At 40.5% G+C, this 121,896-nt stretch overlaps 3 protein-coding genes and 1 pseudogene across 4 annotated transcripts; 2 read left to right on the top strand and 2 right to left on the bottom strand.

Annotated features, from left to right (window-relative positions):
* The first annotated feature begins 205 nt into the window (after positions 1 to 205).
* LOC122551586 (uncharacterized) lies at positions 206 to 26,080 on the top strand. The gene is made up of 7 exons (XM_043693710.2): positions 206 to 762; positions 2,572 to 2,758; positions 5,003 to 5,106; positions 16,548 to 16,701; positions 20,151 to 20,368; positions 24,115 to 24,280; positions 24,392 to 26,080. The coding sequence occupies exons 1-7, from the start codon at positions 562 to 564 to the stop codon at positions 24,562 to 24,564; spliced, it is 1,203 nt and encodes a 400-aa protein (XP_043549645.2). The 5' UTR covers positions 206 to 561; the 3' UTR covers positions 24,565 to 26,080.
* Positions 26,081 to 27,326: 1,246 nt separating this feature from the next.
* zcchc4 (zinc finger, CCHC domain containing 4) lies at positions 27,327 to 118,913 on the bottom strand. The gene is made up of 13 exons (XM_043693667.2): positions 118,778 to 118,913; positions 106,160 to 106,278; positions 98,055 to 98,137; positions 84,793 to 85,068; positions 83,034 to 83,114; positions 51,028 to 51,100; positions 46,988 to 47,138; positions 44,800 to 44,894; positions 39,205 to 39,326; positions 37,082 to 37,157; positions 35,746 to 35,797; positions 34,483 to 34,627; positions 27,327 to 28,133 (listed from the first exon to the last, which is right to left on the bottom strand). The coding sequence occupies exons 1-13, from the start codon at positions 118,854 to 118,856 to the stop codon at positions 27,971 to 27,973; spliced, it is 1,515 nt and encodes a 504-aa protein (XP_043549602.1). The 5' UTR covers positions 118,857 to 118,913; the 3' UTR covers positions 27,327 to 27,970.
* Positions 48,360 to 81,561, top strand: LOC122551576 (zinc-binding protein A33). Of its 2 annotated transcripts, XM_087986898.1 has the most exons (8): positions 48,366 to 48,498; positions 49,125 to 49,237; positions 54,961 to 55,235; positions 63,163 to 63,258; positions 63,423 to 63,698; positions 70,602 to 70,624; positions 76,482 to 76,615; positions 79,917 to 81,561. In XM_087986898.1, the coding sequence occupies exons 3-8, from the start codon at positions 54,996 to 54,998 to the stop codon at positions 80,507 to 80,509; spliced, it is 1,362 nt and encodes a 453-aa protein (XP_087843024.1). In that variant the 5' UTR covers positions 48,366 to 48,498; positions 49,125 to 49,237; positions 54,961 to 54,995; the 3' UTR covers positions 80,510 to 81,561. The 2 variants fall into 2 exon arrangements, with proteins under 2 accessions (XP_043549617.2, XP_087843024.1); XM_043693682.2 differs by lacking the exon at positions 49,125 to 49,237 and having other exon boundaries at positions 48,360 to 48,498.
* Positions 65,101 to 67,373, bottom strand: LOC148152121 (uncharacterized; annotated as a pseudogene).
* Positions 118,914 to 121,896: the final 2,983 nt, after the last annotated feature.

The following is a 121,896-nucleotide window of genomic DNA, read 5'->3' as shown; positions in this document are numbered from 1 at the left end:
TTGGTCAGAATGTTGATATGGAATAAGTCAATACCAGCAAATGCCCATAAGCAGATTGGCATTGAATACGCAATTAAAAGAGCATATTGGAGTCAAGTTTCAAAGTTGTTATCAGGAACATTTCAAATGAAAGAAATTCAGAATTATTGGTTTTAGTGCCTTACGAACACTCCCTTTTCTTGGATTTGTAGAAGGTCACCAGCTGAGCTTCAAACAGGATAGCTTTGTTCTTGAGCAGTGGATTTTAATGAGTGAGATTTACTTATCAAGTTATACACCCTCAGCTGTATCAGCTGTTGAAAACCTAATTTGATATTTTACTTGTAGAGAATTTCAGTACACCGCTGTTAGTTTCATAGATCAGAGTTATGATCTCTGATATATTAAATAGACTGAATATCAGTCCTAGAACATCAAAAAATTCAGACAAGTGAAAGGTTACCTCCTGTTTAAAACTGATAAAGCCAAAGTTATAGCAAAAAGAAAATTGGATAAATTATTGTTTTACAAAACTTTCTGATCATTCTGACTACTGACTTGAAAAGGCAGACTGACAAGAACATGGATTCTGCTATCAGTTTTTATGCATTTGCCTGCTTTTTGTATATTGCCTCATTTGAAACTTCTTCAGTGACACATTCAACCACATGCCCACCAGGACTGAATGGCTGTATGATACGAAATATATCTGTTCTGGATGTCAGTGGCCTCAGACTCGGAAGAAACTATCAGGACTGCCTGAAGCACTACAACCAATTACAGGTGAAAATCTAGAATTTCTTTCTTAAATGAATAGTTTTATTCAAAATAAGCTGAAGAAAAAATGTTTGAGGTATTAGAAGAGGCTGGGACTTTTTCCACTGGAGCACAGGAGTTTGACAGGTTATGTTATAAAGGTTTATAAAATCATGAGGGGTTTAGATAAAATGAATGGTAAGTGTCTTTTCCTTCGGGTGGGGGATTTCAAGACCTGAGGGGGTATTTTTAAGGTGAGAAGAGAAAGATTTATAAAAGACATGAGGGGCAACCTTTTTACACACTGATTCATGTTTGGAATGAACTTCCAGAGGAAGTAGTGAATGTTACAACATTTAAAAGACATTTGGATAAGTACATGAATAAGAAATGTTTGGAGGGATATGGACCAAGCACAGGCAGGTGGGACCAGTTTAGTTTGGGATTATGGTTGGCATGGACTTGTTGGACCAAAGGGTATATTTCTGTGCTCTATGACCTCTTCCTTTAAAGCAAATTGAGTTGTTTTTAATGTATTCTTCTGTAATTTTAATTTAAGGAAATTAAGTGACAGTGAACATGTGTTCAGAATACTATTGTGTTTGATTTTTCTTCTAAATTCGAGGTCGCAGGCATTTAGAATAAACATATTTTTAACAAAATATTAGTCGTTACTTAATAAGGACAAATCTGTACCACTGATTAGCTATGTACAGAATATGATTCTTTTTCCAGTAGCACAGTGGTTAGTACTGCTGCCTCACAGCACCAGGGCCGCGGGTTCGATTCCAACCTCAGGCAACAGTCTCTATAGAATTCGAACATTCTCCCCATGACTGCGTGGTTTTCTTCCGGTGCTCTGCTCTCTTCCTACATCCGAAGATGTGAAGGTTAGGTGGGATTAGCCATGGGAAATGGAGGAATGGGGTAGGGAGGGGTGTGTGGTGAGTTTGGCCTTCAGAGGGCAGTGTGAATTGGATGGGCTGAATGGTCTGCTTCCACACTGTAGGGATTCAATAATTTATTCGAGGAACAAAACATCATTTTCTGAACTATGTAAATGTCAGTCTATCTGCATTGTGAAGTTTATATCTAAGCTCTTTGCTCAGTTCAAAATGAGGTAAAGTGTCAATTTCGCTACTCGACAACCCAATATGTCTATTTTTTAATTCTTAGAAGATATAATAACGCTTTGCAGTAATGTGCTCGTTATTTTAATAGATGTATCTCCTATTAAAATAAACATGACAATGTGGCTATAAAACTTGGAGAGTACCAAAAAAATTTCACATAGAGGGGTTTGGAGATAATTTGTTATCAAATGGATTTTCCATGGAATAAAAAGGGAGGTTAAATTGCAGTTAAATTTTTATGTTGCACATCAGAACTGGCAAACTTAAAATTAGTAAGTAAACACTTAAGTGAGTGTTATTAACGTATCAAAATTTCCAAGCCTAACAATGCAAGTCAACGTGAATTACAAGATTTGGTAATCACTGTGATATGCGGGTTTCTGTGCCAAGAGCATTTAACAGAAATTCTGGGGCAGAGGGCTATTCGTAATAAAGAAATAAACTTTTGTACTATCACAGTCATCAGGTAACACCAGCTTCCTCTAGTATATTCAGTGTTTATCCGACATGAATAGGAATGCTGATAAATGACTGCAACAATGTTGCATTATATAATCCTCATAGCAAAATCATAAATAACCCATACCATGATTTGGAAGGTTATCAACAGTTCTCCTGAGAAACAAAAACTTGATGCTGAGTTTGAAACATTGATCAAACTTGTACTTAACGTCAAATAACTTTGTTTAATGTTTGGTTCCAGGTGCTACTTCTGAATAGTACTAACTTAGAAACTGTAGACAACATAGCATTTTCAAATATTTCCAGTCTTCAACAGCTATATCTTCATGACAACAGATTAGTGGAGTTTCCTTCCAAACCAATGGCTCCACTCACTTCACTCCAAATCCTAGTTATCAGCAACAATTTCATCAAGGAAATTAAATCAGGTATGTTTTTCTTTGTTTGCCTATCTACGTTAGTAAACAGTTTATGTTTCATGACGAGTGACAGGGACTTCATTACAAGCTATTCCCCAACCAATACTACCATCAAATTAACTGACCACATAACGTTGTACTGTTTGTGGGATGTTGGTAGAACATACTTATTTTTCTTTGTTTGATGGGTTATGGGCATTCCTGGCAAGGCTAATATTTGTTGCCTTTCCTTAATTGCCCTGAAATTAAGTGGTTTGCTAGGCCTGTCAACCACATTGCTGTGGATCTGGAGTAACATCTGGAGGCACATCAGATAAGGATGAAAAGTTCTTTCCCTACAAAGCAATAGTGAACTCATAAATCCCACCTTGGTGAGATTTGAAACAGTTTCACCAGACCACTAGCCTGACCCTCTAGGCTACCCATCAAGTAAAGTTAACGTTACGTTACTGCCTCCTCCTGCTGCTTTTATTAAGCTAATGCATTTCAAAAGTGGATTAAATTTAAGCTAAAATTAAATGCATTTTAAACGAAATGGAAAAAGTAAACTTTATTATATTGTAATTTCAGAAAATTATTTTTTCCTTGGCCATAGATTTTGTATTACCTATACTTTCATTTGTTACAAAAGAAAGGAATTTAACACAGGACTAGTAAGATTACAGTTACATGCTTATAAATTCCAAGGCTAAACTTACCAATTGGTTTTAAGATTTTGAGAGAAATGCAAATTGAATTGGAACATTTCATATGAAATTTGCCCTTTGAGGTCAATCTGAGTTCTGTATTCTTAACAAATGTCACTGTATATTCTGTGTTGGGTAGGTGAAATAAATGGTCATTGCTCACATACAGCATTTTTAACACTGCAACGATTGTAAATTTAAAGTTAATATGCTGCACATGATGAGAAATCTGGATTTATAATTGGATATCACAATCTGACAAATCAGTAGCCCGGGTAATGTTCAATTTGAGTTGATTGAAATTAAAAGAAATGCTGGTTGAGTGACACTTTGGCAAACATCTTTCTAAAATTGTTCTGGATATATGTATGAAGGAGAAACATCAATAGTTACTGCACAAGTGAAGATTTCATAGCATTAGGATAAATGGGTCTCTTTCAGCATGGCAAGATGTGTTGAGTGGATTGCCACAGGGGGTTGGAGCCTCAACAATATGTCTTGGCAAAGGGAAAAAAATGCGTGGTTGCTAAATTTGCTGATGACACCAATGGAAGTGAGAATGCAGCCTGTGAAGAGGACATAGAGTCAACAACTGGATACTCAAAAGGCAAATCGAGTATGTGAAATGTGAACTTGTAATATTTTATATCTAATATATCAATTATATGATACCCATTTATTTGTGATATATCAAAATTATGCTGTTTTTAAGTTGAAAATCGTGCAGGTCTGTAACATCTCTGCCACTCACATGGAGAAAATTTAAAGAATTAGCACCAGCACAGGCACAGGGGGCCGAATGGCTTCTTTCCTGCATCGTCATTTTTATGGCTGAACTATTTTTTCACCCAAATCAACATGAATAATCAATGACTTCAGCTCTATTGTAGTTTGGAACCTGAAAGTGTAGAGCACACACATGGCATCAGGATGAATTTGACCAAGTTACAAAGCAATTTTTGTACATCATGAAAATAGTCATATATGCTCGGAAATCCACACTTGAATCATGGACTTAAGAATTTGTATGTGAATGGTTAATAATCATTCAATCAACGATAATGCTAAATATTGATTTTAACAAGAACTTCAGAAATACAGATTTCTAAATATCAAAAATATCCTTTGATTTAATTCCTGACATCAGAGAAAGATGTCATTTTGCTGAGTAAGCCAGTAGTAGGTCATACGGAGAAAGGATAAATGGGGATGATCACAAACTCTGCATCGTTTTCTGCTCTTGGATGAGAAATCCTGAGACAGTCATAGACCTTCACAATATGCACTGCTGGAATTCAAAGGTACACAGTGGAAGCACAAATTTGGAAACTCTCTCTTTAAAAGATACATCACTAATATTTAACAGAACTTTGTTGCAAGCTTACAGGAAATAGAGTAAACTTTGATCTGCACCAGCTGAGAATGAAAAACCATGTTGTTTCTCTAATGAGTGGGTGAATCTATTGAATTAATGCCTAACTATGAAGTCAAAAATCTATCTAATGTTTATAATGTTGCATAATGATATCAAAAAAATATTTTTGTAATGCACTTTGTTTTTCATTAGGTGCATTTGAGCATTTGCAGGAGCTCAGGGAGCTGCACTTGGGGCCCCAAGCACAGTTTCAGGATTTTCAATATCAAGCATTAATGCCTCTGAGAAAAATTAAGGTAAGAATAAAGCTTTACAAGTGAACAATGCTTTGAAAAGATGTTGAAGCTAGATACAGATGTTAAACACCATTGGATTCCCCCTCTGCTTGCCATTTCCATAAATACTCACTTATTACTTTTCTTCAGCCAATTCCTTCCCTCTGCTTTGGGTTTCAGTGTTAAAAAAAAACTTTATCAAAGGCCTTTTAGAAATCTAAAGGCACATCCTATGGAACTCCACATTTCACTTCTGCAGAAATAAAAAGTCAGTAGTCCCTCAGGAAGAAACATTTGTCTCCAGAGCCATGCAGTCCATTGGATGATGCTAATAGTCCTTAAATCTGTTCTTCTTAATCCATCATTTCACCACCTTTTAATGTAAAACTGTTGGGTCTTTAAGGATTTGGATCTGTTTTTCCTTCTAATAAAATGTAAGCACCATATTTCCAGTTCAAAGACGAAACCTCAACATTTGCTGACTCTTCTTGACGATTGTCAACAAATATCAATCCGGTCTCTCACTGATCCAGGATGGATACCTTTCTTCTCAGTGTAGTGGATCTGTAGGATTCTTTACTTTGGAGGATGTCAAGCTTGTTCATTAAATATACTCAAAGCTGACATTAACAGGTCCTTAATCAAAAAGTGTGGCACTGGAAACGCACAGCCGGTCAGGCAGCATCCAAGGAGATGCCTGACCTGCTATGCTTTTTCAGCACCACACTTTTTGACTCTGATCTTCAGCATCTGCAGTTTTCACTTTCTCCAAGTTCCTTAATCAGTAAGGGAATCCCAGGCTGTGGGAAAAGGCAGAAAAGTGGAGTTGAGGATTATTGGGTCAGTGGCAGAATAGACTCCATGGGCTAAATGGCCTTCATCTGCTCCTATGTCTAATGGTTTTATGGGGATGATCAATTAGGGGAAAGTCACCCCCAATGTTGGAGCAGTAAGAATTTGCATGGAGCTGACCTTCCAATCATAGGTTGGTTTTCTCTCATATTTACAACTAATAGACTCACTATTTGACTACAAGCAGGAAAGACAGGAGAGAACCACTGTGTGGTTGGAGTGCAGTGAGAAGATTTGTGTTAGCAGTGACCAAACCTGTAATGCCAAATCAAGGGGCCGCCAAGACCAGAGGTGGCACGGATGGACGAGAGGGTTGGAAGGACGCCTGGTTGCTAAGACTAGGAGCCACAATGTGAGGTTGAGGGTGAACCCCTGAGAGCAATTGGTGGTGGAGAAGAGAGGAGCTGGGCAGTGAAGGGCAATAAGATGGACTGCAGAGTGTTGTGAACCAGCTAGTGTTAATACTGAACAAGCCAGACCTCAGTGTGACAGCTGTCTTCATAAATATGTTCTGCAACTGATCTCGAAGAGAATGTCAGTGTGCTTTTAACAAAGAATAAAATGTTGGTTAAAATAGTAAAACATGAACTTCATTGCACAAATCAAATAGATTCAAAATGATTTCTGATGAGAGGTCACTGGACTCAAAACATTAACTCTCTTCCTCTCTACAGATACTGCCTGACATGCTTTGAGTTTTTCCAGGACTGTCTTTTTGTTTCAGACATCCAGCATTTGCACTTCTTTGTTTTTTTTTAATAGAAATATTTTTTCAGTGACATCAGAAAATGATTGAAATCACACTATTCCTTTTATCCCAGCAATAGTCACACAAGCACTGAAACCCCAGTGAGGAATTCCCACTGTCTCCACATTAGGGTTTTTTGCTTGGGCTGGCACAGCCAGACCGATTTCCTTCTGATAAGTTTCTACGCTCACTCAATGCTTACTCCTTCAACTTTCCCTGAAACATTGAAAACAAACTGCAAACTAAACTCACAACTTACTTTAACTTCCAACAAACATGACTTCCTGAAACTCAGTTCTCAGCAGTCTTTCTTTGGCACGTGTCGACTATCTATCTGACTTTTTGCATTGTTTCAGCTCGTTGAGTGCCCTAGGATTCCTGTTGCTAAACAAAAGGACAGTTCTGTTCTACCGTTTTTAATCTACTAAACCATTTCACTTCTCTTTAGGGGTTGAAAAATCTTATTAAAAATGCATATCTACAAACAAGCCTCCAGACCTCCCACACTCAGCCCACAAAAACAACTCTTTATGTAAAAAAAATAAAAATCATGAATCCCATTGGTCATACAAAGATGTAATCTATCAATTAAAGTTAAAGTTATACATTGTTCCTAACATTTCCCTATGGGGAATGGAAATGAAAACACATCTTCAAAAGACATGTTCATTGTTCTATCATGATCTCATTATTTCTATTTTATTATTACAGATTTTACTGCAGACAGAACAATGTATTTACATCAAATACACAAAGATCTTTCATAAAAATCATTCTACTCATGTTCATTTTAAACACAACATTCATTTTCCTTCAGGTTTGCTCTTGATAAAGCACCAGCTCTTCCTGCTAATTAATAATTTTCAAATTGCACAGTTGTAGCATTAAACCTCAAGAAACAGCCTTCGATTCTTGCTCTGATACTTAGCTCAGAAAGTCAGAGGACTTTGGTCCATACAAGAAGTCTCTGCACTTATTCGATATGTAAATTTTAAAATGACATAGATCCAACACCAAACTCAAAGTCTCCATTTCCTGTTGTGTATTTCTGCTGGCAAGTCATAGTCATAGAGATGTACAGCACGGAAACAGACCCTATGATCCAACTCATCCGTGCTGACCAAATATCCTAACCTAATCTCGTCCCATTTGCCAGCACTTGGTCGGTATCCCTCTAAACCCTTCCTCTTCATATACCCATCCAGGTGCCTCTTAAATATTGTACCAGCCTCCACACCACTTCCTCTGACAGCTCATTCCAGATACCATGCTATGCATGAAAAAGCTGCCCCTTTGGTCCCTTTTATACTTTTCCCTTTTCACCCTAAACCTATGCCCTCTAGTTCTGGACACCCCAAGGAAAATACTTGTCTATTTATCCTATCCATGCCCCTCATGATTTTATAAACCTCTGTAAGGTCACCTCTCAGCCTCCACCGCTGTCCATTAAAGATTCTTGCTTTTCTTTAACATCCTTTCTTTCACACTACAGTGCTGAACTTTGCAGCAATGTATAATTCACCCATTCATTGCCTATGTAGCACAAAAACTTCTGCTTGTGTGAAGTACTGAGCATTCAGAATAGCCATTATTTTTGCTTCTCTGGGTGCTATGTGGCCTTGTCCCACACTGTGGTCCAAATAGGTTACTTTTGCTTTGTTAAATTCACTCTTTGCCTAGTTTATAACCAAAGTGGCTCTTTGTGACCAATCAAGTAGTCTGTCCGAATGTATAAACGTTCTTCCCAGTTTTGGCTTAACCCAACAATATCACCAATGCATACAAGGCCAAAAGAGATAGAAGCAGCAATATGCCATTCATCCCATTGAGTCTGCTCTACAATAGTTGCAATTATCTTGTTGATTATTCTTTGAAAAGCTGCTGGTGTATTTTCATTCTGAACATTGATAAAGTCCATCTAGGACTTAAGCACTACCTACCATCTAATCCAATCTGGTTACTGGAGGATGGATTTTAGAGTTTTCAATTTCTGATTCATTCTCAAATTAGTCTGATATTTCTATTTCACTTCCTACTCAGTTCACTGCTGTAAACATACTTTTCTCCTGACTATGCTCCCTGTCACAGTATCACTTTAAGATATTAACATGAAACACATGTAATGAGTATCCAGACAGAAGGAAAAATCAACATTATTCATATCTTTGAGTCTCTTTTTGATGATAATGTCTCAATGAACCTTTCTTTTAGTGGATCCCCAGAGATGAGTAACAGTATTATCACTTTATTTCCAGAGACAAATTTTGAGCTTTGAATTTTTTTATCTGCTCCAGCTGATTGTTTGTTGAGCCTTTATCAAATGCTTTTTTTTTTGTCAACTCACATGTTTTGGGTCATTTTCCTGGTAACTTGACAGAAATTTTGGTAATGTAGTTTCTGAGCTTTGATTTCTATATTTTTTAATGAATTAAGGCAATCCTCATCTTATTCATCTATCAGGTCAAAAGGACTGAATCCTGTGAATTCATTAGGGACATCTCTAATGGCAAACAGTCACAACCAATCATTGAGACATAACTGACAACAGGCTCTAGTCATGATCTGTAAAGTATGTTGCATTTCTCTCAGGCCAAGTAGCTGCTGTTAAATTCCAAAAAAAATCTGGTTCACTAATATCCTCTAGGGAAGGAAATATACCTCTCAACCCTGTCTGATCTACATGCATCCCCAACAATATGGTTCACTTTAACAGCCCTCTGGCAATTAGGGATTATAAATACATGCTGGCCTAGGCAGCTCCACCCACGTCCCATGAACAAGTAAATAAATCTTCATTGGTTTGTCCTTGAGAGAACTTCTGTTCTATAAACAAAATCACTAAACCTTTCCAAAATTCATTTATTTATTTTGTTGTGATTAAGAGAACACTTCTCCGCTTGATTTAACATATCCAGAATCTCCAGCAGTTTGACTTTTTCTTTGCAGTATTTGAGGAATAGTTCTCTTGACTATCCTGAGCGATAACATTATTCCTAATAGACTGTGAAGGAGCACACCACTTGTATGACTGTTTCAGTTTGGAACCCATTTCTTTTTCTGGTACAACTATGAGGATTCTTTAGGTGTTCCTAAAACTACAATAAGTCTCTAATTTAATTTCCAGCAATTGGTTTTGGTGTGCTCTGCCGTCTTGAAATGTAAGCATATTATTTTCTTAACATTCCTTTTAGATTCTAGTTTTCCTTTCCTTTTTATTATTTTGTTTTTCTGCATATTCCCTAAAGTTAATGCCTTTTCCACTCCCAAGTTTTCTATTGCCCAAACTTTGATATTGATTCCCATTTGACCATCTCCTTACACATAACTATGTGACGTATAACAAATAGAAGCAGGAGTAGGTCTTCCGGCCATTCCACCCGTATGGGCCCCAGCTATGCCTGTCTCTTTGTCGGCTACGTAGAACAGTCCATCTTCCGTAATTACACCGGTACCACTCCCCACCTCTTCCTCCGCTACATTGATGACTGCATTCGTGCCACCTCGTGCTCCCGCGATTAGTTGAGCAATTCATCAACTTCACCAACATATTCCACCCTGACCTCAAATTCACCTGGACCATCTCTGACACCTCCCTCCCCTTCCTGGGCCTCTCCATCTCCATTAATGACGACTGACTTGACACTGACATTTTGTACAAACCCACCGACTCCCACAGCTACCTGGATTACACCTCTTCCCACCCTATCTCTTGCAGAAATGCCATCCCGTATTCCCAATTCCTCTGCCTCCGCCGTATCTGCTCTCAGGAGGACCAGTTCCACCACAGAACACACCAGATGGCCTCCTTCTTTAGAGACCGCAATTTCCCTTCCCACATGGTTGAAGATGCCCTCCAACGCATCTTATCCACATCCCGCACCTCCGCCCTCAAACCCCACCCCTCCAACCGTAACAAGGACAGAACGCCCCCGGTCCTCATCTTCCACCCTACCGACCTTCGCATAAACTTCCTGCCTCTATTTCTGATTAAGGGCTTTTGCCCAAAACGTCGATTTTCCTGCTCCTTGGATGCTGCCTGACCTGCTGTGCTTTTCCAGCACCACTCTAATCTAAACTTCCAGCCATTCAAGCCTGCTCCACTATTCAATATGATTACTATGATCATTGTTAATCATCCAACTCATTACCCTGTGTTGACAATTATGAGGAAATTCAGGGTTTTCAGCATTTCCATTTTATCCTTCTTACTACTTATCAGATGATACAGTCTCAAAGTAATGTTACCTTCTTTATATGTGAGATTTGTGGGGTAATTGGACAGCTTGTAGCAGTACTGGAAGAACTTAACAATATACTGAGTAATCATTACTGCTTCATTAAACTTAAAGACACATCACACAAGGATAGTATTAATTTCAAACGTCACAATTTTTAAAATTGGGATGAAATTATAGACATCAGTTAGCAAATAATAACCTTAAAAAAAAATTGACAGACATCTATACACACAAAGCCATTATCATTATCACACAATCCACAGTCTGGTGAAGTCAGAGATAAACAGTTGCATGTCTCTATAACAACCACTACACTTCCAGTTGTGAGGATGAGTCACTGTACCCAAAATGTTAACTTTGATTTCTCTCCAGAGAAATGCTGCTAGACCTGCTGAACTTTTCCAGCAACTTCTGTTTTTGTTTCCGATTTCCAGCATCCACAGTTCTTTCAGTTTTATTTGGTACTGCACTTCAATTATTTCATAGGTATGACATGGTAACTCAGATGTAAATCTTTATGAAATCAGTATCAACTTATCCAATTGAAGTGTTCATTACAAGACTAACATTTATATAATCCATGATTACATTGTTGGGGGGGTCCAAAACTCTTCTCTACCCATTAAAATTCCTCTGCCCCTTTGGCGTTCTTCCCTCAGCTCACACAATTTGATCGCAACAATTAAAACAATCAAATTTATACATTGCATTTTTGCGTTAAGAAGTAGGAGACCAGGGGCACAGTTTTTCTGATGGTTGGATAATTGCTTCTGAAGTCTGGATAAGACTTTCATGTGGGAACCCTGTGGAATCTCCATTGTAACAAGCTGCAAGGGAATTACCCAGGAAATTGAAGACTCCCCTGAGCGAGGGTTCCACTGTAGTTAAGTAAATAGTTGCTCAGGAAAAGTTATAATTCTGAATACATTGTCTACCTCCTGAATAATGATTAAACTAAACCCCCCCCCCCCCCCCCCCGCAACTAACCTCACTTATCTATTAAACAAAAATAAAACAAAGAACTGCAAATGCTGGAAATCAGAAACATAAACAGAATTTGCTGGGAATATTTGGCAGAATCTGTGGACAGAAAGTCAAGAGTTTGGTGCTGGAAAAGCACAGCAGATCAAGCAGCAGCCAAGGAACAGGAAAATCAGTGTATCAGGAATGAAGGGCTTTTCCAGCACCACACTCTCGACTCTAATCTTCAGTATCGGCAGTCCTCACTTTCGTCCCCTATGGAGAGAAAGCAGAGTTAACGTTTCAGGTCCAGTGACCTTTCTTCAGAACACTTCTTCAGTTTGAGCTTTACCTGACCCATTCGTCCACTCCATCAAAATATCAATGTCCTTTTAAAGTTCAATACTTGCCTCATAATTTACTATTCTGCCAATGTTTCTGTCATCTGCAAACTTTGAAATTGTTGCTGACACACTTTTTAAATATATATATATATCAGGAAAAGCAATGATCCCAATAGCAATCTCTGGGGAACACCACTGCAAATATTCACCCAGCCTGAGAAATACACATTAACCATTACTGTTTGCCACCCCTCACTCAATTTTGTATCCACATTGCTACTGTCTCGTTTATGCCATGACCATGACTTTTCTCGTGAGTCTCTCATGTGGCATGGTATTGAATACCTTTTGGAATATCTCTTCAAAAACTCCAGGAAGTTAGTTAGACACAGTACTCCCTTGAAAAAATCCATGCTGACTCTTGTGTATCAATCCACATTTTCCGTGTGACTATTAACTCTATCCCAAATAATTACTTCTAGAACTCTCCCCACTACTGAATGAAAGATAATTGTCAAACTCTGAAATTTCCACTCTGACTTCCTTCAATATCCTCAGATACCATCCTGTCCTAGTGTCGTTTCAACTTTTAGTATCAACAGTTGACACAATATCTCGCCAATTTTAAAAGATTGTGGGAGGTGACATCAAATTAATGCCCATCAGCCTCAACAAACAATTAGAAATTGATCAAACAATTCTTAAACCACTTAGAAAGGAGTCTCACCTCACCCAGACCAATTAGAATGTAATGATCATGGTGTGGGTTGTGGCTTGGAAAGAGTTAATAAGCAACTAAATTTGAAATTGAAGTTCCTACAGGCTAATGTGTAATTGGAAGTAGAAAACCCAAATGCATTGGACAGAGAACAAGTGTCAACCAAGCCAAATCGGGAAGCAAAAACAGTAGTGAGCCTGGAAAGTTACTGCTTTGATAAGCATTACTTTATAACTTAAGTTTCCAGAGTTACCACAGCAGACTGTCTCCTGTGGCATTAAACAAATAACTATTGGGATTGGACACCAATTGTGACCTAAATCTCAAAACTACAAGAAATAAACTGAATCAGACGTTTCCAGAATTTGCAAGACAACAATGAATGCGGGAATCAGTGGTTTCAATCACTGAAGTTAGAAATTTTGAGAAATAGGATAATCATTGAATATAGAACAATACAGCGCAGAACAGACTCTTCAACCCTCGATGTTGTGTCGACCTGTGAACCAATTGAAGCCCATTCCCCACACTATCCCATCATCATCCATACGCTTATCCAAGGACTGTTTAAATGTCCCTAATGTGGCTGTTAATTACATTGGCAGGAAGGGCATTCTATGCCCTTACCACTCTGAGTAAAGAACCTGCCTCTGACATCGGTCTTAAATCTATTACCCCTCGATTTGCAGCTCTGCAGCCGATGTCATCATCCTAGGAAAAAAATTCTCACTGTCCACCCTATCTAATCCTCTGATCATCTTGCGTGTCTCTATTAAATCCCCTCAGCCATTTTCTCTCCAATGAGAACAGACCCAAGTCCCTCAGGCTTTCCACATAAGGCCTTCCCTCCACACTATGTTCAGTGTGTTTTTACAATTAATATGTTTAATGCAAAATATGATCACAGAGTGCGGAATAGGTACAATACAAACAGAACTCATCATCCCAGACCTGGTTCCCACGTCTCCTGTTGGTAGCCTTGCTCAAGCTTCCTTTTCACAGAATTATCCAATTTCCTCTCACAGTGAACTGCCTCCACCTCTCAGGCAGCACATTCCAGATCTTAAATACTTCCCATATGAAAAGGTCACGTCACCTTGCTCATGTCACCTTCACTCTTTTTGCCAAATAACGAATTACAAATTCCAAAATAGTAATCTGGTAACAATAAAGACTTGTTTAGATGAGCATCAGGTATCAAAGATCCCAGACATGGCAGTTCTGGTGGCTACATTTGATATATTAATGATTTAGATAAATGTAATATCTCCTAGTTTGCAGCTGACACAAAGCTGGATGGGGAAGATGCAGAGATGCTTCAGTGTGATTTGGACAGTGAGTGGACAAATACATCGCATATGAAATATAATGTGGATAAATATGTGGTTATCCACTTTGGTAGTCAAAACTACAAAGCAGATTATTATCTGAATGGTGAGAGATTGGGAAAGGGGAGGTGCAATGAGACCTGAGAGTCCTTGCACAGCAGTCATTGAAAATAAACATTCAAGTGCAGCAAGCAGTGAAGGTGACAAGTTAGTCTTCATAGTGAGAGGATTTGAGCACAGCAGCAGGGATATCTTGCTGCAATTATACAGAGCCTTGGTAAGACCAAATCTGGAATATTGTGTGTAGTTCTGGTCTTCTTATCGGAGGAAAGATGTCCTGGCTGTGGAGCGAGTTAAAGGAAGATTGATCAGACTGATTCCTGAGATGGCAGGAAGGTTTGGGGAGGGATACGGCCAAATGCTAGCAAGTGGGACTAGATCAGTTTGGATTGTCTGTGGCATAGACAGGTTGGACCGAAGGGTCTGTTTCTGTGCTGTACAACTCTATGACTTAAGATGAGAGACTGGATTAAATCAGACTATATTCACTGTAGTTTAGAAGAATGTGTTGAAACATAAAACTCTAATCTGATCAGATAGGGTAAATGCAGGAAGGATATTCCTGATTACTGCACAGTCCAGGACTAGGGATTACAGTTTAAGGATACAGAGTTAGCTATTTATGAATGAAATTAGGAGATATTTCATCACCCTCAGAATGGTGAGCCTGTGGAATTATCTGCCACAGAAAACAGTTGAGGCCAAAATATTGAATGCTTTCTCGGAAAAGTTAGGTATTGTTCTTAGAACTAAAGTGATCATAGGGTATGGAAGAAAGTGGGAACAGCTGCATCTCCTGAAAACTTAAGCCTAATGAAAATCTCAAGAGGGGCAATCTCAAGTAGTGTCCCTACCTGTGGACTGGGAGACCTGGATTCAAATTCCACTTGCTCCAGATGTGTATAATAACATCTTTGAACTGGTTGATTAGAAAAATAGGTTAAATTAAAAAAAAACGAACACCTCAAGAAGAGCCCTTGGGAAATAAGTGGAAGGAAGGAATTCAACTTTTGATGCCTACCTAACCTTTTTTAATTTAATTTAGCAAATTAAATCTCATTCAGGGATGACATTATTTTGCATATTTTTGGGAAGCAACTGAATATTTGTTCTTCTTAAAAGGGTTTTCCTGATTTTAACCCCCACTGTCTGCTGGGATTATTTTCTCCACCATCCCCGGCAACATTTCAAAAACTGCAAACAAGCATTTTTCTTACAAAAAGACTAGCCAACAAATATTTCACTTTGACTTGGTGTTGGGTCTGAGCTAGTTCATTTGGAGAGGAGCAAGTCAAGAATTTTTAAGATCTGGAGATGCCGGTGTTAGACTGGGGTGTACAAAATTAAAAATCACACAACACCAGGTTATAGTCCAACAGGTCTATTTTGGAAGCACTAGCTTTTGCAGCGCTGCTCCTTCATCAGGCTAAAAATCACACAACACCAGGTTATAGTCCAACAGGTTTAATTGGAAGCACACTTCCTCAGGTGGTTGTGATGATGAAGGAGCAGTCCTCTGAAACCTAGTGCTTCCAAATAAACCTGTTGGACTGTTGTATGATTTTTACCAAAAGATTTTTAAGGCACAAATGTATCAGAACAATGAGGTTTAGGCATAAAAACACCAATAGCTTCATAACACAGAAAAGTACATTGTTGCTGTTCCAGTGACATATAGGGCAGGGTACATTGCTCGGACATGATTAATATCCAGCAGTCAAAGGTGAAGGTACCATTTTTGATGGTTGCATTCTTTTCAGTGGAGGCACTGCCAAGTGAACCCACAGGGAGTTAACATATTATCATCAATGTAACTAATGCTGCAAGAATTTGGAAATGTTAGTCTAAATGAAGCATTTCTGATATGCAGGTCATAATGACTACAAACATCCTACTCAGACTCTGATAAAAGTCTAGTTTGTACTGGTTCAGTTTTCCAAGGTCTCTGGAACTTGCATTTGTAATCAGCACAACTGAAGAGAGAGTACTGTAAAAATCTGACAAATCAGATGTACTAAGCTCAGACAATTTTATAAATCAAGAGTCAAGAAACAAACACAGACATTTATAGTCAAGTATGCAGGAAGGCAATGAGACCAACCCTGTCTCAGAGGAACTAGTAAATGTTTGGGGCTGAATAGAATTGTTGTGAATATCTCTGGGCATATAGAGCATGAAGAAGGATAATGATTGACATTAAATTATTTCCTTCAGGTGCTGATTCTAAGAGACCTCAACCTCACATTTGTACCAGTCATTAATCAAATGCAATTGCTTCAGGAGCTGGACTTATCCAATAATAAGATTGCTCGAGTGTTATCACAGTACTTTTATAAACTGACCAAACTACGGACATTGCGATTGTCAGGTAACAATCTACACTATCTCGTGTTTCAATTCAATGATAAATGTTTATCACTTCTAAAAGTTTTCAAGAGTTGTTTTCGTATTTCTAATTTACCTGTAATGCATTGAAATTATTTGATTGCAATTTATTCCAAAGGAAAATAACTGTCTCATCACAGCCTGTGTTTAGATTGACAAGTATACAGGAAAATTAATAATAAAAATAGATGGTGTGGACATATTAAATGAAACATCAGGTTCAGATTTTGATGTGAATTAAGAGCTACAAACAAAAATGCCATCAAGCATTTTGAGACAATCATTCTTCCACGTTTGATATTTCCCCTCAGTAGTCAATGGGTCATTGATAGTGTCTATTCCCAATCTTCTTAACCCTTTTCTCTAACATTTATCCTACCAGCCATTCTATTAATCTTAATGTGTTACCTACAGTAGAGTCCCACCACATCTTCCCTCTTAGCTGACTGTACTCAGGGTACTGTTCTCTCTATCAAAATCATTCTTTAATCTTCCACTATCTCCACTTCAAATTGCTCTTTCACTTCTTATTGTTAACACAGCTGCAAAATGAATGACACCCTTATTTATCCCTTGCCACAGTACTGCCCATTGAAACAGCAATTTGCACTTAGGAAATGAATTGTTACCACCGGCTAGGAAGTAGATGTCAGCAACTGACCACCTAATTCACACCCTACCTAATTTCCCATTCTTTTGATTCCTCTTCCCACTCTTTCTGGTCCTCTTTGCTATTTCTAACAGTGGAGTTGAGAATAGTTGGTTAGTAGAAGGTCAATGATTAAAATTATAAATCCATGGGCTGAGTGCAGAATTGCTCATCTGGGAATAGGCCAGTGGATATTTTTGAATTTGTTCACATGATCTGGATGTTGCTGGTTTCACCAGCATTTGTTTCCCATCCTTCATTCCTCTTGAGAAATTGACGGTGAATCACCCTTTTGAACCAGTGTCATCCATGTTTGATAGTTATATCCACAGTGCTTTTAGGAAGGAAGGAAGTTTCAGGATTTTGATTCTGTGATATATTTCCAACTCAGGATAGTGTGTGGGGCTTGGAAGGGAAGTTGCAGGTGACCGTGTTGCCATGCATGTGCTGCCTTTCTTTCTCGGCAATAAAGGTCATAAGTTTGGAAGGTGCTTGTTCTACGGATGTATAGTCTGAAAGGGTTAATACTGAGGAGTGCCTGAAGCACCACTCATTATGATATTGTCACATAGGTTTGCTGCAGAACAGTTATAGGATCTTGAAGAAGTAAGGCTTAAACATCCATACCATACAAGAGCTAGTTAACACATAGTGAAGTGTAGATTCTGTTTGACTGCTGTTGTCAAAAAGCCTTAGAAAGTTGCTGCATTTTGTTGATCAGTGGTTCCCAACCTTTTCGGTATCAAAGCAAAGAAGATGCATAACTGTGCAGATTTCCCATCTCCTACATATGCACAGTGACAAATGGCAGCAGATACTGTCTTCAGTGTCACTGACTGAAAACCACTGCTATAGATAATACACATTGCAGTCCCTGTGTAGTTCTCTGAATGTCTTCTATTGACCAGGAACTCTGTGGCTCTCTGGATAAGTTATAGAATTAGTAACATCAGGTTTAACTTTATATCTAAATTTATTTTCATTTTTGATCTGCTTTTGGTTTCTTTTCAAATATTCCCTGATTTTTCTTGGCTGAGCTTCACAGCATCTTTTCTGTTTCCATATTCATTTGGTTTCTTACAATGTCATGGAGTCAGAGAGCTGTACAGCACTGAAACAGACTCTTCAGATCAACCCGTCCATGCCAACCTAAATACAACTAGTCCCATTTGCCAGTGTTTGGCCCATATCCCACTCAACCCTTCCTAGTCATATACCCATCCAGATGTCTTTTCAATGTTGTAATGTACCAGTCTTCAACCTCTGTGTGAAAACGTTGCTCCTTAGGTGTCTCTCAAATTTTTCCCCGGTCACCTCAAACCTATACTGTCTGGTTTTGGACTCCTTGTAAATATTATCTGAATCCTTTCAAGGTTCACAACATCCTTCCTATAGCAGGAAGACCAGAATTGCAGTGTTGCAAAAGTTGCCTAACCAATGTCCTGTACAGCCATAATATGACCTCCCAACTCATATACAAAATGCACTAACCAGTAAAGAAAGTGTACAAAACCCCTTCTTCACTATCCTATCTACCTGCCTCTCCACTTTCAAGGAGCTAAGAACCTGAACTCCAAAGTCTCTTTGTTCAGCAACACTCCCCAGGACATACCATTAAGTGTTTAAGTCCTGCCCTGATTTACCTTTCCAAAATACAACACCTCACATTTATCTAAATTAAACTCCATCTGCCACTCCTCAGCCAATGGTCCATCTGATCAAAATCCCATTGTAATCTGAGGTAACTTTCTTCGCTGTTCACTGCACCTCCAATTTTAGTGCCATCTGCAAACTTACGACCCATTCTTCTTATGATCACATCCAAACCATTTTCTATAAATGACAAAAAGCAGAAAGTGTCTTCCTTTAAATTTTATAATCTTAATTACTTGCTTTCCTTTAAGTAGGTATTTAGTATTTTAGTTTTCAATTCTGAAAAATTCTACTCAAAATATTAACTCTTCCTCTTCATAGGTCCTGACCTCTTAAGACTGAATATGTATTTGCAACATCTGTCATCATTTATTTGTAATGTTTAATAGTTCTGATCATTTTCTGTTCACATTTTCATAGGTAAATGTATTTTCTGGTGCATTAACTTTCATGTTTCAGGCTTTCATTAAGCAGATTTGATGTAAAATAGAGCCTCATAGCTCACCTGTGAAGTGCCATGGGCTGGTTTACTCTATTAGAAGCTTGTTATAAATACAAGCTATTGTTTTATAACGCACACACACACACCGTTATAGTGAGAACAAATCTTGAATTGGTTCACATTTGTTCCTTTTAGCGAAACCAAATAGCTTTCTTTATTCAAACAGGTTTTAAAAATATTCAAATATTCTGGAATCAGGTAAGTAGGCAATAATAAAATGTAGGCAACCGATACTGAGCCAATATCCACACGGCACTCACATTACATTGAGAAACATGTAGAAAATGTCATTCTGTCTGTCTGATGAACCTTTGTAGTCATTGACTGATGAGACTTTCACAAAATCATATTTACTATGTGTTAGTATATTAACCAATGGTTTATGAAAACTGTTTACTTACTTAGTCTAATCAATCTATGATCAATCTATGATCAATCTTTATGACCAAGGTTTGATAAATATGATAATATTTGGAATTAACTACATTTTTTAAAAAAATGGCCTGCCTCAATATCCCTAACCTAGTTTAATACTTGGATCTTTATGTGTGTTTTCCATTTATGTTACAACAACATGAATCTACTTTTGATTATTTACTCACTACAAATCTGTGATTTGTTTTTGCAGGGTCGGGCATTACATTTATAAGCAAATCGGCCTTCAATTCTCAAAATAATCTGAGATTATTGGATTTGTCCAGGAATAAACTTGTTGCCTTTTCTAGAGAGATACTAAATCCCATCATTCGATCAGTAGATGGTGCTGTAGACATCAAACTGACCCAAAACCCATTTCACTGTGATGCCAGGATGTGCTCTGTGAAGAAGTGGTTGGATACTGTGAAGGTACAATTTTGCTGCCGAGCTTCAGATAATAGAACAAAGGGACTGTTGAAAATGAAATTATCTTTTTGAAAACAAAAATACCATGAGCTGACTTGAAAGCTTGCATGTTAAAAACCAAAGCCACTCAACTCCTGATCTCAAATAGTCTTGCCCTAATCGGGAACCTGAGAGTTGAATTCGAGAGGTGCCCTAACAAAATTGAAGTTAATGGGATTCAGGTGGGAAACCTCTCCGCTAGTTGGAATCATACCTGACATAAGGGAAGATGGTTGTGGCTGTTGGAGGTCAGTTATTTAAGCACCAGGGCATTGTTGTCATGAGTTCCTCGAGGGGAGACTACTAGGCCCAATCTTCTTTAGCTATTTCATAAATGATCTTACCTCCATTGTAAAGTCATAAATGAGGATATTTTGCTTATAGAGTTAGAGTCCAACAGCATGGAGACAGGCCCTTTGGCCCAAACCAGTCTATCCATGCTAACCCCATTTCCCTGCACTTAGCCCATATCTTTCTAAACCTTTCCTATCCATGTATTGATTCAAATGCCCTTTAAATGTTGTTAATACCTCAACCACTTCTGTTGGTAGCTCATTCCATATGTGTACCACCTGTGTAAAAAAAGTTGCTCTTCAGATTCCCTTTTATTCTTTCCCCTCTAGCCTGAAACTGATGCCCAGTAGGCCTCGATTCCCCAACCCTCAGAAAAAGACTGAGTGCATTCACCCTATCCATGCCTCTCATGATCTTATAGACCTTTTACAATGTCCCTCCCGAGTCTCCTACACTCTAAAGAGAAAGTCCTAGCTTGTCTTATAACTCAGACCCTTGAGTCCTGGCAACATTCTTGTAAATTTCTTCTGCACTCTTTCCAGTTTAGTAACATCATTCCTATAGCAAGGTGACCAAAACTGAACACAATATTCCAGGTGCAGCCTCACCAACATTCTGTACAACTGTAACATATTTTCCCAACTTCTGTACTCAATGTCTTGACTGAAGGCCAGTGTGTCAAAAGCCTTCTTTACTGCCCAGTCTACCTGTGACTCCATTTTCAGAGAATCATGCACCTGAACTCCAAGGTCCTTCTGTTCCACACACTCCTTAAGGCCCTACCATTCACCATAAAACTCCTACCTTGATTTGACTTTCCAAAATGTAAGACCTCACATTTATGCATATTAAACTCCATTTGCCATTTCTTGGCCCACTTCTCCAGCTGAACACAGTCCTGTTGCAATATCTGAGAACCTTCCTCACTGTCCACGATACTGCCTATTTCAGTGTCATCAGCAAACTTACTAATCATGCCTTGTACATTCTCATCCAAATCATTGATGTAGATAACAAACAGTAATGAGCCCAGCACCAACCCCTGAGGCTTCCCACTAGTCACAGGCCTCCAGTCCGACCAGCATCCTATCACTAACACACCGTTTTCAACCATCAAGCCAATTGTGTATTCAATTTGCCAGTTCCCCCTGGATTCCATGCGATCTAACCTTCCAGAGCAGCCTACCATATGGAACCTTATTAGAGGCCTTACTGAAATCTATATAGACTACATCTATTGTCTGGCCCTTGTCAACCTTCCTGGTCACTTCGTCTAAGAACTCTGACAGATTTGTGATGCATGATCTCCCATAAAGAAACCCATGCTGATTACTCCTAATTAAACTCTGTCTTTGCAAACGCATGGATACCTTATCTCAGAATCTTAAGTAACCGACCTACACAGCTGTGAGGGTTACTGGTCTACAGTTCCCAGGTTTTTCTTTGCAGCCCTTCTTGAATAAGGGCACAAGCTTCCAGTCTTCTGGGACCTCACCTATGAGGCTAACAATGATGCAAAATATCAGCCAAGCCCCTGCAATTTCTTCTCTAGCCTCTTGCAGTGTTCTTGGATATACCTGGTCGGGATCAGGAGATTTATCCATCTTCATACATTTTGATACATCCAACACCACTACTTCTGTGATATGGACTGCCCCAAGATATCATCATTAACTTCCCCAAGTCTTCATGTCTTTCTCCATAGTAAACACAGAAGAGAAATATTCATTGACTACCTCGCCCATCTCCTGCTGTTCTACACATACAGGTCACTTTGGACCTTGAAGGGTCCTGTTCTCTCTCTAGTTATTCTTCTTTCTTGAAAATATTTAAAGAACCTCCTTGGAATCTCCCTAATCTTCTTAGCCAAGGCTTTTCGTTATCCTGATTTCCTTCTTCAGTGAACTGAAGTTGTCATTGTCCATGTGTTGCTAGACTTAGATAATATTCAGGCTTCGGCTCACTATTGGTAAGTAACATTTGAACTGCACAAGTGCCAATTAATGACTATCTTCAACAATAGAATCTAACCATTTCTCCTTCACATTCAATGACATTGATGAATTATCACTATCAACACACTCAGGGTTACTATTGACTGGAACCTGGACTGGGCTAGCCACTTAACTTGTGTGGGGCTCCAAGTGTTCTCTGAAGGCTGAGGATTCTGCAGTGATTATTTAACTCACTCTCTGATTCTCCAGTGGCTGTCCACCATGTACAAGTTACCCTCCAAACCACACAACAAAGTAATTTGGAACTATTTTGCTGCTTTTTCACTGTTGCTGTCCCATTTGGCCCATAACCTTCTATTCATGTATCTGTTCAAATGTCTTTTAAATGTTGTAACTGCACCTACATCCACCACTTTGTTTGGCAGTTCATTCTACACATCGACAACCCTCTGTGAAAAAGTTGCCACTGAGGTCCCTTTTAAATCTTTCTCCTCTCACCTTAAAAATATGTCCTCTGATTTGAAATTCCCCACCCTAGGGAAAAGATCTTTGCTACTCACCTTATCTATGGCCCCCTCATGATTTTATAAACCTCTATCATCCCTCAATCTTCTGTGCTATAGTGAAAAAGATTTCAGCTGATCCAGCCTTCCCTTATAACTCAAATCCTCCAGTCCCAGTAACATCCTTGTAAATCTTTTCTGCACCCTCTCCAATTTAATGATATCTTCCTATAGCAGGGTGACCAGCACTGCATGCAGTACTCCAAAAGTGGCCTCACCAACATCCTGTACCACGACAACATGACATACTAACTCCTACACTCAGTAATCTGAGCAATGAAGGCAAGGGTGCCAAACCACCCTGTCTACTTGTGACGTAACTTTCAAAGAACTATGTATCTGAGCCTCTAAATCTCTCTGCTTGACAACATTCCCCAGGGCCCTACCATTAACTGTATGTTAGTCTTACCAAAATGCAATACCTCACATTTATCCAAATTAAAGTCCATCTGCCACTCCTTAAGCCCATTGGCCCAAATGATCAAGATCCCTTTGAATTTAGATAACCTTGTTCACGGTCAAATATATCACTGCTTTTGGTGTCAGTTCTCTTCTCCCTCATCAAATTAATCAATTAGATCTCCTTTCCTGCTTTCTAAATTTATTTTCTAATTTTATCATCCCCCTAGTCATATTGTACAATTCCATTGTGCTCCTGAACTTTATCTTCTATCACATTGTATGCTGTCATAACTTATTTTGCATTGTGAAGATGGTGATCACTGTTACTTAGAATATTAGTATGTGACAGGCATAAAAGAATTGTCTTCCTGAAAATAATCATGTAGAGCCAAACCCTTAGTAAAATGCTATATAAAGTAAGCCACCAGTGAACACCATGTATATTCCAGATTTCATACTGACTGTAACCTAGAACACTTGTTTTTCATGGTTACAGGTCCAGCTCGATATGTTGTGTAACAGTCCTGACAGCTTCAAAGGGCTCTGGATGAGCCAGTTGCCACTTTCTCTTTTTAACTGCTCGAATGAGTCTAATTTTGTATTTTTACCAAAAGCATCTCAAGCAAACAAAACTAGTATTGTTCATTCATTTCTTGGCAAAGGTAATTACCTGTTCTAGTTTTTATAATTACATTTTAAGTTGTAGATTTTTTCTGTTTTTTTTTATGGCAGCCTTTTTCAATTAGAGTAATTTTTCTTTTGCATTTTATCAGGGATCACTGCTATTGTAATTGTTGCTGCAGCTGTACTCTTCACTCTCCTCCTCAGCCTAATATACTTATCACCAGTGAAGTCAGTTGGATCACTGAGACAATGTGGCTGCAACAGAGTGGAATCTACTCCACAGGAGAATGAAGAGCAAGACACATGCAGTTCTTTTATTTAAATAAGATGGATATCATATTTTCAAAATTTGCATCAACACTGTACAATGGAAGAAACTCTGATCTACTACTGTAAAATAAGATAAATGATCCTACATACCCAATAAAGTTTTTGTTTCTTCGTTTATATTAACATACTCTGCATTTATATACCATCTTTCCAATTCGCAGGCTGTCACAAGCACTTGTCAACAATTTATCATGCAATGTATGGAACAACATGAAGTCAATTTTAAAGTGGAAACGAAATTGTAATATTTTACCAGATAATTATTCAGAGTCAATACCTGTTTTGAAACACAGCATTTTTAAGCTTTGTTTTCTGCTAATTGCTACATACCTGGATGGCTTTTCCCATTGCATTCCATTAGTCATGCAGTATATGTAAAGCAAGGGATAACACTTCATAAATTGTAGAAACTAGGTTTTGGTACAATGATTTGTTTTAACCTATTTGTAAATACTGTATCTTGGAAACTTTGTGCATCTGGTTTGTTTATGTGTGATTTGGCAATGCTAGCTTTCCATGTGATAAGAGAAAGAGAAGTAATCTGAAGAAAATCAAACACTATGTTACCATAAGTTTTGGGGACTCTTCAGATTTATACAAATTGTACACCTGTAAATGTTGCAAAAGGACTTGAATCCTGGGATTGTTGAATAGTGCCTGCAGTGGTGGACCAATGCTTCCCTTACACATTGACTCTTCGCTGTGGAGGTTTGCAGGAACTGGAATTGCATGGCAGAGGTATTTTCACCAGTGGCTTGTCTACAGACCATGGTGTAGTTAATGATGGCCACGTCTTGAAGCCCAAGGTGGACTCTGGGTTGAGGCCTAAGCCTCTCTTTAAACTACCTTCCATGTTTCTTCTCTATGTCTGCATGTTAATACTGGACACTGGGAAGGACTCATAGCTGTAGACTTTAATTTCACCATCTAGTACTGCAGGAACACCGAAGAATTTTTTAAAACCTAAACTGAAAAATAACATATCTAACACAGAGGATTACTTGGAGCGGGGGTAAAATGACTAATCTAACCAGAGCCTTTAAATAGTTCACCTATGCTTTGTGTTTCACTTATATTCACAGTTAATATGTAAATGTTAAGAATATTTTTGAAAAGAATTATTGACTATAAAAGATCTGTCTTGTGCACTGACTGTTTTATGCTTCCATTTCCCTTTTGCACTTTGATCAGGATAATAGTTGAAAAATTTTAACCTTAAAAAGTGTTGGAGTCTATAAAAACACACCTGTTGAAAACCAGTGCAGCTTTCAGCCTCTGACGAAGCAGGAAATTTGTTTAATGAACACTCTGAACCCTAAAGGCAGCTAACTCAGGCACAAGCTTGCAAAAATTATTCTACTTTGCTACAAGATTGGGCAAATTCTTTTATTTCAATTCCACGCACAGTAAATTTTGCTGTGAATCCACCTGTCCAATTTGTAACATATTCCATGTGTCCTTTCTCTCAAAGAGGAATAGGTTTTTATATACCTGTTTTTATTATCTGTGCATATTATTTTCAATGCAGCTTTGCCCCCTATCTCAATCTGGTAGTGTGTGTGGTGCTTAGTTTTGGTAAACTGAAGCTTCCTGATTCAATAAGGAGTACACATAGGGGAAAAAAAATCTGGTTTCTCTGTTGCTTCAGGAAGTTTTCCCAGGGAGTAGCTCAATGCCACAGATCGGGGATTTCCCCTTCCCTGGCCAGGTTCCCTCCATCTTCACGCCCCTCATGCGTCTCAGTGTTCCTTCAATTCTGAATTCAGCTGCCAAGTCCCAAGTTCTGACATTCTTTCCCAAATCATTTCCATATCTCTAATGCTTTCCTTTGGTAAGAGACATTTGTAAATTTAAGCCTTTTTCACTTGTCCTTATTTCTTGTGTGGTTTACTTTCAAAATGTTGTCGATAACACTGCTAAGTTTCACTTTGATGAAGGTACCATAACATATGAGTAGAATAATTTATTTTAGAGTGTGATCATACCCTCAAGTGAATTGGCATTTAACACATTGTTTGAGAGAAGAATTCCATTCAGCCTCAACTACTTATAAACCTAAGTGGAGCATGAAGGGAATAAAGTTAAGGATAATCAATGTTTTTTTGTAATAGATATTTGATTTTTTAAATCTCAGCATGGTTTGAGTTCTGCATGTGGTGGATTCTAGTGGAGTGACATAGAGGTTATGGCAAATAAAATGGTGCGGGACTGACAGCTGGAGGGCTTTTACACAGGCCCCCTCCTCAGATACAACTACCTGAACATAAACTGAAGTTCTAAGCTGCATTTTCCTGGATTGGATTTGGAAAGCTGGTAACTGCCCTAACTCTGTTCCCAAACTCCAATCAAAATATTAGGTCTTAGTTTTTCAGAAACTTTCTACTCTGTTAATATTAAGCATATTATGATGGTATGCACCAGTACGAGTAAAAATCTCAACAGTATTAAAGTTTTTTTGGGAAAAATAAAATAATTTTCTTAAGTCTATAACTGTTATTAAACAGTACATCCTATTAACTGTTGTGCAAGTTTGCATTGTGACTAAATAATTTGCAATGATTAACTTATTTTAATATTTCCCAATTCACATCCAACATAATTAGTGTGATTGTTTGTATTCAGCAATATTCCAACTGGAGCAACCACTGTTCTGTTGTTATTCTTTTAAATTAACATGTTCCTTCACTGCAATATAAATAATTTATACTTGCAAAGAAAACAAAAGAACAAAGCACTACTCAAACCACCAGGATGCATGGTGTGTTAGGAAAATATTGCAATTTAATGTCTATCTTATAGTCACATGAGCTACTTAAAGAAGAGTTCTTTCTTTGATGTGGTTCCTTTGATAGTCATCAAGTGAACTTGAATGCAATATTAATCCAAAGAAAAACATGAAAGCAACTTGTGTGCTCTTCTGAAATAAAATGCAATCTCACCAAACTCAAATTAATTGAATAAACTTAATCCATGAATATACAGCTTTTGTTTTGGTTCCTATAAATAGAGTTTACAAAAGTTTTATTGACCGATTGCACAAGCTGAAATTGTTGAGAACGATCACAAAACTTACACAAACTGGTGAGTTTTCTCATTTTCAAATCCAATGAGAATATACATTGGGAAACATGGGATTCTAAAAGTGGCATAATGAGGCCACAGGGTTTTTAATATTTCTATACAAATATTCACTGGCATGTTGATGAAACATGTCCAACATTTGCAGGAAATAAGGCATTAAAGTTGGAAAAGTGCAACGGGAAGAAACAAAGCTCAGTGGCTCCTACATTCTCAGTGAGAGCGTTCATTGTTTGCACTTTGATAAAGCAGAAATGAGATTGTGTTTGTCAAGGAAGGCCACATCACCTGGCTCTGGACACAGTCTGTCTCCTCAACTACTACTGTTTCTTTCTCTTCTGCTTCCTTTTTGACTTCCCGATTACCAATTTCATTGCTTTCTTCTTTTGGGTACTCATCTTTTGTGCTTGATTTTTAGATTTTCTTCCAGCAGTGTCTTTCTCTGTCTCCAAAAATTTTCTTTTACATGGTTTTGTCCCTTCACTGTATGCAAAAGAAAATAAATAATTATGAAGTGTCTAATAGCCATAAGAGTTCTAAACTGCACGATATAGTTCTAACTGAGAGTTATAGGGTAGCCAGGAAGGACCTGAAGAGAGAGCTAAAAGCAGCAAGGAGGGGACATGAAAGGTCCTTAGTAGATAGGATTAGGGAAAACCCTAAGGCTTTCTATAGGTATGTTAGGAATAAAAGAATGACTAGGGTAGGAATAGGTCCAGTCAAGGATAGTAGGGGGAAGTTGCGTGTGGAGGCGGAAGAGATTGGGGAGACACTGAATGAATACTTTTCTTCAGTATTCACTCAGGAACAGGGCATTGTTGTCGATGAGAATACTGAGGCACAAATAAGTAGAATGGATGGCTTTGAGGTATGTAGAGAAGAGGTGTTGGAAATCCTGGAAAAGGTGAAAATAGATAAGTCCCCTGGGCCTGATGGCATTTATCCTAGGATTCTCTGGGAAGCAAGGGAGGAGATTGCAGAGCCATTGGCCTTGATTTTTATGTCCTCTTTGTCTACAGGAGTAGTCCCAGAAGACTGGAGGATAGCAAATGTGGTTCCCTTGTTCAAAAAGGGGAGTAGGGATAGCCCTAGTAACTATAGGCCGGTGAGTCTCACTTCTGTTGTGGGCAAAGTCTTAGAGAGAATTGTAAGGGATAGGATTTATGCACATCTAGATAGGAATAATGTGATCAAGGATAGTCAGCATGGTTTTGTGAAGGGCAAGTCGTGCCTCACAAACCTTATTGAATTCTTTGAAAAGGTGACGAAGGAGGTTGATGAGGGGAAAGCGGTAGATGTGGTATATATGGATTTTAGTAAGGCGTTTGATAAGGTTCCCCATGGTAGGCTACTGCAGAAAATACGGAGATATGGCATTGAGGGTGAGTTGGAGGTTTGGATTAGGAATTGGCTGGATGGAAGAAGACAGAGGGTAGTAGTTGATGGCAAAGTTTCTTCATGGAGTGCCGTCACTAGCGGTGTTCCGCAAGGATCTGTTTTGGGACCATTGCTGTTTGTCATTTTTATAAATGACCTGGAAGAGGGGTTAGAAGGTTGGGTGAGCAAGTTTGCGGATGACACGAAAGTCGGAGGAGTTGTTGACAGTGAGGAAGCATGTGGCAGGTTACAGCAGGATATAGAGAAGCTGCAGAGCTGGGCAGAAAGGTGGCAGATGGAATTCAATGTAGCTAAGTGCGAGGTGATTCACTTTGGGAAGAATAACAAAAAGATGGGGTACTGGGCTAATGGTCGGATACTTGGTAGTGTGGATGAGCAGAGGGATCTTGGTGTCCATGTACACAGATCTCTGAAAGTTGCCACCCAGGTAAATAGTGCGGTGAGGAAGGCATATGGCGTACTGGCTTTTATTGGTAGAGGAATTGAGTTCCGGAGTCCTGAGGTCATGATGCAGTTGTATAAGACTCTGGTACGGCCGCATCTGGAATATTGTGTGCAGTTTTGGTCGCCATACTATAGGAAGGATGTGGAGGCATTGGAACGGGTGCAGAGGAGGTTTACCAGGATGTTGCCTGGTATGGAAGGAAAATCGTATGAGGAAAGACTGAGGCACTTGGGGCTGTTTTCACTAGAGAAAAGAAGGTTTAGGGGTGACTTGATTGAGGTGTACAAGATGATTAGGGGGTTAGATAGGGTCGACAGTATGAACCTTTTCCCGCGTATTGAGTCGGGTATTACAAGGGGGCATAGCTTTAAATTAAGGGGGGGTAGATATAGGACTGATGTTAGGGGTAGGTTCTTCACTCAGCGAGTCGTTAGTTCATGGAATGCCCTGCCAGTAACAGTGGTGGACTCTCCCTCTTTATGGGCATTTAAGAGGGCATTGGATAGGTATATGGAGGATAGTGGGTTAGTGTAGTTTAGGTGGGCTTGGATCGGTGCAACATCGAGGGCCCAAGGGCCTGTACTGCGCTGTATTCTTCTATGTTCTATGTTCTATGTTCTATGATATGGTCTGGTGCTGGTCCTGCACAGAATATGTCTGCAGTTGTTAGTACACAAAAGTTTAATTACTGACCTTGGGCAAACATTAATCAGGTACTTCTCATGAAGGGAAGTAAAGGCAGATGAACTACTTTGCACTAGCTCTGCCAAATATTTGCATGACTTAGATCTTTGCATTTGCCTCTATGTCACTAAAATTGAGGGCACTGTTGTTAAATTTGCAGATGACACAAAACTGGGTGGAGGGACGGGTGATGTTGAAGTGACGAGGCTGCAGAAGGACTTAGACAGGTTAGGACAGTGGGCAAAAAAGTGGCAATACAACGTGGGAAAGTGTGAGGTTATGCACTGCAGCAGGAAGAAAGAGGCGTAGATTATTTTCTAATGGGGATAGGCTTTAGAAATCTGAAGCACAAAGCGACTTGAGAAAATCCTGAACTAGAAAGCAGATTCAATAGGCAGTTAGGAAAGCAAATGCGCGCATTTCAAGAGGGCTAGAATACAAGAGCAGAGATATACTGCTGAGGCAATATAAAGCTCTGGTTAGACGACATTTGGAATACTTGGAGCAGTTTTGCACCCCTTTCTAAGGAAGGATGTGCTGGTCTTGGAGGGCTTCTAGAGAAACTTTACAAGAGTGATCCATGGGATGAAGGGCTTGTCAAATGAGGGTGCAGGATGGGCTTACAGAATACAGAGGCCTGGATAGAACAGATGTGAAAATGTTCCCACTGGTATGCAAGACTAGGACCTGAGGGCACGGCCTCAGTAAAGGGACGACCCTTTAGAACTGAAATGCGGAGGAATTTCTTCAGCCAGAGGGTGGTCAATCTGTGGAACTCATTGCCACAGAAAGCTTTGGAAGTGAAGTCTTTAAGTGTCTTTAAGACAGATATGAATAGGTTTTTGATTATTAAAAGCATCAACGGTTATGGAGAGAAGGAGAAGACTGGGCTTGACAAACATATCAGCAATGATTGAATGGCAGAGCAGATGGCCCAAATGGGAATGCATACGTAAACAAACTTAAATTCTATGATTACTTGAAACATTAAATTACCTGTGCATATAAACATTTAAATGTAATTGGAGGGTAAACCTCAATGTGTACATAGCAATTGTTGATATTAAGTTTAGGGAACATGCAAAGCTATCTAACACGGTAAATAAGCTCAAAAAGAATCATGGACGACAAATCGGAATTAACGAAAAAAAACTGAGCAAGACAACAGAAGGTCAAAGCATACATCAAACAGCATAACATTACTGTAAACATAAAGCATAACAAGGTTTGTGAAGGTTTGTAGCTCAGGTTGAGGTTTAGGGTGTGGGTTTGCTCGCTAAGCTGTAGGTTTGATATCCAGACGTTTCATTACCTAGATCTAGATACCATCTATCAACCCCTCAGAAAACGAACAGGAAATGACATCACCACAAACCTCAGGAACCCCATCCAGGACAAACATATAAATAGAAAGCAGGAGACAACAGCTTCCCTTCACTTGGAGGTCGCCACTGATGATGTTACCTAGCCAGGTAATGAAACGTCTGGATATCAAACCTACAGCTCAGCAAGCAAACCTACACCCTATAAAACATAACAAATAACTTCATAAACCAAAAGCAGTAAGCGGAATAGAAATACAATGTTGGAAAGTGAAACCAAAATCTAAATATTAGTATGCCAAGGGTTCCCATTGACCAGAAATCAACTAGACTCACCATTAAATAAAGTGGCACCATTAAAAAGCAGGTCAAAGGCTTAGGAATACTTTAGCGAGTAACTCAACTCTTGACTCTTCAAAGCCTGTCTGCAATCACCAAGGCATAAGTCAGGAATGTGATGGAATACTCCCCAGTTGCCCAGTTTGAGGCAACTCCAGCAACACTCATGAAGCTTGACACCATCCAGGACAAAGCTGGCCATTTGTCTGCCACAAGCAGCCACTCTCTCCTCCACCAGTGCTCCAAGGCAGCAGTGTGTACTATCTACAAGATGCACTGCAGAACTTCATGGAAGATCCTTAAGTAGTATCTCCCATGCCCATAATCACTTCCATCTAGAAGATGGGCAGTATCACTTTCAAGTTCACCTCCAAGCCACTCACCATCCTTATTTAGAAATATATTGCCATTCTTTCGCTGTCATTGAATCAAAATCCTGGAATTCCCTCCCTCAGGGCAATGTGGGTCTACCTACAGCACATGGACTGCAGCAATTCAAGAAGGCAGCTCACCATCACCATCACAATGACAACGAGATAGGGATAATAAATGCTGGCCCAGACAGCAACGCCCACATCCCATGAGTGAATTTTTTTAAAAAAGTGAATCACAAAATCTTGAATCACAAAAGTGAATCACTGCCTTCTTGAACTGCTGCAATGGATGAGGGGCAAGAGAACTGGGTACACCTTCATCGTAAGGTAGAAGTGGGGATTATTCCTGATGTTCAGCAGCATTCAAGATTCCGCAGGTACTCAAGTATTCAGTGTCCATATGCAGCAAGATCCAGACATGGGTTAATAAATAGTAAGTACATTTTATGCAACACAAGTATAAGACAATGACCACCTCCAACAAGATAGAATTTAACTATTTGCAGATGACACTAAGATTGGTGGAATAGCAGATAGTGAAGGGGACTATCAGAGAATGCAGCAGAATACAGATAGATGGGAGTTCAATCCGGGCAAATGCTAGGTGATGCATTTTGGAAGAACCAATTCAACAGCGAACTGCATGGTAAATGGAAAAGCCCTGGGGAAAGTTGATGTGTAGAAACATCTGGGTGTTCAGATCCATTGTACTCTGAAGGTGGCAACACAGGTTGATAGAGTGGTCAAGAAGGCATATGGCATGCTTTCCTTCATCGGACGGCACATTGAGTACAAGAGTTGGCAGATCATGTTACAGCTGAGTAGGACTTTGGTTCGGCCACATTTGGAATGCTGTGTACAGTTCTGGTCGCCACATTACCAAAAGGATGTGGATGCTTTGGAGAGGGTGCAAGGAGGTTCACCAGGATGTTGCCTGGTATGGAGGATGCTAGCCAAGAAGAGAGGTTAGTAGATTAGGATTATTTTCATTAGAAAGACGAAGGTTGAGGGGGGACCTGATTGATGTCTACAAAATCATGAGAGGTATAGACACGGTGGATAGCAAGAAGCTTTGCCCCATAGTTCGGGACTCAATTACTAGGGGTCATGAGTTCAAGATGACAGGGGAAATGTTTAGAGGAGATATGCATGGAAAGTTCTTTATGCAGAGGGTGCCTGGAACATGTTATCAACGGAGGTGGTAGAGGCATACACGATCGATTCATTTATGATGTATCTACACAGATACATGAATGGGCAGGGAGCAGAGGGATACGGATCCTTAGAAAATAGGTAACAAGTATAGATAGAGGATCTGGATCAGTGCAGGCTTGGAGGGCTAAAGGGCCTGTACTTGTGCTGTAATTTTCTTTGTTCTTTGTATTTGATTTTCAGTTACGTGCCATCACTAAAGCCCCTATATCAACATCCTGGGGTTTGCCAATGATCAGAAACTAAACCAGACCATCCACACAAGTGCTGTGATTACAACAGCATGTCAGGGGTTAGGAAACCTGCAATGAGTAACTCACCTCCTGACTGCCCAGAGCTTATCCATTGCCAACAAGGCACAAGTCAGGTCTGTGATGAAATACCATCCACTTGCTTAGATGAGTGCAGTTCCATCAACACTCAAGAAGCTTCACATCATTCAGAACAAAGCAGCCTGCCACAATCTTCAATATTTACTCCCCTTACCACAAATGCACGTTGGCCACAGTATATACCCAAAACCGTGACCTCTAGAAGGACAAGGGTACCAGATGCATGGAAACTAACTCCTTTACAGAATCATGGGTGTCCCCATACCCAAGAAGTGCATATGGTTAGAAAGACGGTTAGGGGATTAGCAAGCAAAACAGAAGGCTAAAAGGTGTTCATCAGATTGATAGGAAATGGATAGCAGAGGTGCATAGTTTCGTTTTGGTTTACTCCCAAATAATTTAGAATTGGAGAGTGAAAAATTATGTAGACATTTTCTATTGAAAACAAATTACAAAGCATGGCAAACGAGGAAATGTAAAGCACATTTGAGGAGGGAGTCATAGGTAGGAGTCTAACAGGCAGCAACAATATTGGGAATAATCAACTATTTGTTCACTTTGTTACTGTGATGTACAAAACTCCATAAAACTACAGTAGTCAGTTTCCTTCATCACGGTTAGTCAGCCGTTTAACTGTGATTATTGGGACCAGAGGAAATGACTTAAATCACCTTTCTATTTCATTATATTAACAATTTAAAAAGTGAAGGAATATCATCAACTCACGAAGAGGTCCTTTCGAGGAATGCTGCGTGAGGACATTCTCTACGTTTATGCTCAGAGCTTCCACAAATAAAGCATCCTTCCCCAGCCTCCCCACAAGAGTGCTGCTTGAGGACACATCGACAACAGGTGTCACAGTGAATCCAGGCTGGAAAAGACAAAATGACTGCTTGGAATGGTATGAAACTGTAAATTTAAAATGACAGCATCATTTTGACAATGTACTTTTTCTAGAAGTGATTGCGAAGAGCCGGTGTTAAACTGGGGTAGATAAAGTTAAAAACCACACAACTCATCACCAGGTTATCATCCAACAGGTTTATTTGGAAGTACAAGCTTTCGGAGCGCTGCTCTTCCAAATAAACTTGTTGTACTATAACCTGGCATTGCGTGATTTTTAAAATTTATCTATAAGCCAGTTTTGCAAGATCCTGAAGTTCACAATAGGGCTTTGCTTCAATGGTGAAAGTTACAATGAATACTTGTCACTTCAAATGTGGCAGTGACATCAAAAAGTCTGCTGCAGGATTTTTCAAATGGTAGACTGTTGCCATTTGAGAACAGGATGATACTTAGAGGGTGGCAATCCAGACCCAAGCAGGGTCACCTGCTGGCAATCCCTCCTGCCCCGGATCTCCTCCTGATAACCGCAAGACTAAGAATGTGCAGAAGGTGGACCTTAAATGGCTAGTGACTGGGACAAGTCACCCCTGACTGACCTGCCCCAGGTAAATTTGCATTCAGGTTATTAATGCATGGGAGGGCCACCTGAGAAATTGCAATAAGAATAGATTTAAAGTGAACATATTTGAATTGTAAATGAACCTTATTAAAAATTTTACTTTGGAAACTAAAGTGTGATTTGCACTCCGGTAGGCATTTTTAAACAATGAATTCCAGATAGCAAATTACTGAAATGCAACATTTATCAGAAAACTTTTCTTTAAACAAGTATATTCCCAGTGGGTCTTTTCACTTGTTGCGTTGGGCACCACTTTTTACTCCCATCATGATATCCTTTTCCTACTGAATGAAATTGCAAAAAACTGTATGAAAAGGAAAGTATGCTAAAATACATGTGAAATATGTTGAGATTCTGTGATTTATTTAACTTTAGTTCAAATTCATTTTTTTAACCTGGTTTTCATCAAGGCCTCGTCCTATCCATGAGCCAGATAATCATGTCACTTTGTGGATTAAATATTCTTGTACATTAAATAATGTACATCTAGTAAGCAGAGTGATTGGATACTGTGTTCTACTCACATGGTTTAACACATTTGTTGCACGTCTTACAGTGTTTCCATTGCCTACCATCCTAGTAGGAACAGGAAAGAGTGTTAATCTAAACCAGAAACTTTATAAAAATATATTTTAGAACACAGTACAAAAGGTTATCATTTAAATTCCCAATCATAAGATTAGGTAGTGAGAAAGTTACAACACTGAAATTTGACTGGGACAACACTACCATTATAGGGCAAGCGAAACAAAGAACAGCCAGGGAATTCCTAGAAGCTTGGCATTCATCCACAAACTCCATCAACAAACACATAGACCTGGACCCAATATACCGGCCACTACAGCGGACAGCTGAAACTGAAAACTGGAAGCGGCAGGGACAGGCCACTATAAATGCTGGAGGAAACACCACAGAAGCGCTTCACAGGAGGGTCCCAAGCACTGAGGATATCACCTAGACAGGGGACGAAACGTTTGCAACAAAAACTTCCAGCTCGGCGAACAGAACCACAGCATTTGTAGATGATGTTAAAGAAGTGTAATATATGGATGAGAAATGGGAGGGGAATATAACAGAGGTAAAAATACAGGCTCCATTGCAGGCTATCTTCTAGCTACATTAGACAAATAAGAATGAAGCCATGCAACTATATTACTACCCAGCTGGAGAGGTACTGGAGAAGGACGGGGTGATCAATTGATTCACAGGCTGCAGACAGATCGAGAAGGATGAGCAAGGAAAGTTTACCTTTAGAACAATCATATCAAAGTCATAACAACAAGCTGCAAAAGCCATTTCAGTACAGTAATACAGAGAACTTCAGGGAAGATTGACAGGGATTTGAACACAAACACTTCCAAAAGACTTTGGAGGTTGGAGATGGGACATGAAGTTACAAGGGGAGTCAGGTCAAGGGTTGATTTTTTGAGGAGATGAGTTATGACAGCAGATTTGAGCGACAACACTTGACAGAGAAAACAGTTAACAAAATCTGTTAACGTAGCAGCCAAGTGGAGGATATAGGTGGTCAGTATTTATTGAAAATAGGGCTATGAGAGCAGGTCACGGGTCACATAAACAAGATGAACTCTGATAGGGCATGACGGCTCAGACCAGAGAAACTAAGCAAAAATGTTAACATTTACGAAGCACCGAAGTATCCAAGGTTGGTGCTAGTCAGTCCTATAACTTCCATCTATTGGCGATGCTAAGGCAGATATCACAGCATCCTGGGCTCTTCTCTTAGTATTTTGCTTTGTTCACTGAGATAGCTTACCAAAATTGTTTAATATGTTAAATCATAATAAAGAAACTAAAATTATCTCCAACCCAGCGTCATACAGGTAAAAGCTTGCTTACTTTAGATGTGCAGGCCTGGCATATCTCACAGTGTCTGTTTGCTGAGGATACATATCGCTCACAAAATGAACAGAACCTAGAGGAAAAGACTGGAATTTGTAAAAATGCAACTTTAAAACCAGAGAATACATATTTACATTCTTAAATGCTGAAATATTTCACCTTGATCAAAATGGACTGAATTTCTTGATTAAAGTTAGTTACCAACTTAGAAGTCACAAAGACAAGCAACTGCAGTTGAAGTAAATACCAAAATATCATATGACAGTAATAAATTATATCTTTTTTGATCTTGCAACAAAATGCACGTATATATTATCAGAAGACCCCTTAGACCCATGGTCCTGCTACCTGGAACACCAACGTACAGGTTAGCCAAGGAACTACACCAAAGACTAAAACACTTAGTAGAAGACTCATGCCACTCCATTCACTCCACCCAAGAATTCCTGACTACCATCAAAGACACCAAGATAGAAGAGGATGAAATAACAGTCTCCTTTGACGTAACAGTCCTGTTCACATCCATCAACATCAACCTGGCCAAGAAAACACTACAATATTAGAGGAACTAAAGACACAAACACCAAGCACTACTAACTTCATGAGCAAGGACAGCATTGTCAAGCTAGTGGACCTATGCCATATCACCCACTTCACTTACAATAACAAAACATACAGACAAACCAATGGAACACCCATGAGATCTCCGATATCAGGGTTCTTAGCAGAGGCAGTAATGCAGAGACTCGAACAAACAGCTCTGTCAATCATCCAACCCAAACTTTGGGTCCGCTATGTGGATGACACCTTTGTCAGCATTAAATGAAACAAATTGCAAGAAACCTTCAAGGCTATGAATAACATCCTTACTGGCATAAAATTCACAAAAGAAGGGGAAAACAACAGCAAACTGCCATTCCTAGATGTCACAGTAGCATGAACAGTCAATGGGTTACTTCAAACTAGCATCTACAGGAAAACATCACATACGGACCAAATATTGAACCACAGAAGCAATCATCCCAACACTCTCAAACGAAGCTGCATTAGAACATTATTTCAATGAGCCACCACACACTGCACCACAGAGGAACTATGCAGAGCAGAGAAAAATCACCTATACAGCATATTCAAGAAGAATGGGCACCCAATGAATACAGTCCGCCAATTTCTCACTGACAAACCCAAACAAGCAGACAAAATGTGTCCAGTCACTCTCCCCTACATCAAAGATCTCAGAAATGACTGCTAGACTACTCAGACCTCTTGGCATCATGGTAGCCCACAAACCCACCAACACACTAAAACAGCAGCTAATGAAATTGAAATACCCTATACAGACAAGCAAACTAATGTCATTTACAAAATACCTTGCAAGAACTGTGACAAACACTACATTGGACAAACAGGCAGAAAACTTGCCACAAAAAGACATGACTCACTATCACTAGTATCCTTACATACAGATGAGGAAGGACACCACTTTGACTGAGACAACACATCCATCCTAGGACAAGCCAAACAGAGACACACACAACAATTCCTAGAAGCATGGCATTCCAACCAGAACTCAATCAATGATCACATCGACTTGGACCCCCATCCACCACTTGCTGAAAAGAACGACAGGAAATGACATCACCAACGCAGGAAATGGCATCACCAACCCACGGAAACCTAAACACATAAATAGACAGTGAGACATAACACCGTGCTTCACCGGAGGCTCACTGATGATGTTACCTAGCATGGTGACGGAACATCTGAAAATGAACCTTCCAGCTCAGCAAGCAAACGTACATCCATATACTATCATATATTCAGAAATTGAAATAATAAGTCTACCTGTTTGCTTCTTGATTTGTTCCCTAATGCTAGTTCAAGTAGGCCAATGTCGTGAGTTACAAGGACATAAGAACCTTGGTGGTAAGTTAAGAATCTGCTGTCTTCATACTTGTTACATTACATAGAAAATGAAACATTTCAATTGCAATCATTTTGACTCTTTGTTAAAAGATTTTGTTATAAGAACCATTTTCCTCTATTTACCACTTTGATTCAGAAGATTCCAAGTTAAAAGCAGTTTATTAGATCCAACATTTTCGTTGGGTGCTACTTACCTGTACCCTTCTTCTGCCGGCAAAATAATGTCTTTAGGAGGAAGGTTGGTAAATATGCGAACTGGGGACTGTTTTCGTCCTGTTTTCCCATGTTTATATAATGCATGATTATCATAATCCACCTAAGATGAAACCATAATTATTAGCTTTCAGGTAATGTCTATTCTTTTAGTTTATCTGAACTGAATTCCTCCACCTTTCTAGTTTAGATACGGTCAAGTTATGTGTTCCACAGCATTTACAGTACGAATATCATCTTTGTGGCTATATGACCATTTTTTGTTGTTCTAGTACCCACAAAAAGGTCTGCATATAATCTACATAAAGAAGAACAAAGATCAGTACAGCAATTCGGGACACTAAGACTGCACCAAAACATAATACCTTTTGCCTCTACGTGGTCTGTCTCCCTCATTTGCTGCCTAGAGATAGCCAACAAGATACCTCTTAAACATTGCAATTGTATCCTCCTTCACCACCTTCTCTGGCAGTGCATTCCAGGCATTTACCACCCTCCTGTATAACAAACTTGCCTTCAATCTCCTTTAAACTTATCTCCTTTGAGCTTAAATCTACGTCCCCTAGTAGCTGACATTTCTACTCTGGGGGAGAAAAAACTCTATCCATGCCCCTCAAAATTTTGTAAACTTCTATCAGGTCCCCACTCATCCCGCGAAGTTCAAGTGAAAACAAACTAAGTTTGACCAATCTCTTCTCATAGTCAGTACCCTCCAAACCAAGCAACACCCTGGTAAACTGTCTCTGTACCCTCTCCAAGGCTTCCACATCCTTCTAGTTGTGTGGCATCCAGAACTGTACACAATATTCTAAATGTGGCCTAAAGTCCTATACAGCTGCAATATGACTTGCCAATTTTTATACTCTATGCCCCAACTGTTGAATGCAAGCATGCCTATGCCTGCTTGATCAAGGAATTGTGGACTTGTACAACTATCCCTCTTTATGTTGATACAAGGAAGAGTTCTACCATTTACTGTATACTTCCATCCTACAGTAAATCTTTAAAAATGCATCAAATCGCATTTGTCCACATTAAATTCCATCTGCCATTTCTCTACCAGAGTCTCTGGCCTATCTCTATCCTTTGGCAATTCTCTTCACTGTCCACAGCTCCCTAAATCTTTGGGTTGTCTGCAAACTTACTAATCAGGCCACCCGCATTCTCCTCCAAATCATTAATACACATTACAAACAAGAGAGGTCCAAGCACTGATCCCTGCTGTACACTGCTGGTCTCAGATCTCCAGTCTGAAGAGCAGCCTTTCATTGCGGCTCTGTCTATGATGAAGACAGTTCGGAATCCATCCAACCAGCTCACCACAGATCCAATGTGACTTCATTTTTTTATATCAGCCATGAGGGACTTTGTCAAAGGCATTGCTAAAGTACACATAGACAACATCTACCCTAATTAATCATCTTTATCAAATCCTCAAAAAAAAATCAAATTTATGAGATATGACTTTCCCTCCACAAAGTCACGCTGCCTAATGCTAATAACTCCATATTTTTCCAAATGTGAGTAAATCCTATCCCTAAGAGATCCTTTTCAATAATTTCCCTATAACTGACTCTTAAACAAAGGAACAATGTTGACTATTCTCCAGTCCTCTGGAACCTCTCCTGTGACTAAAGAAGATACAAAGTATCCGTACAAGGTTCCAATAACTTCCCCACCTGACTCCGTCAGCATTCTAGGAATAAATCCTATCTGGTCCTGGGGACTTGTCTACTGCTTTAAAAAACACCTAAAATCACTTCCTTTTTTATATTGACAATACATAGAACATCAACATATTCCTCCCAAACTCAACATCTCCCATGTCCTTCTCCTTTGCAAATACTGATGCAAAGTATTCATTAATGACCTCACCTACCTCTTAGTTACATGCCATAGGATCCCTACAGTGTGCATATGGGCCATTCTGCCCATCAAGTCCACAGGGACCCTTCAAAGAGCATCCCATTCAGATCCACCCCTCTACCCATCCCTGTAACCTTGCATTCCCCATGGCTAATCCACCGAGCCTGCACATCCCTGGACACAATGGGCAATTTAGCATGGCCAATCCACCTCACCAGCATATCTTTGGACTGTGGGAGGAAACCGGAGCACCCGGAGGAAACCCACACAGACATAGGGAGAATGTACAAAGTCCAAACGGACTGTCGCCAGAGGCTACAGTTGAACCTGGGTCCACGTTGCTGAGAGGCAGCAGTGCTAACCCCCGAGACAATATGCTGTCCTATCTTCTGGTTCTGTACATAAATTCCGTCCTTTGTCCTGGAGTGGACCCACTCCTTCTCTAACCTCGGGCGGCTGTCTGTGTGGAGTTTGCACATCCTCCCCGTGTCTGCGTGGGTTTCCTCTGGGTGCTCCAGTTTCCTCCCACAGTCTAAAGATGTGCAGGTCAGGTGAATTGGCCATGCTAAATTGCCCGTAGTGTTAGGTGCATTAGTCAGAGGGAAATGGGTCTGGGTGGGTTATTCTTCAGAGGGTCGGTGTGGACTGGTTGGGCCGAAGGGCCTGTTTCCACACTGTTGGGAATCTAAAGGGGATGTAAGTTTAAGCTGTGAATGTAGTTAAGGCCTCTGCAGTATACAGTGCCTTCAACCATTTCTTAATATCACGTGGTGCAAGTTGGCCTAGCTGAGAAGAAGCAGCTGTAATTTTTTTTTCGCCGCATCCTTTTATTGTTGTGGTTCTGTTCGCCGAGCTGGGAATTTGTGTTGCAGACGTTTCGTCCCCCGTCTAGGTGACATCCTCGGTGCTTGGGAGCCTCCTGTGAAGCGCTTCTGTGATCTTTCCTCCGGCATTTGTGGTGGTTTGAATCTGCCGCTTCCGGCTGTCAGTTCCAGCTGTCCGCTGCAGTGGTGGTATATTGGGTCCAGGTCAATGTGCTTATTGATTGAATCTGTGGATGAGTGCCATGCCTCTAGGAATTCCCTGGCTGTTCTCTGTTTGGCTTGTCCTATAATAGTAGTGTTGTCCCAGTCGAATTCATGTTGCTTGTCATTTGTGTGTGTGGCTACTAAGGATAGCTGGTCGTGTCATTTCGTGGCTAGTTGGTGTTCATGGATGTGGATCGTTAGCTGTCTTCCTGTTTGTCCTATGTAGTGTTTTGTACAGTCCTTGCATGGGATTTTGTACACTACATTGGTTATGAGCAAAACCAATGGAACTGACAACCGGAAGCGGCAGATTCAAACCACTACAAATGCCGGAGGAAAGATCACAGAAGCGCTTCACAGGAGGCTCCCAAGCACTGAGGATGTCACCTAGACAGGGGACAAAATGTCTGCAACACAAATTCTCAGCTCGGCGAACAGAACCACAACAACGAGCACCCGAGCTACAAATCTTCTCACAAATTTTGAGCATCCCTTTATCCACACTTTCTCTAGCCACCTTCTGCTCCTTATATACGTAAAAATTTCCTTAGAATTTTCCTTTCTACGTCCTGAGGATTGAGAAAACGGTCTACATTACCAAAGACTCTGCCTGGCTAGGTTTTATTTCAAAACCAGGAAGGAGACTCCTGTAATGAATGCTGAAGGGCAACATTCTAATATCTCCATCAAATTTCTTCCTATCTATAGTCAAGCCCAAATGAATAAATTAGCTCAGTCACCACCCACCAGTTGTTACATTAGTTTTACAGTAATCACCAAATACAAACTTTCCTTTGATATTCTCCAGGCCTGAAGCATGAAGTTGTTGTAGTATGTGCTTCTATCAGTTATTATTATTATTTTAAACAATTAAGTCAACATTTTCGATTTCTACCACAGCTTCCCCGGTTAAGAGCTCACTGCAATCTTTTAAAAGCTGCACCCATATCATATCTTGCAATCCCAAGCCAAGTATGCCTCAGGGCAAAAACTAAAAACTCTCTTAAATTGACATGGGCTAAGAAGAAATTCTGGTTCTTCCACACACACCCTAAAAAGAAATATGTTAAATTGCCAAACCCAAGCCATAAGGGTTGGAATATTTCCGTAAGCTTCAGTTCCACATGTGAAGGAATGAAGAATGATCAAAAGCAATGGAGGGTAGGCATTCCTTACATAGAGCAGAGTGAGAGGTGATTTGATTCAGGCTGGAATGAAGAATAATCAAAAGCAACAGCAGAGAAGAGACTCTTAATATAAAAACCTATTTCCACAATATTAAACTGCCTTCAAGACCCCAGCTCAAAACTGTTCCTAATTTAGCAACAATAAGGAATCTTACTTGAAAACACTAAAAGGACAGCTGATATTGAAATCGAAACATTAACACCGAGCCCAGTAGTGTCAAATAATTCTGCAATATGGTTCAAAGCGGCTACAGGAGAATAAAAGACTTGTCCAGAAAGCAATAAACCCCTAGAGTCTTACCAGTCTGAGGGAGAAGCCACTTTAACCTTATTATAACATTTCCTGACTTGATTAAAATTTTTCCAGCCTGTAAATCCCAATTTGGAGAGGTCAGTGTTGGATTGGGGTGTGTAAAATTAAAAATCACACAACACCAGGTCATAGTCCAACAGGTTTAATTGGAAGCATACCAGCTCCGAAAGCTAGTGTGCTTCCAATTAAACCTGTTGGACTATAACCTGGTGTTGGGTGATTTTTAACTTTGTAAATCCCAAAGTAGAGAGCAGGATTTGGCAGAAAGCAAACAGGGTGGCCCATGGGAAAACTCCTGGGTCTGAAGGTAAGTGCTCAGTTAAAACATAGACAGGTATAATTTGAGAGAGGGAACTAAAAAGCTTAGAATGACAGGGACAAGTTTTTCTGGTGGGCTCCTTGAGGCGCATCCAAAAATAATAAAGATTCACAGGATCCTTCTGATATCAGTGCTGTTCACATTTATTCATACTTGGTATCACTTTATCTCTGGTTTGTGAAGTGACTCACCTTACAGTTTGCTGGAGGGTAGACTGATATCAGAAGGAGGCAAAGGTGAGGAGATGAGAGTCGAGAGTGTGGTGCTGGAAAAGCACAGCAGGTCAGGCAGCATCCGAGGAGCAGAACAGTCGACATTTCAGGCAAAAACCCTTCATCAGGAATTCCTTCCTATCTATAGTCTGGTACGAACCCACCAGCTATGCAGTTATTATCTCAGTTTTACAGTAATCATCAAATACAAACTTTCTTTTGATATTCTCCAGGCCTGAAGCATGAAGCTGTAGTAGTATTATTTTGAACAATTAAGACAACATTTTCGATTCCTACCACAGCTTCCCCGGTTAGTAGCTGAGGTAACAACTGCATGGCTGGTGAATGGTGACTGAGTTAATTCATTCATTTGTGCCTGACTATAGATAGGAAGAAATTCCTGATGAAGGGTACCAACTCAATACTGTGCGCTGCTTAAAATACTCAGCATCTAAGTGTGTAAGTTTGTACACAGCCTAACTTAAAAATGCAAAACTGTACAAGGATTGGTCGCTTCTATAAACATTATAAATTTTGCATGGCCAGAGACCACCAAAACTATCCTAGTTGCAGATTAAATCATGTGGCAATTTTTCACTGATCTCAGTTTACACATAGCGAGAATATCAAGTATACTGTGAATCCCCTCACCTGGTAATCCAACATGCTCAACGTTGGGAAATATTGCCGAATACGAGTTTCAAAAAAGTAAGGAAAAATCCAAATTATTGGCAACTCCTCATTAACTGAATGAAAACAAAATTAGAAGGTGTTGATGTGTCAAGTTCCTCAGTATGAACATCAAATGAGAAATCATCCTTTAGCTACATCCTTAGCTACATCACTGCCCATTACTCTTTACAGCTGACATCTGCTAACTCAGTGTCTGGTTTATTTACTATTTACAAAATATTTACTGATTACGTAGATTTCAAATCGAACAAAAATCAATACAAGTTATAGAAATTACCACATATTCTTTCAGTAAATGTGCCCAGAGTGTGATATTTAGGTGTAACGATCTTAGGTTCCGTGTGATTGGGCTTAGAAGATTAAACTATGGAGACATTTGGCACTCCTTACATAGAGCAGAGTGAAGGGTGATTTGATGCAGACTGAAATGTTAAGAAGTTTTTTCTTTCAAAGAGAAATAAGCCAGGCAGAAGATGAGTTTTTTTTAATTCAGCAAGTTAGTAAGTCTGTAATTCATTGCCTGTAAGAATGAAAGAAGCAGATTCAATAGAAACTTTCAAAAAGGTAACTGTATAAATACTTGAAAAGGACACATCTGCAGGGCTATGGAGAAAGAACAACGAAGTGGGACAAATATTACCTCTTCAATATCTACAGATATAAATCAAATTAAATCAAACCAATTTTTGAAATTCTTTGCAATGTGGATAAAGGAGAGTCCATTGATGTAATGTACTTGGATTTCCAGAAAGCCATAATATCACAAGACTGTATGATACATGGGCAGAATTGGGCCACTGGCTCATCAAGTCTGCCTGGCCATTCAATCTAATTTGATACTTCTCAACCCCATTCTCCCGGCTTCTCCTTGTAACCCTTGACCCCCTTGCTAATCAAGAACCTACCCACATCTGTCTTAAACATACTTGAAAATTTGGCCTCCAAAGCCTTCTGTGGTAATGAGTTCTACAGATTCACCACCTCTGACTGTAGGACAGGTAGACAAGTTGGTTAAGAAGGCATATGGGATACTTGCCTTTATTAGCTGAGGCACAGAACCCAAAAACAAAGAAGCTATGCTGGAGCTGTATAAACAAACTTAGGTTAGGCCACAACTGGAGTACTGCGTGCAGTTTTTTTATGGGAATGTTGTGATTACACTGAGAGGGGGCACAAAGGAGATTTACCTGGCTGCTGTGTGGGTCAAGGGTCTATGGGAAAGATTGGATAGGTTGAGGTTAATTTCCTTAAAGTAGTGAAGGTTGAGAGGGTACTTGATTGAGGCACATAAGCTTATGAGGAGCATAGATAGGGTGGTTAGGAAGGTATTTCTATTAGTAGACGGGTCAATATCAGAGGGCATAGATTTAAGGTAATAGGTAGAAGGCTAAGACGTAATTTGATTTTTTTTCACCTCGGGAGGATGTTGGAAATCTGGAAGCCTACCTAAAAGGGTTGCTGAATCAGAAACTCTAGTAACATTTTAGTAGTATCTAGAATATTCACTTGTCGGCTCCAGGGCAATGGGCCAAGAATGCAAGAGTGGAATTAGCAGCGTCAGATCTTGTTGACCTGCTTGAACACAATAGGTTGAATGGACTCCTTCTGTGCTCCAAGTAACTATGAGTCTTTGAGAGAGACTCCACAAATGTGGCTTCTTTTTGCTCAAGATTAGTAAATTAAGGAGAGATGTGATCAAAATCATAGAAGCATTTGTTTAGATAAATCCAGAGAACCTATTCATTTTGGTGTAGAAACAAAGAACAAAAGAAACAAAATGTTAAAATTAGGGCGAAAGCATCCAGGAGCAAAGTACTTTCTCATGCAAAAGTAGTCAAATTATTGGAACATACTGCCCCAAAAGGGGTCAATATGACAACAATAGGGAATTCCCAAGACTTGATTGATAGATAGGTGTGCGGTTAGGCTGATCAAGGGATATGGATATGGAGTAAAGGCACATAATTGGAATTGAGATGAGGATCAGGACCAACTAACACACTCTCTTTCGCTGTACAAATTAAATAATGATGAACTTGTTTCAGGAGCTCTCTGGCTTAGATGTATTCCTCATGTTTCTATATTCCTAAGTACAAAATATTCCTATTCCATTCATTTGAATACATATTATACTGAGATTCCATACTTGTATTCCGTGAAGTCTTCCATTCACCAACAATCTTTTTGAAGCTGTGGGCTAGAGCCTCCACTAGGCCACCAAATGGCGGGTCAGTCACCATAACAACAGACTTTCCCTTGTTCTGACATAAGAATGTTCGGAATGCTTCAAAGGCTGGCTATGAAAAGTAAATGAAGTAAATCCGTGTCAAAACACAAGAGCAATTTCAAACAGGTTGTACAGCCGTACTGACAACTACCTTTTATAAATAAGATACATTAAATATGTATTTAAAATGTTTTGACTAACAATTATGATAATTTTATGACCTGAATCTTTGCCCTTACTTACAAGGAGATATTTTTAAATTTGCCCTTGGGGTAAATAAAAGGGAGTACTATGAAAAACATTAACAATAAAAATACACACACGCATCCAATTTAATTTAATTCAAGTTGAATTGTGCTGCTTTGAATTCACCCTCCTTTTGGCCTGCTTGATCTTCTAATGCAAAATAGTGATGTGATACAGAACACATTGCTTTTGTGCAATCTATTCACGCCTCACAACTGGACATACAGTCACAACTAATGTGAAAGCAGAGAAAAGCAATGAAGGGATCAACGCAGTCTTGAGAAGTCAGAAATAGAACATGACTTTAATTATGTGGAGTGTCCCAGAGAAACAATAAATTATTCTCTTTAGAGCAGGGAAGGTTAAGAGGAGCTTTAAATATATGCCATCTACAAGATTTACTGCAGAAATTCACCAGGGCTCCTCAAACAGCACCTCTCAAACCCATAACCACCACTATTTAGAAGGACAAGTACAGCAGGTACATGGGAACACCACCATCTACAAGTCACCATGACTTGGGAATGCATCACTCTTTCAATGTCACTAGGTCAAAATCCTAGAACTCCAAATAAAAATATTAGGGCTTTACCTACAGCAATGGACTGCAATATTGTGGATAACAAAGCCTACACTAGAGGGAGTTTTGTGGCTGGAATTCACTGTCCAGTTCAGTGGTTAAGGTGGAACCTCTCCACTTATCTGTGCCTGAAGTACTGTAAGGCTATGGTCCAGGTGCTCGGAAGGGGTTAAGGATGGATGGCTAGTTTGTTCAGCAGAAGGCAGACACAGTGGGTTATATGGCTTCTTTCTTTAGTCTATGGTTCAATTTTAAAGCGTCCTTGTATAATTTCAAAATCTTAATGCTGCTTACCATATGGATTCCGTTTAAATATAATGAACAGGAAAAATTTAACTTCTAAACGTCTTCACTGCTTAACCGAACAAACATGCATTGGTTCAATTTCAACATGTCCTTTTGATCCAGGGAATCAGAGGAGGAGCAAAACAGGAATACCAGAATAGAAATCACACAAGATTGCTGGATAACAAAGCACAACCTTTGTACTGTCTGCTTTACGGTTTAAGAATTTGAACAGAATAGTTTTATGATCAACTCTTCGCAAGATCAACAGAAAGGAGATCTAAATCTCTGAAAATCAGATAGCAGCAAAGGAACCGAGGTAAGACAACTTTTAAGCTGGATGTCACACAGAATATAGTTAATTTATGTATTCAGCTATAACAGCATCAATTAAATTGTGAAAACTGGTCACTTACTGCCGGTATAAAATTGATAGAGGTACACAAACAAAAATCAATACTCAATTCCTTCTGTACTGCTTAATTTTGTTTCTAATTAAATCAAGAACTGAACAGATAGCATGGAGCTTGAGCAGTATCGAACATCTAGTTAATCAACAATTTATTTGGTTTACCCAGCAAACAGCAAGAAGTATAATATGAGGCTAAACACAGGATAAACTACATAACAGGATGAATCGTACTCAAAGCATATAACAAACTTAAATACATTATGTATTTGCATGAACTGATAATTATTGCTTTTATCGAAATAGAAGAAAGTGAGAGCAAGATAAAACAAGGGGATTGTAAAAGAGTGATGGAGAGAAAATTAAAATCGATTATCACAGGATGAAGCTTCACAAAGCAAGGGATACTATTCAAAGATTACATGTAACTATAGCGTTTAAGTGGAAGAACATCACAAAAAATTAAACATTTGTGTGCAATGTATTTGAAACAAACTACCAAATGAAAAGGCTTTAATTCAAACAACATATTCAAGGATTGAAGAAACAACTACAGAGAAGTGCTATCGAGAATAAGTGGTTTGAAGTAGAGCCTGCAGGAGAATCACATAAAATCAGGATCTTCAAGTCTGCCTCCAGAATTAGAAAGGTAACTATCAGTGAAAATTTTGGTAATATCCTCAGAAATCAAATAAAACAGTACCAGTGTGAAAGTGTTAAAGAGAATCACAGGAGTTAATTTTCACTGGCGGGGAAGAGTGATTCAGGTCAATAAAACTCTTGAGTGGGAATTAAGTTGGAAACAAACTATTTAATTTAGACTCCGATTATAGAACCAGAACGCAGATTTACATACTTAACTAATCTTACGGTTTTGAAATACAACAGATGGTCCCGAATAAAATTAGCTATTGATTTACTAATTTAAGTAGAAGTATATAAATGGAAACTTCACAACAGGTAAACCCACTTTTGCTTTAGAGCCTTCCCCAATTACCCGTTGAAATGCTGTATATAATACATTTTAGTGTTGTCCTAAGAGCTTGTTCTACACTGGGTTTATATATGCAGCAAATGTGTTTGCTTAATTTACTACTCAATTTAATAAATATTTTATTAGTTCAATTCATCATATATTTTGTTACCTCTGTCACCAGTTCCTGAACTATGTTGAACCTTAGGAATAGAATAGACCTCAGCTACATGGGTTCCCTAAACAGCGAGCTTCTTGTGCAGTGACCAAGAACCAGCATGATGGCTCAGTGGTTCGCGCTGCCTCTCAGCGCCAGGGACCTGGGTTTGGTTTCAGCCTCAGGCTACTGTCTGTGTAGAGTTTGCACATTCTTCCCGTGTCTGCGTGGGTTTCCTCCAGGTGCTCCGGTTTCCTCTCACAATCCAAAGATGTGCAGGATAGGTGAATTGGCCAGGCTAAATTGTCTATAATGTTCAGGGATGTGTAGGTTAGATGCATTAGTCATAGGGGAAATATAAAATGATAAGGTAGGGGAATGGGTCTGGGTGGGATACTCTTCTGAGGGTCGGTGTGGGCTTGATGGGCCAAATGGCTTGTTTCCACACTGTAGGAATTCTATGATTCTACAACCAACAACTTGGAAACACAGAAACATAATTATACCTACTTATACTCCAATTACGAAACTTTTGCCCACATGTTTAACCCAAATAAATCCCTTTTCAGATGTCTTACAGTCTCTTCACAATTTATTTTACTACCCATCTTTGTCTCTTCAACAAATATAGCAACCATATATTTGGTCCCTTCATCCAAATCATTCAAACATATTGCAAATAGATTGAGGGTTATGGTGCGAAGATGATGTGAGGCTTGGAGGGGAACTTGCAACTGGTGTTCCCATGCTTCTGCTGTTCTTATCTTTCAACTGAATAGAGGTCATGGGTTTGGAAGGTGCCTTGGAGAATTACTATGGACATCTTCCAGATGGCACACACTGCTGTACTCCAGCAAGGATTCCTGCAGCACACCACTAGTTACAGCTTGTCAACCCCATGGTCCCATGTGTCCCTACTCTCTGCTTCCTGCTAACTAACCAACTTTCCTCTTCAAGCTAATAAACAATCTTTACGGTGGCACTTTATCAAATGCCTTTTGGAAATCTAAGCACATCACAGCTACATGTTTCCCTTTGACCAGCTGACCTATTACTACTCAAATAACTCTAATACACTAGTTGAACATAATTGTCCTTCCACAAAACCAGACTGGCTCAGTATGATTGCATGAAGATTTTCTAAGTGCCCTGCTTAATAACAAATTCTAGCATTTTCCATACAACAGATGCTAGGCTAACTGGCCTGCTGGTTCCTGCTTCCTGTCTTGCTCCTCTCTGGAACAAAGGAACTACATTGGTATTGCACCAATATAATCAAACACCACATCATATATGTATTGGTACTTACCTTTCCCCCAAAGAAATAATGATTAAACATGTTGTAGTGGCAAAACTCCTCCTCTGAATAAAACTGGGAATATCTAAAATGAAAATAAATCATATTTATTATTACAGGTATTCTTACGAGTTGTGCACTGGGCTATGAGACACGAAAATTAGATTATGAACAGTTGAGAATGAAGAGAAAGAACATAAAGGGTGATTTTTGAATGCATCAAACTGAGGAAGAGGTGTCTCAACACAGAATGTAATACTTCTCACATTTTGCACCACTGCCTGCATCAATCTATCCCTTAGGATTTGAGTAAATAATCCAGTGATGAAACAATAAACAAAAATGAAACATTTGTCTGATGCATTTGAAATGAGTGGCTGCTAATTCAAAGGGCAGTTAAGACAATGTCTTTACTATGTAGGCCAGGCTAGGTAAGGATGGCAGATTTACATTCTTAAACTGAATGGATTTTTACAACAACTGATGATAGCTCTAAAGGTTACCTTTACTGGGACTAGCTTTCAATATCAGATTTTATAATATACCAGAGTTCACATTCCATCAGCTGTCATGGCTAGAGGTGAACCCATTACCTCAGAAATGAGAATAATAAGTTTGAGGCCAGGTGCTGGCAGGTGGGACTAGATTGGGTTGGGATATCTGGTCGGCATGGACGGGTTGGACCGAAGGGTCCGTTTCCATGCTGCACATCTCTATGACTCTAGAGAACCAAGGCGAATACCGAAAGTACACGGACAGCAGATAAAGAAATTGAGGGCAATATGAACATATGGCAAAAGATTGGTGGGAGGCATGAAAAGGAAATCAGAAGTATTTTATAAATAAAAGAAGGATAGGCAAAGACATGATTGAGATATTGATGGTATTTTTACATCAGTCTTCACTAAAGAAAAACAACTCTAAATGTCACAGTAAAGGAACAAGAAAAGTAAAGGAAATGGATAAGATGAAAGTAGATAAAGAGATACTGGGCCCAGTGAGCCTTGGTTGCTGAGAAAAGTAAAAGTGGAAATTGCAGAGGATTTGGTCAAGCTTTTAATCCTTTTTGGGTTGGGATGTGGTGGCCTACAAATGTAAATGCTAAACTGTGACCAAATGACCTCCTTCAGTGCAATATTATTTTTTGATTCTATACTGCAACTTTATGTCCATGGCTTCATGTCAGTCTCGAAAGATGGAGTGGATTTTTGAAAAATATACACGATGTCTTAGGTGGGTATAAAAATTCATAAATCCCGAGGCTAATGAATCAAACTTCAAAACATCCGACCATCATCAAACGTTCTTATTCAACCATAACCTGCTGTCAACAAAACAGCACTGCCCATCTACAACCTTCCCAAAGGGTAAGAATATTATTTAATGCTATTGGTTTGTTAAATATGTATCAAATGACTTTTCCAAGTCTTTAACTGACAGAAAGGGAATTAAACAGGCTAATAAAAGGGATAAGTGAAGATTAGTGGGTAAAATAAAGCAAATTGGTAAATGGTTTTAAATATATAAAAAGTAAAATTCAAAAAAAGGCTGGATCAATAAGTAATGAGAAGGTGAATTTTACAAAACAAAATAATGGCAGAGATATCAAATGAGTACTTTGCCATATTATTTCACTGAAAAATTCCATACTGTTGTAGCTGTACAGAAGTAGAATGCCAATATAAGTCAAAGTTATAAGCTATGGTCACAATCTTTCAAACATCATCAAAATGAACGTTTGTTAGAAGCTTGGAAGGATGGCAATATGACAACTTTGATAAAAGAATAAACTAGATAATTATAGATTAGTCAGTCTGACTGAGAGAAGTTTAAGCCATAAAAGAGATCTAATTACTTGTAAACTAAAACGTAGAGAAATTAGCTTATTTAAGGACTGGCAGCACAGACTTGCTGAGTAAAAGGAAATGGATGTTGCTCATATCGGTTTTCAAGAAGGTTTTTGATGCACACAGAGAAATAATTGATAAAATTATGGCACACAGTAATACAGGCAGTATGGCAGCAGTGAGTTAGTCAAAGAAGAAAACACAGGAATGGCCAATAGACATTTCTCAATGAAAGGAATGTAAAACGTGGTATTCATGCAAAAAACATGTTAGAGCATGAAAAGCAAAAAGGTAATACAAAGCATTTACAAATCATTGGTTGAGAAAATTAAAAAAAGGTGTTCAGTTTTAAATGCCATACTTTAGCAGGATTTAAAGGTCAGGACTGAACACAGAAGAGATTCAATATGATACCAGGGTGAAATGTTAACCTATAACCTAGAATGAGAAAAAGGTTTAATAAATGTTTCAAAACCAAAACTAGAGGGCATAGGTTTAAAGTGAGAGGGGAACAATTTAAAAGGACCTAAAGGGCAACTTTTCATGCAGAGGCTGGTGCATGTATGGAATGAGCTGCCAGAGGAAGTGGTGGAGGCTGGTACAATTACAACATTTAAAAGGTATCTGGATGGGTTTATGAATAGGAAGGGTTTAGAGAGATATTGGCTAAGTGCTGGCAAAAAGGACTAGATTAGGTTGGTATATCTGGTCAGCATGGACGGATTGGATCAAAGGAACTGTTTCCGTGCTGTACATCTCTATGACTGTATGACTTACAGTTATGAGAAGACTTGATAAAGTAAAATATATTAAATTACCTCTAGTGTTTGGCAATATAACAAATAGAAGGCATCATATTAAACAATCACCAAAATAGTTAAGGTAGAAGTTAGGAGACTTTATCTTATACAGACTGTCATTAGGAGGAGGAATGTTCTGCTGTCTCAAAACTGTAACACCTTTTAACAGGGAAATGGATACAATATTTGAAATGAAATATTTGAAGTATGAGAAAACAGCAAGGGAAAGAGAAAAGTAAACAATTCTTTCATTATTGTGATCAGTAAAACAGTTGAATGTCCTCCCTTTGGTACAGGGGCACTATAAATTTCCATGATTTAATCTAACTTTACAACACCAAAGAACAATAACATTAATCCACTACTGCCTTTTTAATCAAACATCAGAAAAGAAAATTAGCCAACTATACTCCTTCCAAGAAGCTCCTTGACAATTAGTCTAAATTCAAAGACTTCTCTTGTTTGTATTTGAATGGGCTTGATTAAACGTTAGTAACAAAAGAAAAGCAACTGGCTAGTGCTGCAAATAGAAGTCCCAATGATATATTTTGAACCTAGAACATAAGGAGAATGATTGGCTAAATGGAGAGAGATGAGATGCCAAATAAATTACAGTTACATATTTCCTAAACCCTTTAAACTTATAACTTGGCAAAGAAATAAGGAGAAATTGATCTTCGGGAAAAACACCATTTTATCCAGCTCCTTTCAAAGTAAAATCAAATGACTTATCAAATGACTTTTGTTCACACAGCAATAATCTTTAAAAACATTGCCAACTCAAATCTGGTTTAATATTCTAAAATGTTCATTGTGTAAATATTCTTAAGAAGCATGCAATTATTTCAGAACGAGATTAACAACCTCTAAACTGCATAATCCGGTGAAAAGTTAAATAATTACAGTGAAAATGTATGGGAAATGTGTTTGATTAACCGGTGTTAGATAAACGTAACTTGTCCCATCCTTGGCTCTGACATTGCTGTAATTACGCTTGAACATATTTTCAAGTCCACAGAATTTTGTTCCAACAAACTTGCTGCCAATCACCATAAGGGTTCAACCTGGATTAGTCCACTTTTATGAAGGGAGGTGATACACACATGTACAAAGTTAATCAATTGATATTCTGGTCAAATTTAATCTGTAAACATCTAATGATAAATTAAAGAAACAACTCCTGAAGAAAGACAACACTAAAAAGAACCAGGTTTTGTTCGGACTTGTTCTTACACACCTCCGTCATGAATGAATCCAACAGCAGCTAGCTCTGTTTACCTTTTGTTCAAACTCTGCAGGTTATTATTGATTCCCTTGCATTCAGCCTGTACCAATGGCAGAAAGCACACAGTCTTTTCCTTCTCACTCTGGACAAGAGCAACATGCTATCTATTCAAATGTTACTACAGTACTGGATACTAACACGCTTGCACCAAAGGACAGGAGTATGTCTCTAGTCCATTCACAGCAAATGAGGCACCAAGATTCAGATGACAGAAAACTGCAAGAATGTACAACCTCAACACTAACCCAGATTGCAACTGAAAGGAGTGAAGACCAGCTATTACTACAGGTACTGTTTCCTTCAAAAAAAATCCCTTTTCTTGGCAGTAAAGAAGCCAGCAGCATCTCAATAGTTTATCAATAATGCCCATTTTTGCTCTCCTTTAGGTGAGGCAAACCCATGAGAGTAAACTTAAAGAGGAGTTATCTCCATTTAAAGAATATATTTTGGAAAATGTTTTTAAAAATGCATAACTTTTATCATGTTACAATGTGAAAGTGATGTGTCGACATGTTAGTAAGGTTTATTTCACTGTGTCACATGGTCAACCAAAGGCTTGCAATTCAAAACGGAGCAAGTGCCCTTTTAAATTATTGCAGGAACAAAAATCTGATAATAACACCACGCAAAACACATGCTGTGTTAAAATACAAAAGCAGTGTTACACTTGAAACCTAGGTATAAACACTGTATTTTCTAAAGGTAGTTATTACATATTTTCCATAATTTGCATAAATGTGAAATAACCAAATATTTGCTTTAGGCGAGAACCTTGCTTTAAGGTGTTGACTGACAAGTGTGTAGGTGGAATTGCAGCAACTACCTAACATACAGTGGAGGAAAGAGACATTTGAACCCTGCACTTTCAGCAGAGAGCACTGGAGACAACTCAGTAATCAACTGTTGGGATCAGCACAATAAAACATTTCAACACAGCTACTACAACAAATGATACTGCTTCTTTAAGCAAATGTATTACTGCAGTGCTTTATCAGTGTTGTTTCGAGCAGAACTGTGATCTTAAAATGAGAATTGAAATACAATGTATGTCCTGATCACTATAACTTCACATCAACGTTACACCTGATCGACATTCCCTGTACAATGCCACAGGAGATCAATACGCCGTTTTCTAGGTAAAACACCTCTTCCAAAAGCATGTCCAGACTCAGACAAATGCTAATCAGAACAGTACTATCAAGCACACAGCAATGACACGTTTACACATGTCATACTTGTAAAGGTACAGGGAGAAAGTGAGGGCTGCAGATGCTGGAGATCAGCGTCAAGTATGTGGTGCTGGAAAAGCACACGCAGGCAGCATCCGAGGAGCAGGAGAATCAACAATTCAGGCATACGCCCTTCTTCAGGAATGAGGCTTGTGGGCCAGGGGACTAAGAGATAAATGGGAGGGGGGTGGGTTTGGGGGGAAAGGTAGCTGAGAATACAATAGGTAGATGAAAGTGAGGGAGAAGGTGATAGGTCAGAGGAGAGTGGAGTGGAGAGATGGGAAAGGTGATGGACAGGTCAGGAGGGTGGTGCCAACTTGGAGGCTTGGGACTGGGATAATGTGGGGGGAGGGGAAATGAGGAAACTGTTGAAATCCACATTTATCCCGTGTAGATGCAGGTCCCAAGGCGGAATATGAGGCATTCTTCCTCCAGGTGTCAGGTGGTAACGGTTTGGCAGTGGAGGCGACCCAGGACCTGCATGTCCTTGACGGAGTGAGAGGGGGTGTTGAAGTGTTCAGCCCCAGGGCGGTGGGGTTGGTTGGTGCGGGTGTCCCAGAGATGTCCTCTCAAACAATCTGCAAGGAGGCGTCCTGTCATCCCGATGTAGAGGAGACTACATCGAGTGCAACTGATACAGTAGATGACATTGGTAGAGATATAGGTAAATTTCTGTCGGATGTGGAAGAATCCTTTGGAACCTTGGGTGCTGGTTTTGCACTTCCTGCAGTGGCAGGGGAAGGTGCCAAGAGTGGGGGGATGGACCCGACGAGGAAGTCGTGGAGGGAATGGTCTCTCCAGACACTGATAGGGGTAGAGAGTGAAATATATCTCTGCTAGTGGGGTCCGTTTGTAGGTGGCAGTGTGATGGAGGGTGATGCGATATATGCAGAGGTTGGTGGGGTGGAAGGTGAGGACCGGAGGGTGGGTTCTGTCCTTGTTGCATTGGGGTTCTAGGGCAGTGGAGCAGGAAGTGGGGGAGATGCGCTGGAAGGCATCGTTAACCACGTGGGAAGGGAAATTGCGATTTTGGAAGGAGGAGGCCATCCGGGATTTTCTGAGATGGAATTAGTCATCCTGGGAACAGAGGCAGAATTCAGAATTGGGAATAAGGGTTGGCGTTTTTATACGAGGTAGGATGGGAAGAGGTGTAGTCTAGGTAGCTGTTGGAGTCGGTGGGCTTGTAGTAGATATCTGTGGTTAGTTGGTTGCAGGAGATGGAGAGGTCCAGAAAGGGGAGGGAAGTGTCTGAGATGGTGCATGTGAATTTGAAGCGGGGGTAAAAAGTGTTGGTGAATTTGATTAACTGTTCAACCTCCTCGTTGGAGCACGAGGTGGCGCCAATAGAGTCATCGATAAAGCAGAGGAACAGGTGGGGTTGGTGTCCCATGCAGGTGCCCATGGCTACCCCTTTGGTTTGGAGGAAGTGGCAGGATTGAAAGGAGAAACTGTTGAGGGTGAGGACCAGTTGAGCCAGGCGGATGACGGTGTCGGTGGAAAGGTACTGGTTGGGACAGTGTGAGAGGAAGGAACGGAGGGCTTGGAAGCCTTTGTTATGGCGGATGGACGTGTTGAGGGACTGTATGTCCATAGTGAAGATGAGGTGTTGGGAGCCGGGGAAATGAAAATCTTGGAGCGGTGAAGAGCATGGGTGGTGTCCCGAACGTAGATGGGGAGTTCCTGGACTAAGTGTGAACAGGATGGTGTTGAGGTAGAAAGAGATGAGTTCAGTGGGACAGGCGCAGGCTGAGACAATGGGTTGACCGGGGCAGTCATGTTTGTGAATCTTCGGTAGGAGGTAGAACCGGACAATGAAGTTGGAGGCTGGGGGTGAGAGATCCCCAGAGGTGATGCAGTTGTGGATGGTCTGCGAGATAATGACTTGGTGATGGGAGGGGAGGTTGTGGTCGAGGGAGCAGTAGGAGGAGATGTTTCCAGGTTGGTGCCTGGCTTCAGTGGTATAGAGGTCAGTGCTCCAAACTACTACTACGCCCCCCCCACCTTCCACCCCACCAACCTCCGCATTATCCTCTGCCACCTACAAATGGACCGGACCACCAGAGATGTATTTCCCTTCCCACTCCTATTAGCATTCCAGAGAGACCATTCCATCCGCGACTCCCTCCTCAGGTCCATGCTCCCCCCACCAGCCCACACCCCACTCCTGGCACCTTCCCTTGCCACTACAGAAAGTGCAAAACCTGCACCCACACCACTCCCCTCACCTCCATCCAAGGCCCCAAAGGATCCTTCCACATCCAACAGAAATTTACCTGTACCCCATCAATGTCATCTACTGTATCAGTTGCACCTGATGTGGTCTCCTCTACATCAGGGGGACAGGACACCTCCTTGCAGATTGTTTGAGTGAACATCTCTGGGACACCCGCACCAGCCAAACCCATCACCCCGTGGCTGAACACTTCAACTCCCCCTCTCAGTCCGTCAAGTCCATCACCTCCATCGCCAAACCGTTACCACCTGACGCCTGGAGGAAGTACGCCTCCTATTCCGCCTCGGGACCCTGCAACCATACGGGATAAATGTGAATTTCAATAGTTTCCTCATTTTCCCTCCCCCTACATTACCCCAGTCCCAAGCCTCCAAGTTGGCATCCACCTCCTGATCTGTCCATCACCTTTCCCATCTATCCGCTCCACTCCCCTCATGGACCTATCACCTTCTCCATCACCTTTATCAACCAATCGCGTTCTCAGCTACTGTCCCCCCATCCCCACACCCCTCCCATTTATCTCTCAGCATCCGAGCCCACTAGCCTCATTCCTGATGAAGTGGTTATGTCCGAAACATCAATTCTCCTGCTCCTCGGATGCTGCTTGACCTGCTGTGCTTTTCCAGCGTCACACTGGAAGGTACAGGAAAGAAAACGTAAACCAAAGAATTTCGTGCACTGCCATTAATATTCTGCAAACATAAAATCTCATTTCAAATGATTATATCGATACCAAAATAGTTTATTCTGGGAACATAGGTATTGCTGTAAAGGTTAGGTTATTTTTTGTTTACCTTTAGTTGCCCTTGATAAATTGTTCACATTTGCTGTTGCCCTGATCATTTCAGGAGCCAGGTTTGAAAGGTAGCAGTGAGAAACATTGAGGACATGTTGCAAAGCACTCAGCCAACAGCTGTCATTGTGGCCATTGTACATTAGTAACACAGTGAGTTGATGTCTAAACAGGTGAAGATGGTATGTCAATCAACAAGACCACTTTGTCCTGGCCAGTGTCAGACTTCCCAAGTATTATTACAGCTCACTCATAGAGGGTGGGGTGGGATTGAGGGCAATGGTAAAATTAATGGACTAGTAATCCAGTGGCTCATGTTGGGACATTGTTCAAATCTCCCCCAAAGCAACTGGCGGAATTAAAATTCAATTAATAAATCTGGAATCAAAAGCTAGTGTTATGACCAACCGCCTCAAAATATATTTAGTCTAGACCTTAACATTTTCTTATTTGAAAGGTAAATGTAAGGTGTGTTGCATTCCAGAAGCAATTCGATTGGTCAAACTACTCGACATAAAGGAGAACACATGATTTTTACACTACTGTTAAAATACAGACAAAATAAAATTAAACAAATTGGCTTAACTATAACTTTATCAAAATGCTTAACAAAATAATAGATTTGTTCATTTCTAACTGCTCCAATATAGCAACATCCCATAAATACACCCTTGACAGAGACAAATTCAGTAAAATAGATTCTCTCACATGCATTTCTAGCAGTAGGAACAGAACCCAAGTTTTTAGCTGTTAAATGATCAGGGCAACAGCAAATGTGGACAATTTATCAAGGGCAACTAAAGGTAAACAAAAAATAACCTAACCTTTACAGCAATACCTATGTTCCCAGAATAAACTATTTTGGTATCGAGAGAGGAATAAGAGCTTCCACATCCAGCTGTTGCTGAAAGCTAAAACTAAAAACCCTGGTTCTGTGGGAGCTTGACCTACCCATTCAAGTCATTTCTATTATTCCAATGTTTTAAAAAAAAAGCCAAGGCCTCACAAGCTGTATATTTTTATTGGCTTTGAGCAGATTGCTCATCAGCACTTCGGTGTCAAACTATCATAAAAACAAACAGGACAAAATGCACCTCTTCAAGTCATAGTATCATCACACTAGTCTCAGTAACAATAACCACAGAACTATTATTAACTGGCCATCTAGTTCACTCATGGTCTTTAGTAAAAATCTTACCATCTTTAGCCAGCCTGGTCTATACATGACTACAGCAGCACCACTGCTGACTGAATTGGCCTAATGCTACAGTACACCATTGCTAGACTCAGTCTATGGCAGGAGATGACAGAACTAACAGGAGGGAAATTACCACAATAGTGCCTCACCAAAATGATTGACTCTTGAATGCCCTGATCTTGTAAGCTTCTCCTTTTCTGCTACAAGATCAAACTGCTACAACATCAAAAAAAAAACCAAATGGATCAGCTAATATCAACCTAAGCACCAGAAATGACAACTCTGCAAAGTACTCCTTACTAACATCTCAAGGCTTGTGCTGAAATTGGAAGAGTTGCCACAAAGACTAGTCAATCAACAGCCCCAACAAAGTCATACTCTCAGAATCTTACCCCACCGCCAAAGTCCCAGGCACAACCACCACAATCCCTGGATAAGCCTTAACACTGATACTGGACAGATGCACCAAAGGTGGCAGCACAGTAGTAGACAGTTGATAAAGAGTTGTCCTGGGAGTGCTCAACATTGACTCCAAATCTTATGAAATCTCATAGCATCATGTTGAATACGAGCAAGGAAATCTCCAATTGATTACCACCCATACTCCACCTCCAGCTGACGAATCAGTGCTCTTCAGTGTTGAACACCACTTTGAAGAAGCACAGAGGGTGCCAAGAACACAGAATGTACTCTTGGTGAGAGACTTCAATGTCCACCAACAAGAGCGCATCAGCAGCACCATTGCTGACGAGATTGACCTAATGCTAGAGTACACCATTGCTAGACTCGGTCTATGGCAGGAGATGACGGAACCAACAGGAAGGAAATTACCACAATACTGCCTCACCAATCTGCCTAGTACAGATATGTCTACCCATCACAGTACTGCTAAAAGTGACTACCGCACAGTCCTTGTTGAGACAAAGTTTTGTCTTCATTTCTAGGATACCTATCACTGTGCTAAACGTTTTCAAACAGATCTAGCAAGTCAAAACTGGGCATCGAGGAGGCATTGTGGGCCATCAACAGCAGCTCAACGAGCAAACCTATATCCAGACCCTCAACCTAAGTTACAAATCTCAAAACTCACTAATTTATTGTGTCAGCAGGGGATGACATTTAGATAGTGCAAGTAGAATATATGAACAAGGATTATTGCCAACACAATAAAGTTCAGTATTCTTGTCCAACAGTTTAAACATGCACAGAAAACTTGAAATTTAGCCTGTTTGCATTTCTTCTGAGAGTTATCAACATCAATAAACCAAAATACAGTCTGTTTTTCTATAATGCATGTTTCTTCAACACGAATTGCCTTTAACACAATTGAAGAATTTTGACTATTATTTGTAGAACATAAATCTTTCTTACCTGTATTGTCTATTACAGGATTTCAGCCCCATTAGTTTAAATGGCATAGCTGTTCGTGATTTTCTTATGACATGAGATTGCACGAGAATAAAACTATCACATTATATCAGAACCGACTATACTCCAATCAATACAGAAATTCTGGAAAATGTCAGCAGGTCTGGCAGCATCAGTGGAGAGAAATCAGAGTTAAGCAATCAGTTCTGAAGAAGGGTCACTGGACCCCAAACTTTAACTCTGATTTCTCTCCACCGATGCTGCCAGACTTACTGAGATTTTCCAGCAATTTCTGTTTTGGCTTTTGATTTCCAGAATCCACAGCTTTTTCAGATTTCCCCACACCGATCAACACACAGATGTGATCAATGTTATGCCTTTTGTTGTTTCCCCGAAGCCACTGCTTTAGATTAGAGACAACATTACTTATTTTGTCTATCATTTCTGTGGCAGGGCAGGTGTAGTGAATGATTCATTGGCTAGACCACAAGACCATTTGTTTCCCAAGATTTTTTTACCAGAATGGAAAATCAAAAGTTACGGGGGAAAGACGGGAAAGTTACGGGGGAAAGACGGGAAAGTTACGGGGGAAAGACGGGAAAGACGAATTAAGGATTGTCAGATCAGCCATGATCTCAATGAATGGCAGAGCAGACACAATGGGCTGAATGGCCTACTTCTGCCCCTATGTCCTATGATCCGACTAATCATGTTGCTGTTAAAAGTAATCATAAAGTTGAATTCCACCATACAAAACTGGCAGCATGAAAGAGCGAGAGAATGTTTATCCAAAAAAATTAAGTGAGTGATCACTAGAAAAACATGACCGTGTTTGACACAGTGTTTCATCTGGATTTTATATGACCCACTGAGCTTTAAAAACATGCATATGGCATGGGTTCAAATCTCCAAAGCGGAATGATTGAGCATTCCTGCACGGCTGTGAGAATGCAGGTGAAATACAGCATGGCAACATCATAATGGGCTGACCTTGGTGAACTCAACATTAAATGTGAATCTGCATGAGATGGAAAGAAAATGGAACGAGAAGTAAAGTTAATGTAAATTTGAACTTGAAACTGAATTAATTGAGCTACTCACATAAGTAGTCTCAAAATGCTGCAGTCCTATCGGACTTTCTCTCTCTTCAACGATGCTACCGGATCTGCTGAGTTTCTCCAGCACACTCTGTTTTTAATTTCAGATTTCCAGCATCTGCAGTATTTTGATTTTACTTGAGCCTTGGTACGTTTGACGCCTCTGATGAGTTCTACTACAACTCCCTTTCAATTTAAACTCAATTAATGTAAAATTAACCACTGTTTCAGAACATTCAAGCACAAAGAAGGTAACACTGAACAGTTTGATCATTTTTCTTTTCACCTATTTTGCAGGTAACACCAAAGCAGTTTCTTCAAAATCTCTGCACTAAAAGAGATAAAATAGAAGCGCACATACTATCCTTGAAGAACAGGAACACTGTTCTTACAGTAAGAGTTCTGATATTATAAATACTTATGAAACAAGTAAACAAACAAAAAATCTGCCCATCTCAGAATTTTAACAACATGTAATTGTACCCTCCCAAGTCTGATTCTATTATATTTTATTAATGACTCAGTTTTCTGCTTCTCTCATGCTCGTAATTGTGCAGAACTCAGCAGAGAACCTCAAAGAACAGATTTCCAAACAATATGAAACAATAAGAAAAATCTTGAACAATGATGAGAAAGTTTCGCTGGAACTCATTGACATTGAAAAAAGGGTTGCTTTGGGAAAACTCCAAAAGATCATCAAAGAGTGGACTAACAACTTAGATCAAATAAACAAATCCATCAAAGCAACGCAGAAAGTCCTTAACCAAGAAGAAAGCAAAGTTCATTCAAATCAACCTCAAGAAGAAAGCAAATTGCAATCAAGTCAAGCTACAGTAGGTCCCATTTTTACTGATTTTGTTGTGCATTCCTCAATCCATTTAATGAATTGTGTTAGCAATTTAATATTTTATCAGTTATTGCAATGACTAAATAAGAAACTACGTTAAACTGAAGGTCAAACGGCACAAATACCAGTGACAGCTAATTTTCACATCGAACAAAGACATGCAATTTTTCAGTCAAAATAAATTATACACTTACCCAGGTAATTAAAAAAAACACATATGCAATTCTTGGTGTTTACTATAGAAGTTGAACACAATAAGACAAATTGAATACAAACTATTCCTATGTGACAATGTTATTCTCATTTTTACTAAACATAGGAACAGAAGTAAGCCATTCTGCACATTGTATTAAATGGCAGGGCAGACTGAATCATGACTAATCAAACACTTGCGTCTTTTACCCACACCATCCTCATAACTACAGTATTGACAATTAAGAACTTATCAACCATACTTTAAATGTATACGAAGGCTGAGCTTATAAAGCTGCCATGTGTACAAAGCCCACAGCTTGGAGAGACTACAGGCTATAGAGGGACTGTAACATTTATGTTTTAAAAACTTATTTCTTTATCTTCCTAATTTATAGTAAGAAGAACTGTAATGTAAAACTTTCAGCTTTTCTCTTTCTCTATTTTTGAGTATCTAAGATGGCGCCTTGTGCGGCGACATTGTACACATCTCACTGTACTCCTGTACTTTGTATTTGAATACACAGGACAATAAACCTAATTTATATTCAAAATTCAAATTCCATAGACTCACCACTCTTACAGTAAAGAAATTCTTCCTCATCTCAATTGTAAACAGCATTGCCATTATTTTTAATTTGTACCCAAGAACTGAAATTCCAAAGAGGAAATATCTTACCTGCATCTACCCTTTCACTTTAAATATACTGTTGGCTTTAATGAAATCACCTCTCATTCTTCAAAACTCTTGAGAATACAGGCTAAGTTTGACCAATCTATTCATAACTTAAAAATGTGTTGCTGGAAAAGCGCAGCAGGTCAGGCAGCATCCAAGGAACAGGAGAATCGACGTTTCGGGCATAAGCCCTTCTTCAGGAATGAGGAGGGTGTGCCAAGCAGGCTAAGAGGGACTTGGGGGAGGGGGGGTTGGGAATGTGATAGGTGGAAGGAGGTTAAGGTGAGGGTGATAGGCCGGAGAGGGGGTGGGGGCGGAGAGGTCCTATTCATAGCAGAGTCCTGCCATCCCAGGAAAAAAACCTGGTGAAACTTAATTGCACAACTGAAGTAAAATGTCATAACTCCTATACTGAAATCCTCTTGCCTTCCTAATAGCTTGCGGCAACCACAAGTCAGCCTTCAGTGACTTATTGACAAGGACACCCAAGTTACTTTGCACATGTATTTTTTTCAAATTTTCTCCATTTCAAAAAATACTCTGCAAATCTGTTCTTCCTGCCAAAGTGGATAACCTCGCATTTTTCAACATTATATTCCAGATGCCACGTTCTTGTCCAATGACTCCTTCCAAATCCACCTGTAAACATCTTCGTCACACACACATTCCTACTCAACTTGTGCCTTCTGCAAACTTGGAGATATTACATTTGGTCCCCATGTCTGAACAATCGATACATATTATGAACAGCTGGAGCCAATAACTGATGCTTGCAGTAGCCGACTATTTGTAGTTTGCCAACCAACTCAAGAATGACCTATTTATTTCTATTCTGTTTTCTGACTGTTAGCCAATCTATGCCAATACATTACTTCTTATGTGTTTTAAATTTGTAAAACATCCTCCTGTGGGGGACCTTATCAAAACCATTTTGAAATTCCAAATATTGTAGAGTCACTCACTCTGACTCCCCTTTATCAATTCTGACACCTACATCCTCAAAACACTCCAAGGTATGTCAAACACAATATTCCATTCTTAAATCCATGCTGACTATGCCCAATCATATCATCCTAATCTAAACATCCATTTATGATATCCTTTATGATAGTTCGTAGATTTGTCCTAATAAAGCTGAGAGGTCTGTAGTTTCCTGTTATTTTTTCCTATCCAGCTTTGAGAAGATTTGTGGCTCAGGTTGAGGTTCTGGATGTAGGTTTGCTCACTGAGCTGGAAGGTTCATTTCCAGATGTTTCATCATCCTATTAGATAACATCTTCAGTGGATCCCAGACGAAGCACTGCTGATAATTCCTGCTTTCTATTTATATGTTTGGGTTTCTTTGGGTCGGTGATGGCATTTACTTTGGTGATGGCATTTCCTATGGTGAAGTCACTTCCTGTTCTTTTTCTCAGGGGGTGGTAGATAGGGTCTAACTCGAATTGTTTGTGGATAGAGTTCCAGTTGGAATGCCATGCTTCTAGGAATTCTCATGCATGTCTCTATTTGGCTTGTCCGAGGATGGATGTATTGTCCCAGTCAAAATGGTGTCCTTCCTCATCCGTATGTGAGGATACTAGTGAGAGAGGGTCATGTCTTTTTGTGGCTAGTTAGTGTTCATGTATCCTGGTGGCCAGTTTTCTGCCTGTTTGACCAATGTAGTGTTTGTTGCAGTCCTTGCACAGTATTTTGGAAATGACATTAGTTTTGCTAGATATCTGTATAGAGTCTTTCAAGTTCATAAGCTGCTGTTTTAGTGTGTTGGTGGGTTTGTGGGCTACTATGATGCCAAGGGGTCTGAGTAGTCTGGCAGTCATTTCCAAGATGTCTTTGATTTAGGGGAGAGTGGCTCAGGTTTCTGGACCTGTTTTGTCTGCTTGTTCAGATTTGTTGCTGAGAAATCAGTGGACGGTGTTCATTGGGTACCCATTCTTTTTGAATATACTCTTTGTAGTTCCTCTGTGCTGCAGGGTGTGTTGGCTCATTGAAATAATTTTTTGATGCAGCTTAGTTTGTGGATGTTGGGGTGATTGCATCTGTAGTTCAATATTTGGTTCGTTAGTGTTGTTTTCCTGCAAACGCTGGTTTGAAGTCCCCCATTGGCTGTTCGTTCTACTGTGACATGGAGGAATGGCAGTTTGTTGTTGTCTTCCTCCTCTTTAGTAAATTTTATGCCAGTAAGGGTATTATTCGTGGTCTTGAAGGTTTCCTCTAACTTACTTTGTTTAGTGATGGCAAAGGTGTCATCCACGTAGCTGACTCAAAGTTTGGATTGGATGTTGGCAGAGCTGTTTGTTCGAGACTCTGCATTACTGCCTCTGCTAAGAACCCTGATATTGGAGATCCCATGGGTGTTCCGTTGGTTTGACTGTAGGTTTTGGTATTGAAGGTGAAGTGTGTGGTAAGGCATAGGTCCACTAGCTTGATGATACTGTCCTTGTTGATGAAGTTAGTGGTGTTTGCTGTATGTGTCTTTGGGTCTTATAAGAGTGTAGTCAGTGTTTCCTTGGCCAGATTAATGTTGATTGATGTAAACAGGGCTTTTACATCAAAGAAGACCAGTATTTTATCCTCTTCTATCGTGGTGTCTTTGATGGTCGTCAGGAAATCTTGAGTGGAGTGGATGGAGTGGCATGAGTCTTCTACTAGGTGTTTTAGTCTTTGGTGTAGCTCCTTGGCCAATCTGTAGGTTGGTGTTCCAGGTAGTGAGAAAATGGGCCTGAGGGAGGGGGGGGGGGGCTCCTGGTTTGTGAATTTTGGGTAATCTGTTGAAACGTGGTGTATTGGATCCATTTGGTTTCATTTTTTGGTGGTCGGTCTTATTATAGTCCTCCAGATTTCTGAGGTTTTTTTAGTAGGGCTGAAATTCGGTTCTGTAGTTGTGGGGTCGGGTCTACTGCCACTTGATGGCAACTGTTGGTATCTGTACGTAGGATGTTCTCTTTTTCAATGTAATCTGTTTGATTTAGAACGACTGTCAAGTGTCCTTTGTCTGCAGGTAGGATAACAATGTTTTTATCTTTTTGTAGTCCTTCCAAGGCTTTCCTTTCTTGTGTATTGAGTGCGTTTCCTTTCTTTTTTCTGCTTAATGTTGGTGTGACTATCTGTCTGATGGTTTGCTGGGTTTCTTCTGTGAATTGGTTGTCTTTTAGTGTTGTTTCTAATGCTGCGAAGAAATCTTTCTTGTCTGCATCCTGGCAGTTATAATTTAATCCTCTTAGTAAGACGGCTTTTTCAATGTCTGTTAAGGGTCGGTCAGATAAGTTTTTTATCCATGCTTCTACGTTGTCAGTGTTGTTACTTTGTGTAAGTTGGTCTAGTTTTTTCTGCAGGTCTATTTTTTTTCATTTTCTGTGTTTGTCGCTGGCTAATATCTATAGCTTATTGTACTGTGCCTGTCCATTCATGGTCTGTTGCATGAGTGAGTAAAGATTTTTGGTGCAAACTTTCTCGGCTATATTTACGGAGTCTGTTGTGGGCATCATTATTCATTTCTCTAAACATTGCTACATTGCATTTCATTCTATTCTTCCTTTCAATACCAGTTCTGATTCCTTCTTTACTGTATTCTAAAAAAACTTCCTCATCCTCAGATTTATTACTGTTTCTGGCCACTTTACAAACCTTCTCTTTTAACCATATACAATCCTCAACATCCTATGTAAGACACAGTTAACTGACCATCTTTGAGCTTTCGGCACTTTGAAGCGATGTCTAAATGTTGTAACCAAGTAACTGTTCTTTAAAGACTGTCCATTGCCTATGTACATTCAGGCCTTTAAATCTAATTTGCCCAATTTCATCTCAGCCAACTCGTGCCTCACGCTTTTACAACTTCCCTTGTTCCAATTTTAAGAAATGATTCAGAATGAACTACTTCACTTGCAGACATAATGTAAAATTCCATCATATCTTGGTCATTCATCCTTAAAAGGTTCTTTTACAACAAAATTATTGAGTTTTTTTGCATTAAGAAACACTTGAGTTAAGTCTGCAAGGTAGTCACCCATTCCCTCTGTCTCTGCGATTCTAATCTGTGGTGACCACCTCCCTATAGCAGCAATCCACTGTCTGTCACCTCCTAGATGCACAGCAACTCTAGCTGCTGCTCAAGTTCCAAAACCTGGAGCTCAAGCTTGTGCAGTCAGTGACATTCCTGCAGACATACTTGTCTGGAATACATCATATATCCACAAGGACACACATACTACAGGATGTACTCTCCACTTCTTCCTGCTGACTTGCTATCCAGTAACTCTGAAAACTGTTCATAAAAATAACTCATCCCTTCTCACTATATCCTCCAGTTTATAACAAAAGCAGAAATAGCTGGAGAAACTCAACAGGCCTGCCAGCATCTGTGTAGAAAAAGCAGAATTAATGTTTTGTGTTCAAAGACACTTCTTCAGAAGTAAGATTGTACCCTGATCTAATTACATAGTACAACTTACCAACGTCACTCTTTGGGTACAGACAGCACAAAAAAGAATATTTTCCTTTGCTTTCTATACTACTTGCAAATGCTACTTATGTTGACCGAAGGAAAATTTTCAAATTCGTCTGCAAAATTAAGTGTAAGTTAATAAACCTTCTGAGTTACAGAACAGTTCCAGGTTTCAGGTAGATAGGGACTGCTCACCTTAGACAGCTGAATTTCCTGGGGAGCTTAGGTCCAAGCTGAACATGCGCAGATCACCAGCTTCGCAGCAAAACACATGTTTGGGAAAGCAAACCCACAACTCCCTTGTTAATCCTTCCACAATTATCGTTTGTGGTGTGAGAATGTGTCAAAGAAGCAGAAAATGAACAAGTCGTGTTGAAATCTTGTCAGCCTGATGTAAAACCATGGGGATTCAGAGCCTGTCACAATAACGGGATCTCCTGATTAGGTCAGTTCTGTTATCAGAGTTAGTTACAACCTGTCATCAACTAGCTAACCAAGTAAATGGGTTCCCAGTCCCCTGTTCCTTGAACTCCAGAAGATGATTTCTGGTAGATTTGAGTATTAGCCAGTTCATACAACCCTTCCACTACACCCCAAACACCTTTCTACATTCCCAACAGATTACTATAGAAGCATTTCCCACCCTGTGCTGAATGCTCACCTTCACAACCGAAGATGGGACAGAAAATCAAGACATTTGGGATGGGATCTGGGCCATCATCATACATTTCAACATTGACAAATTTCATCCCTTCCTAATAGAAGGCTACTGAACAGAGCTGTTCTTCCCTAAACTCATTCTGGTCATTCCCTCCAATCAATGTTTTCGCTGTGACAATAGGTGCCTTTAAGGGGGAGTTGTTTTGTCCCGTTTCTCTTGAAGAGGAATGTTGTAAACCTGTGGTTAAGATGGCTGCTCCATAGAAAGCAGAGCAAATAGCTTTGGGATTTTTTTTACAAGTATACAAAAGAAGCATGAGTGGGTGCAGTCAGACTGACACAGTCCCAGTGTTTTAATTTTTGCTGACAGTTGTTGAAGTTGAGGTTTTTGGAGTTGAAGCTGCTAGATATACCTCCCTCTCTCCTGCTGCAAAAGCTTGAGCTCGCTCTCTACTGCTAGGTTCAATTTATCGGTGTTCCTTTCTCCCAGACTGGAGGAGATAGCAAGTGAGGGAAAGCTATTTTGCTTAGTGTGCCTTTGCCAAGGAATGCTGCAATATTGGAACAGTTGATGAATAGTAGTTAAATAAAGTGCTATTTTGTTCAGTATTTCGACAGAGTTAAAGTTATGCCAATTTTTCTTATGTTTGTTTTAACTGTGATGTAAGAATACAAAGTGTGTTTTGCTTAAGGCCTAGTAGTTTGACCAATTAAATTACATCTGGAATGCAGCGCCTTACACTTGCCCTTAAATAAGATAAAAATTAGCCTAGACCCTAGCTCCTTAATATGTTTTGACAAGGTTTGATCTGGTCTATATAATCACCCAGAGGTAAAAATAAAGCTTGTGAAAGACTGCTTGTTATAAAAGTGTATTTCAACATTTCTACTAATATATTTTTGTCCTTTCTTTGCAGGATATCAAACTTAGTGACTATAGGTAAGGAGCCACATGTAGCCTGGTTTTCTAATGTAACTGATTGAATTATCTGTTAATTTTGCAATTTCTAGTTCAGCATCATCTGGGAACAGAAGTTATCAATATCGATCACAGAATTGTGGGCAGTATCTGCTAGGCCTGTAGTTGATGCTGTAACAGTTATTAATTATTCTTAGTCAGTCTGTTTGCAAATCTCATGACACATTTCAACCTGTGCTGATTAACATTATATTCTGATCTCCAGCATCTGCAGACCTCACTTTCTCATTATATTTTTAAACACTGCATCGCATTCCATTTGTGGTATTTCTGCAATAATCAATGGCCTTGATCTCACTGCCAGCACCCAAGCAGCACCACTCACCACTGATCACAAGGAAACCCTGCCCAGAAAGATCCAGCAATCTTTGTTCCAGATATTCCCACCAGTTTGAATCTGACACCCAGTCACAGGAATTTCTAGACAACCAGTAGCAGCGATGTCATCAAACAAGGTAGCATTTTCACAGACAGTACACCAGGGAGTAAAAAAAATTGGATTTTTCACTTTTAATTAAAAGTGTACTGAATGAAATAAATAATAGGTACCTACACATCAAGTTAAGTTAGAAGTTGAAATACCATAAGCAAACTTTTCAAATTAAATTCAAAATGATTTTTTTGCATGGTGCAGAAATTTGATATTCTATAAATATAAAATCAGGTTTACAGGGGCAATGAGATTGTTTAGTATGTAATTTAAAACCCATTTACATCAGACATAACTGTGTAACTCTTCAGAGCATAGCTAACTGTCTAAAAGAAAACGCTCCCCTCAGTGCAGTGATTTTTAATTTTAATATTGCTGAAAGAAACAGAACATTTTGTCAAAGCTTTATGTCTTGCTCACATCAGGACAATTTGCAAGGACACAAATAACTTAGAGTAAAATTTTTGTTTTTTTTTTCCTTTATGAGAGTATGAATGTTGCTTTCCCATTAACTTGTTGCAAATTGTCCCAATCAAAGAATTCCTACAATGCTAAAAGAAGCCATTCGGTCTTCAAGTTTGCACCGATCCACGAAAGAGCAATCCATCCAGACCCAGGCCCCTACCTCAGCCCTGTAATCCCACAATTTTATCATGACTAATCCACTTAGCCTACACATCCCCAGACACCACAATCAATTTAGCATGGCCAATTCACCTAATCTGGACATCTTTGACTGTGGGAGGAAACCGAGCACCCAGCAGATACCCATATAGACATGCAAACTCCACACAAACAGACAGTCACCCAAAGCTGGAATCAAACCCAGGTTCAAATTCAAATTCCCACATTACTCAAATTCTGAACTACCAAACAACAATTTATATTTTATTGTACTCTGGAGGGATTTCAACGGTGGTCCCCATGAATAAATGTAAATGTACTGACAGTAACATCTGAATTTAACTGCTTTTAACCATCTCAATGCAGACTCTTGAATCTGCTGTTAATTTGACAGTAGTTGTGACAACAAGTGCTGGGAGATCTAAAGATGACTGCAACACAGAAATTTTTGCAAAGTAACATTTGACAGAGTGGAGATTATCCAGTAAATTCTGAGAGTCTTGGAAGATGAAAGCATTGTCCGTAACTACAAAAATTAATTCTAGCATCTGCCATGCATTGCATCTACTTATAATCTTTATCTACATACAGATATAGTCACATCAGTTGTATTATAACAGTTGATTCCTGAAGAAGGGCTTATGCCCGAAACGTCGATTCTCCTGCTCCTTGGATGCTGCCTGACCTGTTGCGCTTTTCCAGCAACACATTTTTCAGCTCATAACAGTTGTCAAGCTGCTTAACCAATTGAAGACGTGCTCTGCCCGGAGGGTCACAGTATGATATAATTGGAAATGATAAAGAGTCAAAAACAGAAATTGATTAGGCTAACTAGATAGGTGGAAAGGGCCAAATGCACAGAGGATGCACTAAAAGAAAGAGCTTAAGGTCAAAGGGTAAAACCATTTCATCTATACAGTTTGTTAGTTTAGGACATGATGTCAATTCAAAATTCATTTTAAATAGATTAAAAGTTAAGCAGATTGCTTCTTAAAAGATGAGAGATATCAAAAATCAGAAGCAAAGCTGGCTATTGTTAGCAGCAAAAGGTGGACATTAGTGGTAAAGGTAAATGTTACAAAGTCGAAAGAGTGCATGGTCACTTTAAGAGAGAGGTGCCTTTTCTGAGCTGAGAGATTGTGGCAGCACAAGTGTCTGTGACTTGCTGATAGGTGCAGAGAGTTCTCAGAATGGGTAATATGTAACATTCAGCTTGGGGTTGAGTTTTGATGTTAAGACAATTGGATTTGCATTTAACCAATTAATTTAAATTATCCCCAGGACACCAAAAATCAATTGAATTTGAATTTTATTGTATTGACAACATCAGACCAAAGAGAGGACAGAAGTCTTGGTGTTATTAAAAAAAGGGCATTTTGAAAATGAGGCAGAGCTAACTGTTCAGCGAATATGAAAGCACCTCTTATCTGAAAAGGGCTCTCAAAGCTTAGAAAATAAATCTCTCAGAAGGCATCATCTATTCAAGGTATCAAGTAATTGTGTACAAAAACCACTCGCTGAATAAAGAAAGACGACGACTCAGGAAGAAGACAGCAGAATCGGAAGAAAAGAAGGAAACAGCAGAATTGGAAGGACAGAAGGAAGACGGCATTAGAAACTGTATGGACTTTGAGAGATTAAGTTAATTTAATGTTTAATAATTATATTATTGGAGCAGCAATTTTAGTAGAGTTGGGGTCAGATAGTGATTAGTTAAGAAAAAGAAGCTTGGATTTGTTAATAGTTTTTGTTTCATGTTCACTGTTAAAGTTAGGAAAATAAATTATTATTTTTCTTTAAACAGTGCCCTCACTCACACTTTCAGCAGATTACAAGGCAAGGTGAATGATTCTGGTGTGTGATTTTAATTAACAGAGGGGTTCAACCTCCGCATAGTAACAACAAAACAAGAATTGGAATGCCTTGTAAAATAAATACATTTCCCATTTAAAAGTACTTATTTCTGTTATGCTCACGTGTAGCAAAACGGGGACAGAAGTCGAAAAACCTAAGAAACACGAATGTTGGGGTACATCTACCCCCTACTTTGACACTTAATATTGTAAATACTGGTAGAAACAGCAAATTTATGTCACACAGGCTGCCACCGGACCATCATGTCCACTCTGACCAAAAAGAGAGATATCTCATCTCATTCAATTTCCAATCTTTGTTTATAGCCTTTCAGGTCATGGCACCCCAAGCTTTTTTTCTTTAATAACAGATAGGGGATTTATCCTCCATCACATTTTCAAGTAGTGAGTTTAGAGCCCCCACTAGCTTCTGGGTGAAATACTTTCTGCTCAACAAATTAGAGTTCGACATGCATCACTTCGCATTTATCCAGGTTGAACTTCATCTGCCATTTCTCAGCCCAGCTCTGCATCCTATCCATGTCGCGCTGCAGCCTGCAGTAGCCCTTTGTGCTATCTCCGACACCTCCAACCTTTGTGTCCTGCAAATTTACTAAACCACCCCTCAACCTCCTCGTCCAAGTCATTTATAAAAACTACGAAGAGCAGAGGCCCAAGAACAGAGCCCTGCGGGACCCCACTCAACACTGACCTCCAGGCAGAATGCTTTCCATCCACAATTCCTGTATCCCATACTTCCTGACTTTATGAATGAGCCTACCATGGGGAATCTTATCAAATGCCTTGCTGAAGTCCAAATACACCACATCCACTGCTCGACCGTCATTGACCTGTCTTGACACCTCCTTAAAGAACTCAATAAGATTTGTGAGGCATGACCTGCCCCTCTCAAAGCCATGCTGACTGCCTTTAATCACACTATGCTTTGCCAAATAGTCATAAATCCTATCCCTCAGAATTCTTTCCAAAACTTTGCTGACCACAGACGTGAGACTGACTGGTCTGTAATTGCCAGGGATTTCCCTATTACCCTTCTTGAAAAGAGGAACAACATTCGCCTCCTTCCAATCCTCCGGTATGACACCTGTGGAGAGCGTGGAGGCAAATATCCTCGCCAGCAGCTTATCAACTTCCTTTCTCGCTTCCCGGAGAGTCTAGGATAAATTTGGTCTGGCCCTGGGGACTTATCAATCTTAATGTTTTCCAAAATTTCTAGCACACCAACTTCATCAATCTTGATCTGGTCAAGACTGTATGCCAGCTCCTCTAAGTTTTCATTTACAACAAGTTCCCTTTCCTTGGTGAAAACCGAAGCATAAAACTCAGTTAGGGCTTCCCCTATCTTCTCAGACTCCACGCACAAGTTCCCTCCGCTACCCCTGATCGGCCCTACCTACTCCCTGATCATTCTTTAAGAATAGTTTCATTGCTTTTAGAAGCAGAGCAAAACTCCTGCCACCGTTGGCTTGTTTATTTAGATTAGATTAGATTAGATTTGATTAGATATCTTGCAGTGTGGAAACAGGCCCTTCGGCCCAACAAGTCCACACCGCCCCGCCGAAGCGCAACCCACCCATACCCGTACATCTACCCCCTACCCAACACTACAGGCAATTTAGCCTGGCCAATTCACCTGACCTGCACATCTTTGGACTGTGGGAGGAAACCGGAGCACCCAGAGGAAACCCACGCAGACACGGGGAGAATGTGCAAACTCCACACAGTCAGTCGCCTGAGGCGGGAAATGAACCCGGGTCTCTGGCGCTGTGAGGCAGCAGTGCTAACCACTGTGCCACCGTGCCGCCCACAGTGTTGAGTGAGGTCCTGCAGGGCTCTGTTCTTGGGCCTCTGCTCTTCGTAGTTTTTATAAATGACTTGGACGAGGAGGTTGAGGGGTGGTTTAGTAAATTTGCAGGACACAAAGGTTGGAGGTGTCGGAGATAGCACAAAGGGCAACTGCAGGCTGCAGCGCGACATGGATAGGATGCAGAGCTGGGCTGAGAAATGGCAGATGAAGTTCAACCTGGATAAATGCGAAGTGATGCATGTCGAACTCGAATGCTGAATATAGGATTCTTGGCAGCATGGAGGAACAGAGGGATCTGGGTGTACAAGAACTAGATCCCTCAAAAGTTGCCACCCAAGTGGACAGGGTTATTAAGAAAGCATATGGTGGTTTGGCTTTCATTAACAGGGGGATCGAGTTTAAGAGCCACGAGGTTTTGCTGCAGCTCTACAAGTCCCTGGTGAGACCACACTTGGAATATTGTGTCCAGTTCTGGTCGCCCTACTATAGGAAAGATACAGAGGCTTTGGAGAGGATGCAAAGAATGTTTACCAGGATGCTGCCTGGACTGGAGGGCTTGCCTTCTGAAGAAAGGTTGAATAAGCTCGGACTTTTCTTTCTGGAGAGAAGGAGGAAGAGAAGAGACCTGATCGAGGTGTCCAAAATAATTAGAGGAATAGATAGAGTCAATAGCCAGAGACTTTTCCCCAGGGCAGGATTGACTGGTACGAGGAGTCACAGTTTGAAGATATTAGGAGGAAGGTATAAAGGAGACGTCAGAGGCAGGTTCTTTATGCAGAGAGTTGTGAATGCATGGAACGCGTTGCCAGCGGTGGTGGTGGAAGCAGAGTCATTGGGGACATTTAAGCGACTGCTGGACATGCACATGGATAGCAGTGAATTGAGGGGTGCGTAGGTTAAATTACTATATTTTACATTAGGATTAAACCTCGGCACAACATCGTGGGCCAAAGGGCCTGTTCTGTGCTGTATTTTTCTATGTTCTATGAAACACGTTTAAATAGAAACTAATAATAATTATGGTTTTCATTTGATGCTTGATAGATCACCAACTGTAATCTATTATGTTCTTTTTATTCCAAGTTATGCAAAGAAAACGGAGAATGAATTCCAGGCCATTAAAATTGATGAAATTAGATTTCAAAAGTTATCAAAGCTCATACGGAACATTTCAACCAACATACATTCGCAACTGCAAAGGAAGACATTTTTATTAGGTATAATGTGCCACATCTTAACTATTCATACATTCTTTTCAACTTGTTTATTCTATATTCCTCTAAATTGTAGTTAAGGTTCAGTTCAAACATTTTGTTAGGCTGATCAGTAAAAAGAAACCAGGGAAAAAGTAATTCTACAGAAATCTTATCGGAGAACTTTGTTTTATTGAGGCCAATTCAGCCAAATCCAGTAATGAATATCCGTCACATTTCCAGCACTCTGTAATAAGTGTAAAGAAAATTGCTGTTTTATGATATTATGTGGTTTGTCTATTCATTAATGAAAAATTAATATGTAGAAATGGTAATACTAATGTATTAACATGTAGGGCCACTGTATTCTTAATGGATAAGAAGGAAGCATGTGTCAGACATAGACAGCAGAGATCGAGTGAATCCTTAGAAGATTATAAAGGCAGTAGGAGTACTTAAGGAAATCAGGAGGGCAAAAAGGCGACATGAGATAGCTTTGACAAATAGGTTAAAGGAGAATCCAAAGGGATTCTACATACACCTTACAGATAAAAGGGTAACTAGGGAGAGAATAGGGCCCTTTAAAGATCAGCAAGACCACCTATGTGTGGAACTGCAGGAGATAGGAGAGATACTAAATGAGTATTTTGCATTAGTATTTACTGTGGAGAAGGATTTGGAAGTCAGAGAATGTAGCGAAATACACAGCGACATCTTGTAAAACGTCCTTATTGTAGAGGTGATGGTGCCGGATGTCTTAAAATGCATAAAGGTGGATAAATTCTCCAGGACCTGATCAGGTACACCGTAGAACTTTGTGGGAAGCTGGCGAAGTGATTCCTGGGCCCCTTGCTGAGGTATTTGTATCATCGATGGCTGCAGGCGAGGTGCCAGAATTCTGGAGATTGGCTAATGTGGTGCCACTATTTAAAATAGGTGGTAATGAAAAGCCAGGGAAATATAGACCAGTGAGCCTGACATCGGTGGTGGGCATGTTTGTGTAGGGAATCCTGAGGGGCAGGAGTTACATGTATTTGGAAAGGCAAAGACTGATTAGGGGTAGTCAACACAGCTTTATGCACAGGAAATTGTGTCTCATGAACTTGATTGAGTTGTTTGAAGAAATAACAAAGAGAATTGATAACGACAGAATGGTGAATGTGATCTGTATGGATTTCAGCAAGGTGGTCAACAAGATTCCTCATGGTGGACTGGTTAGCAAAGTTAGATCACACAGATTACAGGGAGAACAAGCTATTTGGATACAGAACTGGCTCAAAGGTAGAAAACGGTGGTGGTGGAGGGTTGCTTTTCAGACTGGAGGCCTCTGATGAGCGGTATGCCACAAGGATCAGTGTTGGGTCTACTGCTTTTTGTCATTTATATAAATGATTTGGGTGTAAACATAGATGTAATTAGTAAGTTTGCAGATGACATTAAAATTGAAGGAGATGTAATGGACAGTCAGATTACAACGGAACCTTGATCAGATGGGCCAATGGGCCGAGGATTGACAGATGGAGTTTAATGTAGATAAATGTGAGGTGCTGCATTTTGGAAAGGCAAATTAGGACTGGATGTATACACTTAGTGGTAAAGTCCTGGGGAGTGTTACTGAATAAAGAGACCTTGGAGTGCAGGTTCATAGTTTCTTGAAAGTGGAGAGGCAGGAAGATAGGATCATGAAGAATGCATTTGATATGCTTGCCATTATTGGTCAGTGCATTGAGTATAGGAGTTGGGAGGACAAGTTGTGTTACACAGGACATTAGTTTGGTCACTTTTGGAATACTGCACGTAAATCTGGTCTCCCTGCTCTAAAAAGGATATTGTGAATCTTGAAAGGGTTCAGAAAAGATTTACAAGGATGCCCCCAGGTTTGGAGGGCTTGAGCTAATGGGTGAGGCTGAATAGACGATGGCTTTTTTATTTGGCGCATTGGAGGCTGAAGGGTAACCTTATACAGGCTTATGAAATCATGAGGGGCATTGATAAGGGAAATAGACAAGTCTTTTCCCTAGGGTTGGGGAGTCTAAAACTAGAGGGCATAAATTTAAGGTGAGACGGAAAAGATTTGAAAGGGACCTAAGGGACAATTTTTTCCACACAGAGGGTGGTGCTTGTATGGAATGAGCTGCCACAGGAGATGGTGGACACTGGTACAATTACAACATTTAAACAGCATCTGGATGGGTATATGAATAGGAAGAGTTTGGAGGGATATGGACCAAGTGTTGGCAAATGGAACTAGATTTATTTAGGATATCTGGTTGGCATTGACAGATTGGAGTGAGGAGTCTGTTTCTGTGCTTGTATATTTCTCTGACTCTGTAACTGCACCATCCTTTACCTTTTTCTAAGTAGACTGACTAAAGTTTTAAGATTAGGATGAGGATTTGATGAAATTGATCACGGTAAATCATTCTTTGGAATGCAGGATTCAGCAGCAAGGGTATAGTTTCAAACTTATGAATCAGGAGTAAGAGTACGTGAGGTGGAAAATTACTTAATCGATAAGCAATCTGTGGAATAAGTGACCCTTTAAAGACCACTGAACCATATATATCACATCACATGAATAACAGAAGTTCAAGAAGGCAGTTCACAACCATCCTCCCAAGGACAATGAGGGACAGACAATAAATGCCAGTCATGCCTACATTCCAAGAGTGAATTTAAAAAAAATTCAAAAGGATAATTACCCAATCTGCATTTTTCTGATTTATTATTGTCACATTTACGTAGGCACAGCAAAAATAACAGATAATGTGATAGCTGATCTTTAAGAAATAACATATTTAAGGTCAAAAAATTATTTCACAATTATAACTTTTTATGCTGTTACAAATTGTCATTTATAAAGGAAAGACAACTTAAAATAAAACATTAATATGGCACAGCCAAACCATTTCATATACAACTTTGATGGGGAGTCTACTTTCCATTCAGGACATGGAACTGACCTATCTCTCACACTTTGCAGTTGTGCTGACATCAAAACTCCCTTTTCTAGAACAAAAGATTCATTTTAACTCAACTGTCAAACATTAGTTTGATTCTGTATGCAAAAAATTGAATTAGTTTTTGTCAAAGCAGATTGCAAGGTGGAGAATATTATTTACTTCAACTTTAAATCTACAAACAATTCACATTAACTGACACTGAAACATGGAGTAAAAGAACAGTGAAAGTACAGTGACTGCCAATGTACTTATTTTCTAAGAATGATCATATTATACTTGTTATTTGACTGATTTTTAATCAATTTACCAGGTAGCTGCTCTTGCTGGAAATGCTGACTGTAACTTCTTTTCTGCATCCTTAGAATACTCACCAGTATTCCTTGACACTGCATCAGCACATAAAAATGTGCTAGTTTCAAAGGACTTAACCTGCATGTCTGTAGCCACAGAGTCACTAAACGTTCCTGAGAGCCCTCTGCGATTTGACAAAGTCTGTAATGTCTTAGCTGCCAAAGGCCTGATGAGAGGAAAGCATTACTGGGAGGTGGACGTCAAGTCTTCTGCACAATGGTGTGTTGGAATTGCGTATGGATCCATCGATCGGAAAGGGAAGCACAAGTCCACAAAGTTGGGAAGAAACAGACAGTCGTGGTGCATTGAACTAAAGGCTAACCAACTTTTAGCTTGGCATAATGATAGAAATGTCAACTGTAATATGAAGCCCTTTAAGTTGGAAAAGGTGGGAGTGTATATTGACTATGAGAAAGGACTTGCTGCATTTTACAATGCGAACAGCATGAAGTTGATTCAAGAATTCTCCAACATCACATCAAGTCTTTTTGACAGAATGCACCATCATTTTACTGAGCCAATCTATCCTGCTTTTCATCTTTTTCCATTTGTTGCTGGTCCTACCTGCTCTGATAAGTTGGAGATATGCAAACTAGAAATTTAAAAAGCAGGTATGGCCAGGTATATTACTGCTCCAGCAAACTGTACAATACTGTAACGTTTGTAGTAACCCCTGCTAAATGGAGCCAAGTCTGATTAATTATGAAACTATTCCGAATGTTTTAGCTGCAGATTTATCCACAGAATGCAGCAATACAGATCTATGCCTCCTACTTACCAATCTAACCAGTGTTCCATAGACTCTTCTCATATACCCGTAAAGACAAGTGATCAACCAATACCTTCCCTTTGTTGAATGAACACTTTTTGAAAAAAGTCATTTCCCGTTACATCATTATTCTGCTTTTTGATAACTATAATTTAATAAGTATTCAGTTAAATTTCCGTAAATTGCAATCCTTTGACTTGTTTGCTGCAAGCATCTTATTGTATCAGGTTTTAAGGTCACATGAAATTGGGGCTTATTTATTTTAATAGTGCATCAATTCTTTGCGATTAATGCTTTAAAAGATCTCAAATACATATCAAAAACAGCAAATATTTTATTTTAAAGCTTGTTCAAAGCATAAATAAATTTGATGTTTAAACAGCCAGAGTTTAAAACATGTTTTTTTTTGTTTTAGCCTCTCCTCATGTTTGATGGTTCTAAAGATCCCTTGGCTTCACCCGAGGCACTCCTTTTTTTCATTTCCACCTAGACGTGGACTGAGTTCACTAACTTTGTGACTTCTAGCATCAGGTTAACTTCATATTCTTGCTTTGGAATTTCAGTGTCTTACTTAGCTTGGCTTTAATTTTAATTTTCTCTGAATTTTGCTCAATTTCTTTCATTTGCCAATATTTATTAAACAAGAAAAATAAAGCTAAATGAGTTCTCTCATCGAGAAACACTAATGCAACTTGCAAACCTAAACAAATACACTTGATATAATCCAGAGCTGTTAACAGGCATTATGTAAAAACAATTGCTGCTCTAGTTAAAATGTGTTTGTTAAATTCTGCTGCACGATTTTGTGTCTCTAATAAACTCAGTATGATGTATTGATAAATTTTGATCAACTTTGTATTTAGATAATACAAAAGAACAGTACCTAAGCTATGTAGTACAACTTATTTTTCTGCAGTTTTACATAGTAAAGATAACAAAACAAACAACTGAATCATTTTGTTTTGTACAATGAAACAGGAATGAAAAATTTAGAATTTGATATTGTCATAGCAGTATACATGTTGTCCTTGCATCTAATTGTGGCACCATAGGACAAAAAATTCAAGTTCACTATTCACAATTTGACAGATTTTTCAAATTATGGAAGTTTTGGAAAGGGTGAAGAGGAGATTTACTAGGATGTTGTCTGGTATGGAGGAAAGGTCTTACGAGGAAAGGCTGAGGGACCTGAGCCTGTTTTTGTTAGGGAGAAGAAGGTTAAGAGGTGACTTTATTGGGATATATAAAATAATCAGAGGGTTAAATAGGGCGGACAGTGAGAGCCTTTTTCCTCGGATGGCAGTGGCTAGCATGAGGGGACATAGCTTTAAATTGAGGGCTGATAGATATAGGACAGATGACAGATCTAGTTTCTTTACTCAAAGTAGTAGGGGCGTGGAACGCACTGCCTGCAACAGTAGTAGACTCGCCAACTTTAAGGGCATTTAAATGGTCATTAGACAGGCATATGGATGAGAATGGAATAGTGAAGGTAGATGGGCTTCAGATTGGTTCCACAGGTCAGCGAAACATCAAAGGCCCGAAGAGCCTGTACTGCACTGTAATGTTCTATGATCTATATAATGATCTGAGGATTCGGGTTAGATATTTGGATTTGAGTTCAATTAAAATCTGGAATTAAGAGTCCATTAAAGATTGTGAATCATTGTTAATTGTCAGACAAAACATTAGTGCTTAACTAACGTTCTTTAGGGAAGGAAACTGCTGTCCATACCTAGCGTGGCAATCGTGTGATTCCAGACGCACAGCAATGTGGTTGACTTTTAACTGCTCAGGCGGGCACTGAATGCTGGCCTTGCCAGCAAAGCCCACCTAAAGAAAAACACTATATATACAAACCTCAGCAGGTGACACAAAAGAAATGCACGAGTTATAACCCAGTCAGATCCAGTCTAAGCTCAGGATAAATGTCATAATTCTCCTTTCTGAGCTGATCATTTAAATTTCTTGCAACAGTTAAGATTGAACATTCTCAATACCCGATGGGTGTACTTGCTCAAACAACTCAAAAATATTAATTGCATTTGGAGAGGTCCTAAAATTATCTAGTGGGGAAAAACAGTTCTCCAATTCAGATAAGGTACCGAGGTTTCAGTTAAAGTACACTGGCTTCACCAAAACAATTAATACTGCTTACTCAGCGAGCTGGCATACAAATAATGCACCAGACGGCCTCCTTCTCCACCATAACAATTGCTAATGCTGACTGGGAGTGCTTAATGCTCATATGGGTGACAGCAGAAAGAAGTGCTGAATTTCCCAGTATGGATATACTTCAATTTAAAAAGCGCAAAAATAAATTCTAAACATTAAAAAACAGAAACTGAATAAAACTTGCCTGAAATCAATGTCCAGAAGTTGAGTCTTTATAAACGGTTCCTTATTTTCGGACTGGCGCACCTTTATTAGCTCATGTAGACTGAAAATAAATCCAAAGGGTTCTCATTAAACATATAAAGCAAGATGTATGTTTATACGTTAACAAATGAATTCAATGTAATATCCAATTTTGTATTACATTCGTCAGTCATATTAGTCCTGCTTAAAAAAAGTCATTTCAGATGCAGATATTTAACAGGGGTGCATAACATTTGCTGAAGGGTGGGAAGATAAGTTTCAGAAAAGAACAAGTTTCCCCGATACAATACTGTTTTGACTTTATCACACACACTTTATGGATTTGACATGTTCAGTCTAATTGGCAGGCTTGATTTCCAATTAGGTAGAGCGACTTCAGGACTAAGTGGATCCAATCCATGTTCAAAGTGCTTGAGGAATGCCTGATCCCTACTCCCAAGGAATTCCAAAGGTAAAGGTTTTGGGAGGACAGATTTGTGGTTGGGGAACAAGACATTGGCAAGGATGGGAAGTGAGACATTGATTGGATGGGAGCGAGGAAAGGGAGGACAAAAGCATCCCTGCTGCCTCAAATCTACATCCAGTGCTAGTGGGCTGTAAAGGCTTTTATCTTCCCCTCAAAATTATTCTTGCCTCCATTTGGGCTTTGCAACATCTGGCAAACCTGAAAACATAAAATAAGAGGCTGTTGGCCTCATTAAAATATTTAAATTGTCAAACCATGTCTTTATCTAACCTCTGTTCAACTCAGGAGTGTGTATTCAACCGAATTGTTTGTGGTCAACAAGATTCAGATCTCAGTGCACCAAGGCAACACTGATATCAGATACTCATGCTGACAAAACTAAACTTAAAAGAAAGTTCACAGGACAATTCCATCTGGGACAAATGGAAACAATTTATATGCAAATTATTACAAAAGATTTATAGAAGTTGATGGCAAGTTCTAAGTTCAGAACTGTTCACTTCCTCAGAGTAAATATTTCAATTCTACTTCTCACTTGTGTCACCATAGTGCATGGATTTTAGCTATTTTGGAAAAATGCACTGTAATCCAATGGCTTGCTGCCTCTCAGTTACACTTTTAGAATGAGCTGATGTGTGAGCCAGAGGGCAGCCAATGCCAGGATAAATGCATCCCTATACAGTCATCGCTGTTAGGAAGAGGACAGTGGGAAAATAACTTACTGCTTTCCTCCTCACCTATTCCACACTTGCAACAGTCTGATTTGGGGTTTCTACAATAAAGTCCAGATGGATCACCAAGTGGTTGTATAATCAGACCAGGGTCATCTAACCGTCTGATTGAATAACTTGTATGTGTGAATATGTACCTATCCTCTACACAACAACACTTTACAGTAAAGTCAGTTACACAAGTCAGGAACAACTGTGCAATCATGTGTCAGTCACCGACACTGGCACTGGAGTGCTTGTAACCTGCTCCAATGTGTCTTAAACCTGAGTCTGCATGGTGAAGAGTCTTGGCAAATCCAGCAAATTAGGGTTACCACACTTGAAAATTATTATGCTAAAATCTCCATCAAAGTTAAATAGATTTTTGCTTCATTTTGTCTTGAAAATGCTGTTCAGGTATAATAAAGGTTCAGTGGCTTTGTGTCAGCTGGTATTACTAGCTCACAAAATCACAAACAAAGTCAGACAGTTATCTGGGAAATTGCAAGCTTCTTGACTGGGTTCAGCTTGTTGCAGTAAAGGGAGATTTTTAAAAATCTTACCGTGGTGTTCCAACACACAGCACCCTTCTAAAGTCCAATGAAACAATTAAATCCAACAAGAATTGGCAAGTGCGATCAGCAAACAGGTACTGAGCATTTGTCTTCTTGTTTTCTATTGGAAGCAGCAAGAGGCTGGGTCTCTTCAGCTGACAGAGAGACACATGTCCCAGTCGATGGTGTGACGAATGCTGGTCCAACTCATCAGGAAGCAGCAAAATCTGACAGTCCGAACAGAACGTTCTATTTTCCATGGGTAAAGACACAAACTGCTGATATCTGCAGGAAAACATGCAAATAATCTATGCATTTAATTGTGTCTTCAACAAAAGAACCGAAAGAAAGCAGTTAGAAACAAAGTCAAAATGTATGCAGAGATTATTCACATAGACATACTCTACAATTCCTGTTGAGTGCTTGAACTCCACCTTAAAGTTAGCATCATTCAAAATTTGAAATCAAATGTACAGGCCTAGTGGAAACTGCACCTACTCGGAATTTTGCTGAAGTCATCCTATATTCAAACTGGTAACCTTTACTGTGGTAATTTAAAAACCCTGTCAAATCATACAAAGTATTTCATTTGCTGCTTTTGCATTTGATGCCACATGCCATGAATAAAATTACTGGAATTCTGTTGCAAAGGAAAAGTCCGCTTGGTTTATCAAACCCTTTCCAGTGGTTTATCTCTAAAGACATTGCAGCTCTTCTTGCTATCCCTTCATAATACATTCCTCTTTTCCAGAAAATTCCTTTTGAAAAGGATTGATTGATTCTACTTTGAAACTACAGGGATAGCAGTACAACATTACTAGTCTGGTAATCCAGAGGTCTGGATCAATAACCTACATACATTATTTTAAATCAGGCAGGGGAATTTTCAATTAATTAAATTCAATTCAATTAATAAACCTGGAATTAACAGTAACCATAAACTTGTTGGCTTGACATGCAACTCCATCTGGTACATTATTAGGATTGAGATCATAGACAACTCTTGTATGCACTTGACCTTAACTGCCCTCTGAGCAATTTGTGATAGACAATAAATGTTAATCTAGCCGGCAATGCCAACATCCTGCGAATGAATTTTTAAAAATGTAATTGAGGTGTTTAAGATGATTAATGAATTTGATATTGTGGATAGTAAGATTCCATATTCTGTAGTATAATACCAAACCAAAAAAAAAGTCGTAGTCGGACGATGAAAGTTTGGCTGTTTAGGGTAATAGCAAGTAGCATTTTATTCTCACACAGATGGCAGAGTTTAATGCCTGAGAGGGGAATCTTTTCTGCTGGAAGAATCCTGTATTGCCTCCATTGTAGAAGGCCTACAGGAATGGGGCAGGCAGGCTTGAGAGGCTGTATAGTCTATCCTTATACCTTCCAAAGTCCCACAGGGCACAGGACTGTACAGTGACGGAGGGGCATATAAAAAACATCAATTACAAAAGGCAAAAGCACCAAATTGCAAATCCACTCTGGCAGCAAAGATTGAGTGATGATACAGAAAAGGGTCTCCACTGCATCAGGAAGTCTGTCTCTCCAAACTGCAAGTCAGGCGAAGCCTGGAGATAGGAATAAGGTGGCTGACAGTAATCCAGCTCTTGATTTCCCTCGTTCATTGCAAGTGAGATTCTGCTTCTCCTCAATTAGGTTGCTGATCTGCAACTTACTGTTAAAGATTCTTCACTGAACATAATCTAGGTTTTGAAACTGGATACACAAAGCAGTTTCCACTCATCCTGTCCCTGCTGAGTTTCAGTCACTGATTCCAAATGCACAATTACCAAGTTTCAAAGCTTCCTTTATAGAACATAGAACAGAGAATACCCAACAAACCTGAGGCTTTCTGCTTGGTTTCTTTCTGTTTCCATCACACTTCATGTAAGTGCATAATGCTTCTTACCTGCATAAACAATAACCCATGTACTCTCTAACAAATGCAATCTTTAGGTAAGTCTACCCCAACCCCAGTCATATTAGTTGGACAGAGACAGCCACAACAGGGTCATTACCACTTGTGTTAATGGAGCTGATCCAAAAATAGTTCAAACTAAGCTGAGGAGGAACTAAAAAGGCCCTGCCTCTTAATCGGTTCTTTCCAAAAACAAAGTCCCTCTGTCGGAGCAAATTACTGCAGATGCTGGAATCTGTACTCACAACAAAACATGCTGGAGATCTCAGCAGGTCAAGCAGCATCATGGAGAGAAAGGAAGCTAATGTTTCATGTCTAGAGCTCTGATGAGGAGTCTAGACTCGAAATGTCCCTCTGCCTTTCTTTCCAAGTCTGGAATTCAAACTTTGATTTGCTTTACCCTCAATTTGTCACTCCTGCTCTCCCTCATGATTTCTTCTTATTCTCTCAACTTAACGAAGATCAGGTTTGAATGAGGATTAATGAAAAGGACAACTTTCATCGATCTAACTCCCTTCACAATCCTGGCACATCTAAACTTGCTTTGCCTGTACACTCAAGTCCTAGATACCTGTAGATGGCACTGCACTCCTTCCCCCTCTTAATTTCAGTAGCTGAGATTCAGAGAGATGTATAAATTGGGAATCAGCAGGAGCAGTCAGGGCCTGAATGAAACACTCATCATGCATCTTTATTTCCAGACAAATTTCTTCTTACTAATATTGTGAAGATTAAGTTTTAATCCAAACTGTTGCACATTATGCATGCTTGAGAAAATGAAATTGTGAGAACATTTTTGCATTTTAACGTAACAGATTCCAATCCTATAAAACCACTGAAACCAAGTTGATATTTTAATAATGAAATGTACACAAAAATACCACCAAATTTAGTGAGATGCTATGCTGAAAAATTTCAGAATAAAGTTATGGCTGAACATAAATGGTGCAAATTCATGAAATTTCCATTTTTTGTCAGGCCCCCTGATCTTATGAGTTGTTGGGAGGGAAGTGAGGTTGGTGTGAGGTTTGTGAAGCATCAGGTGGGCTGCCTGCCTCTGGCTAAATTAAGGCCCCTAAGCAAATAATGAACTACTTCATTCTCGGATTTGGAGATGTCGGTGTTGGACTGGGGTGTACAAAGGTAAAAATCACACAACACCAGTTATAGTCCAACAGGTTTAACTGGAAGTACAATAGCTTTCGGAGCGCTGCTCCTTCATCAGGTGGTTGTGGAGGACACAATTGTAAAGCACAGAATTTATAGCAAAAGTTTACAGTGTGATGTAACTGAAATTATATATTGAAAAATACATTGATTGTCTGTTGAGTCTTTCATCTGTTCGAATACCATGATAGTTTCACTTCTTTCATGTGTAAATCACAAAACCTTTTTTTAAAAGTTGCATTCTCAGGTTAACTGTAACAATTGGTGTTAGCCCGCTGTATTCTCCGTCTATACCATGATGTTTAGATTGATTATAATCTAAAAGGTGAGATAACAGAGTTTTACGTGAATTCATGCAGTTTTTGAGCAAAGTACAATGTAACTCTGCAATTACAAATTCACCCCACAAAATGTGTGTGTCTGTACGCGCGCGTGTCTAAGTTGGGGGGTTGTGAGTGTGAGAGAGAGTGTATACGTGTGTGTATGTGAGTGTAGAGTGTCTTACGTCTGTGAGGGGGTGTGTGTCTGGGGTAGGGGGTTGTGAGTGTCTGTGAGAGAGAGTGTATATGTGTGTGCATGAGTGTAGAGTGATCTAAGTCTCTGAGAGGATGCATGAGTGAGTTTGGGTGTGTGTGTGTGTGTGTGTGTGTGTGTGTGTGTGTGTGTGTGTGTGTGTGTGTGTGTGTGTGTGTGTGTGTGTGTGTGTGTGTGTGTGTGTGTGTGTGTGTGTGTGTGTGTGTGTGTGTGTGAGAGAGAGAGAGAGAGAGAGTGAGTTTGGGGGGGTGTGTGTGAGAGAGTTTGGGGGTGTGTGTGTGAGAGTTTGGGGGGGTGTGTGTGTGTGGGTGTGTGTGTGTGTGTGTGTGGGTGTGTGTGGGTGTGTGTGGGTGTGTGGGGGTGTGTGGGGGTGTGTGGGGGTGTGTGGGGGTGTGTGGGGGTGTGTGTGTGGGTGTGGGGGGGGGTGTGTGGGGGTGTGTGTGGGGGTGTGTGTGGGGGTGTGTGTGGGGGTGTGTGTGGGGGTGTGTGTGGGGGTGTGTGTGGGGGTGTAGTGCAATAGTAGTCACCTGTAATGTGACATGAACCCAAGGTCCCAGTTGAGGCCCTCCCTATGGGTATGGAACTTAGCTATCAGCCTCTGCTCGGCCACTTTTCGCTGTTGCCTGTCCCGAAGTCCGCCTTGGAGGATGGTCACCTGAAGATCCGAGGTCGGATGTCCTGGACCGCTGAAGTGTTCTCCAACTGGGAGGGAACCCTCCTGTCTGTTGATTGTTGTGCGGTGCCCATTCATCCATTGCCGTAGCCTTTGCTCGGTTTCTCCAATGTACCATGCCTCAGGGCATCCTTGTCTGCAACGTATAAGACAGACAACATTGGCTGAGTCACATGACTACCTGCCATGTACAAGGTGGGAGGTGTCCCCACGTGTAATGGTGGTATCCATGTCCACACTCTGACACATCTTGCAACGCCTACAGTGATAGGGTTGTATGGAGTTGTCCTGAGAGCTGGGCAGCTTGCTATGAACAATGATCTGTTTGAGGTTTGGCGGTTGTTTAAAGGCGAGAAGTGGAGGTGCAGGGAAGGTCTTGGCGAGGTGCTCATCCTCATTGATAATGTGTTGCAGGTTGCACGAAGAACATGGCGTAGTTTTTCAGCTCCTCGGAAATACTGAATAACAAAGGGTACCCTGTCGGTTGCAGCACGTGTCTATCTCCTGAGCAGGTCATTACTGTTCCTTGCTGTGGCACGTTGGAACTGGTGGTCAATGAGTTGAACATCATACCCCCTTCATATAAGGGCATCCTTGAGTACTTCCAGGTGCCCGTCACGTTCCTCCTCATCGGAGCAGATCCGGTGTACGCGTAGGGCTTATCCATAGGGGATGGCTGTTTTAATATGTTTCGGGTGGAAGCTGGAGAAGTGTAGCATTGCAAGGTTGTCTGAGGGTTTGCGGTAGAGTGTGGTGCTGAGGTGTCCATCCTTGATGGAGATGCATGCGTCCAAGAATGAGACTTCATTCTACTGTTACTTAGTTTAAATAAGCAGTCAGAAATGTCTGAGCCCAACATTCAGCTTGACAGATTTAACCATAACACCTTAAGAAATGGGAGCAGGAGTAGGCCATTTGGCCCTTTGAGTCTGCTGTTCTCTGCAATAGGATCATGGCTGATCTGACGTTCCTCACATCCACTTTCCTGCCCTTTTCCCATGACTCTTCTTTCCCTTACTGATCAAAAATCTATCTATCTATTTATCTATCTCAGACAAGGACTCAGCCCCCATGGCTCTCTGTGGAAAGGAATTCCAAAGACTCTCAACAGCCTGAGAGAAGAAATTCTCCCTCATCTCAGTTTTAAACAGGTGCCCTTTAATACCAAGCCCTCTGGTCTTACACATGGAACATTTTCAAATTTATACTAGAAGCACTTCTTACAATACAATTGTTAATTCTCATTTTATCAATATAACAAAGATTTTAGATTAACTTTCAATATTTATAAACATTCTTGTTGCTTTATAATCAAACTAATAATCAACTAGATAACTTATTTCACACTTAGCTTGCTCTGCATGTGATGACCTTTCCAAAATAATACATTGAAGTTCAAATTGGTCTCAGCAGCATCACAGAATGGGCAAAAGCAAACAAACGTGCAACTTTATAGTTTGGTCTTTTTTAGTTTCTATTAAAATAAATGATAAAGAATATCAGATTTAGTGTAAAAGAGGATGCTGATTCAGTATCACCCATTTTAGGTTATGGCTGCAGTCCAACTCCAAAACCATTTAGTCAGTAAAACTGCAAAATCAATTGTTTCTACAGTCACTCAAGTACCTTTTTATAAAAATGTGGTTTGTTTCAATCTTATGTGCATAGTTAAAATGGCACCAGCATATGAACTAGCCTTCAGCGTAATTTGTTTGTTTGACTGGTGTCTTTTCTATACCATGTGTGTGTTTGGCTGTCACACTTTTTCCAAAACTAGTACTGTGAGAAAAATCTACTAACAGCTTTTTCAAACAAGCAAAAATACTGCCTGGTCTTTTTTTCCCTGAGGATAATGCTTGTGCCATGTATTTTGGATGTAGCAATCTGGCTTTTAACCACCCTCTGAAATGGTACACAGAATATTTCAACTTGAATGGAACCGCAGTCTCACACATTACAACAGACATGGTGTTTAATATTGTGATAACCACTTACCACGAGCAAAATAAAACAAATAATTGCAACCGATTAGATACAGATTAATTTACAAGATCAAATTAACAGTGTATATCTTCTTCTGTTAAATACAACAACCATGCTAAGTCTAGCATGATTTTCAAGAACAACACAAGGCAACTGCATCTTTAGAATGCATTTCATAGTCCCCCCTCCATTGTTAGTGGGACAGATAGGAGGTTTTGTGGGAACTAGAGAGAATCACGATTGGTTTGTTGCCTCCCGGGTGCTAGGGTTCTGTGATGTCTCTGATTGTGTTTTCGGGATCCTTGAGGGGAAGGGGGAGCAGCCCCAAGTCGTACTCCACATAGGCACTAATGACATAGGCAGGAAGAAAGGTGGGGATCTAAGGCAGAAATTCAGGGAGCTAAGTTGGAAGCTTAGAACAAAGAGAGTTGTACTCTCTGGATCGTTGCCCGTGCCACGCGCAATGAGGAACAGGGAGAGCGCGGAGCTGAACACATGGCTGCAGGGATGGTGCAGGGGGGAGGGTTTTGGATTCTTGGATAATTGGAGCTCTTTCTGGGGAAGGTGGGACCTCTACAAACAGGATGATCTTCACCTGAACCAGAGGGGTATCAATATCCTGGGGGGGCGGGAATTTGCTAATGCTTTCGTGGGGGGGGGGGTTTAAGCTAATGCAGCAGGGGGACGGGAACCTGAATTCGTTCCAGTGCACAGGAGGTTGAAGGTAGTCAGGTCAGGGATAGGTTCACAAGGTCACGAGAGGGCATCAGCAACTAGGATGTTGGCTTGAAATGTGTGTACTTCAATGCCAGGAGCATCCGGAATAAGGTGGGTGAACATGCAGCATGAGTTTGTTCCTGGGATTTCAATGTTGTGGCCACTTCAGAGGCATGGCTAGAGAAGGCACAGGAATGGCTGCCTGTTGGGGGAGGGGAGTTGGTGTGGCATTGTTAATCAAGGGTATTATTACAGCAGCTGAGAGAACGTTTGAGGACTCATCCACTGAGGCAGTTTGGGCTGAGGTTAGAAACAGGAAAAGAGAGGTCACCTGTTGTGAGTTTTCTATAGGCCTCTGAATTGTTCCAGGGATGTAGAGGAAAGGATAGCAAAGATGATTCTCGATAGGCGCGAAAGTAACAGGGTAGTTGTTATGGGAACTTTAACTTCCCCAGTATCAACTGGGAATACAATTGTTCAAGCACTTTAGATGGGTCAGTTTTTGTTCAATGTATGCAAGAAGATTTTCTGACATAGTATGTAGATAGGCCAACAAGGGGCAATGCCATATTGGATTTGATACTGGGGAATAAACTCGGCCAGGTGTTAAATTTGGAGGTAAATGAGCACTTTAGATAGTGACCATAATTCCGTTACGTCTACAATAGCAATGGGCAGGGATAGGTACATACCACAAGGATAGAGGTATAACTGGGGGAAAAGGCAATTATGATGTGATTAGGCAAGATTTAGGATGCATAGGATGGGGAAGGAAACTGCAGGGATTGGACACACTTGAAATGTGGAGCTCATTCAAATAACAGCTACTGTGGGTCCTTGATAAGTATATACCCTATTAGGCAGGGAGGTGGTTGTTGTGAGAAGGAGCCATGGTTTACGAAAGAAGTTGAAGCTCTTGTCAGGAGGAAGAGGAAGGCTTTTGTGAGGATGAGATGTGAAGGCTTGAGTGTTATAGGTTAGCCAGAAAAGATGTAAAGAGCCAGGGGTGGACATGAGAAGTGGCTGGCGGATAGGATCAAGGTCTTCTATAGGTGTATCAGGAATAAAAGAATGACTAGAGTAAGATTAGGGCCAATCAAAAATAGTAGTGGAAAGTTGTGTGTGGAATGTGAGGACATAGGGAATGTGCTTAATGAATACTTTTCGTCAGTATTCACTTTGGAAAAGGGCAATGTTAGTGAGAATACAGACATACATTCTATAGGGTTAGATGGGATCCAAGTTGACAAAGAGGAGGTTTTAGCAGTTTTGGAAGATCTGAAAATAGACAAGACTCCTGGGCCAGATGGCCCTTGGAATCTCTGGGAGGCCAGACAGGAGATTGCAGAGCCTTTGGCTTTGATCTTTTTGTCATCATTGTCGACAGGAGTAGTGCCAGCAGACTGGAGGATAACAAACGTTGTTCCCTTGTTTGAGAAGGGGACTCGGTAAAAACAATAACTGCAGATGCTGGAAACCAGAGTCTAGATTAGCATGGTGCTGGAAAACCACAGCAGTTCAGGCAGCATCCAAGGAACAGTAAAATCGACATTTCGGGCAAAAGCCCTTCATCAGGAATACAGGCAGAGAGCCTGGTGGAGAGATAAAAGGGGGCTTGGGTCAACCCTGGAAATTGTAGGCAAGTGAACTTTATTGCGGTTGTGGGTAAGGTGTTGGAAAAGGTTAAATGAGATAGGATTTATAATCGTCTTGAAAGGAATAATTTGATTGGGGTAGTCAACACGGTTGTGAAGGGTAGGTCATGCCTCACTAACCTTACTGAGTTCTTTGAGAAGGTGACAAAACAAGTGGATGAAGGTAAAGCGGTTGATGTGGTGTATATGGACTCAGTAAGGCATTTGATAAGGTTCCACATGGTAGGCTATTGCACAAAATACAGAGTTTCAGGATTGAAGGTGATTTAGCGGTTTGGATCCAAAATTGTCTAGCTGAAAGAAGACTTGGTGGTGGTTGATGGGAAATGTTCATCCTGGAGCTCAGTTACCAGTGGTGTGCTGCAAGGATCAGTTTTGGGGCCACTGCTTTTGTTATTTTTATAATGATCTGGATGTGGGCGTAGAAGGATGGGTTAGTAAACTTGTGGATAACACAAAGGTAGGCAAAGTTGTGGATGGTGCCGCAGGATGTTGTGGGTTACAGAGAGACATAGATAAGATGCAGAGCTGGGCTGAGAAGTGGCAAATGGAGTTTAATGCGGAAAAGTGTGAGGTAGTTCACTTCAGAAAAAATAACAGGAATGCAGAGTACTGGGCTAATGGTAATATTCTTGGCACTGTAGATGAACAGAGAGATCTCAATGTCCAGATGCATAAATCCCTGAAAGTTGGCACCCAGGTTAATAGGGTTGTTAAGAAGGCATATGGTGTGTTGGCATTTATTTGTCGAGGGATTGAGATTCGGAGCACGAGGTCATGCTTCAGCTGTACAAGACACTGGTAAGGCCGCACCTGGAGTATTGCGTGCAGTTCTGGTCACCACATTATAGGAAGGATGTGGAAGCTTTGGAAAGGATTCGGAGGAGATTAATAGGATGTTGCCTGGTATGGAAAGGAAGGTCTTAGGAGGAAACTGAGGCTGTTTTAGTTGGAGAGAAGAAGGTTGAGAGGTGGCTCAATCGAGACATATAGGATAATCAGAGGATTAGATAGGATAGACAGTGAGAGCCTTTTTCCTTGGATGGTGAAGGTTAACACAAGGGGACATAGCTTTAAATTGAGGTGTGATAGACTTAGCATAGATATTAGGGGTAGTTTCTTCACTCAGAGTAGTAGGGGCATGGAATAGCCTGCCTGCAACAGTAGTAGACTCGCCGCCGTTAAGGGCATTTAAATGGACATTGGACATACATATGGATAATAATGGACCAATGTAGGTTAGATGGGCATCAAATTACTTTCATAGCTCGGCGCAACATCGAAGACCGAAGGGCCTGTACTGCGCTGTAACGTTCTATACTCTATGTACAGAATGGAAACAGATCTTTCAGTCCAACATGCCGACCAGATACCCCAACCTAATCTAGTCCCACTTGCCAGCACCCAGCCCATATTCCTCCAAACCCTTCCTATTCATATACCCATTCAGATGCCTTTTAAAATGTTGCAATTATACCAGCGTCCACCACTTTCTTTGGCACCTCCTTCCATAGATTTACGACCCTCGACAAGAAAACGTTGCCCCTTAGGTCTCTTTTATATCTTTCACCTCTCACCGTAAACCTAGGCCTTCTCGTTGTGGACTCCACCACCCCAGGAAAAGACCTTGTCTATTTGCCCTATCTATTCCCCTCAAGATTTTATAAACCTCTATAAGGTCACCCCTCAGCCTCCAACGCTCCAGGGAAAACAGCCCCAGCCTATTCAGCCTCTTCCTATAGCTCAAATTCTCCAATCCTGGCAACGTCCTTGTGAACCTTTTCTGAACACTTTCAAATTTCACAACATCCTTCTAATAGGAAGGAGACCAGAACTGCACGCAATATTCCGAAAGTGGCCTAACTAGCCTCCTGTACAGCCGCAACATGACCTCCCAACTCCTGTACTCAATACTCTGACCAATAAAGGAAAGCATACCAAACACCTTCTTCACTATCCTATCCACCTGCGACTCTACTTCAAGGAGCTATGAACCTGCACTTTAAGGTCTCTTTGTTCAGCAACACACCCCAGGACAATTCCATTAAGTGTACAAATCCTGCTAAAATTTGCTTTCCCAAAATGCAACACCTCGTATTTATACTCCATCTGCCACTTCTCAGCCCATTGGCCCATCTGATCAAGGTCCCGCTGTAATCTGTGATAACCTTCTTCGCTGTCCACTACACCTCCAATTTTGGTGTCACCTGCAAACTTACTAACTATACTCCTTGTGATCACATCCAAATCATTTATATAAATGACAAAAATAGAGGACCCAGCACTGATCCTTGTGGCACTCCACTGGTCACAGACCTCCAGTCTGAAAAATAAACCTCCACCCTCTGTTTTCTACCTTTGAGCCAGTTCTATATCCAAATGGCTAGTTCTCCCTGTATTTCATGAGATCTAACCTTGCTAACCAGTCTCCCATGGGGAACCTTGTCGAACGCCTTACTGAAGTCCAGATAGATCGCGTCCACCACTCTGCTCTCATCGGTCCACTTTGTTACTTCCTCAAAAAAACGTAATCAGGTTCGTGAGACACAATTTCCCACGCAGAAAGCCATGCTGACTAACCCTGACCAGTCCTTGCCTTTCCAAATATATGTAAATCCTCTCCCTCAGGATTCCCTTCATACCACAGATGTCAGGCTCACCAGTCTATAGTTCCCTGGCTTTTCCTTACCCCCTTTCTTAAATAGTGACACTATGTTTGCCAACCTCCAGTCTTCTGGCACCTCACCTGTGACTATCGATGGTACAAATATCTCAGCAAGGGGTCTAGCAATCACTTCTCTAGCTTCCCACAGAGTTCTAGGGTACACATGATCAGGTCCTGGGGATTTATTCACCTTTCTGTGTTTCAAGACATCCAGCACTCCCTCCTCTGTAATATGGACATTTTAAAGATGTCACCATCTATTTCCCTACATTCAATATCTTCCATGTCCTTCTCCACAGTAAACACTGATGCTAAATACTCATTTAGTCCGCCATCTCCTGCAGCTTCACACAAAAGCCGCCTTGCTGACCTTTGAGGGGCACTATCCTCTCCCTAGATACCCTTTTGTCCTTAATGTATTTGAAAAAACCCTTTAGATTTTCCTTAACCCTACTTGCCCTCCTGATTTCCCTCTTAAGTATACTCCTACTGCCTTTATACTCTTCTCAGGATTCACTCGATCTATCCTGTCTATACCCAACATATGCTTCCTTTTTTTTCTTAGCCAAACCCTCAATTTCTCTAGTCATCCAGCATTCCCTATACCTACCAGCCTTTCCTTTAAACTTGCAGGGTGAAATATCATGGTGATTTTAACAGTGAAGGACAGACCTATCTAACAGTAGTTAAATAGTGGTGGGTAGCACACAACTCCAAATATTGCTAGAAAAAAATAGATATTTTGTTGATTTTTTTTGGCTTGCTCTCATTACTACACTTCACAAGAAACACCAATGTAATGGAAAAAAACAACATTTAGACTACAGAGGAACCTCAATTATCAAGCATTCAATTATCCGAATATTGGATTATCCAGCAAGATTGCAAGGTCCCGATGCCTGGCTAAACTATGTTATCCGGCATTCGATTATCCGGAATTCAAATAACCGAATGAAATACTCCCCACCCGTGTCCTTCAAATGATCTCGGTTCTTCTGTATATGAAATGAAAGTGATGATTGGTTGGTAAGTGGACTGATAGAAGCAATGCCATGGAGAATGCATTAGTTAGATGACTGACAGTTAACTGCTAATTGTTTAAATTCTGAACGAAGCAAGTTGACTCTGATCCTTCAAAGCACTGCTGTGAGAAATGAACCAAAGAATGACTGTCACCTATTTTATTGAGTTGTATATGATGTTACTTATATACATGTTATTTCTGTCTGCACAAGCCCTGTTCCCTGCAGCTTCTGTTAGGGATAAGAGTGTCACACAGCGTGCACACTGGCAACTCTAAATTATGGTCAGCGTAACTATTAACACACTCGGGATTATTTAGCAAAGATTGTCCAATCATGAAAATGTACTTATTTTTACCTTGGGCTGATTGGACACAGTCAGCGCCTTGTTTGTTACAAATCGCTGAAGGGATATATGATTTGACACATTTGCTAGTCCTTGAGCATACAGTCTACACAAACTGCGTCATGCCAGCAGTGAAGCTCAACATCACATAACTCATTTACATGATTCATCGTGCCTTTTTGGCTTGACTACAACATCCTGTTGGTGGTAAACAGCATTCGTGTTGCCACAGCATAGTAACCACATGCAACAGCTACTTTCACCTATTACTCAAGTTTTAAACAGAGCTTGGTATTTAACGGTCAGCCATCATCCAACTGGTGCATTCTTCATGAAAGCATCTCTACACATCACAGGGCACTTGCCAATCAATCAGCACTTTCCTCTCATATACTGTAAATGCTGTTCTCCCTTTATGTTGGTGTCTCTTGTGCATTGTCCTGCACAAACGGTTTCAACACAATGCTTCTTCTTGCAGCACTGAGTGGTTTGTTCACTAGCTTGCCAGCATTTTAGATCAGTAAGTACATCAACCTATAGCTTCTCTACCATGTAGCTGACTCGCATATAGTAACAGCTCATTACCTCTCCACATATTGCTGATGAGTAAATGGTGGCTGCCGTCTTCGATTCAATTCGTCTCTTACTAATTGCCGGGCCTCGGACACCTAGTAATGGTAGTGAGATACAAGCAGTGGTCAACATTGCAAGTGAAGCAATAGATGAATCATTCTTATTGAAGCTTAATATTAAAGGTAAACAAGTCAATATTTCATCACTCTCTAGAACAGTGGAAAATCACAGGTCAGGCAATCCAAGTATACACAGAGTCCTACAGATATGCACCTTGGAAACAGATCCTTAGTTCATGAGCACCACTTGGCAACTGACCTCATTATAGTCACAATCCGAACACAGCCAAAATAATTGGAAGCCAAGAGGGAAGGCAACATAACATTATTAATAAAAGTGTAGCATTAAGGAGTCTGGCAAAACTGAGTCAATTGGAATCAATAGAAAAATTCTCCACAGGCTAGAGTTGTACCTGTGGAACAAAAAGAAGGCTGGTTATGGTTAATTGGGACCAAACATCCCCTATCCCTAAGGCATCACTACAGGAGTTCCTCAGGCTAGTGTCCTAGGCTAACCATCTTCAGCTGCTTGAGCATCAATATTCCTTTCAACATAAAGTTAAAAGCTGAGATGTTTACTGGTTCTTACATCACACTCAGGTCAATCTGCAAATCCTCAGATAATAGAAATACTAGAGGGCAGCAAACATTTAAGGGGATACTTAAAGCTGTACAGGCTGATACATTCCAACGACAAAGAAATATTCCAAATGCCAGACCCACTGCCCTTAGTTTGTTCACCAAGTTGAAGATAGTATCAAATTAAAATCTACATGCTATAGATAAATGGGTATTGATACTGTACTTTGGTTTCCCCACAATATTTGATAAGGTACCACATCCAAAGCTATTGCTGAAAATAAAAATTTACGGTGTAAGGAGTAACCCACAGCATGGACAGAAGATTGGCTGGCTCACAGGAAGCATAGAGAAGGCATACATGGCTTATTTTCAGGTTGACAAAATATAATGAGTAATGCACCACATGGCCTCAACATTTTACAATTTGTATAAATTACATAGATGAAGGGACCAAAACTAATTCAAGGTTGCTAAATTATACATCAACAATCTGGACAAAGGAACTGAGGGCATTGCTACTATGTTCGCAGATTTCACAAAGACAGATGGACGGGAGAAAGTGAGAAATGCAGATGCTGGAGATAAGAGTCGGGAGTGTGGTGCTGGAAAAGCACAGCAGGTCAGGCAGCATTTGCAGAGCAGGAGAATCGACGTTTCGGGCATAAGCCCTTAATCAGGAATGAGGCTTGTGTGCCAGTGGGCTGAGAGTTAAATTGGTGAGGGGGGAGGGGGGGAGGAAAGAGAAGAGGTGAGGTATCTTAGAAAATGCGATAGGTGGATGAAGGTGAGGGAGAAGGTGATGGGTCAGAGGGGACAGTGAAGAATGGGTTCAGAGGGCGATGCAGAGTTGGAGGCTTAGGACAGGAATAATGTGGGGGGAGGGGAAATGAGGAAGCTGTTGAAATCCACATTTATCCCATGTAGCTGCAGGGTCCGAAGGCGGAATGTGAGGCGTTCCTCCTCCAGGCGTTGGGTAGTAACGGTTTGGCGGTGGAGGAGGCCCAGGACCAGCATGTCTTTGGTGGAGTGGAAGGGGGAGTTGAGGTGTTCAGCCACGGGGCGATAGGGTTGGTGGATACGGGTGTCCCAGAGATGCTCTCTGAAATGATCCGCAAGAAGGCTTCATGTCTTCCCAATGTAGAGGTGACCATATTGGGTGCAGCAGATACAGTAGAGGACAGACAGGTAGTGCTGATGGAGCAGGGAAGCTGCAGAGGACTTGGAAAGGCTAGCAGGGTGGGCAAAGTGGCAGATGGAATACCAATGTGGGAAATCATGATTTGGGAAAGTGTGATGTACAAGCTTTGGTAGGAAAAATAGAGGTGTCGACTATTTTCTAAATGGGGAAAGCGCTTTGGAAATCCAAAGCACAAAGGGACTTGGGAGTCCTAATTCAGGGTTCTATTAAGGTTAACATTCAGGTTCAGCTGGCAGTTAGCATTGAATGCAATGTGAGCATTCATATCAAGAGGACTAGAATACGAGAGCAGAGATGTACTGCTGAGACTATATAAAGCTCCGGTCAGACTGTGTTTAGAATATTGTGAGCAGTTTCGGGCTGTGGATCTAAGGAAGAATGTGATGGTATTGGAGGGGATCCAGAGAAGTTTTACAAGAATAATCCCAGAAATGAAGGGCTTATCATATGATGAGCAGTTGAGGACTGGGTCTGTACTCAATGGAGAATAGAAGGATGAAGGGAGATCTCATTGAAGCTTACAGATTGCTGAGAGACCTGGATAGAATGGATGCAGAAAAGATGTTTTCACTATTAGGAGAGACCAGGGCCTGAGGGCTCAGCCTCAGAGTGAAAGAATGACCCTTTAGGAGATAGATAGGTTCTTGATTAGTATGGCAATCAAGAGTTATGGGGTTGAGAAACATATCAGCCATGCTAAAAGGGTGCAGCAGAGTTGATGATCTAATTCTGCTCCTATATCTTATAGTCTAAATTCGTTGATGATAAAAAGACAGGTAGTAAAGTAAATAGTGAAGAGAATACAAGGCTACAAAAGCATAAACATGAATTAAGTGACTCAGCTAAAAATCTCATGAATGTAGTAGAAAGTGAGAAAGTACAAAGTCATACAGCACAGAAACAGACTCTTCAATCCAACTAGTCCACACCGACCATGTTCCCAAACTAAACTAGTCCCACCTGCCTGCTCCTGACCCATATCTCTCCAAACCTTTCCTTATCCAACTGTCTTTTAAATGTTGTAACTGTACCTGCATCCACCACTTTCTCTGGCAGTTCATTCTACACATGAACCACCCTCTGTGTAAAAACATTGCCCCTCATATACCTTTTAAAACTTACTCCTCTCACTTTAAAAATATACTCCCTAGTTTTGAGCTCCCCCACTCTCGGGAAAAGACTCATCTTATCTATGCCCCTCATGATTTCATAAACATCGATAAGGTCACTCCTCAACCTCCTACGCTCCAGTGAAAAAGCTCTCAGCTTATGCATCCTATTTTTATACCCCAAATGCTCCATTCCCATCAAGATCCTGGGAAATCTTTTCTGAACCCTCTCCAATGTAATATCCTTCTTATAGCAAGACAACCAGAACTGCACACAGCATTCCAAAAGAGGCCTCACCAACGTTCTGTACAATCTCAATATGACATCCTAACTCCTATACTCAAAAAGTCTGAGCAATGAAGGCAAGCGTGTTAAACACCTTCTTAACCAACCTGTCTACATGTGATACAAACTTCAAAACAATTATGTACCTGAACCCCTAGGTCTCTCTGTTCTACAACACTAAATAGAGTTAATGGTGGTTGTCCTTTCGCTACAACTGGGGGTTTCGAGACTAGAGGATACAGAGGAGAGAGATTTAACAAAGACATGAGAACTTTTATTTTTACACAGAGGGGTGGTTCGCGTTTAGAATGAACTGCCAGAGGAAGTGGTGGATGCAGGTACAGTTACAACATTTAAAAGGCACTTGGAAAACTATATGAATAGGAAAGGTTTGGAAGGATATGGACCAGGAGCAGGCAGGTGGGACTAGTTTAGTTTGGAATTATGTTCAGCATGGACTGGTTGGACTGAAGGATCTGTTTCCATGCTGTATGACTCCCCAGGGCCCTACCACTAATTGCATAATTGTATAAATCCTGCACTTGTTTGTTTTGCTTGGAAACTATTTAGAAATGTGCTTCACGTTCTGTAAATAGAGTACAGTTGATGGGAAGCAAAGTGTTGTGAGGTGACAGCTTCATAATAAAAAAACTCTTACGCTACTGGATAGAATTCAATTTGTTTTTGGCCAATGCAAAAAAAACGCATAACAACAGATCACCAGACAATTTCCAGCAACAACTTCTCTTCTTGTCACTTCAATGCTGAAGACTGCAGTAATCTACTTATCATTGCCCTTCTCTACATTACCTGAGTGCTGCTGTTTAGAGAGTCTTAAACACACTCTCATACATCTTTCATTGCAGAGATATAGATTTAAGGATTTAAATAAGCAATGTCCTCTAGTCATACCACAAACCACCCGACATGCATGCAATCTCTCTTCTCCTTTAATCCTGACCTTGTACATTTACCATCACTTCAACTAGTTGGTGGCTGTGCCTTTATTCTTTACAAATATAATTTCTTGTCCACACTAACAGAAAGAATAAGAAAACTATCTAAATGGCGAGAGTTCCAGAGCTCCGAGATTAGAGAGACCTCGATGTCCTCATGCATGAATTGTTGTTGTGGACTAGGCCAGATCCCTCAAATCTCTTTAAGCAGGTAGCCCAGACAGTAACTTGGCTATTTGTTTAGCTAGGAGTATAGTGGATATTCCCAGTGTAATTTAGCTGGGTCAACTGCCAGGTTTTAAACAAACTTTATTTACAAAATTACGGAACGAGACACAAAGAACAGGAAATAGGATACCCAATAATTTATCCAATCCAAACCCGACCTAATGATGCTGTTCTGAAAAGATGTGCAACAGTCCCAATACACTCATCCCTTAGCACAAAAGGTAAAATCCAGCAAAGGCTTACAGTTTTCCAGGAGAGAGAAGTCCGGCAGCTTGTTTCACACATCCCCTGCTGTAACTGAACCAAAAAAGCCTCAGCTGCCAGGACTGGCCACTCCCTTTCATTAGGCAAAAGTGAGGATGGCAGATGCTGGAAATCAGAGTCTAGATTAGAGTGGTGCTGGAAAAGCACAGCAGGTCAGGCAGCATCCGAGGAGCAGGAAAAATCGACGTTTTGGGCAAAAGCCCTTCATCAGGAATGAAGGCAGGGAACCTCCAGGGTGGAGAGATAAATGGTGGGTGGGGGGAGCTAGGGAGAAGGTAGCAAAGAGTACAATGGGTGAATGGGTTTGGGGATGGAGGTGATAGGTCAGAGAGTAGGGTGGAGCGGATAGGTGGGAAGGATGATTGGCAGGTAGGACAGGTCATGGGGATGGTGCTGAGCTGGAAGGTTGGAACTGGGGTAAGGTTAGGAGGGGTGGGGAAAGAGGAAACTGGTGAAGTCCACATTGATGCTCTGGAGTTGAAGTTTTCCGAGGCAGAAGAAGAGGCGTTCTTCCTCCAGGCATCGGGTGGTGAAGGAGTGGCGGTAGAGGAGGCCCAGGACCTGCATGTCCTCAGCAGAGTGGGAGGGGAAGTTGAAATGTTGGGCCACGGGGCAGTGGGTTGATTGGTGCTGGTGTCCCAGAGATGTTCCCTACAGCGCCTCACCTTCCACCCTATCAACCTTCACATAAACCGCATCATCCGCCATTTCCGCCACCTCCAAACGGGCCCCACCACCAGGCATATATTTCCCTCCCCACCCCTTTCTGCAAAGACCGTTCCATCCGTGACTACCTGGTCAGGTCCATGCCCCCCAACAACCCACCCTCCCGCCCTGGCACCCTCCTCTGCCACTCTCATTGCAAAATCTGCGCCAAAATCTGCGCCCACACCTCCTCCCTCACCTCCATCCAAGGCCCCAAAGGAGCCTTCCACATCCATCAAAGTTTCTTCTGCACAACCACAAATGTCATTTATTGTATCCGTTGCTCCCGATGCGGTCTCCTCTACATTGGTGAGACTGGACGTCTTCTCACAGAGCGCTTTAGAGAACATCTCCAGGACTCCTGCACCAATCAACCACACTGCTCCGTGGCCCAACATTTCAACTCCCCCTCCCACTCTGCCGAGGACATGTAGGTCCTGGGCCTCCTCTACCACCGCCACTCCCTTATCATTTGATGCCTGGACGAAGAACGCTTCACCTTCTGCTTTGGAACACTTCAACCCCAGGGCATCAATTTGGACTTCATCAGTTTCCTCATTTCCCTTCCCCCCACCTTACCCGAGTTCCAACCTTCCAGCTCAGCACCATCCTCATGCCCTGTCCTACCTGCTAAACTGCCTTCCCATCTATCCACTCCACCCTCCCCTCTGACCTATCACCTTCATCCCCACCCCCATCCACTTATTGTACTCTTTGCTACCTTCTCCCTAGCCCCACCCCCCTCCCACTTATCTCTCCACCCTGGAGGCTCCCTGCCTTCATTCCTGATGAAGGACTTTTGCCCGAAACAACGATTTTCCTGCTCCTCGGATGCTGCCTGACCTGCTGTGCTTTTCCAGCACCACTCTAATCTAGTCTTCCTTTCATTATACAGGTTATTTCTAAAACATGAAAGCCTTTGGCCTGAGATATCATCTGTTTATTAGAGGCAAATAAAAAGGGCCCCAATAAACCATTCATCTCTGCACCAACTCAGCCATTTTGGAGTCTGGACGGTTTTCCAATCCGTCTGAAAAAAATCAAAGACACAGTAACTCTGAGAAAAAGGACCAGCTTTGTGACATTGTGAGAGGTCAGTATTGGTGTACAGCTAAAACATTGTTGTTTATTATGAAGGGAAATTGAATACAAAAGTAGGGAGGTTAGACTTTATTTGTGCAGAGCAATGCTGAGTCACTTGGAATTTTTGTGTACAATACTGGTGCTACGAAAGCACTTCCTTCCTTCTCTGCAATAAATTCCATTCTCACTCAATTCCAATTGTTAGTGTGTTTAGCAAGCCACTGCATTTGCACAATTCACCCTACTCTGTGCACAGTCTTTTATCATGATGGTCAGTAGCACACATTAATAACTCAGATGCTGCCTGAATTGCTGTGCTCTTCCAGCACCACTGATCCAGAATCTGGTTTCCAGCATCTGCAGTCATTGTTTTTGCCACATTAATAACTATCCAAGTGAGCAATCTAAACCAAGGGGAGAGAAATGAAAGTGTGGGTTTAAAGGAATAAAGGCTTACACCGACACAGCACTTTTTACAGCAATGATGAGAAAATTCTGAAGTACTGTCACTTGAGGTGCAGAAAACATGGCAGACAATTCGTACACGGCAAGCTCCCACAAACAGTAACATGTCCATTGATTAATAACACTTTCTTAAAAAGGTTGAGGATTGAGAAACAGAGTGAACGTGTCTACTTTCTTTAAGTTAACACAATGGGATTTTTACTTCCATTTAAGAGGACAGATGGGCCTTCATCTTAACATCCATACAATATAGAGATCCTTCAGTCCTGCACTGAAGTGTCAGCCTATGCTTTATCTCCAAACCCATGGAAAGGGAGCCACAACTTTCTGACTCAGAAGCAAGGAGATGAGCACGTGAATACTCCAAGCTGACACTCCAAAGAAGGGAATTGCAGAGAAGAGCTGAGGCACCTGGAGATTCTGCCTTCAATCAGGAAATGAAGAGGCAGAAGATACATCAGACATCAAGAGGAGTACTGAATCATACAGGAGGAGATAAAAGGAGGGTGCACAGAGTTGACAAAGACCATTAGAGATTTGAGGCTGGGATTTTAAACAACAAATTTGGATCATGAAGCCGGTGTAAGAAAGAAGATGGGACTCAGTACAGGTCAGCAACTCAAAAAAACCACAGGGAAGCAGACAAATATACCCTTAAGTCCCAAAATTACCCAGGAAAACTAACTCAGGAGGAATGACCAATCAAATTAAGCCACTCTTGTAAACAGATTAGAAAGAATAGCTCTTGCAGACTGGGAGGAGAACAGGGCAGGGAGGGGAGAGGAATGTTGCTCAGCAGAGAGAATATTTTCAAACCTGTCAACAACAGAACACTGAGCTACCTATGAGCTAGGAAAACTCAATCACGGAGTAATATATTACCTATAAATGAATCTGATATCTCTGATTTAAGACTACATTTCTTCAGCAGCTAGCAGGTTGGCGGTACACAAGCACAACTCCCTCCAATTTGTCTTTTTCTCATGGGAAATACCTGGTCTACACTTTAACCTCCCATCTTATTACATACCAGATCATTCAATTTTGTGTTCTCATGTTGAGGGACGTTTGGTGAGGAAGAGGACAAGGCATTCCATTTTATAGGGTTAGGGAATATAAACTATTTCCAAAAATAACTTGGACAACGTTATTGTTTCACAGTGCATTAATGGATCTTTATACCTTCTCATCTTCCCACTGGAAGAAGTTACAGTCCTTACGATCTCGACAAGCTGCACAGGCATAAAACCTCCTGGCTTCTTGCTTCTTGCGAGTTACCTTCACAAACAACAAGGTTGGACCTAGAACAAATCAAAGAAGAAACACTTAAATTAACAGTAGATATGTACTTTGTAAGAGTAAGCTTGACACTCAGTTCTCTCACAGCGAAATGTACAAATAAGAAAAGTGCATCCCTGACAGTTTGATGGTTTGTGTTAGTCAAATAGCGCGCCATGTAATAGACTGACAGCCTCATCCAAACAGTTCAAGGAAGCAGTTCAAAATACTTTAGATTCCCTACAGTGTGGAAACACGCCCTTTGGCCCAATAAGTCCACACTGATCCTCTGAAGAGTAACCCACCCAGACCCATTCCCTCTGATTAACACTAAGGGACTCCTGAAGAAGGGCTTATGCCCGAAACGTCGATTCTCCTCGGATGCTGTCTGGCCTGCTGTGTTTTTCCAGCACCACATTTTCAAGTCTGGTTCTCCAGCATCTGCAGTCCTCACTTTCTCCTACTATGGGCAATTTAGTATGGCCAATTCACCTGACCTGCGCATCTTTGGACTGTGGGAGGAAACTGGAGCATCCAGAGGAAATCCACGCAGACACAGGGAGAATGTGCAAGCTCCACACAGACAGTCGCCTGAGGCCAGAATCGAATCCGGGTCGCTGGCACTGTGAGGCAGCAGTGTTAACCACTGAGCCACTATGCCGCTCACGGTGTGAAACAGAAGTGAGACTTCGCACTTAATCACTGAGACAGGCAAGGATAAAGTTACAAGTTAATTTAGTCATACCAAGTGGAAAACAAATTATTGTAGTTTGTGACTGAACATTGATTTAAGATAGGACTGCAACTGCAGCTTAATTACACAGATAATTAATATTTTAGAACTTTAAATTCTTTCACTTGATTGGGTTATTTGGGGTTCTGATTGTTGGAAAGGATAGAATGAGCAGAAGAAGTTTGCAACATTGATCAAGGAATCAATTACAGCAGCAAGGATGAATGCCATCTTGAAAGGACAATCACGAGGGACCATCTGGCTCAAAGTAAAGAAAAACACAATTGGGTCATACTGTTGCGTCCATACTATAGGCCTCCCGAATAGTCAGGACCAGATAGAGGATCAAACCTAATTACATTTCTAAGAATTGCAAGAATAAGGGTATAATAGTGGGACATTTTAACTACCCAAATCTTTGCTGGATAATTTAGTCTGCAAGGTGGGAGGGAACAAAATTCTTAAATTTCATCCAGGATAACATTTTTCACAGTACACAGAAAGCCCAAACAAAGGACGGGGGTGGTTCTGGATCTAATATTCGCAAATGAGCCTAGGCAATTGGAAAGCATATCAGTTGGGAAACACTTTGGAGACAATGACCACTACTCAGTTTGATTTAGGTTAATTATGGAAAAGAATAAAAATGGGATGGGAATAAAAATTCTAAATTAGAAAATGACCAATTTCACTAAAGACAAAGTACAATTTGTCAAAGTGGACTGAAAGCAGCTACTTGCAGATAACACTTTCAGGGCATTGGGAAGTGGTGAAGGAAAAAATAGTGAGTGTACAGGCAAATAAAAATGACCTAGGATGGGACCAAGACTGGAGAACCCTGGATGTCATGAGACATAAAAGGTAACAAATAGCAAAACAAGAGAAGCTTCTAGCAGATATCAAGAGCTCAATACAGTAGAGTTCTTAAAAGGTATATAAAAAGTGTAGGGCCTGGGATGGGGCAACTGAAAGAGGAAATTAGGAAAGCTAGTAGATTACAAAGAAAGGTTAGAGATGTATGAGATTGAGGGGCATAAAATTTCCTACTATTTGTTGAAGCCTCCCCGAGAGCTTCAGTGGGTAAGGGAGGACTCCCTACTGCAGTCTACTCAACCTTCCCTGGTTCTTTCCCTGAGATCGTTCAATTGCCTGGAATAAAATTCTTACGAGCAGTCCATGAAAGGTTTAGCACATTTATTTAAACAGTATCACAGTTACAGTGTAACAAGACACCAAGCCCAAGTCTAAGTGGAGGTTGTAAAACCTCAGTAGAGTAGCGGTGCCAGCACTTACCAACCTCAGGCTCTCTCAGACTACTCCGAAAACGGCACTCACTATCTTTAGTATTTATACAGTTTTTGCCCACTAAACATGTCAGTCAAACTCCTGCTGATGAACATGATGTCCTCACCACATTCCTGCTGTGCTTGTGATGAACTTGTTAGTCTTTTGTTGACCGATCACATTACTAGAATAGCGATAATGAAACTGCCCTTGTACTGACTCGGGTGATGACATTAAGTGTTCATATCCACTAAAGTTTGTTCACGTACTCATCATCTCATGTTCTTGTTTAAATCTGATTACTGACTGTGTTTTTTTAAAATGTCTTAAACCCATTCCTCATTGTTTTCAAACTCGCATGCTTGGTCAGTAAACTCTTTATTCAAACCCCTATTATCTTTCCTCGTAGGTACTTTAAGTTTGAAGTGATCTGTCAAAGGCTTTTGTTCCTCCTTAATGACTAATATTTAAGGTTCGTAGCTGCCTAAACTTATTCTTGTACAGAGCTGGACTTCCTGCTTTTCCCAGCAAAGCTATCTTACTTGATACTTTTTCCTTTTGCTTTATTTCTAACATTCTTTGTTTTTTATTAATTCTGCGATTTCCCTTCGTGTCCTTTCTCACATAGAAAAGTTGCAGAGGAAGGTTTTTTTCTGAATTAGTAAAGGGGTCAGAAGGTAGGGAGTGTAGATTAAGAGTAAGAGGTAGAAGAGACAAAGAGGACAGTTGAGAATTTTTTCACTTGGAGGAGATGGGCATCTGAACCTCTGGCTGAAAGGCTGGCTAAATCAGAAATTCTCATAATATTTAAGCAGAATTTAGATGTTCGCTTGGGTTGCTATAGATGGGTGAACAGCTTGAAAACGTTTAGTGTAGCCAGAGCAGCTTGGATAGGATTGGCTGAATGGCTCTTCTGTGCTGTACATGTTGATGAGTCTATGAGGAAGCAAGTCAGTTTAGAAAAGCAAAACTAAACAATGGCTTTTTCCAATTAAATTGCAATTGATCTTGATACAATTTATGTCATCAAATATATATAAATTTTCATGAAGTTTCACTCTTGCTCTCCCTTTCCCACCCTACCCTTTTCTTTCTCCGGAGCGTTTCAGAGAACACCTCTGGGACACCCGGACCAACCAACCCAACCACCCTGTAGCTCAACATTTCAATTCCCACTCCCACTCCACCAAGGATATGCAGGTCTTTGGACTCCTCCATCGTCAGACCACAACAAAACGACGGTTGGAGGAAGAACGCCTCATCTTCCGCCTAGGAACCCTCCAACCACAAGGGATGAACTCGGATTTCACCAGTTTCCTCATTTCTCCCCCCCCACCCTGTCTCAGTCAAATCCATCAAATTCAGCACCGCCTTCCTAACATGAGATCTTCTTCCCGACCTCTCCGCCCCCACCCCAGTCTGACCTATCACCCTTACCTTGACCTCTTTCCACCTATCACATTTCCGGCGCCCCTCCCCCAAGTCCCTCCTCCCTACCTTTTATCTTAGCCTGCTGGACAAACTTTCCCCATTCCTGAAGAAGGGCTTATGCCCGAAACGTCGATTCTCTTGTTCCCTGGATGCTGCCTGACCTGCTGCGCTTTTCCAGCAACACATTTCCAGCTCTGATCTCCAGCATCTGCAGACCTCACTTTCTCCACAAACATTTAAGCACATACAGTAGATTGGCTTTCAAATTTAAAAACACGTGTTTTAAATGAAGAGAGAAAAAAAGAATGCTACCTCATCACTCCTCATTTAGTTGCAACAAAGATGAAAATAAAATAATAAGCAGCCAAAATGACTTTCAAAGTAGTGAAATCCGGTACACTCTTCCTCAGAAGGTCATCTGCAGATTTACAGTCAAAGTGAAATTTTCAAGCCCGAGATTGCTAGACTTATTTTAGGCAGGGTTTCAAAGGGTATGGACTACAGGTGGGTTACCAGGAGTTAACAACGGTTTCTCAACATAAATTCAAGTGGGCAGTGGGTTACAAAAGGTTCTCCTCCTGAGCTGCTTTTCCTCAATGTGTGTTTCAATTATTTAGACCTAGGGCAGTCGTGCAGGTTTGGATATGATACTAAAAATAGGAGGCAATGAGTAATTCTGAGAACTGCGGAATGAAAACTGATTTCAAAAATCGGAAGTTTCCCTGGTTCACCATTAACATTTAATGCCACTGTACTTCACAGTTTATCATATGTGAGGTGCTTTGAGATGTTTCAGAAATTCAACAATTGAGATGTAAATACACATTTGATTTATTTCGTAATGCTGGAAATAAAATTAGAAGCAGCTTCCTTAAAGACATGAAACAATTTGCCATGTAAGTAAATGGATAGGCTAGGGTGAACAATTGAATATTTGAATACTTTCAGTGTCATTTATTGAATTGGTTTTGTTTACCTATCGGTTTAGGAAAGTACATTGACAGGAATACAAATGAATAATAGGGAGTAACAATTAAACACACCCTAGAAATTATAGCAGTCTGACAGCTCAACATTGTACTTCAAAAACCAGTTGAGCATAGCTTTGTCTAGCCAATGGGATAGGTGCTACAAAGCAGCAAATATTCAGTGTTAGGCAATAAAACAAGGCTAAGAAAACAAACTGTGAATACTGGAAATCTACGTGCACATCTAATGCTGGAAAATGCTGTGCATCGCCAACAAGTCCAACAGCATCTGAGAAATGTCAAAGATTTCCCAGGTTTTCCCGACGCATGTCAAATTTAGCAAGTATTCTGTCCAGATTCCACCCATTAAAGAACTGAGAACAAGTAAAACAAAGGCCAACTGAATCCAGTCCAGTGATATCATCACAGGTTTGGTGCAATTTCAATATTCATATGGTGGCTTTAAATAAAGTATTTTGAATCCAAATACGTTAATCGCTTGTAACAATACGTGCAAGCTAATCTGGAGGGAAAAATTATTATTTTTAATGCAAAGTCATCAAGCTGAAATTTTAACTTTGTTTCTCACTCCTCACACGCTGTTTTCTGTTTTATCCCAGATTGTCAGCATCCCTAGTATTTAATTTTGGAGAATGAATACTGTTCAAATAATTCAGATTTTGGCACATTTCCCATCATTCAAAAGTAGAATGTTTATCACTGATTCTTATTTTGTTTCATTATTCATAAAACAGTTTTTTGTTAACAAAGTGAAAAATATTCAAATTCCTCTCAGTCTGTTGAATTGTTAATATTAGGGACTGCAGACAAGCATAACAGAGAGTCACATAATCTGGAGTGACCCTAAAAGAAGTTAATGTCAGGAAAGAAACCAAAGGTTCCTAAAATGGGCTAACACACCACTCAAAGGGAATCCGGAATCAACAATAAATTACAGCTTTAGCAGTGACACCTATACCACATTAATTATAAAAGTAAAGGATTTTGAAAATTTGAGAATCTGCTTTTCTTTTTAAATCTGAAAGTACAATGTTGCGAACAGTAAAACTGACTGTGAAGCTGTTTTGCTATTCGGAAAACCCAGCCGATTCACCAGTCACTGCAGTTGGCTATTCAGCCCCTTGAACCAGGTCTGCCGTTTAACTCCATTGACCCGCCTAGGGTCCGTGTCTCTTAAATTCACCATGGTATCAATGCGTGAATCATGGCTTCATCCTCTTCAGGGCTAATACATCCTTCTCATGGGTCTGGTGCCCAGAACTGGATACAGAGCTCAGGTTTCAGTCAAAGTAGAGTTTAATCCAATGAAAACATGTAATCTACGATACCCCTTAGTATCCCAGTTTCTTTGAGATGAAAGCAAGTATTTCACTAAATTTTAATTTCTTTGGTATGCTACCATTACCAGTTTGCTAAGAGTCCTGTATATGGATCCCTAAATTTTCTGCTTTACTATGGTTCACAATTCTCACCATTTGGAAAATATCATCTTTTAGTCCAATTTGGTTGAATGCAGTTTCCCACAATGAACTATATCTACCAGTTGTAACAATCTCTTTTAATGGGGCCACACATTTGCTTATCCAAAGTAATGTTGCTGTTGTTGTTATCACCATAGTCTTACCAGACCACGTGGGCTGCTCTCTCATTAGAGAGAAGCGACTGGTGATGATTTAACCAGAGGGCCACCAGACCTCAGGCAAGGGAAGAAGTTGAGAAGGAGTGTCCTTCTAGGTAACCTCAAACTGGTAATGGGAATTGAACCCACACTGTTGGCATCACACTGCTCTGTAAACCAACAATCCAGCCAACTGAGCTAAACAGATTTATCCAAAGTAATGACACACAATTTGTTCCGCAATTCTTTTTGGAGATAGACTAAATCGGACTACTTTCTTTTTACAAAGTATTATCTGTCTAATACTGAATTATCTACCTTCTCCAGTAAGCATTATATCACAGTTAGGATTAACTGTTAAATCTTTGGACACCCAGTCCACAAGAACGTAGATTTCAGATCACGTTGACACAATGGTCAAAAAAAGCACAACAATGTCTCTACTTCCTCAGGAGGCTAAGGAAATTTGGCATGTCCACAAGGACTCTTACCAATTTTTATAGTTAAAAAAAATCACACAACACCAGGTTGTAGTCCAACATGTTTATTTGGAAGTACTGGTTTATGGAGCGCTGCTCCTTCATCAAGTAGCTGTGGAGCAGGATCATAAGACACAGAACTTATAGCAAAAGATCAGTATCATGCAACTGATATGATATATTGAACAAACCTAGATTGCTGTTAAGTCTTTCATGGGTTGCAGGTTTTGGTTCATTAATATGTAAACCCAGAACGTCTTTCAAGTCACATTCTCAAGATAACTTATGATTTTATATTTTAAAAAAATGACATCTCAGCTCAGACAATGCCTTAAAAGTGTGAGGTTAGAGTCTGCCTGCAGTTCCCAATTTGGAAATGGAACCAGTCTGACTCAAGATTGGGATTTACATATTAATGAACCTAAACCTGCAACCCATTTTAAAAGACAAAAGACTTAACAGCAATCTAGGTTTGTTCATTATATCCTATCAGATGCATGACACGTTTCACCACAAAATTTTGTGTCTTATGATCCTGCTCCACAACTACCTAAGAAAGACTAGCACTCCAAAAGCTAGTACTTCCAAATAAACCTGTTGGACTACAACTTGTGTTGTGTGATTTTTAACTTTGTCCACTCCAGGCCAACACTGGCACCTCCACATCATGGTTACCATCAATTTTTATAGATGTGCCACAAAAAGCATCCTATCCGAATGCATCACAGCTTGTTATGGCAAATCATCATCATAGACTCCCTACAGTTTGGAAATGAGCCATTTGGCCCAACAAGACCATTCTCCCCGTGTCTGCGTGGGTTTCCTCCCAGTGCTGTGGTATCCTCCCTCAGTTCAAAGATGTGCAGGTTAGGTGAATTGGTCATGCTAAATTGCCCATACAGTTAGGTGCATTAATTAGGGGGATGGGTCTCTTCAGAGGGCCAGTGTGGACTAGTTGGGCTGAAGGGCCTGTTTCCACGCAGTAGGGAATCTAATCTAATCGAAAAGTCCACACCCTACCCTCTGAAGAGTAACTGACCCAGACCAATTCCCCTACTTTATTACTCTACATTTCCCTTAATTAATGCACATAGCCGACACATCCCTGAACACCACGGGCAATTTAACACGGCCAATTCACCTAACCTGCAAATCTTTGGACTGTGGGAGAATACCACAGCACCTGGGAGGAAACCCACATAGGCACGGGGAGAATGTGCAAACTCCAAACAGACAGACAGTCACCAGACTCCGGAATTGAATACAGGATCCATTGTGCTGTGAGGGAGCCGTATTAATCACTGACCCACCATGCCATCTTAACTCTTCCCAAGACTGCAAGAAATTAGGAGTTGTAAACAGAGCCCAGTCCACCATACAAACTAGCCTTCCATCCATTGACTCCAACTGTATTTCCCACTGTCTCAGGAAAGCAACCAAAGACCCTTCACATCGCAGTTATGCTCTCTTCCACTCTCTTCCCTCAGGCAGAAGATACAAAATTTGAATAGGCATATGAAGAGATTCAAAAACAGCTTTTTCTATGTTGTTACCAGACTTCTGAACAGACCCCTCAAATGTTAATTCTGACCCCACTCTCTGCACCTTCTCTGCAGCTCTAACATTGTATTCTGTACTCTGTTCTGCTATCCTGATGCATTTTGTATGGTATAATCTGCCCGTATAAGCACACAAAACAACACTTTTCACAAATTTTAGATTATATTAGATTAGGTTCGCTACAGTGTGGAAACAGACCCTTCGGCCCAACAAGTCCACATCGCCCCTCCGAAGAGAAACCCACCCAAACCCATATTTTACCCCTGACTAACGCACCTAACACTGTGGGCAATTTAACATGGCCTATTCACCTGACCTGCACACCTCTGGATTGTGAGAGGAAACCGGAGCACCCAGAGGAAACCCACACAGACACTGGGAGAATGTGCAAACTCCACATAAACAGGCAGGAATCGAACCCAGGACCCTGGCGCTGTGAGGCATCAGTGCTAACCATTGAGCCACCGTGCCACCCTTTATTACTGTCATGTACTAAGATACAATCAAAAAAAGTCTGTTTATGCAAATACCCATTGAAAAACAATGACATGGCGGCCAAGATATGGAGGTGCCTGTGGAATGCTGTGACTGGAGTGTCAACAAGTTGAATAATAAGTCTCTGCAGGTGATCAGAAGTGTCAGACGATGTGAGTAAAGTGTCAACAGCTGAACAGCAAGTGAAGGGATGATTTATAATCCTGTTAATTGAGGCAGAGAGATAATTACACAAAAAAATTGAAAAAGGTGATGCTAGAGAAAAACCAAATGGCTGGAATAACATATACAAAACAAAAACAGAGGTTGCTGGAAAAGCTGAGCAGGTCTGGCAGCATCTGTGACGAGAAATCGAAGTTAACGTTTCAGGCCCAGCGACCCTTCCTCAGAACTGGTCTTTTAGTTTTTATGATTGGTACAAAGGTCGCATGCCAAGGATCTAGGCAAAGTAACAAATAATCCAAAACTGTACAAACAATTACGGTAGAGAGATCATAAGTTGTCAAGGTAATGGTATCAAACAGGACAGTAAGGAAAATTTTACAGATAAAGAACAGTATGGTGGGGTTACATGAAGCACAACATGAACCCAAGATCACAGTTGAGGCCATCTTCATGGGAACGGAAATTGGTTCTCAGTTTCTGTACGGCGATTTTGCTTTGTTGTGTATCTCAAAGGCTGCTTTGGAAGATGCTTACCCGAAGATCAGAGGCTGAATATCTTTGACCGTTGACATGTTCCCGCCTGGAAGGGTTCACTCCTGTCTGGCGATTGTTGTGCAGTGTCCATTCATGCACGGTCATACTGTTTGCACGGTCTCGCCAATATACCATACCAAGACATCCTTGTCTGCAGCGTACGAGGTAGACAACATTGGCTGTGTCACATGGCAGGCCAAGCCTGACAGAGGATCACCAACCCTTTACACTAACTTAGCTTATAGTTCCACAAATGCTGCCAGACCCAGAGTCATAAGGGTCCACAGCACAGAAAAAGACTTTGCCCATAGACATGCATGCCTTGACAAATTTTTCCATGAAGGTCAGGAGAAACAGAATGGTCCAACCACTTCGAGGGTTCCATGGTGCCGAGGCTAGTTCCATCCTTCACAACACCAGGGACAGGTAGAATCTCAGTACGCAGTGACACTTCAGGGTCTTCGCAAGGCTTGATGTGACTGCACACAAAGGTGACCATCAGGATATGGCTAGCATTGGGTATATCTTTCTCCCCATATCCAGAGCTTTGTATATTGTGTCCCTGTGGACACGGTCCATCTTTGACCTCCAAATGAAGTGGAAGTTGACTTGGGTGACTGCAGTGAGGCAGGTTCAGAGAAATGGGTCAGAACCGCACCACATACAGCAAAACCGAGAATATCTCACACTTGATGATGGGTTTCTACCCACAATGGAGAGGGAGCGGTGCTCTCCAAAAACCTAGTTACTGCCTCACCTTGGCAGAATGCTCCTCCCAATTTTTCTGTGCATGCCTCCTCCTATTCAACCATATTCCCAGCACTTTCAGATAATCTGCCCTGATAGTGAACGGGAGAAAGAATCAGTCGGCACAGTTCCCAAAGAACATGACCTCTCTCTTGCCTCAATTTATCTTGGCTCCCAAGGCCAGTTCCACCTGGTCGCTGATGCTCATGAGTCTATGCAGTGACAGCAGAGCTGAGCAGAAAATAGTGACATCAGGGAGGCCCTGACCTGCAGTCCTCCGCTGCCTGGGATAGTCATCCCTCTCAGGCTGACAGCCTTCCCAATGGACTCAGCTAATGATTGCACAATGTTCAGCATCATTTGCAATTGCGCAGATACTCAAGAAGACTATACATAAATGGAATGGAGCAAGATCTGACAAATATCCAGGCTTGGGTTGACATGCGGCAAGTAGCATTCATGCCACACAAGTACCATACAATGACCATTTCCAACAAAAGAGCATCCAACCATCAACCCTTGACATTCAGTGGTGTTACCATTACCGAATCCCCCATAGTCAATATCTTGGGGTTACCAATGACCAGAAACTGTACTCAATTAGCCATATAAACATTGCAGCGACAACAGCAAGAGCCAGGAATCCTGCAGTGAATAACTCACCTCCTGATTCCCCAATGCTTGTCCTCCATAGACAAGGCACAAGTGAGATGTGTGAAGTAATACTCCCCTCTTGCCCTGATGGGTGCAGATTCGACAACACTGAAGACATGTCAATCATCCAGGACAAAGCAGCCACTTGATTGCCACCACATCCACGGCCTCTATCCCAGTGCTTAATCGTAGCAGTGTACATCATATACGATAAACACAGCAGAAATTCACCAAAGGTCCTTAGACAGCACCTTCCAAACTCACACCACTTCTGCTGAGAATGACAAGGGCAGCAGCTACATGGGAGCTACACCACCTGCAAGTTCCCCTCCAAGCCACCAATAATCCTGACTTTAAATATAATCGCTGTTCCTTCAATGTTATTGAGTCAAAATCCTGGAACTCACTCCCTAACAACATATGGGTCACATATGTTAGTGGGCGGCACGGTGGCACAGTGGTTAGCACTGCTACCTCACAGTGCCTGAGACCCGGGTTCAATTCCCACCTCAGGCGACTGACTGTGTGGAGTTTGCACATTCCCCCCGTGTCTGCGTGGGTTTCCTCCGGGTGCTCCGTTTTCCTCCCACAGTCACAAAGATGTGCAGGTCAGGTGAATTAGCCGTGCTAAATTGTCCGTAGTGTTAGGTAAGGGGTAAATGTAGGGGTATGGGTGGGTTATGCTTCGGCGGGTCGATGTGGACTTGTTGGACCGAAGGGCCTGTTTCCACACTGTAATGTAATCTAATACACTGAATCGACTCAAGCAGGCAAATCACTAACTTCTCAAGGGCACCTCGGAATAGACCATAAGCCTGGCCAAAGTCCATAGCCCACAAATGAATTTCACAAACCTGTGGTATCACCAATGAAAAATTAATTCAAGAATGTAAGAGCTTAGAATATCAGACATTCATGGATAAAGTACAAAGTTCATGTCAACAGAGAATTTTTTCATTCTCTTAACATCTGTCACTTGCAATGAGCTGCCCTTAACTTTGATTAAAAAAAAGGGGGAAAAACTGTTTTTTAATAAAGTTATGTTTTGCAGTTGTCTCAAAATACTTTCCAGCCACTGAAGTACATTAGAAGTGTAGTCACTGCTGTACTATACAAAACCCAACAGCCAATACAGAAAAGACCCACTAAAAGCAATAAGATCATCTGTTTGTGCAATGCTAATTGAGAGGTCAATAGTAGCCAAGACAGGAAGGGTTACTGCTCTGCCTTTCTTCAAACTAATTATATGGGATCTTTTACATCCACTGGAGGGAGAGGTAGGGCCTGGCTTATGACCCCCAAGAAAGCACGTCCAACTTTAGTCAAGAATTGAACCCAAAACCATTTGACTTGAACTGAATTATCAACTAAACTCCAGTTGACTCAACTACTATTCAGGCTTCACGTAAATGTATTGCTAACATTATCCCACTGGTGTTGACAGGCCTGTCTTAAAGCACATGGTGTTAGTCGCACATTGAAAATTGCACTTTTATAAACTGAGGCTGTTATTTCTAACCGAAGATAAAATGACATTCACTAGATCAGACAGCATTTGTGCAGAGTGCAAATTATAAATGTAGCAGCTAAGTTCATAACAGCTGCCACTCTGACCGAAGATCAGAGTCGTTAACTCGGCAAATACAAATACATCCTGACCTAATGAGCAATATGCCTATGCCTATGCCTATGCCAATGCCACTGTTACTTTTCCTTTAAAAGTATGTCGCATTTCACTCGTCATTTGTCATGGCGGTTCCCCGGCCTGCAGCATGCATGGAGTAAACATCAATCCACCGATTGGACTTCAGTGCTCCCGCTGTCCCTCCTTACCGTGCGGACAGTGGGGTGCTCTGCCCTCCACCTCCTGGTTGAGGATCAGCTCAATTCCCGGAACCTCACACATTCCCATTCATTGAGCGGGAGAACGTCAGTACCCGCCACGCGCCACAACAAAGGGCACGTGACCCTGCGCCGACCTCATCCCCGCGCGACAGCATTTCGCCAAACCCCGCCCTCCCATTGTCATGCCTGGACCCTGGGGAGGTAGATGTTCCACCCAGGCTGGGTGACTGCTGTAACGCATAAGAACACAACCTGATCTTTTAAAATCATGCATATTACATTGTAAGATTCTTTCATAAGAAACTGTTTTTCAAACAAAGAGGACGACTGAATCGTTCAAACCATTTGTTTTAAACTGCATCATATTTTACTTGCATCCGTGTTTACCAATAACAAGAAACCAAGGTTACAACCACGACCTCGCTCACAAGCAGCAACCAGCCACCAGCCAGGTCAAACTGAACATTGTATCAGGTCTATCAGCAACATTGGCCCCAATAGAACAAGTGTCTCGGAGCTGCAATCATTTTCCCAATATCTGGTAAGGGAGTACAGGTACTTTATAGTTCTCAAGACTATAGGATCCAGGAGCAGAAGGAGGCCACTCAGCCCACTTAGCTGAGCCATTCAATGAGATCATGGCAGATTTGATAACCCTCAACTCTACTTTCCTGCCTTTTTCCTATAATCTTTATTTCCCTCATTGATTAAAAATCTGTCTCTCTCAGCCTTGAATATATTCAATGACCCAGCCTCAACAGTTATTTTCAATAAATAATTTCATAGATTTGCTGCATTCAGAGAAGAAAATCCTCCTTGGTTAACTATTTTTCTACTTTTCAACTTCTCCACCATCTGCTCCATAGTGCATTAATGTTTGATATTAATAAAATTACTTTGAACCAATTATAATGGCTATGGACTAATTTGCAAAAACAACAGCAGACTCAATTATACTGGATCAAAAAGGTAACACACACAATCTCATTTTTAAAAAAGCAAAAATAAAATCCCTTTCATCTGTACTGGAGGGTCACAATTGCAAAGGGGAAAGAGGGAAAAAAGTTCACTTCACAAAAGCTGTCACCTTCTCATAACTCCTGCATCCTATCCATCTATCCTCAAATGCAAGGATGCCTGTAACAAGTCTTTGACAGAGGATATTGAAGTAAAAAAAAGTACAGGACCTCCAGTAACAGGTAGCGACAGTGATAAAAGACAGTTGGAACAGCCAAAAGACTCTTAGTGGAAAAAAGTATATTTATTGGAAAGGGAAAGCAGATGGTCAGAAGACCTCTCAGCCCAATGTAATCCATAGGATTCATTCTATGTACACACTGTAAACACTTCCCTGTTTATTCTTATTTCCCCTTCCTGTTTGTAATGATTTGTGCCAGTGAAATAAAGAATCTCTGCTTCATAATCTTTGAGCCAAGCTTGTGGTGAAATCTCTTGTTGCATTTCTGGTGTCAGCATTCCACAGCAGAAGCATCAAGCCCTGGGAAACAAAGTTGAAAGGCATCTGGCCATCATGGAGGAGAAGTTGAAACTTGCAATGTCCATAATGTCACAAAATGTAAATAAAAGGTTAATACTAATATTTTCAAGATGGTGGAAAACCTCAACTAATGAACTAGACTACAAATAATAGTATTACCTGAAGGCATAATGTTGATGTATCCAATATTAGGAGATACAATGAATCAAATCAAAAGGCAGATGGTTGCAATATGACTCTTAGTTTATACTACACAAAACTAGTCACTCACATGATCATCAGTTTTCTTTGATTTTGTCATGCTTTGATATAAATTCCACTCACTGCTGAAGCAATGCACTAACCATCTATGTAAGTTTAATGAAAAACCATGGTGTCTCACTCTTTGCGAAACTTTTCTTATTAATTTATGGGTTCGCTGGGCATTAATTGCTCAATATCAGTTGTACTTAAGATCTTATGGTCTTATGAGAAGGTGGTTGTGAGTTGCCTTCGCGAACCACTGTCCATTTTGTGTAGATACCCCCACAATGCATGGAAGGGGTGGATTTCGAGGATTTTGACCCAGTGACACTGAAGGAACAGCTATACATATTTCCAAGTCAGGGTGGCAAGTGGCTTGGAGAGGAACATTTAGATAGTGATATTCCCATGTATCTGCTGCCCTTGTCCCTCTAGACAGTATTGGCCATGGGGTTTGAAAGGTGCTGTCTAAGAAGCCTTGCTGAACTCCTTGCTGTTCATCTTGTGGATGGCATTATTAAAGTACAAATTTGAGACGGCCCAGGGAATCCCTTATGGACTCAGACATGTAAGCTTCTCTCTTGGTTTGTCCCGGAGATCGGGAAGTCTGGAAGTTTGGAAGTCTGGAATAAAAAACCTCTTACAGGCATATTAGTTTAATTTTAGTCATCCCTTTTATTTACCAATAGCATCACTGCTACAACATAACGCTGATACCTATAAGCTAAACTAATTAGTTTCTAATACCTAGGAGAGTAGGGTACTTGCTCTTTGAGTGCCCCAGCAGGCTACTCCAATGTACTGATACAAAGTGGCTTCCTTTATATAAAAGTTTACAAAAACATTGCATGTTCTTAATTAGACAAATAACAGTGAAAGATAATAATTTGTAAGGATGAAAAGTTAATTGACAGGTTTGTGTACACTTGACTAATCGCTCCTACGGCCCTAAGTCATTCATCAGGTGTGAAAAACATGCCCAGCTGAGTTAGGTGCCTGCTAGCGAGATAAACTCCTATCATAAAGAGGTACCAGTCTGAGCTAATTGGAGAGTCCATAAAGTAACCTTGCACAGCTCGCATGCCAGATACAATTATTTTACAAAATGGCTTCTTAGCAAGGAGGGCAAACTTTTGACCATAAAATGGCTTCCTGACACATTGTGCCAGAATCTCTTCAATATTAGGCCGAGAAAAATTTCTAAGCTAGGAGCAGACTCCTGCTTTTTAAGCACTGAATCATTCTGTACCTGAGACTGAGATGTTACCATAAGGTTGCATTTAAACTGATTCATTAGTCTTCAAATTAAACATGCTTTCTTTTCAGGGTTGTGATTCAAATTCAAATAAGACATAAGATCTGGTTA

This window comes from Chiloscyllium plagiosum, unplaced genomic scaffold, assembly GCF_037043375.1.
Source record: "Chiloscyllium plagiosum isolate Xiang-an unplaced genomic scaffold, Cpla_swu_hap1 HiC_scaffold_1, whole genome shotgun sequence".
Taxonomy (NCBI): domain Eukaryota; kingdom Metazoa; phylum Chordata; class Chondrichthyes; order Orectolobiformes; family Hemiscylliidae; genus Chiloscyllium; species Chiloscyllium plagiosum.
This window is presented reverse-complemented; position numbering and strand designations above follow the sequence as displayed.

What these genes read in the sequence shown, in the direction of transcription:
- LOC122551586 (XM_043693710.2), top strand. Translation starts at nt 562, where the DNA reads ATGGATTCTGCTATCAGTTTTTATGCATTTGCCTGCTTTTTGTATATT. An exon ending in CATCAAGGAAATTAAATCAG is followed by an intron (nt 2,759 to 5,002) that starts GTATGTTTTTCT and finishes GTTTTTCATTAG; the next exon opens with GTGCATTTGAGCATTTGCAG. An exon ending in TGCCTCTGAGAAAAATTAAG is followed by an intron (nt 5,107 to 16,547) that starts GTAAGAATAAAG and finishes TATTTCCTTCAG; the next exon opens with GTGCTGATTCTAAGAGACCT.
- LOC122551576 (XM_043693682.2), top strand. Translation starts at nt 54,996, where the DNA reads ATGGCAGAAAGCACACAGTCTTTTCCTTCTCACTCTGGACAAGAGCAA. An exon ending in AAGACCAGCTATTACTACAG is followed by an intron (nt 55,236 to 63,162) that starts GTACTGTTTCCT and finishes CCTATTTTGCAG; the next exon opens with GTAACACCAAAGCAGTTTCT. An exon ending in AAGGAAGACATTTTTATTAG is followed by an intron (nt 76,616 to 79,916) that starts GTATAATGTGCC and finishes CTGCATCCTTAG; the next exon opens with AATACTCACCAGTATTCCTT.
- zcchc4 (XM_043693667.2), bottom strand. Translation starts at nt 118,856, where the DNA reads ATGGGAATGTGTGAGGTTCCGGGAATTGAGCTGATCCTCAACCAGGAG. An exon ending in CCGGCAGAAGAAGGGTACAG is followed by an intron (nt 37,158 to 39,204) that starts GTAAGTAGCACC and finishes CTTTTCCTCTAG; the next exon opens with GTTCTGTTCATTTTGTGAGC. An exon ending in GCCAGGCCTGCACATCTAAA is followed by an intron (nt 35,798 to 37,081) that starts GTAAGCAAGCTT and finishes TGTTCCTACTAG; the next exon opens with GATGGTAGGCAATGGAAACA.